Here is a 144,179-nt window from a genome sequence, read left to right on the forward strand (position 1 = left end):
GTTAATTTAGCAGATATAAATATGAACAGGCCTATATATGTATGAAATATTTTTGAAATCATCTATGGACTCCATTGACTAAAGGACTGGTAAGGCTGAACTTGCACATCAATATAACACTACACTTGAAATAGTGAAATTGGTTTACCTTCCGCCCGAACTGATAGGTACCATGAGCTGAACTTTGTTCATCAGATGCTGTTATTTCATCTGGATGACAGGCAAGTATATTCTGTAATGTATACAAATATTATTTATGTATGACTGTGTTGTGCATAGTGTAAGTCAGTCTAAGCTGAAGCGCTGGGAGAGGAGAGCTATAGGTCTATCCCCGCCACATATTGTCACAGACATGCACACAACAAAAAGGGTTCTTGTTTTGCCTTCGCTGGCAGAGTTTGGCTTTAGGGACACGTCACTCTACTATGACATTGGGCGCTTCCACACCATTCCCTAGACCTTCCGACATCTCACAAAGCCAGTGTTCAGGGGGTTTCTTGGTCGAGTACGCCCAATCCAGGCAACCAATTTCAGACTAGACAGTGGATATATGTCATCCATTCCCCGCAGACGACAGAAGGATCACAGAAGGTAAGGAATCCATGGCAATTTTATCCCTACAAAGCATGTGGCTAAGTGACCCCACTACGTAGCAACAACAGAAGGGGCAGCAAACAAACCTTATTATTATAACAATATATTCAAATTTCATATTTGTTAAATTTTGTAATATTCAATTGATTAAAGTCTCACATACTAATTCTGAATTACTTACCGTTCTGCTTCCTGTGTAGCGCACAGCTGAGGGATACTCAAAGGCATCTCTAAGGTCTCCTGGGATTCCCTAAAATAGACATCATTTTGACTTTTACAAAACATGATATCAAAAAGTGCTTTGAATATCATAATATAGATACCAATCCATTACAGTTTTGTGTTGGTTAACATTTCATAAAATTGCATGTGTAATTTCAACATCTTCAATTTTTCTCATGTATGTATGTATGTATGTATGTATGTATGTATGTATGTATGTATGTATGTATGTATGTATGTATGTATGTATGTATGTATACATACATACATGCATGCATGCATGGATGAGTGTGTGTGTGTGTATGTATGTATGTATTTATTTATTTATGTACATGTATGTATGTATGTATGTATGTATGTATGTGTGTGTGTGAGAGAGAGAGAGAGAGAGAGAGAGAGAGAGAGAGAGAGAGAGAGAGAGAGAGAGAGAGAGAGAGAGAGAGAGAGAGAGAGAGAGAGTGAGTATAGCTTTTTGAATAAGAAAGGGACTGTACATTGCCTTACCCTGTCTGGCTCAGTCGGTTGTTGTTGGTCTCTTTCAGGTGGAGGGTGCAACATTGATATTTCCATTGGCCCTTGATACAAGATAAGTTGATAAATTACATGAGTTGGTAATTGTTATTTTTCGGACGGCGAAATTCACACAGGACTGATACATCCCTTGACAAAGCTTTTAATAAAGAGAAGTACTCGCGTAAGACATAACCAAAGTATGTGTCGGGTTTGTGTGACATAGGGGTCAAATGTCAAACTCCGAGAACCATTTTCAGAAAATTTTCATTTTCAAGAACAGAACATTTTTATTCTCAATGCAAAGTATGGTTTGTTTTTCAAAAAGAACCCGAGACAATTAGACATTACAAGGAATTTTCCTACTTGCTAGTTGTGTTCCTATATTTCGTAGTTTGCATATATGTGACGTCAGGTGTATTTTTAATCCCTAAATCTCTTCAAACCTCCATTGGTTCTGTCGTGCAAAAATCATGGTCTTATTCAGAAGAAAAATATGTTAAATGATAGATCACAGGGATACATACCAAGTTTCGGACATTGCGATCGGTATAGTTTCATTTTTTCCGAAAGCTCCTGAACAGTTTTCCGTTGCTGGGGACGTAGCATTAGACTTCCCAAAAGGATTGCATGTAGTTCATCAGGTATGCAGGCTGGTTGTTTGATCCGGACACCCCATAAAACCTAGAAGAGTGAGAAAAATGTATCCTTCTGATGTATGTAAATATTTGTATGAATTTTAGTCCAGGTACAGTAATAGTTGTTCATATGTGACGTGCAAAAATAAAACGAAAATAAATATTACTAGGGACGATAAAAATCTAACTTATACGGTTACTTTTCAACGTCACTGCATGTGTGTCTATTATGACAGGTTTACGCATGTACAGTTTCTGTACGGTCCCGATATCAATGACAAATTCTTCGTTGCACCTGACGTGGTTTTTAAGATCTTAACTGTTTGCAACACACCTGCTGCACAACTTCATCCGACGTCATACCATAGAGTTCCGTGTATGGTTGACAACCATGTGTCAGAACCTCATATAATGCACATCCAAGCATCCATGAATCTGACTTTCTTGAGAAATGGTGGGGCGCCAACAGAGATTCTGGTGCACTCCATCTCATCGGTATTTGATCTTCCTTTGTACCTGTGAAACAGACATTCCTATGAGAACAGTCTTTCAGGCTTTAGCCTGTTGTCATCATGGTCGAATGATGAGAATGTCCAGCTTTGAAATATGAAAATGCGTGCGCTTGTTTGACCCTTGCCACTGCAATGGCAAAAAAGCTTGTGGAATAATGATTCCCCATGAGTTCTGTCACAACAGCTGATGAGGACAAATCACAAAAGAGGACTACTGGGATACTGAACTTCACCTAAAATTCAATGTTTAATGTAAATTTCTGACAATTCAGCAAAGCTAGTAGGCTGTAAGGGTGTAAGGTATGCCACAGACAATATCTTCTTAGTTGTCTGTGGATATGTACAGTAAAGATTCCTTACCTAGATAACAGTTGTTATCAACTTCCTTTGAAGTGTCTTCTCCTATTGTCTCGTAGTCCTTATAACGACCGTATTTCCCGCCATCTGGCTTCAATTCCCTGGCCAGCTCAAATCCGCTATACTTCAGTGTGAACTTCTCATAGCCATTTGCTTTAATACTGAAGTTCTTGGCGACAACATCTCTCAAAACGATATTATTTTCATTGCAGAATTCCACTGCATTGATCATAGGATCGCATAGGGTATTTAGCAAGTCACGTAAGGACATCAGCTGTTCACGTTTTACGCGATATGTCAGGAACGTAACGAGATTTTCTCCATGACATTCTGTCATCATAAAGACCGGAGAGGGATTTCTCTGAAATCCCAGAAGATCGATTATATACTTGTGTTGATGAAGTTTCTTCAAGATGTTGAGCTCTCTGTCGAACTGATCAAGGGGTGTTTCCTGACCGACTTTTCCATAGATGGCACTTCTTTTCGTAGAAGGCTTCAAGTAATTGCATACTAGGACGTTTACAATCTCTCCGAAAAATCTACCTTTCCACATCCAGCGATGAGTGTCTGGCCTTGACTTTGGGACAGGAACACCTGGACTTTTGGCACACAGTGCTATCTTCTCGCAAGACCGTGTAATAAAGTCCTTGTTAATGTTATTGAGATCTTCAATCGATACATCTGTCATTTTGGCATCCACCCAAGGAGTTGATTTTTTCAGGACCGTTCTTCTCTGTGCCATTTCTGCTACAGCTGGGACATAGTGATAAATCATTGATTTGAAGCTCCCTCTCATGGTCTTCTTTAACTTATCACTCGACCTCTTTAAGGCTTCCTCCCAAAATTCATTGTAGCCAAGGCATTGACTGTCAGTATCGCCTTTCAAAAGCTGCTGACATATTGCCGCTGTTAAGAAACAATGAAATGATCTCAACTTTTGAGGATAGGAGCATGCACAGTAATATATAATGAAAACTTTGTCTAAAAATTGTATGGTATATCAAGGATCATATGGCTGCACGACCAAAGCTGACACAATTAAATTATTCAATGTACATATTGTATAGTGAATAGGTGAATCCCGGGATGATGGAGCAGTACTTCCAAGCGGGTAAGTAACATCCAAATCGGTTAGGGTTTTTGCATAAAAATCCCTTGTTCGTGCAAAAACTTCCTAAACATCAGGTGGGTAAGGACTTGTATCCTTTTAATGTTGAATAAAGTTCTCCAATCCTCCAGCCAAAGATAAATTCAGAAACGTAATATTAATCATGCCACTAGGAAATTAGAATGGGTAGGTGGTTGTGTTCCCCGATAATGACCTGTGGGTATGTAGTATTTTATGTGTACCCTATTCATGGTCCCTATTTCGCCGGGGGAAAAAACAGCCTTGGACAAGAGTATGGCACCTTTGCCGCACACTCTGGATAAAATTTGTTCTCCGAGTACGGAGGACGTTGATGAAGCTTATAGATACTTACTGTCATCATCAGCATTCTCCAGAAGTGTTGTCAAGACATAATGTACTGTCATAATCTGCATCTCTGTCATGTTACTACGTTTCTTCACGAGGATGTAGATAAACCACTGAAGTTTGTTCAGAAAACATCCTTTGGTATCATCCGGAGAATAGAGAACCTATGATTTCAAAAATTTATAAAAAAAGAATTGGTAGTGATGATGATGATGGTGGTGATGATGATGGTGGTGGTGCTGGTGGTGGTTGTGATGATGACGACGATGATGTTGTTGTTGTTGTTGTACGTTATTGTTGTTGTTGTTGTTGTTGTTGTTGTTGTTGTTGTTGTTGTTGTTGTTGTTGATGATGATGGTGGTGATGATGATGATGATGATGATGATGATGATGATGATGATGATGATGATGATGATGATGCGAAGGAGGTCGTGAAGGAGATACTGACTTACTCAGTTTGAGAAGACTAATTTATGGCATATTTTATCGAAAACGTGTAAACAGTATAAAAAGTTGATGGTACACATACTACCAAACTAGACAGAGTATCGAGTTTCAATTAAGCGGCACTTTTTGTGGTGAATTACGCAAACAACGTATATAAACATACAGACACTAAAAGTGCGCATGCACTTAAAATGTATCTCACTATGAACGCAATTGAACAGTTTTGTGTTTGAACTTCCTCGTCTTATCAGCCAGTTGACAAATGGAACCTGGTACAGAGAAAGTAAACAAATGAATTGGACTGTATAACACTTGGCACAGAATGTTGGAACAGCAGAGACTTGTATTACACATCATGGTTTGATAAGAACAGTTTTATGCCTCTTTATGTGTATAGGAATTGGCAGGGGAACTTCAAATTTGTTTGTGAACGGTAACTATTATGTAAAGAGGCCGCACATCTGCTCCTATCAAAAGAATGTAATGCTTGTCTCTCTGTACATCCAACATGCTGTGCCAAGAGTTACTAATCCAATTCATTTGTTCACTTTCCCTGTTTGTAACAGGTTCGTTCATCAACGACCTGATGTCTGCGCGTGTAATTTGTAAAACAAATGTGTGAGAGACTTTAAAAACATCATGCCACCTAATTGAAATTCTATACACTCTCTAGTTTGGTAGTACCGTGGTTAATTTCATCAAGCTCACATAAAGGAGACTTACCGCAAATTCAAAGTGTCGCAATGTCAGATATGTGTCAAAACCATCGATGTTACCGACTTTTTCTTTCTTCTTTTCGTTATCGAGGAGAACATTTTGCAGGACTGAGGCTAACGAATCTAATTTGCTGCTACTTGGTCTTGATGATAAGCGACCGACAGGACTTCTCACTTTTTTCCATATCCAAGTGTCTGCATCCTGACGAATTCGTTCCAGGCATTTCAAGCATATGCGTATGCTATACTCGACCTCGTGTCTGCGGTCATCCTCGCCAGTATTAACCGTCGACGTTTGGGTCAAAGCATGCAGTTGGGAATTCAAAGCCCTTACAGCGCGACTAGTGTCACTTGGCATAGTGATAGTACCAAGTAAACGACAGAAGAGAATAGCTGTAAGAATATCTTTATACGCAAGGATCGTTTCGAAGGCTAATTTCGGTGATGTTTTATCAGATAAAGAGGTACGGATAATGTCCTCGGAATCCAGGAGGGATTTTACACTGTTGCCAACATTTGACCCTTCATGTGCAGTGGGGTTGTAGAGGGGTGCAAGAACATTCGCTTTGATATGCTTTCTGTATGTGTTCAGAGCAGCTATCGTGACACTTTCGCTGGACGCCTTGAATAGTTCGGTCAAGAAGTCTCCATCGTGATAATGAGCAGGAATTTCTTTATGTATTACGTATTGTTCCGTGCGTTTCAACGCTTCTGGTGATATATCTTTGCCATATGATAGCAATCTGTCGATTCCATCCTCAATTTTGAACTTGACACCGAGCTTTTCAAGTTGATTATCTGTAGGAAAACGGGACAACATCACCTTAATAAATCAAGTCCAAGGGAACGAGCAGAATTATTCATGGCGATGTGGTGGGGTTGATAACAGAGTGGGAGACCAAAACAAATGGGACATGTGTTGGGGCGATGAAATCCTGGCGGTCTGTAGGAGAGGGACTTGTGATTGTCAGTTAAAGTGAAGCAAAGACCTGGAAATTCCTGACTCTGTATTCTCTGAACACACGCACGCACGCACGCACGCACGCACGCACGCACGCACGCGCGCGCACGCACACGCACACACACACACACACACACACACACACATATATATATATATATATATATATATATATATATATATATATATATATATATATATATATATATATATATGGTAATTATAATCGAATATGATTGCCTCTAATCTGCATTCACAAAAAAGGTACACTGAAAATGAATTGTCAATCAACCAGTTGTTACCATGCAACGTTTTGTAGTTTTGTCGAATTAACTCACTTTCTTTCTTTATAAGGTCATGTCTCACGTGTGGTCCAAAGTGCCGTGGCATGGGATTCTCCAGATTGTCGATAGACATAAAGTCGTAATCTGCAGACATCTCATCCATCGTCAGTTCACAGTCGACCTCGCTTATTCTTGGAAGCACACTTTCTGTATCCATTGTTCGTGGTCTTCTCGGACTACCACCACCACCACCACTGCTACTACCATAACCAAAAATGCTCGACTCTGTTGTAACTGCAGGAAATATAACCACCATATAAATACCAGTTTAATCGCAAGTTTGGGATGTGTTCTATGAATTCGGTAAACATGCATAAAATTCGTTGTTTTGCATACTTAGTCTGGTTTATACTTTGAAATTGCCTTAATACAGCATAAAAACATCCAGACCTTCTAGAAACGAAAGTGGGGCACATCAGCCCGACCCCCACCCCCATCCCCACCCCATCCACCAATGGTATCAGTCATCAGCTGCAGATTCCAAGACTTTACTGTTTACAACCCGCGAAAAAAGAACGGTGTGTTTGCCTACTCGTGGTAAACATGCAAAGACATACAGTCACTGTGTAATTAGTGTCGATAACTTATCAAGTCATAAATACCACAGGAGCCATGTTCACATAATTCTGGTTGAATGCTACACGTTATAATAATCATGTATGACTGTTAGTGTTATATCAATTTGTAAATTCCACAGACATAACAAACTGATCAAAAGATCACGCCTCATCTGAGTCTACATTATAAGGCACCCGCTGTTGTTTTTGTATCAGTTGTATTGTTGTTTTTACCTAATTTTGTCATGATTGTCAATCTTTCCGTAGCTCACTTCATTCAAGTGATTTACGGACAAATATTAGTCTGTGATGTATGTCCAATCTAATTCTGGGTCAATATAATTTACCTAGCTGTTGAAAAATGTGGATGGAGTGATATTTTAAAAAGTTACTGATGGGTGGGGGTCACACTGTTTGGCTTTTTGTGTGAAGATCGAATTTGGTCGAAGGTGTTTTTTTCAGACAATACATTGATGTATTAGTAATTGGTAAGAAATATATCATCTCCGGTTGGGATTCTCAACCTCCAAATGCCTATGATGTGGGAACGTCTACTACTTCTAGCCTGTGCTTAACTCAAGTCTACACTCTCTCGTTCGATCGACAACAACCTCGTATCCAGTGAGTGTCAAAATGTACGTCACAGTGATCGGGATAAAACACTTTCACTCGATTTGGCCGATACTGAAGAAGAAATTCCTATCTTTGCTATAGGTTGTTTAACTTTTTTTCATCTCTAAATCACAATGGAAATATGTACTGGAGAATCGTTGGAAAATGAAGTAGTTCTGGACAAACTTTTTGATTTCCCAACGGCAACGAAAACAAGTCCCAAATTACGATCACAATAACTCATTATATTTGTTATAATATACCTGAATCGAAATCATTATTCGATATGCCCCTCCATCTTCGCTTCGTTTTCTGCTTTTCCCGACGAGCAAGGTATTTTTTGACATCTTTGACAAGTTTGCTGCTCATACGATCGCACGCCTCTTTGTCGTCTGCATGTTTTGTGAAGTCGATATTTGTTATTTTGTCGAAACACTTCGGTATATGGCATTCTGCTTCGGCTTTGACACAAATTACCATGTGGTCTTTGTACCAATTTTCGGCCAATAACCATGTAAACATGCTGTCGTCGTATCGCACGTTGAACGCTTTAGTCAGGGGAAGAATCGTGACCGGGTGGTGCTTCACTGCCCGTCGTATAAGATCCAATAAATGATATCCTAAGGGGAAATCTCTTTCCTCATAAAAACAAGAAATTCCCTGACTTTCTAATGGGTTGATTATTTTTTCCTCTGCCCATTCAGTATCATCTTCATCTGCACAAAGCACAAACACACTGTGATTACCAGCACGGGTTTTAACAATTGAACCTGCCAATAATTATAAGAAGAGAACTGATTTGAAGATTGACCGTAGACATTACATGAAATAATTATTATATAAAAGTATTAACAATATGAACCAGATTTGAAATGAATGAAATTGGTCCAGTCAGCTAGACCTCATGAGAGTAGGCCGTACTGTAAAATTATTTTAATCACATTGCTAACTATGCTAATAAATAACACATACATACACACACACACACACACACACACACACACACACACACACACACACACACACATACACACACACACACACGCACGCACGCACGCACGCACGCAGGCTGGTAGACAGACAGACAGACAGACAGACAGACAGACTATCTCATCGCTATCTCAACATGGAAATTTGTTACACATTTTCCAAAGTTATTCAATATAAATTCGTTCGTATTAATTCGTCCTAGTATCTTAATAAATTATTACACTAATGTTCTCACTTGACAGAAACCTAAATTATTCAAACTTTTCGAATCACTGAATCAAACTTCTGTTTGTACCCGACATTATTCACTTCAGTATTCGAGCTTAGTAACCAGCTGTTGTCACGTGATCGACTTTGATAGCATTAATCAATCGAATGGTTATTTTATTTTTGAAAATTCGCCTGAAATCATGACGAGGTCAGTGGCAAGAAAAGTGAGTTAGAATTAGAAAGGTCATCAATAAATCATCAAATACTAGGTAACTAAGGGAATATGAAGTGAGGAAGCAGAACTTGTCAGCTCCAATTTCCTCCTTATCCACAAACTATAGAATTCAATATGATTATAATTGAGTTGACGACATATTGTGGCCAACACATTTGTCTTACCTGAACTGTCTGACGATGTCGATGCACAAGTTTCAACCAAACTGCCGTCATCTATGGTTTAAAATAAGGAAATGTACAAAGGTAAAATTATAATCACATGAGTTCAGTGTCCCCCAGTGCTCTGAACGCTTGTGGACGTGGAGGGCCACACAAACGTTAGAGGGCGCGCTTGTTGACAGTGCGAGGTATGTATTATTATATTGTAAACTTATATTCGAAAACACGTGATAAATGACTTTACTGATGACATTAATATGTTACTTCCTTCAACCATAGACAATGGAGAAGAAATTCACTGGCTATGATTCAACCGCAAAATACTCGTGAACCACGGGTTTGTCACTTGAAAGTGCTAGCGACTCGGCACCTTAAGACACCCATACTCTCCTTAGCTGAACAAAGAAAATACAGGGGAATAATACTAATTGTTCATGAAAATTAATGTATTCTGAAATAAGTCAACTAGTTCTCGTACAGTGTGTTGTCAAACCCACGTAGTCCATCCCTGATTTATTCACTGGATGTCCTAGTTAACCCATCGTGAACTGCATGTGTACACAAACGTTTATTCCTTCTCAACATGTGTTGCTTAGTAGCAGTTGTCAGTTATGAAACATTTAATTGTTAATGTTTCTGACACATATTTTTTGACCCAAAGCAACGCAATCAGTTAATGAATGACATGCACTTATATGAAAGACTGGCGTTTTTGACCCTAACATTTTTAAAATTTATACTACATGTCGGCCATCAGCAGTGGGTGTGATGTGTTGGTACATGGTTTATATCTCAAGTAAAGCTCATTGTGCCACAAATTAAACTGTTCTCCACTAATCATCAAGTGAAGTGTCTTTTTATAAGTAATTTGATGGTTTTTAGCGAATATATCTTTGGTTGATTGATAAAAAGAATGGCCAAGTTGCAGCTAGTGTGGGTTTAAAAGCATATGCTTACGAAGTCGCAAAATTTCATCGACCAGAGAGACGCATATATACTTTTATAACACTGGTTTCATAAATTTAACATTTTCTGTTCACGGCTTTGTTTCTGTATTTCCTAAATTTAGAATTGAATGGAATATGATGATTTAAATATCCGACAAACAGGAATCCCAGGGCATTATTAGTAAATAGTTGTGAACATGGCAAATCTAATGACTTGAAAATAAATCTTGCAACATCACTGTGTCATTAAATTTTTTTTATTGTTCTGTAAATTAATAAATTGCGATTACCTTGAATGGTACAGTTGCGTTGTTGTTGTTGTTGTTGTTGTTGTTGTTGTTGTTGTTGTTGTTTGGTGGTGGTGGTGGTGGTGGTGGTGGTGGTGGTGGTGGTGGTGGTGGTGGTGGTGGTGGTGAAAGTTGGAAATAATACTTTATTCAATGTTCATTTGTACTACAGTGATACGTAAGTAACATTTGAATTAATGTTTATTACATACGTTAGTTCAATTGTATTAAAGGACTAACTGAGCTTAAACATTCAAATCAACAGAAGTAGTCACAAACCATCTTGGTCTGAATTACTCGAATGAAACTAATACAAACAAAATTTCTTTGAAAAGCTATGTACGTTTGTTAAGAACTGAACAGTACATGTATGTAATGAATTTATGAATTAGAGTAAAGTTCTTACCTGAGTTGAGCCTGAGGAATGAAGCCATTTTGATTCCAGCTATTCAGTAGTGGTACACGTTTGTATATACACCGTTTCCTTTCACTGTGACACCACTGGGTTGATTAAAATCAACAGCAGCTAGATTGAGATAGCCTATTCAAGTTTGGATGTTATATCAAGGGTTGTCTACGTATGGTATTGAAGCTGTTGGTAAAAGCGTAATCAAACTGTATGTACACATGTCAACTATTTAAAAGTTAAAGTTAACGTATGGTTATAAGTGCCAACTACAGTACTAGTGCTATAATCCGTGACTTGTATTTCCATGTCTATGCGGTAGAGCCAACGACTCGTGGCCTTTTCTCGTTATACAATGTCTTATTGTGTATGTGCCAAGACGAACTTTGTACCGTAAGGGAGACTTCAGTCATTACGGGTGTGGTGGGCAAGGGAATTGTGGAGTGGGTCTTATATTGTAAATCGGTTTTTGGTGGCGTGGCACATTTAAATGGTGTTGTATTATTCTTATTATTAAACACAGTAAAATCTGAGAAAATCGACCCCTTTATAAACCGATATTGACCTCGGTCAAGGCATTCCCAATATTGGTAGAGCGCCCGTCTCGTCTTTAGGGGTCTGGTCTCTAGTTCTATAAGTTTGGTCCAAGCACCTGGGATTTATCAATGCAGTGCCTTTAGTGAAGGCCTTCACTTAATTTCACAATGTACGTAGTGGGGGAAAAACTAATGCAATCAAAATCATTGATGTACGTGGTGGCAGCTGTGGGATAGAGTCCTTGCCATTGAGTCTCAGAATCTGATCTCTTTCCATAGCTGATAAAACTTTTAGGCAGTTTTTGTTTTCGCTTTTAAATATTTGAAAATCGAGAGAGGGTCACGTTTTAGGGAAAAATTCAGAGAGGGCCACATTTTAGAAGATGGAATCAGGAAATCATCTGATCATGTGACAGACTGTGCTTACTAATACCCCCCCCCCCCCCACACACACACACACACACCGTATTATTGAAAGCCCCAATTAAAGTAGGCCCCGAAGCGTAGGCGTACTGTGTGTCACTCGTGTAACTGATTAATATCTGCCCTAACCCACCTTTTGCAGTCTACGCGATGTTTACTCGATACCAACAAACAATACAATTTCGTCGACAATAAACAGAAAAGCTACACAAGGTCCCTATGTTTTACTAGCGTCACCTATATCGATTACTGGTATGTGAATATTTCAGCGATATTACACATGTTATTTTTGCAATAAATTACACACCGTACATTAAAGTTAGTTGACAGAATATTCTGACCCCTAACCAAACAATGCATGAACGGGTGTTTTTTTTATTAAAAGTGCTCAAATGAATATCTATAAATGCCAAAGTAGAAAATTGGCTAAGAAATGTTGAAATTCAAGACAATCACCCCTTTTCACAAGGCACAATGACGATGTGTCCCACACGACAATCGAAAGCGTAAACCACCAATAATACACAAGAGATTTTTATATTGTATGGCACTCCACCACCCTCCCCACCCCCAACCCTGCCTGGTGGAGATGTATAGTTGTATGGTACATTAATGTAATGGCGGGCTTCACAAGGATAAATCTCACATTGAACTTTACCCTATACTTAGAAATACATAGTCTGCTCAATTGTGTTTTATAGCTTAACCGTGACAGCTGCTGGAGGAAAGGGTGTGAGAAGGGTATCTCCAAGAATTTTTGCAAATGTACCAAGATATATCACTCCTGCAGAGGTTACTTTGGCTCAAGGAGTCATAAAGAACAACACATTTTTCAAATCCTCCCCCTTTAAGTCATCAGAATCCTCAAGCCCCCCCCCCCTCCCGCCTTCGTAACTCTAAATTCGTTCGTGCCCCCTTTCTCCTCAACTCCCCACCCCGTACATTCTGCTCTAATGAAATTTATAAATTCGTACTATGATTGACATGCATGACATACAACTTAAACTTTTAATATATGATACCTAATCTAAAGAGATAAGGAAGTGTTCAACGTCTTCTGAGAAAAAAGGCGTGTGTATGATATAATGAAATAAACATAACAACCCTGACTTATTAATGCTGACAGTTTCATCACTGCAAAGGAATGCTCTCCCACGTTTGAGTTTATGAAGGGTTCAAAAGGATACTGTAACAAGCGAGAGTGTTTGAATTTACAGCCCATGGGTCATCCGAGTAGGCGAGAAATGAAGTTAGTAAACAACAGATGGCCCTTGTTACCAGTAAATGTGAATCAAATTACTCGGAAACACTACAAACCTAAACTATTTGATAAAATCTACTTTCAGTTAGTCAGGTTATGACAGTGGTAAAGTATAGAATTGAAAGGTTGTTTGTTACTGATAACATAGAATAGAACTTATTAATATGATGGCACATATTCTTTGGTACATTAATGCAAATTTTCAAATATTCTAGGTTTGGACAATGGACCAATTCTTTTAGTCCAAGGGTTACTGGCAGTAAACATGGCTCTATTGACTTATATCCAACCCCACCTCAATAAATCATATGGTGTACCCCTAAGGAACAAACAGGTGAAGGTAAAATTCCTATACGTTCGCCTACATATACAATATCATTTCCCTACTTCAGCTCAGGAATCTTTCCGTAATTACAAGGCGAAGGTTCGGGGAAAATCCCACTTGGGCTGTTGAGTAGAAAATGCCCCTGATCCCCCCCCCTTGTAAATACTGAAGACTACCTTATCGAAAGACGTTTGCCTTCCAACAAGAGCGATTTGCTGTTGGAAAGTTCCGTCTTAGATATTTGTGTATGATACGTTTGACCACTACATGTATTTACATAGCCGCCATATCTAAATGCAAATTGCGTGTCCGACGTTTTGGCCAAACGTTTAATACATTGTTGTGTTTTTATACGAATAAAGTGAGAACCGGGTACACTATAAGGATATAGACGTACGTACACATAAAGGCCGACCTTATAAGTTGTAAACAGACTTAACTCGCCATATATAAAGTGTCTGACGTCGAAATTATGTCCAAAACTACAACGATTGACTTCGTGACGTTTAGAGTTTTGTCACTTACATTTGTTGTTATTTGTTCTGTTGTTCTGAAAAATAACATTTGGTATTAGCCCCCCACCCCCATGTGTACTTGTTTCTGTTCTATGACAATCTTTCTCGTATTAAAGTAATTTCAAAACGAATTGGAAAATGTCACTGATTGTACATTTGAGTGAAAAAAGCAAACCTTACTCACCTCAGACTTCAGTCACGTTCCATGAAAGTAAAATGTCTACAGTGTCAGTACAGGTCATTGGTTTGCTTTTGATACGCAGAACGAAACTCGTACTTCAGTTCTTAGACTATTGTAAATTGGTTTGTATTGATTACATGTTACCATAGCAACCGTGACACAACATGTGGAGATCGTTTAATTGTGTTTAAGGCTGGGCATATATGTGTGTGTGTGACATCAATAGTGTACATTTTTTCACTCAGCTTTTGTGCAGTATTGTCAAAAAGGTTCTATACTTGTTCGTAATCTTTCGAACTCAGATACGTCCCCGGTCACATGACGCATTTCTTTTGAAGGTCGTTGGTGTTCTGTCCCTCTCACTCTGCTGTGGAGTGGGTTGTGGCTTTTTCCGTCTTTGATCGGGATGGAGTTGACCAACACGTATATTATGTACAGTCTCCTTCACCCCTCTCTCAAACCACCATGGACTAACCGTGGTTCTACCGCCAGAATTTTGGCGCTCTCGTTGTTAACGAATAAAGTTGTGACTTGGTTCAGCTACGTTTTTATGTGACCGAGAAAATTCGGATGACCCAGTGCTTGGGCGGCGATGTTCTATAAAACAAACCTTCAGAGTAAGTTCAGTCTCCCTCACATAAGACGCGTTGCAATTCACACAGCCCTTAATCATACTGTTTCCTTGCCAATCTTGTCTTTCGGTCTCGCAATGATTTACTACATGGATGTAATTCATTTAATTTAAAGACAATCTTCCAAATATTTTCTGCGACGCATTTTAAAGTGAAACTACAACATTTGCATAAAACTGACAAACATAATTCAAGTTCACAAAACTTAATGTCATAGAACGGTAAATTAAACAATTGGGGCATGAGGAGAAAATGGGGGTCGGCACGAAAAACAAAACTCGGGATGCGACGGTGTAGCATGACAATTTGGAATGTCTGAAGGGGATTTGAAATATTTTGCTCTTGATTTGTGAATCTTGGAACATAATTACATGTAAACGTCAGAAGTAGTAATTTAATTTGTACTTTTTAAATACTTTCTTTCAGTTTTGACACATTAACTGTACATTAGGAGGATAACTGTTTGTATCTTCCTAAACATCTGTGTCACTAACCAATTCGTCCAAAGTTTTACACTCGATATTTTTTTTTTATTTCATCTTAAAGAATAGGGCCTACACTTGACCTACGGCAAAGAAAGTTTATTTCATATATCAATTTGCATTTTGAAGAAAAAAGTTGACATAACAGCTACTAAGACTTTAATAAACAAGGGAATATTGCAGGAGGGGGAAAATCATACAATATTGGCATTGAAAACATAGACGATATTATGACTATTTCATGTTAGGCCAAAAAAATGTTTCCCAGGTCATGAGGCGCGCATGCGCATCAATCAAATACCCTCGCGTCGGTCTTTTTTTCGTGTTTGCCTAGCTCATGCAGTCTGCAGATCCGGGTGAAAGACAAAAATAACTCTCTCTACTTCAGCGAAGACAACTGGAGAGCCAATCCTGAGCGCAAGCAAATGACATCTGCCCCACATACACACTTGCTCTAAAGTGCTAAATGAAAAGAACAGTAACTGTCATAAATAGTAGACTGAGTAACAGGTTTTGTTGAGAATGAAAACAAATCGCGTCCTCGCACCACTTTTTAGACAAAATGTCTTGACAAGCAACAATTCTCTCTTTTTTACCTTAGATGTTAAATCATAATTCCGAATGATTTTTTCATAACAAAGTTAAATATGCAGACACGTGATATGCTTTTAATTTTGGTTTGTGGATCTGGCTAATTTATACAAATCACCATGATGTAAGTTCGTGCCAGAAAATTTCCATTTCATGTAAAGATGTGTGTTTATAGGTTTATTTTAAATTAGCATGTTAGCCAATCACTATGCATTTTAGTGTCACGTGTCTATAGCATTGTCAGTATACAATGTTTACTATTTCTGTACGTTTTCGTAGTATTTCGTCCAAGTATTGTGGTGTAAGGTTTGAGCGTAACATTGATTTTGAAATACATACTACGGTTTCAACGAGACTTTTAAATTAGTTTTCGTCACTTCTGTGTCAATTTGATTGTACTACATGACATTGTCACTGTCACTGTCACTGTCACTGTCAGTGTCAGTGTCAGTGTCAGAGTTAAAGTAGACTTTCTACTATTTTGTCAAATTCAATCTCTTTCTTCCACTGTTCATCGTTGGTACCAATTCATATGGATACGGCTGGTGAATCTGGCTTGCTTTGTCCAGTTCATTGAGCTAAATAAATAAATAAATAAATAAATAAATAAATAAATAAACAAATAAACAAACAAACAAACAAACAAACAAACAAACAGGCAAACAAACAAACAAACAAACAAACAAACAAACAAACAAACAAACACAAATAAACAAATAAATAAATAAATAAATAAATAAATAAATATCAACAAAGTTATATTTAAAAACGCTTTTTTATCATAAAAAATATTCATATGAACTTATTATTCATTCAGGACTGATTGATTAACAGCATACGTACACCTTTTAAAATCCTGCCTCCCCTAAAAAAAAGCTGCAACTGGGAAGGTTTTTTTGAAACGCCTGTCAGGTAAAATAACCTATAAAATAGTATCGCATCACGAATAACGTATTTTTGAAGCTGTATACACGATAAGTCAAATCAAATTAATTTTTGGGTCCACACCAAAAAATTAGCGCCCTCAACGGCGGTCACGTTTTCAGCCTGTTTCTGTACTGGTTACAGTCTCGGTTACTCAACCTCTTGCTGTTGAGGGCTTCACCCAAGGCAACAAGCTGGATAATCGAGACTATACTGCTTATGGATAGTATCGACCACTATTTAACATGTATGCACATGAAGGGAAATAATTGTATCGATGACCGTTTCATAGTAACTAATGAGTAACTGGGCATAACGCGGTTTAAAAGTTAACTTCGTACCTGTTGATCGGTCAGTTCCCATCCATCAGCAGCACCCATATTTTCATCTAATTGTTGTAAAGTCTTTGCTCCAATGATAACCGATGACACAGTATCTTGCTGTAGTAACCATCGGATTGCTACTTGGGACATGGATTTACCTAGGGACATAAAACAAAAACAAATGTTTAAAAAAATCTTTTAAAGTAAGGATGGTCGTGTGAACAACTGTAAATTATATAAATACTTCTATTCTTCTAGCCAACTCTATGATTGCGTAAAGCCTGATAGTTTTAAATGAAAAGACTCTCTGCTATATAAATACGAACCAAAGTGAAACGTAATGAACAGTGCAGTTGTTTCAAAGATACCTTTATATGAGTTAAATGATGAAAACTTTACAAAGAAATAACCTAAACAAAACCACGTCCTTCCTAATCATGTACATCCTTGATGCATCATCAACCTCGGGCACACCTGTTGGCGTTAGCCTTTACATAAATCTTTATCACTCGGCGATAAAGCACATGCTGTGACAATCACTACACACATCAAGTTGTATACCACTTTAGACCGCGCAGGACAACGTTTGTCAACCCTTTTACGTCATGAGGAGTGCAACGTTTTGCTTCAATTTTTTCGATGAAAGCGTTCAGCGTTAACTTCATTGTTACAGTAACTATTAGGAACAACACCAACTATAAACATACCTTGTTCCTTCGCGATACCCTCGACAACATCAAGTAAATGTAAGACTTGTTCATTTGTAGCATATTGGGAATAGCTTGGATGGCTTGTATTCATATCTCGCTGTGGGTCGATACTCTCAACGTGTGCAATTCTGGAACCTGCAGGAGGGGGCACTCCACGTTTTACTTTTCCCGTAAGCCAGCCACTGAGTTAGTGAACAGGTAAACAAATACACGTATTATCTTGAAATCCATTTTTAAATTCAAAAGAAAAAGGGTTAACAATTAGTGGTTCATAACATAAATTCAAATTTCGTGAAATTCTTCTTATTAGGTAGCTAGTGCGTTCATTATTTTAGTTTCTCGTTAAAAGTTGTTCACAATATCTTACTCTTAAATAGTTAACAATAGATCTATGCAGAAGCTTCTTTGCTATAGTACTGGGTCAATCAACCTTTCATTCCAGACGTTGACACCATTGTGATTGTAATAATTTAAATACACTATCTTCCATTGGCTTACCCCGTATACGGTAAATGTTAGGGGAAACTTTAAGATGAACTGACTATGTGTTGTTTTCTGAAACACACGTCCCACTAATCGAAATAACATGTAGGCTAGCTATTCAAACGATAGCGTACAGACTGATACTATTTTACCCTTTCTTCAAAAGCATTTATTTAGACCTTCTTAGAAAAAATATTTAATACGTTACGTTTTTTTATTCTGATTATATTTTTATCTGTACGCAGCTCCAGGCTCCAGAATTTGTATTCGGCGTTGTTTAGTTTCCAAGTCTTAACTTTCATTTGTATCTATAGTACACCACATATGCAGTATTAATCAGTCGATAACACATTGCTTACCCTTTCAATGGACTCCATGGTAACACGCCGACGCCCTCATTTCTACAGACATCTAGAAGTTCGTATTCAATGCCTCTGCTCATTAGACTATATTCAGCCTGATACAAAGAAAGAATTTATTTTCTTCAAGAAAACATTTCTTAGAGGTCGTTCTCAAAGAATTCATATGTGACGGTTTTGTTTGTTTGCTTTGTTTTTTTGTTCGGGTTTTTTGTTTTTATTTATTTGTTTGTTTGTTTGTTTGTTCGTTTGTTTGTTTGTTTGCTTGCTTGCTTGTTTGTAGTTTTCTGCACCCAAATCCAAAAGTATTAATCTTACATAAAGTAAATTTGGGTTCTGACAATTATCCCCTGAAGAATTCCCCTTTCCCCTGGACAATAAAAACTGCCCCTGGATATCTGCCACTCGCCCCCGGAAAATTGCCTCCTTAGATCAACTGATCACCATCCCTCGACAACTACCCTCATGTTTCTAGTATCAACAGTATTCTATCCACCAAAATACATGTAACAAAAAATTATTGAAACATCATACTACTGCTGAAATGCCTTTTACAGCGAATTTCACTACACCATTCAGCTTTTCTGTTTGATACAACCATGCAGAAGCCAACAAGAAACGAGACAAGCTACATTTTAAGATAGCAAGATTGAATGAGTACAGTTTCTTGCTACATTTTGACTAAGTGAACTACACATGCCACCATACATACATCAAATGAGCACCGCAAAGGACCCTGTATCAGGTGTTTCATAATAAGATAAAAGTTGGCGCCCAAATGTCTGCATGGAGTTGCAATACATTTAAATGGTTTATTTTATTTAGACTAAATGTAGCAAAAAAAATGTTATCTTGCTATTCAAGTGTGGCATATGCAGTTTCTTATTGGTTTTTGTGTGGTTGTATCAAACAGAAAAGCTGAATGGTGTAAAATTCACTGTAGTATACTCAAGCCAATGAAAGTGTAAGAATGGAGCAATACCATACTAAAATTATCTTACCTTAAAGCTATTCCATGGATATAGTCCAGTAAGTCTGCATTCATCCATTATCTTAACTATAATCTAATCCATGGATTTAATCCAGTGTATCTGCATTTATCCATTACCTTACCTGTAAGCTAAGCTAATCCATGGATTTAATCCAGTAAGTCTGCATTCCTTCATAATCTTACCTGTAAGCTAATCCATGGATTTAGTCCAATATGTCTGCATTCATCCATTATCTTCTGAAGTTGCCAACCTTTGACATTACTAGCACCAACATATCGTACTTTGCCACTTCTTATCAAGTCATCCATGGTACGCAGGGTTTCTTGAATAGGAGTAGCACTATCCCAGCAATGAATCTACCATTCAAAGGAAAAAATTCCATCTGTTCATATATTTCACTATCTTATTGATGGCCTAAGGATTTGATTAATCGGACTTGATACTCTTTTTACAAGAAAGATCAATGAAATGTGATTACAGTTGATGAGAAACATAGATCACTGCAAATAAAAGTTTTAAATATATTTTAAAAAATCATCCAAAACTAATATAGTCAGTCTGTAATCTATTTAAACTTTGTTCTATAGTATACCTTAGTCTTACCTGATAGAGATCAACATAGTCAGTCTGTAATCTCTTCAATCTGTGTTCTACAGTAAACCTTAGTCTTACCTGATAGAGATCTATATAGTCAGTCTGTAATCTCTTCAATCTGTGTTCTACAGTATACCTTAGTCTTACCTGATAGAGATCAATATAGTCAGTCTGTAATCTCTTTAATCTGTGTTCTACAGTATACCTTAGTCTTACCTGATAGAGATCAATATAGTCAGTCTGTAATCTCTTTAATCTGTGTTCTACAGTATACCTTAGTCTTACCTGATAGAGATCAATATAGTCAGTCTGTAATCTCTTCAATCTGTGTTCTACAGTATACATTAGTCTTACCTGATAGAGATCAATATAGTCAGTCTGTAATCTCTTCAAACTGTGTTCTACAGCCTGTGAAATATATCTCCTACTTAAACCAAGTTTATTGGGATCACTACTACCGTCAACATTGCAACGAACTTTGGTGGCAATAACGATATCATTGCGGTTTTGTTTCCTGAAAACAAATTTATACGAGACATTTCAGTAAGTTTTTGCTATACAACTAACAAGCTCACGCACACGCACACTCACTCTGACACAAACACATAAATACAAACGCACACACACATACATACATACATACATACATACATACATACATACATACATACATACATACAAATGTACGTACGTACGTACGTACATACATACATACATACATACATACATACATACATACATACATACATACATACGTTGAAACACACACACGCGCGCGCACGTGCGCAGAAACACGTTTACACTCAGCCTTGAGACGAGTCTTTTGTTTCTTCTGAACGATTTCCAAAGTAATATTTATACAATTAATGATATTTTGCAATTGAAATGAAACAAAGGAAAGCTTACTTTTTCATCCATGATCCAATATATCCTTCAGCTGTACCCATTGAATAAACATCTGCAGTGTCAATAAAATTACCCCCTTGGTCAACAAATCTATCCAACATTTGGTGAGACCTCATTTCGTCCATTTGACCTGGATCACCTGCCTGATAAGGAAAAATGTAGACATAACTACTTTGAAAACTATCTAGATATCGAAAAATAATCATTTTTATTTACATTGTAAGTGGTTCATGATAGACTGTAATATATACCTCGTAAAGTTCACCTGTATCAGGTGCAGCATGATCAGGTGAGGGGTAGCTGATAGTATGGCATCGAATGTCGTATGCATCTCACAGACTAGCTCAAGGAGAATACAGTTCGAAACACATATCACAAAACGAAAGTAAATCGACCCTATGTGGTGAGAGTAGAGGTTTCATCATCAAATGACCAACTTTGACAACATCTTCCTACTTGTACGAGGATATTTGTGACAATTTTCCCAAAAGGATAAGTTTACCCAGGGGTTTTAAAAATGGGAGATTTGCCGGTTGAAAATTGTAAATTTCATTCAAAATTTCCCTTGACAAACTGTGTATTCAAAATTTTGATATTTACCGTTTCCGCTTTATTAAAACTTCAAAATAATTCGTTCATATCAACTCTGTTATACTAGCACTAACATGTTATGGTTCCCGTGTACTGAGTTTACTGTCTTTAACTGCTATACTCTACTGATATTTGGAAAAGCATATATTTTGATTCCATTTTGATTTGATTCCATAGCCTCTTTTGACACCGTTGTTTTAATAATAATGATATAAAATGTACATAGGTGTAGAAATAACATACATACATACATACATACATACATACATACATACACACACACACATACATACATACATACATACATACATACACACACACACACACACACACATACATACATACATACATACATACATGCACGCACGCACGCACGCACGCACGCACGCACGCACGCACGCACGCACAAACATACATACATACATACATACATACATACATACATACATACATACATACATACATACATACATACATACATACATACATACATACACAGCCGAACTTTAGTAGCTGAGATTGTAAAATAAATATAGTATCAAAGTATTTATATCTAATACTCTATTATTTCACTGTTACACAGCATTGTACAAGAAACTCATCTCCAACACTTGAACTACATAATGTGCATAATCTATGCTTCCTTCCAATGTTCTTGTAACGGCCAACTCCAATTGGCAAATGTGTGGTTTGAAATCCTTAGTTTTGTAACAGCTATGCTATCAAAAGTGTTTCTAACAAACAGATAAATATTTTCACCTTGAAAGTTTGACACAATTTGAGAATAAACATGAAAGTTTGTTGTTACTTGCCACATATTTCTTCCACATGTCAATAAATTTTGATTTCAAAGTCTCTATAACTCTCTTTAGTATAGTAGACAATTTATAATTCTCACCAACCATAAACTAGGAACAGTAACGAAAATGAAAAAATTGAATGAACAAAATTAAGATATCTGGACTGGTGTTTTTCATGTAATCTCATTTCTTGCATGCATAGTAAGGTAATAAAGATGCCTCTACCTTTTTGTAACCGAAAGCAATATTTTACAACATTTTTCAATAACAGGTATTAATTCACCTAGACAACTCTAAGAATATATATATGCATGTTTTTATATGTGTTGATTCAATATCATTAATCGCAGGCTTAAGAAAATATTCATTGAATTTGCCAACATCAACTCTACGGAACATGTAAGCATTCAAAATTCAGATCCATATAATATTGGTTTGACCAAAGAGTCAGAGAGATGCAATTGTACATCAACTGAAGCTCCACTATGTGTATTCAGGATACATACATACTTGTACCCTGGCTACTTAGTCCATGGTGTCATATTCTTCCCAGAAAGATATATTCATCATCTATGTTTCATTTTCCATAAGAAACCCTGACGCCAACGCCAACGTGTCCTCCAATATGAATAGAAGCCGACACGTGTCAATAAACTGGATACACGCATGTGTCAACATTCAATGTCACTCACGTATATCATTACATTGTGATGAAAATATCATTTACATTACAATGTACGTGTATTTCTTACCACTAACACTAATACTTGCTATTATTATACAGGACATTCATACTACAAACTACTCAATACAAATTTAATCGCCACTGATAAAACAAAACATGACTACTGACATCAAAAGTACAACTTTCAGAGAAATTGTTTACCTGTGGTAAGAAATACACACATCCATTGTAATGTCATGAATTTGTAAGTCTTACCAATCAAACGATATGATAGTAATGTAATTGCTATTTTCGTCACAACGTAACGTAACACAAAGTAAGGTATTCATATCAGATATTACCGTATTTTCACCAAAGGTCATGGTACCCAGGCAGATATTTGAGACTTTCAAGCCAGTATTACCAAGAAAGTTGTACCTCATTTCCGCAGCCATTTTTTCGTTATTCTTGACGGTTTTTTTTCTACTCGATGATATTCATTATTCATATGAATCGAGTGACCTAAAGGTGAAGGATATATGCAAAGTGTAGGCTTCCATTCGTTAATATGCCTATAGAGTAACCGAAGGGGATACCTTTTGTCTTGGATTACTGTAGTAGGTGCCTCATAGTATTCTTGTAGTAAGGCTGGGGTCAGACTTTACGGCAGTGGGGGCTAGGGAGAAATTTGGGGCATGAAAAAATTGCGGGTTTCAAAGGGGGGGGGGGGCATGGAAATTCTGATGGTCTGAAAGGGGGAGGCGAAATATGTCGCTCATGATTTGAACCAATTAAACCTCAGGAGCAGTCGTTTACCGAGTAAATCAAAACATTTCTCGCGGCTTCACCGGAATACCTTCTACAGCCTATATGCAGTAAAGAGTTGGGTGACAGCCATGCGAATGTATTTGTGTATGCCTTCCTCTGTCTGTCTGTCTGTCTGTCTGTCCGTCCGTCCGTCTGTCTGTCTGTCTGTCTGTCTGTCTGTCTGTCTGTCTGTCTGTCTGTCTGTCTGTCTGACTCACAGACTTGCTCAATCCTCCGGACTTTTTACCTTTTTCAATTGTCAATAGTTTCGTTTTCTAAACACAACTGTGTTATTTTGTGTCACCAGGATAATCTGACAGAGTGATTGCAAAACACGTGGTGAACGCAGAGACATATGAGATTACTAGTAACAGGGCATTTTATTTTTAAGTTGAGGACATTTTACTTTACAGAATTCAAACTAAAAATGAATAACAAACAACATTGAAGAACATGAAACGTATAAAAATATAAACTCATGGGATTGGTGTCAGTCTACACAGATATAATTATTTGATAGTATGCTTTCCGTAATTATCGGTTAGAACAAATTTTGTATTAGTTTTCTCTGTGCACCAAGGAGTATACCCAAAAATAGCAATAATGTTTCATCGTTTGAAGCATGAATTTTACTATGAATCTGTGGTAACACTTTGTCTATTGTATAGTACAGACCGTCAGTGCTAATATTCTGTTGAAACTTGGATGTATCATCCATCCAGCTTGTACTGCGAAAACTAAGTCTATCACTAGATAGTGATAGTTATATTTACTAGGAGGGAGAGGGTGCCCCCCCCCCTACCCACCCACCCACCCACCCACCCACCCAATTATATGAGCTACTCAAACATACTATTAATTTCATATTTGAAACTTCGGACGAGTGATCCCGGATGTTGACTTTGCTGATGGATACTCATTTCTTGACGTGTTTAGGCTATCCATTTATTTCTAAGGTTCTCATTCTAATACTTTATTACTTATTTACTTAATGCCACTACATGTAATTTCGCCGAAATCATGTCATCATTTAGTCACATAGAGGTAAATTATTTGACAGAATGTGTCTTCTACATTGTATATATGAAGGCTTGTTGAATATTGTAACGAATTTTGTAGTTCTTTGCTAGATATCCAAGTCACATTGTATATCTCTCTATTGTCTTTTCCTTAACCATACTCTTTGTATTGATTATTATACTTCATAACGGTTAGCCTCGTTCCCGTACGTATGTAATAAATTACTTTTGCCACCGAACGTGGCATCGGGGGGGGGGGGGGGGGTAGGTACTACCGTTTATTGGGTATACATATATGTGCCGCCCTTTGGGGTGGGGGTTTTCAACCTTTGGTCTAAAATGGGTATTGAAATTCTAGAGATAAGGAGTCTAAAATGGGGTTCCCTTTACACAATTTTCGATTTTGTTTGGTCTAAAATAAGGTCCTGAAAGGAACCACATAATAAACTCTTGACTAGTTCGACATTTCCGGGATTTTCCTCCGGAATTTCCTCCAGCTAATTCGCTGGTTGACATTTTCACATCGGTGGTTATGTATTTTGGTATACGATGGGGTCTTCTAAAAGTTTGAATGGTCTAAAATGGAGTATTGATTTTTGGTCAAAACGGGTCTAAAATAGGGTTTGGGGTTGACAGCATTGGCCACACACCCCTACCAGCCCTGGCCAGTGGTAACCCCCCCCCGGGCGAATCCTTACAGCTTTATATTTGTGTGGTCACTGTGTTAGTAATGGTTGATTAGGTGTAGTTCCCATATTATAATTAGAAAGGACATGAAACCACAACTGGAACTGATGTCAAGAACACATACATGGATACAGCGAACACAACTGCACCAAATATTCCATTCTGCCGACGTCTTATACCATTCATGACCTTTGACACGAACTTACGTTGTGCGACAGTCAGGCAATGTTTAATAAAAAGATTTCAAAAACATATTTCGACATATTTGTGTATTTTATTCACCTCAACTAAAGCAATGCAGATCACACGTCACAGAGATGATTGTATTATCGGGGATAGCACAACCACTAAGAATTATTCCTTCAACCATAGACCCTCCACCAACCTTGGACATATGCTTACACAGGAAAACACAAGATTCGTATTGCTCGTACATTTTCACTGTTTCACTGTTCATCGACCAATATTTCATAATTTGACATGTACCATGATTGTACAGGGTTGTATTTTCCCTTCTCTAGTTTACACTTTGACCCGACTGTCAATAAACTGATGGTGTTAAATGCTTGACAATATTTCGTTCGCTTAGAAGTGCAAATTTATCAAACAGACTCCAAAGGTCAAAATACAAAGCTTGCAGTAGGAAGTCAGATGATGACTGGGTAGTAACACTGAAAGAGTAGGTCAAACTACTCAATCATGACATGTCAGACTACATTGTATTGATAAAGTCAACACACTTCTATATAAAATACATTACTACTCAACCATTGATATAAACTAGTCAACACACGTCATACTAAAATACAATACACTTAAAAAAAGGGTCACTCTCCTGAATTTAAGTACACAAATTCTAAACTAAATACATTCATGAACATAAGTCATGTGACATCAACATATTATGACACACAGTAAGGAGTTCAAACCTTCAGTGTAAGCTGCAATTTACAATTTCATTACACTGTCATTATGTCAATACATGTGCAAATTTGACTAGTTAAAATCTACAAAATAATTAAGAATTATTTACTGAGGTTTATAATAAAGCACAAATCATATAGAGAAATCTCTATAGTTTACAGAATCTGTAAAAAAATCTAAACTCATACGTTTCAATAAAAATTGCAGGAAAATATTGTTTTGCAATTTAAATAATTTAAATACAATGCAATGATCATGGTATGATATCCTATAATATTAACCAACAGGTATTTGGTGAGCATTTGAACTTGTAACATCTATGTGCTGTCAACTCTTGTCCATGTCATAATGACGTTAAGTACGCATGCGTGACAGTTCTAAATTTAGCAACAAACTATAACAATTGATGTTAATGTGTAGTCAATATAAACACAGTGTAGCTTCCAGGTCTAATATCACTTTAACAAGATGTATAAATTGTTGATGTTTCGATAATTATAGTGATACTGGAATTTGTAGAAATAAACAGGAAAATTTGATGATGTTCTACAAAGAGTGCACAATGCAGTAAGAATCTAGTCATTAACAATCCTGGTGTATAATAATACATATTTGAATATCTTATGACATGACTGTACTTTGTATTTGAGAACACATTGTCAGTACTGAAATACACAGGTAACACTGTGAAGTATGTGTATAGTTACTGATGACGAGTACATTATCTGAATAAATTATGTACAATGTATTTGAAACAAGTCTTTATAACTTGTGTTATGATATTTTACTGTATACTCACACTATAAACTTCATTTGTATGATTTTGTTCACTGAGCAAATACTTTGACACAGTGACCATAATAATCAGCAACTATCACTTTCCCAAATGGTTCGTCATCAGTAACATAGATTCCAATGGGACATTTCAATCCATCTTTCTCACTATCTATACGACAGATGAAATTACCCTTAGAATCAAACTTCAACACTCGTTTGTTACCGCTATCACACACATACACATTATCGTGTTTGTCTGTATCTACACCATAGGGCAAACTCAGCTGACTATCTTTATTTCCCTGATTTCCAAACGTGAATGAGAAATTACCATCCGCGTCATAGACCTGCATTCGATGATTACCATAATCACTTACTATGACATTGCCTCTACTATTAATGCAAACATCTTCAGGGTTGGAAAGATTTCCCTTTCCACTACCCTGACTACCAAAATATTTCAATTGCTGACCATCCTGATTTTGTATTCGTATACAATGTGAGGACTCGTCAACAACATACACATGGTTGTTGATTGGACTGATGGCAATGCCTTTTGGGGTATTGATTTCACCTTTCAAACTTTTCTTAAATTTCCAATTTACATCAAATACTAATACCTGATTTTTATTGGTTTCTGTGACATATCTCATTTTACCATCACGTGACATTGCTACATAACATGGATAGAATTGATGTGTGTAACCTGTATTTGTAATTACTCTTCCACATTGATCTGGTAATGTAAATGACTGTAATCTGTCATTTTCACGCTCACATACTAATAAATCACCTTTCTCTGTCAAAGCTAAACCCCATGGACCATTCACTTCTCCCTCCCCTGTACCCTTCTTACCTATTGTATAAACCAACCCTTTCTGGGGAATCACTTTAGTTGTGACTGGTGAACCATGTACAGGTTTTCCACACACTGATACTGACAGTTCGTGTTCACCTTCTACCTTCACACGACTACTCACTGAGAATGTTTCATTGTTATTGTCAGTTACGTTCATGCTCTCCAGCTTTCCTCCTGGAACTGTTATCGTTGCATTAATGTCTTTGACTGACACCTTGGTTCCACTTTTGACTGTAAGAGTACCTCGCACGTCTTCTCCTATTCTGTAGTATGTATCGACACTTTGAAGCTTGACCTCAAATAAGGTCACTGACCCTAACGATTTCGTCGCACAGAAATCATCATTTGGTTTGAAAACCATGAAATCGTCGGCAGCTGGTGTACATTTCGTCTGAAGATCTAGCAGTTGTTGTGTCTGTACAGTCACTCCTTTTTTTGTTGCCATCAGTTGTGCGGGATTACCGTACTCAGTGAGATTTTCTGCGAATTCTCGTACACTCGACATGTCGTTTTGTGAACCACCCAGCTCTTTCAGTTGTGCTTGTAAGGTCGTTTTTCTGGCCTCGTATTCGTCGTTTAGTTGTTTTAACAACTGTTCACCATTACTTTGTATTATACGGGTGATTTCCTGAATTGTCTTTGTCATGTGTTCTTTCACTTTCACTTGCTCTGTATTGAAACTGACATCCAAGGCATCTGACATTTGTTGTATGGTAGTCGTACTATCAGTTGCTTCTTTCTCTTTTTCTTTCAGTTTATTCACCATCATAGTTACTTCTTTCTTGTATCCTGCTGCTGCGTCTTTCAGATATTTGTGTTTATGTTCATCAGTCACCCTGTGGTCAACCACAGTACAGTCAGAGCAGATCGGAACCTCACACGTTTCACAGAAAAACTTGACCTGGTTTTCTGGGTGTTTGTCACAGTAGACACAAGACTGTACCGGTACCATGGTTGGATCTTTAGACTTTACACTTTGATATTCATCCAGCGATATGAGGCGATGTGTACGTGTGGATGGCAAACGTCCATGGGTACGTGCACAGTTGTCACACAACTTCATGGAACATTCGATACACCACACAAAACGATCGCTGTTTTCAGTCAGGCAGCCATCACAACCCTTTGATTCGGTTGAACCAGTGTCTCGCTGGTCGAACTCTTCGACCAAATTGTTGACAAAAAAGTTACTTTGTAGGCTTGCCACACCCCCATCTGGTAGCCGGTGACTTCTTCGACAAACCGGGCATTCTAGTATACCTGCCGTCGTCACCCATTTACTCAGACAATGTTGACAAAACGTGTGAATACACGGTAGAATTTTAGCATTCTTGTATCGCTCAGAACATATCGAACACAGCAGAAACTTCTCGCTGATTTTGTCAAAAAACCTGTAGTCTGCTTCTGACGCCATTTTGACGACTTCACAATCTATACAAAGACTGCTGCTAATTCAGTGATGACGTCAATCGACTGCATCAACTGGCCACTAAAGGTCATCCCAGGTAATCAACACGTTGTTCCCTTTGATCTAACTGCGCGTCACCTACCACTCCGTGGATTCGTTTTAAACAGCGCCAACAACGACGAATAGACAAATCTCTGATTGCTTTGAATATCATGACACCATTTTGACCATTTCCAAATCCCCTTCTTTCATCACATCATCTAGAAACTATTTTGTACTAGCAGTAGTTAACATGATCCATGTTTTCCATTTGATTTTTGTCTTTATCACCCAAAAACAACACACACAAATTCTACACTCAGTATTGAGAAATCCTAGGGGCAGTTATAGTGACCGAGAGGTGATATTTGTATTCACACACCTAGTAATATTCCTGAAATTTGAATAAATGACTGCATATATATATATTGTGAAATATTATATTAACTCGGAATGTAATTAATCAATGCATAATTTACGACAATGACGTCTAAAGTTTGTCACGTGAACACGAGTGTAACCTTTGAATCCTTGTCTTTCAGAGCCGAACAAAACAGCACTAGTCAAATTTACATAGTTGAAAATAACATACTTTTTTTATTGTGATTTATGCTACAATTGTCGTGGTTCTCGACATACTTTTTTATTGTGATTTATGCTACAATTGTCGTGGTTCTGACTTCGGCATAATCACAGTCGTTCACTTTGCATCCGCGAAGTTAGAACACATAATTCTGGAGACATTCAAGTTCGTCAACTTTGACACATGAAAGCATATTTGAGCGTAAAACCAAGACTTGTCACCGTTATTCTGTATTAATCCATAATATAAAAGCAACAACTGTCTTGCGTGTGAAAGATGACGGGCAGTTCTAACTTGGTGAGTGTACTAGTTTCCTCTTTCTAATACCTGAACACAAATCAAGTGGAAATGGTGGTTGTACTGCCACGTTATAATGTGCCACCATTTAGGGGTTCATGACATCATTGTAGAAGTTGCTTTCACCTGGTCAGATTTTGATGGTGAAAATATTAGCTCTCCTTATAAAGAAGTGCTTCGTTTCGAGATTCCACTAGGTGGTTTAGATACATTATCTTGTGAAAACCGTAACTGCACAAATACTATAAGGTCAAAAAATAACAATGTTTCCGATGACATGCCCTCAGAAAATAGGGGAATTGGTAGATTGAGATTTTTTTAAAAAAATGAAAAATGTGTTTCTGCTTCGCCCCAAAGACAAACGATTTGTCAATCAGAATACCAAAATTGATAGTTTGATGAAATCTGTACAAACATCACTAGAGAAAGAAAACAGATGTACACGAAGGTCAAGAAGACAAAGAAGTTCTTGTGTTTAAAAACTATTTAGGGTCGTCGGCTTAAACTAGGGTCGGTCGGGTTATTGGAAACACACACTTGTATTTATTTGGCCTAGTGAAATCGCGTGGCTCTTAGGTTATCTCTTAGGCACATTGATTTGGGGGCGAGAAGCACGGACTATATGGTGCAGTCGTATTATACTTAAATAATGTGAAAAGCAAATTGCGTCACTCATGAAACAATCCGAAGACAATGGCCTTACTTAAAGACATTGACAATTGATTTTCATCACATTATGACAATGTGATAGGATAGGTATTTGAAGGTTGAGTTGAATTATTTAGTTAAATACGTAATTGTAATATATCATAAGTAAATGCTGATGACCTTTAGATTGCCCCCAGATAAATTTGAAATCAGTGGATGGGTGACCTGCTGCAGATTTTCTCAACTTTCTTTACGAATGTGTAACTCCAAGAGTTTACGACCACTGGTGCAAGAATAATTTGATAATCTCTAAGTTACTTGACGTACTTCGAAATATTGGCCCAACAAAAAACTTTGTACATATGGACCTGTTTAATAAATTTCTCTTGGTGATAAATTAAACTTCATTGTTTAGGTGTCATTCACTTGTCGTTTTCTGTCAAACTTTAGTTTAAAGCCCCACACAACGAGGCCAGTATGCATTTTGAGTATCATCATGTTATATATATCAAACTCTGTCTTTAGAAAGTTCATTTTTTTAAAACTGCATTCGCTTCCATCTTGCAATGGATACGGTTATAATACAATTAAAGTCACGTGACTGAAGGCATTTGAACTAGTCTACAAAGTATACACGTGAGCGTTTCTAAGATCTCTCTCTCCACGTATAGTCAAATGGACAAATTCTACCAAAAACCTAGCTAAATCTTCTGCTGGGGAAATGAAGACCAGCGCATGTCAGTAGTAATCATATCCATGACACGCTGACTTACCGTTGTAAGTTACTTCGTTGAGTTTATTACAAACCACCAACCTTCAGTCTTAAAGTATGCCGCCTTAGAAGGTGATAACGTCATCACAGCTATATCAACACTCCAATAGCATTTAAACTGCTGTCGGTGTTAAAAATGGAATGTCGTGCTATATACAGCATACGGTTGGAGAGAGAGAGAGAGAGAGAGAGAGAGAGAGAGAGAGAGAGAGAGAGAGAGAGAGAGAGAGAGAGAGAGAGAGAGAGAGAGAGAGAGAGAGAGAGAGAGAGAGAGAGAGAGAGAGAGAGGGGGGGGGGACTCTATACAAACAAGCGTACACTTTCTAGATTATATTTGAACATAAGGAACATAGCTTGGACCATAACTGTATCTCGACTAGATTTGCTGAGTTTATAACACACACACACACACACACACACACACACACACACACACACACACACACACACACACACAGTGCAAGGAACATCTGAAATATTCATTTGTGTACGTTTCAAAACATCTAATATTCAAGGAAAGAAAATATATGAATTCTTTTTTAGTTTACTCGGACTTACTAAATATGTATCCAAAGCATTGAAACTGAGAATTTGCAAAGTGAACACAATATGAACTATTTTTCTTACATGTGTTATCTGTATTTTTGCACTGCTCTGTTATCTGTATTTGTAACTGTTTTGTTATCTGTCTTTTCACTGTATTTTTGCACATGTGCAGGTGGCGTACAAACGCAATACACGTTATATCTGCACACAATGTATACAGTAAAGAGCATTAATCCACCAAAGAAGTGAATCATGTTATTAGAAATATATCACTTTATTTTCCAAGGTGTGTTTTCAGATCCTTGCACGCCACGTCCTTGCCGTCATGATGTTTTTCGCAATGTTTAGTATGCACTCTATGCGAAATAATCTCAGCGTCACCATCGTTGCCATGGTGAACACTACAGGGAAAGACGCTGATAGGTATAGTGGAGATTGCCAAGGACAGAACGACAGTAATATAGACCTTGTGGACGAGGTAATTTTAATAGGTCTGAACAATGTATGTATGTATGTATGTATGTATGTATGTATGTATGTACATTTTTTGTATGTACAGTATGTATGTATGTATGTATGTATGTATGTACGTAGTACGTATGTATGCATGTATTATGTGTGTGTGTATTTATCTATCTATCTATCTATCTATCTACCTACCTACCTACCTAATAGTATATATCTATCTATCTATCTATCTATCTATCTATGTATGCTGTGGGTGCGAATTATAGAGTGATACATTTGGGACAAGTAACGGAATCAAATCATCAACTCAGTCCTGTCAAAATTGACATCATACAGAGATATGTATTGAGTACATGTATTTCAAATGAAGAATGGGCATGTACTAAGGCATTTTTGTTCTTTCATTTGTGTAGCTTGGGGAGTTCTACTGGGACAGTTACCATCAGGGTCTCCTCCTCGGGGCATACTATTATGGTTATGCATCTTGTCAAATATTCGGTGGTTGGCTTGAGAAGTACGTCGGTGGTAAGATTGTCTTCGGTGGAAGCATGTCCATTGCATCGATACTAACGCTATTTTCACCACTAGCTGCACGGGCAGATTTTTGGATCTATTTTTCCGTTAGGTTGTTAATGGGACTTTCACAGGTATTTATTTTTTTACGGTTTTCAACTAGTACATCGGTACACGAATGTTCTGTGCATCATTTGATTTCTTCCGCTTTTCGAGTTTTCATTTCGTTTTCTGTTGTTTAATTGCTATTGGTCAACCAAATGATTTGTTGGTTTGCATAGTTCAGACAGACAGACAGACAGACAGACAGACAGACAGACAGACAGACAGGTAATTGTGTGAAATATCCAGTAGACTAAAGTGTGATCTGTCGGTTGTTTGGTTGGTTGCCTAGATGATAAATTGTTTGAGTAAGACTAATTTGCTAACTATACCCCGAGATGTGATTGCTGTCAGTTGTAGAGTTGTATGTGTGCATTGGGGAGGAAAAGCAAAATAAACCACGACATGCGTGTTATATGTTACAGAGCGTCATACTTCCGGTGCATCACCAGATGTGGGGTAAGTGGGCTCCACCAATGGAGAGAACAGCCCTGATATCGATTGGACCGTCAGGTGAGTTTGAGGTTAATGATCTAATAGGTTATATCATATCATATCATATCATATCATATCATACCGTGCCATATCTTATCTTATTACAACACAATATCATATCATATCATACCATCATATCAAATCTTATCATACCATACCATATCATATCATACCACATCACATCATATCATATACCATGTCATATCATATCATATCATATCATATCATATCATATCATATCATATCATATCATATCATATCATATCATATCATATATCATATCATATCATATCATATATCATATCATATCATATCACATCACATCATATCATATCATATCATACATGAGTCAAACACAAGGATTTTAAAGCCTATATGCACCATTTCAACAATGTCGAGGTTTCTCCTTATGTTCGTTACAGGTTTTAATGTAGGTACAATTTTTGTCAGTGCTATATCTGGTGTTATGTCTGCCAATACGGGATGGGATTCAGTCTTCTATGTTACAGGTATGACATTAAACCAATCTTTTCGTAGGAACATGTATTTTAAAGTAGACATATATAAGCACACTTATGGAATTAATTTGAAACATTAAGAAAAATGCCGAGAAATCTGTTTGCAGTTTACCAAATTTGATCATGGCGACAACGGTATGCACGCTGTAATAAACAGAAAAAAAAGACACTTTCGAACAATTGGGCGTGTGGGTTTTTTTTTTTTGCGAGGGCTGTTTCCAGCCCTGCTAAGTTTGGTGATCTTGATGTAAATTGCAAATGTCCTGTTAAGCATGTCTTCATATCAGAAATTTGTCATTGAAATGTAATTCGGATGCATATAAGGGTTAGTGTCGTGAACGATTTTTTTATCTTCGTCACACGTACTACTTCTCTACATTCCAAAGCTGCATTGGTTTGACGTGGGTGATAGGATGGATATTCTTGGGATATGATTCGCCGGAGAAACATCCAAGAATAAGTGAGAGTGAGAGGAAATATATCATTCAGGAGATTGGCCCAAGTTCTGAAGATAAGGTGATTACATCAATGATGAGAGAGAGAGAGAGAGAGAGAGAGAGAGAGAGAGAGAGAGAGAGAGAGAGAGAGAGAGAGAGAGAGAGAGAGAGAGAGAGAGAGAGAGAGAGAGAGAGAGAGAGAGAGAGAATTGTTTGTTTTGTATTTTTGCTTGTTTGTTGTGTATGTAGTCATGGTAGACACATGATTTATACCATCGATGACAACGTACAGTATTTTATTATGACCCCGTTTAGAGGGTAGATTTTCGAGTATGTTTACCTTTTGATTATATCTTTGCAGGATCCCAAAGTTCCATGGAGAAATATATTTACTTCGTTACAAGTATGGGGACTGGGGATTGGTCATTTCTGTACCAATTGGGGATTTTATACTCTGCTAACGTCATTCCCTACTTATTTGGACCAAGTTCTTGGATTTGACATTCGTGTTGTAAGTTAGAGCCGGACATTATACAACTGTATATGACAACTACATTATACAGTTATGATCATGTTTGAACATTTTTATAAATTTACACGAAAGATAGTCAAATATATATCCATAAGTTATCTTTCAACTCCTGAAGATGATTCATTTTAATAGTACACCATGACTACTTTCAAATACCATTGGAAATGAGGTGGGACGGGGTGCTTGAAGTTTGTTTAGATATTGACTAAAAATAATGTGGTGAAAATACTGTTAGTGTTGGGTCTGGGGTCGCCTATAGTTTGTCCGTTCAAATAGTAAACTCCTTACATTACATACTTCTCCGTACCGGAATCTTCGTAAGGACCTGGGGAAAAACTCATTACAACTCGATATTTACTTTTGATGGAAGTAAATATACACAGAATAGTTCATGAGAGTTTCAATTTAGTTCTTCAAGTTACTCACGGTCAAAATACCAACGTTCTTTTGTATGTGAATTTGCCCCTGATCGCCTCTTTGCCACCAAGGAACGTGTTATGTAGTCTCCTTCCAAGTCTGATCAAGTCTGACCAAAATAGAACTAGTCATCCGTGTATATCTAAATTCCACATTTTATCCAAATCCAAAATCAGAATCTCTTCATTCCATTATACAAATATGGTTAATAAACAATCCTCTTGAAACAAACAAACAAACAAACAAACAAACAAACAAACAAACAAGCACTTTCTTCCCTATTTAGCAATATGTTTATAAAATCCAGTTAATTAGATTCAGAAAATAACAGCTTAATAACACCCATATCAATATAGCAGCTGATAGAACCACATATCGTGTTGTCTCATTAATCAATTGACCTCAACACGAGTGTCTTGTTTTCATTTGATTCACGTTTGTTTAAAGTCTTGTGACCAATAAAACACTTGTAACAATATAAGTACCTAGTTATATTGAATGTTTCATGAATTGCATGCTCAGCTGACACAAAAATGAATCAGTTAGAACAACACTACAGCAAAGCCATACATTGAGTAATAAGAACATTTCCAAGTTTAAAATGACAAAAACGTCGTTCACGACTTTTTATTGTACTTTGCTATACACGTATTTCTACGAGTCGCAGTTATGTACTCTTATGTTTCTCACGGACATTGTACCCCAGCCACCACTCGGAGTGTTTTACAGGGTGACATTGATTACTTAGCTAGACCAGAGGATGCTATTGACTCTGTGTTTGTAATAGTAAGAACTGTGTACAGATGGATGCTCGATGTTAAGGTTTTGTCTCCTGCGGGACATATCGAGTCAGAAATTTGTAGAGTTCCTACGGAAAGTTAGGCTATTTTCAATCATGGAGGTGGTTTCTTCCATTGAATTGGTAACATTGCCGAGACGTCTCGACTGTAAACTGGCAACTAGGGACAATCAAGTCTTTGACTGTGTACATTTAGACATTTTCCGTTGTTACTTTTAATTTCTACTTTAACATACAATATTCATTTTCGTCCTTTTTTGTTCACTCTAGAATGGTTTCATATCTGCCTTACCCCAATTGGTGCAGTGGATATCTGTCCTAGGTTGTGGTTTTTTGGCCGATGTTTTACGTAGACGAATGTTATTGATGACTACCTCCTTGTATTGTCTAAGAGTTACAGCAACAGCCACATATCAAAATGTTTTCGTTTATTTGAAAATCCATTTTTGGCTTTTTGTCATATTTGCCTCCCGTAAAGGGGAGATTATGTTATGCTTTTGTCGATCTGTGTGTGTATGTGTCTGTCTGTCTGTCTGTGGACACGATTTCTCAAAACTTCTGCATCGATTCTAATGAAATTTGTAATATGTCTTCCATATGCCAATCACAAGAACTGATTAGATTTTGGTAAACATCTAATGAACATTAATTAGTCATTATTTGAACAATTATTGATAGTTTGTCTCCCATACATCACAAATGCAAACATGTACATAGTTGTGCTGGGATAAAGTGAAAACTGAAATAGGTGATCTTTCAGCACCTCAGTAATTAAAATTAACATCTTGAACTGAAGCAAGTTATGAATCTAACCATACTGAAACACTTTATGCAAATTAGAACCTAGTGAAAATCTTATCATTTGTCCTTTATATAATGAATTCTACCTTTTATTGGACTCCTTTCTATTATGAAGCTCTAGATATGTTCATTTTGTACATTTTACTTTTGGAATTTATCCAATACCATACTTAGTTATACATACAAGTTACACCATTGTTGGCGCTCTTCGTACATTACTGGTTGTCTGCTACCCATATATCATCAACCAGTGGCCTATGGAATATGTCATTGTTGGAGCTCGTCTGTTTTTGTTTTAGTAATTAGGCTATATCTTACAAATACATTCTTCATATTCAATATAATTTGGTAAATAAGTTAACCATAATAAAGTGCATATGCCCTATAAAGTATGTTGATGTAGGTTATAATTAATTATTTTCAATAATTAAGCTATATCTAAATAATGCATGCCACAACTTTTGGTACATACATCTACCATAACAAAGCACACATGCCTTATTAAGCCAGTTTGCTTCAGTTTTTAATGAGTAATTTGCATAATTAGTTATTTTCAGTAATTAAGCAACATATACAGAAGGCATTCTTCAAATTCCGCAAATTTGGTACATACATCAACCATTATAAGCACACATACCCTATAAAGCCTGTTGGCATAATATTTAGTTTTAATTAGTAATTTGCATAATTAATGATGTTTGGTAATTAGGCTACTAATATACCTTAAGAATGGAAGCTGAAATTTCATAAAATTTGGTACATATATCAACCATAACAATGTGCACATGTCCTATCAAGTTTGTTGACATAGCTTTTACTTTCACACATATATTGTTAAGCCTGTTGGCATAGTTTTTTAGTTGTAATGATTAATTTGTGATGTTAATGATTTTCGGTAATTGGCCATATCTTTAGACTGCAAGCTTCAAATTTCATATAAATTATAATTTGGTACATATATCAACCATAATAAAGCGCACATGTTATGTGGAGATTGCTGACTGCTTTTACTTTTGATGAATAATTTACATAAATTAATAAATGCATCTTTCTTATAGTTTTTGATTGTCATAAATTATTTGCATAATTAATGACTATTGATAACTAGACCATATCTTAGAATGCAAGCTTCAAATTTTATATATTTTGGTACATCATAAATCAAACATAACAAAGTGCACATGTACTTTAAAGCTTTGCGTAATTGCATAATTTACATAATTAATGATTTTTTGATAACTAGGCAATATCTTCAATAGACAAGGTCAAAGTTCACTGTTTCGTATCATTAATTTTCCAGTTAAGGGTTCACCATGTATGATAGCTATCACTTGGAATTTTACATTCTAAGGAACAAAATCAGAATTTTACATTCCAACAATGTATTTAGGAACAAAAATCTATGGTGTTGCCTTTACAGGCATTCTTTACATCTGGTGAAATAAGATGCCACTCATTTAGTCATTCTTTGTACATGCACTCAAACTCTCCACCAACACAATTTTGAAGCCCAAGAACTAGAAGTTGTGAGTCCAAAATGTTCAAATCTGACAATTTCAAAGAATTCTATTCTTCCATTCTTATTATTACTTTCATTAGGTATGTATCTACCAGCTGCCTTCTTACTCGGCACTGGTTTTGTAGGATGTGGCAAAGAGGTATTGGCCGTAACACTCATCTGTATAGCAACATTCTTTGGCGGTGCTACTTATCCAGGATTCAAAGTCAATCATGTTGAAATAGCTCCACGATTTGGTGGAATTATTTATGGCTTCACGAACATGCTTGCCTCTACAACCGGTTTTGCTGCCCCATATGTAGTAGGATCACTTACAAACAAAGCGGTGAGCTCATTACTTTTAATGTTTATTTGTTTTGGTAATTATACAGCCCATCGCAAATTACCATCCACCAACTCTGTTTGATACAATCACACAGAAAACAATAAAACTACATATTCTACACTAAGATAGCAAAATCACACTTTCTCACTAGTTTGTTTGTAGCGGCTCAATGACTAGTACACATGCGCGTTCTATATACTATGCAATGTTTTTTTGGGTAGTTTTACCCAAGGATGCATTGCGGCACAATGACTTTGCATTCTGTGTGGCTCTATCAGTGAATGGTAACCTGAAACGGCCCGTAACAGTAAGGTGTTCAGTTTCTATGGGCTATAAGGCTACGTGTGAGTAGAGCTGATTTGGATAGCCTTAATTTAGAAGATTGCAAGCGCTTTTCTTAGTTCTACTGGGGTAAGGGTGGAGTCAGAAAACACCACTGTCTCTATAATCTCCGTGCACCACCACATAACTATGTGTGAGTTCTCAACAATACATAGCTTGTATCACTGCTCCAATTCAAAGGGATTTCCTTTTAGATACAAGAGGGTTCAGCATGGTTTTGAAAAAAAATTGACGGGGGGGGGGGGGGGGTGGGGGTGTACATTCTGTGTATATTCTGTGTGACTTGTAAATGTATTATGTCTAAAAATAAACAAAAATATTGAAGACTCACAATTAACACGCGGCTTTGTTGATATTTTCTTGAATTGTATTTTTAAATTTTCAAAATGGACTTACTAAAATGGTAATCATAACCCTGTCCTGTAAATGACACAGTTTTATCTCCATACATCAACAGAATACTCATGCAGAGTGGTTGATAGTCTTCGCTATATGTGCAACACTGTATGTGATTGGTGGAACTGTTCTTATTTTGACCATAAAAGTGGATGAACAGGAATGGGCAAAGTCAAAAACTAAAATTTACAAAGATAAAGAACTTCAAGTGGACATCCCAGATGAAGTTGAGATGGTTAACAATGGAATGATGCAGGGAACTGTTGATACAGATGCACAATATAACCCCACCCAACAATGAGTTCATGAAATATTGAAACACTGCACACCGGAATTTTAGTAACACCACAGTAAATTAGAATGTTAAAAGTCCAAGTAAAGCTTTCAGATCAGCTAATGTTTCCAGCCTACATACATACATACATACATACATACATACATACAAGCATACGTGCACCTACATACATACACGCATGCATACACCTACATACATACATACATACATACACATATACATACATACATACATACATACATACATATACAAACACAAACACATAGAAAGACACTTTACAAAGCCATTATAATTTAGAATACTTAACCCTCCACCCAACCCCACCCCCACCCCCAACCTCCCACACACACAAAGGCAGACACTTTACAAAGTTATGATTTAGATTACTTAATCCCTTTATTGACCATTTCATCAATATTTTAGTCAATTTAATAGTAATATACAGTCACTGATTGCAAACAATGACGACTCTTTCAGTTTGTTACTAAACATACCAATAAATTGTTACCTAGTGTATGTTAGTGAGTATACAATATGTGTATTAAATATCTACATATATTAGGACTGGCAGAATATCCGTCCTTTGACCCTGAGTGTAATTATTTATCTCACTTGAAATTGAGAATTAAATACAGGTTTCATGTTTCTATTTACAAAAGTTATGTCTAACTCTCTTTTTATTGCGAAGATTTACCATATTGTATGGATACGGTTCCTCCACTTCACTGGCATCATCTAGTTCCTTCATCTGAATAAAACATAAAACAGAAAATAAAAACAGTGTCTCAAAACAGTGACCTTTGTCTAATGGTCAATATACCCTCTCAGGTTTATGGTTGTGAAAAATTAAAATTGGAGATTATTTCAAGGCTGAAATTGTATGATAACTGATGTAGCTGATAACATTCATATCTGGTGCAACAGATTTTGTACATTTACAAAAATGCTATTTTGTTTACTTGAATAGTGACTTACTTTGTTGTTTGAAGTATTCAATACAATAATTGTTCCTATCCACTGAAGTACAATAACCAAGACATTTGTATACATAAATTCATAGTGACACCAAAGCCATACATTTATAACTGTTACAATACCTCTTTATCATTCAGTTCCCATCCATTTCCTGCACCCATATTCTCATCTAGTTGTTGTAAAGTCTTTGCTCCAATAATGACTGATGGAACTGTATCTTGCTGTAGTAACCACCGGAGAGCGACTTGAGATATTGATTTATCTAGGAAGAAAGATTAAGGTCTGGGTAAGTCTTTAGACCCTTCAGTTCCCCACCTAGCTTTTCACTGCCAACCCTAAACTTTTTTTTACATATTCGAGAAAAAAATAATCAAATTGCAAAAATTGTGAAGTCTGACGAGAAATAGTGGATGCGGAAACTGGCATCAACTTAAAAAGTATCAATCTGTAATGGCTGTACATCTAAAAGGAAGAAATAACACAACATAGAGACCATTTCGAAAACAATGGAAAACCTGAACCAGACACTCGCACAGAAAAAAATATATAATAAAATAAAATAAAAAATCTACCTACCCCACCTATAACATTGAGCATAATCGGAACCACACAATTTTTCATATTAGGCCTAAGTTACCTTTTTCTTTTCCAATCCTGTCCATCACATCCAGCAGATTTAAGGCCTTGTCATCTTCTGCAAATCTGGAAAAACTAACATGACTCTCTGATTCTAACTTTGCTCTGTCGGTCTCTACATACGCAATCCTTGTACCTGACGGAGGTTGAGACATTCCACGCCTTATTTTACCAGTAAGCCATCCACTAAAAAGACACAACATATTATAAACAAAATTCAGTTGGGGATTTGCTTCAATTTGGCAAGAGTAAATGGAACATAAATTTTTATTCATCTCAGGAACTTAGAATCATTTGGAAGCATGTTAATTAAGTCTTCTTTGTAAAAAGCAAAAAAGAAGAAAAAAGGTTATTCATCATAAGGATAAAGAATCATTTGGAAACAGAGAAATTTATCCTAAAGTGTTAACCCTTAACCCTTTAAGATGCCCAAGACCTCATGCAAAAGACTCCCAAAGCCAAGAACTTTTCATGCAAAAGACTCCCTAGGCCAAGGACTTTTTCTCACTACAGAGAAGGATCTTACCTACTCTACAATTATCAACTTTAACTTGAAAGGAATAATAAAACATACAACCAATCCTATTTTTTCCTTATCCACACATTACACGTATATTGTCAAATGAATAATTTACCTGGATATGAGGTGAAGAAATGAAAATTGGGCTTTTAGATGACACACAGAAGGTGAAGTACCCTTGTATCTGGGAACACACACCATACAGTTGTCACACTTACCTTCGCAATGGACTCCATGGTAGAAGACCTATGCCTTCATTTCTACACACATCAAGTAATTCAAACTCTGTATGCCGACACAATAAACTGTACTGGGCCTACAAAGTGGGGAAAAAATATCAATTTTAGCGAATTTGATTTTATGAGATTATTTACTCAGTGCATTGATTCTTTTTGTTCATGTTTTGGTTAAATCAATCAATCAATCAATCAACCAGTCAATCAATGTCATTAAGGCACCAGTATACAATATTTAGTTCAGTGGCATTGTACACGTACACATGTTGAACACTCTGCTGAATAGATGTGTCTTAGGTACTTCCTGACAGCATTAGCTGTGAACTTTTGAAATAATTCCAGTGTCAAAAGGGACTCTCTCTCTCTCTCTCTCTCTCTCTCTCTCTCTCTCTCTCTCTCTCTCTCTCTCTCTCTCTCTCTCTCTCTCTCTCTCTCTCCCTCCCTCCCTCCCTCCCTCCCTCCCTCCCCAACAGCCCACTTTTACCTGTAAGCTAACCCATGGATTTAGTCCCATTATTTTACATTCATAGACAATCTTCTGCAGCTGCCATCCAGTAACATTACTAGCACCCACATAGCGTACTTTACCACTTCGTACTAAGTCATCCATTGTACGTAATGTTTCCTCTATTGGGGTTGCAGAGTCCCATACATGTATCTGTGAACACAAAATAATGTGGAGAAGATCTTAGAGCAGGTTTAGAAAAAATCACAATGTCACTGATTTTACAATAACAATCCTACGAGTACATACCTGAGTGAAAATTATCGTTTATTGCTAAAATTTTGGGAAATTTAAGTGAAAGTCAAGAAAAAAAATCAATGGTAAGCAGACAAATCTTTAGACACATAGGTAACAAAGTTAAGTCATTTCTAAATCTAATATGGCCACCACATAGTATGGTAACTCTATAGGCAAATCCAAGATTTCATTGAAAACAAAATCATGGTGAACCTCAAAATTTCTTGCATTATTTCTTGCTTTTCTATGGCAAATTTATATACAAATGTACTTCCAGATTTTGTTTTACGTCTTCTCGCTGACATGTTTTAAAGTCTAAATTTGACTATAAAATCAGCAATGTTATTTGGGCATACCCAGAGGTACATGCACTTTCCCCAGAGCAAACAAGTATTAAAAAACTGAACCAGCATACACCATGCATGCCAAAATGGGAATTCAATCAAGTCCACCCCACTCACTACCACAAAGATTCACTGCTTATGCGTGCTATATACAACAAATGTTCATAACTTGGGGAGATTTATTACCACAAATGTTCAACATTTCAGGACAGTAATTACCAAATACCAAATGATCATAACCCAAGGGCACTCACTATCACAAAGGTTCACCACTTGAGGGCACACTTTACTACAAAAAGTAATTGGCAAATACTTTACCTGATACAGATCAATGTAATCAGTTTGTAATCTTTTCAAACTTTGTTCCACACTCCATGAAATATGTTTTCTACTTAATCCTCTACGATTTGGATCATCAAAACCGTGAACAGGCAAAAAACACTTTGACGCAATCACTAAACTGTCTCGATTCTTTCTCCTGTGAACAAAACATACAAGGAAATAAATTAATAAATTCAGGTCGAAGGTCAAATTAACAAAATTGTCTTTAGAATTAGAGAAGTGCAGTATAAAAAAGGTGTACCAACAAAAGGCATGTCTATTTGGCACAAAGAGTTTTGATGACAAAAGCTTCATACAACTGAATCAGTTGATGGCTTCTTTGTATTGTAAAAAACAGGCTACAATATTAAAGGGAATGTTATTCAAGGAATTAGAAACATTTTCATAAACTATGAATCCTGAGAATCTCTACCCTTCAGTGTAAACAATCTCTCATGAATATTAAGTGTGCAATGTGAATATATTATTTCTGCAGACTCCCATGATGCAATGCCCCACAGAAAAGATATGCTATAAAGGCACAGGATCAACTTGATGTTTTTCTGAAATCGCAAGTAATTGATACAGAAAATTATTGCTCGAGTTCTATGTGCACACTCTCTTGAATTACATAGCAAGATAAGTGATAATATTATAACACAACATACTTATCTAGCCAAGTTCCTAGATATCGTTCAGCCGTTCCCTCATTGTATACATCTGCAGTATCAATGAAGTTACCTCCCAACTCCACAAATCTATCCAACATTTTATGAGAGGAGGGTTCATCCAACTGACCAGGACGACCTCTCTGGAAATTACAAAAACAGGGAAAGGATAAGCTGGGAATAGAGCATCATCTTATTTCTATCAGTAAGTCTTTTTATTTCTTTACTTAGTGCAAGAGATGGGAAGATTGCGGCAAAAATAAGGAAATGCAAAAAGACAAGAAAACTTATTCTCTAATTGATATAAAGAAAAAAAGGAGAGGGTGGTCTTCAAAGTTTCAATAGCTGTATATATTGAAACATTTGTGGAAAGGGGGCTGTTACATTTTTTAAAAAACATATAATGTTGATATTTCAATATTAAATTGCCTGGTAGGAAAGTGTTGGACATATATCCTTTAAGTAAAACTCAGTTCAAATAAACATGACAAAAGGTAAGTATCTTGTGATTTGTTTACGGCAGATATTTGACCTACTGAAACCCTATAACATGTGTAGACACACATAAACAGACATACAGATAGAGTCATCATGTCACATGGTATAGACTGTGCCCTCTAAACCAATTTGACACACCATTGACACACACTAGTGATGCACCAAAATTTGGTGTCCCCCTATCTCTAACTATGTGGTGACTCACAAGAAATGCCAGTTTTTATTATACTGACCAACAACAACATAATTTGCCTACCATTAGAGGGCACACTGCTGGTGAACCATAATGACCCCTATTTGAATAGCATGGGGAACTTTTCATAATCTATTTCTGTAGGGCACTATTCATGCAGCACGGGAGTTGTACTGGTGATTTGCACTGACTATGGAAAGAACAAGAATGTGATGTGTTATATAACACTTATTGCCTGGTCCAATTTGGGCACTGTGATGTAGTAGACATTGTATTACCCTAGGCTAATGTTGTTATGTAGTAAATATTGCCCCTCTCGAATAATTACTGCATAACAGTCTTCAAGGTAACATACATTTACTAGTGACCTCATAGCCAGGCAATCAGTGTATGTATAGGGAAAGGGAATGGACAATAATGTCATCATAGCCAGGCAATTAATAAGTGTATGTATTGGGAAAGGAAATGGACAATAATGCCATCATAGTCAGGCAATAAGTGTATGTATAGTGAAAGGGAATGGACAATAATGTCATCATAGCCAGGCAATAAGTGTATGTATTGGGAAAGGGAATGGACAATAATGCCATCATAGTCAGGCAATAAGTGTATGTATAGTGAAAGGGAATGGACAATAATGCCATCATAGCCAGGCAATAAGTGTATGTATAGTGAAAGGGAATTGACAATAATGCCATCATAGCCAGACAATAAGTGTATGTATAGTGAAAGGGAATGGACAATAATGTCATCATAGCCAGGCAACAAGTGTATGTATTGGGAAAGGGAATGGACAAAAGATTGTTAATGACAATAATTATAAGTTATTTGCACTTTATTGCCTACATTGTATTGATAGAAAGTACATTTCACAAATTATCGAAAAAAACAACCTTTAGAGGTAATATTTATTGGATCAGAAAACATCAGTGCAGACCTTGACTTTCTGTGTTTTTACATATTTGAAGCTGACAGAATAATAATCCAACTTTCTTTAATCTTGAACACAAACTAGTTTCAGAATAATTATGTTTCATTTACGTAAGCATGAAATGGAGGAAAATCAAAATGAAAGAAAGATGTATACATTGTTGCAAAGTCAAAATCAGAATTAAATCTATAATCCTTTTATCTATGACTAATGTCAACCAACAATGAAAGAGACACAAGCTGAGTTCATAAGCGTTTTTACTCATACGAAAATACTTAAAGCTTAAAAAAAATTGTAGGGTTCCGGTTACACTGGGAACCTTGTACATCCGAGTGCTAGGATGTGGCCACATCCTAGTTCTAGGAAGAAGAGCACAGCTTTGTGCATCACAGCCCCATTACAGGGTATATTTTTCCACAGCCCTGGTACATGGTTGTGAAAAATAAGCCTGTTACATGGATGTGGTATACCACCTCTGTGCCATGACTGTGTTGCACATCCCAGTACCACAGCTGTGTACTGCACACCAAGCACACAGTTGTGCACATACATGTAACATCTATGGTGGAATAATACCCTGTAGCAACCCTTTTGTTCATATCTCACTGGCATTGTTCACGTAGCTGGTACATGGCTGTGGGAAAAAGCATGTGTATGCAGATGTTATAAAAATCTATGCTGCATTGCTATTTTTAACATCCATGTTACATTGATGTTGGCATACCAGTTACACATCTGTCAAATCTAGGTATGTTACATCTAGTGTGTTAACCAGAGCCGTTACAGGGATATTTCACACATAGCTGGTACAGCCCCCGTGGCTCCATTGAGCCACGGGTACAGCTATGTACACAACCCTGTCCTAAGTATGTGAATGTTACAGAGCTGTGCAAGGTTCCCTGTGTATATATAACTCCCATCAAACTAGCACTGCTCTAAATAATGTTAACATTGTTGCATGCCTTCTATGATATTACATTTGTCTTCTGGTATTGTTAGAAGAGTTTATCATATTGTAGGAATTTCCTCAACATTTTCCATACATAAAATAAATTATGTCATCAAATCTTTTATTAGCTAAATCTTAATAGCAGATTTGAATTCTGTCAATTGCTGGGGTCCACATTTATAGGTGTTTGTCACCTATGTGGACTGCCTGACTATTTCTCAAAATTAAATAGATAAAAAATTAAAAAAAATTGCAAGTGATTGTTAAATATGCTTTAGTAAGCAGAATACTGCAAGTACCTTTCAAGTGTGCAGGAAAAATTATGCCCCCAAAACACACAAACCCAGCTTGTGCCTCTTTAAGAGGTAAAATTCCTTTTTCTATAAGTTTCCAGTATATGTTCTGGTTTCCTTTGAAAAAATACTCAAGGTACAGTTATTGTAAGTGGAACAGTGTTGTGATTGGCAAGATTTAAATGTAGCGAAAGAGATATTGTCTTCTTATTCAGCCAATCACTGTCTTTTTGGTGGTCACATGACTTTAATTTAATCATTAACAGTAATGATTCTGATTCAGATCAACAAAGTCTTCAGCCATATGACTCGAATCTAACCAATCGGTCTGCTGTTGGTCATGTGACAAGAATTCAACCAATCACTCTTGATAGTCATGTGACAAGATTTCAACCAATCACTGTTGTTGGTCATGTGACAAGAATTTAACCAATCAATTTTGATGGTCATGTGACAAGAATTTAACCAATCACTGTTGTTGGTCATGTGAAAAGAATTCAACCAATCAATATTGATGGTCATGTGACAAGAATTTAACCAATCACTGTTGTTGGTCATGTGACACATATTTAGCCAATCACTGTAAGGCACAAACTGAACCAAACATAGTTTATGTTGGTTAGGTTCTTATTCATTTACAGGAAGTGGCTCTGTATCTGTCCAAATTTGCAAAATCCACCATAAAATAAGGGTACGGAATTTCTACTGCACTTGCTTTACAAAGTTCTTCCATCTGTAGAAATGAAAAAAAAAAGATTTTTTTCTAAATAGATGTAACTTGAAATTGGAGCACATTTGTCAAGACAAAGAAAGTGTGGTCACTACCCCCCCCCCCCCATTATGATGTCATTTCCTGTATTTTTTTCCCAGAAACCCTTGCAGACCTCAGACTAATGAAGTATATTAAACAGGGATATCACAACACGCTGATTACCTGCTGATCAGTTAGTTCCCAGCCATTTCCTGCACCCATATTCTCATCTAGTTGTTGTAAAGTCTTTGCTCCAATAATGACTGATGGCACTGTATCTTGCTGCAGTAACCACCGGAGAGCAACTTGAGCCATTGTTTTACCTGATCAAAAATAATGCAAATAACTTGGTAAATCAAGTAAAGATTTGCTTAAGGGCATCCATACTAAATTCTATGTTTCTTATCGTAACATCTTAAAATGAAGGGTTGGTTGGTCAGTTGGTTAAATAACTTTCTAAAAAGGTAAAAAAATTAAGAGTATTTGTTTACATGTTGGTGGTAGTTTCAGTTCATATTCATACTTTAACAGTCTGAATGACTTAGAAATGACAATCAAACTCAGAAAACTATGAACAATTTCTTTTACGTAAAGTTTGACAATTCAGAAATAAATCATGATTGTCACTAAAATATGCACTCATTGGGTTGCAATAGTACAGTCAGTGATATCGTCATTTGTTTTTAAAATGTAGTAGTAGTAGAGGGGGTAAATTTTTTTTATAATAATAATAAGAATAATAATCTTTATTTATACTGGATAGTTCTTTAAGCATTTAAACACTTGTCTCCCAAGAAGTCCAGTGAGGGCTATCTCTCATGGGTTCAGTGTTAATGCAGGAGGAAACCGGAGTACACGGGGAAAACCTGCGTTGTTCAGTAGAGTCAAACTGAACGACACTCTTCTTACCCCGCCCGCAGTGGTAAGAGGCAAGTGGTTTAACCACTTGGCCACCGACAACCCTTTATTATTTGACCAAATTGAAGACTATGTCAGGACATCAGAATTACGTACAGATGCCCTAATTCAAAGACTGCAATGAGATGCAATGCAAAACCTTGGATTTTAAATTACTACAAGGTCAAAGATGTTAGAATTATTTTCCCAATGTGGATGGCTTAGGACGAACAATTTCCATATATGGTCATTGATATTAGATTGGCTTTCCCAATGTGGCATGCTTAGAACAATGAATTTCCATATATGGTTAGAGAATAGGATGAATTTCCAAATATGGAAAACCTCATGCCAACACTTTTCATGTATGACTTTAGTGTATATTGCATGGATGGCAAAATGATGCCTGTGGTTTTTAGAATGATGATAATTATTTGATACCTACCGTGTTCTTCAGCTATTTTCTCCATGATGTCAAGTATTTCATGTACTTCTTGATTATCAGCAAATTTAGAGTAGCTTGGGTGACTTTGTTTTTCTAATTTTTTCCTGTCACCTTCTACAAATGCTATTCTTGAGCCTTGCGGAGGTTCTACTCCTTTTCTTGCTTTGCCTGTCAACCAACCACTAAATACATAGGTAAAAGCATAAAACATATTTGAAATCAATTAAGGTACATAGACTTCAAAGCTGATTTAGTCTACCAAGTTTTGTAAATGCCACAACCTAAAAGAAATTTCATTCTTGTCTACCTAAATTTCATCTCATTCTGTTCTACCTGACTTGTGTCTCTTTTTCTGTTGTTGTCCATCACCCAGTTTCCTTTTGTTTAATATATAATTCATTTTTTGTAAGCTGCTGTTCAATTCATTTTACAATCTAGTCAAGTGTGCACAATTTTACAAGTTCGAATTCTTTTCATACATCATTACCATGAAAACAAGTGCGGTGACACCCACCCTGTTTTCAGCTCAATCCTATAAATTATGTTTATATATATTCATGTAAAGTTTCAGAAAATAAGCATGACTTTCAAAGAAATCATACATTGTCAAACTTACACCAAAGTTTTGATATTACTTTGTCTTCAGAATTGTTGTTCTACTTACCCCTTCAATGGACTCCATGGCAACAGTCCAAGTCCCTCATTCCTACAAACATCAACTAACTCAAACTCTGTGGTACGACACAGCAAACTGTATTGGGCCTGTGAAAATTAATAAATAATACAACTTTAATCATATAGTAATACTCATTGACATAAACAACCATTACATGAAATTCAGGAATTTGCTTAAAACCAAGAGTTTCCATATACAGTATAGTCAAAGATGTTAGAATAACTATTCAAATATGGAAAAGAACCAAAAATGTCCATATGTGGTCATTGATATTAGAATGACTTTCCAAATATGGTGGGCTTCAAGTTGGAACCAAAAATGTCCATATATGGTCAGAGATATTCAAATGACTTGCCAAATATGGAGGGCCTCAAGTTTGATCCAAAAAAGTCCATATATGGTCATAGATATTAGAATGACTTTCCAAATATGGTGGGCTTGGAACCAAGAATTTCCATATATGGTCATAGATATTAGAATGACTTTCCAAATGTGGCGGGCTTAGAACCAAGAATTTCCATATATGGTCATAGATATTAGAATGACTTTCCAAATGTGGCGGGCTTAGAACCAATAATTTACATATATGGTCATTAATGTTAGATTGACTTTCCCATGTGGAAGGCTTAGAACCAATAATTTCCACATATGGTTAGAGATGTCAGAGTGACTTTCCAAATATGGAAAACCTAGCACCTACAATTTTCATGTATGGCTTTAGACGTTAGAGTGAATTTCTAAATATGGGTATCCTAGCATATATGGTCATTACTGTCTTGAAATTACATTACCATTTACCTGTAAACTAACCCACGGATTCAAACCAATCCTTTTACATTCACAGACTATCTTCTGAAGCTGCCATCCAGTGACATTACTAGCACCTACATAGCGCACTTTTCCATTGTATGTAATGTTTCCTCTATTGGGGTTGCAGAGTCCCATGCATGGATCTGTCATTAACAACAATCACAAAGGTGCTAATTAAGTAAGTAATCATTATTTCTGAAGCTGTGACATATGTTGTATTATATCTCATGCAAGCCAAGTTGAATGCATTCAAGCAAAAAATGCGCGATTTATAACCTGGTTGTTCTAGTTCATGACAACACACACATCTATGTCATCAGTTCTGCTGCACTCAAAATATAAGTCAAAACAATGCCATTACTCTTTCCAAGTTTTCATAAATTATGCTTGCACATGTTACTAAAGAATATTCCTCACTATTTTTCTTCAATTAGTTGGAAAATACTCATGAACAAAACAATACAATTTTATATGTTGCAACAAAATGAACATAATTCTATTGTTATGGTGCAAAATTCCCATTGTACAAATCTCAAATTATAGTATTCGCATTTTTCCAGTAGGAACATGAAATTGTACAACTACTACGTCTTCTTGTATTTGATTAGAATAGTTATTATTAATTTGCATATTATTGATGAACTCACCTGGTACAAATCAGTATAATCTGTCTGCAACCTCTTCAAACTCTGTTCTACAGTCCATAATATATGTTTACGACTTAAACCTGTACCATTAGGATCACCAGGTTTAGTGTTCATACGAAATTTTGTGGCAATCACCATATCATCTCTATTTTGCCTTCTGTAAAGAAAGGAGTTACACAAAGGATGATCTCACTGTACCTACATGTATATCTCACTTACAATTTGTCAAATGTGTGTGTTGTCGGGTAAAAAGTAGTGTTATAGTATACAACACTGGTAACCGAGCCTTCAGTTTACTAAGATAAACACAAACTAAAATTATTGTTCTTCAATATGGTAGATTACACAAGTGGGTGATAGTGGTTCCTCTCTTGTGTGATTGTTATCACCCTGTGATCAACATAGTGTAGACATTGGAAGTCCCAAAACAACACTGCAAGTTTATGGAACTCTAAATAAACTAGTTTCCAAAGACGCCTCCCTACTGCAACTATAATTAAACCAACATCCATTCAATTATTGTTTTATTCAATTATTCTTATCATTGTTGTATCAACACGTTGCGACAATACTTTTAGTTTGTGTCTATCTTAGCATGGAAGTAATTTCTCCCCTTATACCTCCATGATCTTAGTAAACCGAAGGTTCAATACCAGAGCAATAAGACATGCCAAACCATAGACACTGTCTATGGCTGAACTAACCTCTCAGCCTATACCATTCTCAAAACAAGCAAATGAGCTATGTACGTGATTCCAATATAAAGAAGTAAATAGTAAGGTCATAGCTAATTGTGTAGATATGTTTAAATTGTTCCTGGTTCTAAGAATTAAATTAGATTTTGAAATATCGCTACTTAACTTTGGAACAGTAAATTTGAAAGACTTGCTACATATTTTCAAATCTCCAATCCCTAAATCATGTTATTATTCTGCTCTTGAAACTTCTGGAATATTATGTGATTTGTCGGAGAAGTCATAAACAGGAACAAGACTATAGGAATTAGGGACTGTCACTTAAAAGTTCAGTTGTCGACCAAATATGCAGGTCTCAAATTCTTGTATCACAAAATATGTTGTGATAGTACATAGGGATCACATACAAGTTCTTACCAATCTGACCAGCACACATTACAGAATCAAGCCATTAGCTAAGGAAGTGGGGTTTCTTATCTTTCTTATCACTGAATAATGTTTGTTGGCAATATTTACAAATGTGATAAAGCACTATTACATAACACATCAGGCAAAGCTAAGCTCAATATAAGTGTGAAGCCCCTAATGTCATATCAGTTGATATCAGTTTTACTGACCCATTATCAGTGACATTGCAAATAACTTTAGAGATGCAAACAATTTTTATGACACCCGACTTGCTGGCTCACCAAGTCGAGAAAGTAGCACTTGAACTGCTAATGCAAAGAATCCGTCATGATCAAATTTGACATATTTGCATATCTCCATCGCTCACTTGGGGCAAAAGACCTCCATAAATCAAGCAAATTTCTGCTAAGAAACAAATTTTTGTTTGAGAATCACTTAAAATCATTGTCTATATCTTTGCATTTTGAAGCCTTCAGGTATACGTGTGTGAATCCGAAGACTAAGTTTTAATATCTTACCGGTCAAGCCATGATCCAATGTATTTCTCAGCTGTTCCTTCTTGATAGAAGTCAGCAGTGTCAATAAAATTACCCCCTAACTCTACAAATCTATCCAACATCTGATGAGAGGCTACTTCATCTGTCTGACCTGGTCGGCCTACCTGTAAAAAAAAATGTGGATTGTCATACTTTTATTGAACATTAAACATTTAAACTAACATTAAATGACCAGTGAATATTTAACACATTGCCTGGCTTTAAGGGAATCTTTAGACAATTAGTTAATTACCCCAATAGGTTTCCCAAAGGTGAAAGCAGAGTGAAAAAGTTGCTGCATAACTCACATGTGGTTATATGAAGCCTCACATGCTTGATATGGCTAAATAAAATGTGTTTTATAACACATCACTTTCTAATTAATTTGATACAACTGAGAGAGGTTCTGTCAAGTTTCCTGTGAAGAGATCATTAATGACTGAATGAGTAAGTTAGCTTCTTCTCCACATCCGCTCCTTTGGCAAACAAAATTCCTTGTTTTCTTTTCGTTTACATCCTTGCTATCAACATTTTTGTGATGTTCTTCTTCTGTGACATGAACGTAAAATCTTGTCATTTTATGAGACAACTTCAAGCCACTTTCAGTAGACTTCAGACTGTTGTACCATAACATAGTGTGGATTCCTGTGCTAGTGCCCTAGCATGAATAGAATTAACAGTGCCTGTTGTGTGCAAATTAGATCATTACCGGTATGCAAAACTAGTCCATACCATGTGATATGATCTCAACCAATCACAGAAGGGTGCAAGACAGTGATGTGTTATACAAGACCAGACTAAATTCTATGACAAAGAATTCTTCTTCAATACAGTTTAACTCACCTGATTTCAATAATAAAATCAATAGTTTCTTCACTGCACAAAAATCAGCCAATTGTCAGTTAAATGAAAACTAGATGAAACAATGAGGGCGCTGTTCACACAAGAAAGGGGAATGACATCATTTTGTATCCTGTGATTACCCAGACTCATCGTTGGTGGCACTCTCTCCTTCCTGTTGTCACTTTGTAAACAAATGTACTAGTAGGTCAAACTTCAAAGTGGCTGTATAGATGGTTTGACATGCATGATTTCTTATCTCAGGTAAGTTTGAACACATTTCTCCAGTAATTCTCATCAGTCTGCATTGGTTACCAGTTCTTTTCAGGATTGATTACAAAATTTTACTGCTAACATAAAATGCTCTCCATTTGTGATCTTCTCCAGCCATATACACATCGAATCACTCTCTACGTTCTACAAACAAGAATTTGCTTACAACAACAAATTACAGACAAATCACCTATGGACTATGGAGTGGAAACACCCTCAGTTACTGTTGATGGTAGCCACCGTAGTTGACATGCAAGTACTCTCGACAAGGAGACAACGCCTGCCTGGATTGCCAGGGAAATCACCAGTCTACTAGTACTCCGGGTACTACGAAGGCTATTGTGACACTTGTCAATATCGTTCTATACGGTATACCGTATACGCTAAACTTTCGCGCCATGCAAGCGCGTCACCGTGCCTGAACTGTTTCAAAAGCGGAACTCTCAGCAAAAATGTAGAAAAATGAACCGATTGTACAATACACGATTTGTATTCAAGCTAGCGAGTTATAAATGTAAGCCTAGGGTTGAGTTAGGATAGGACGTAGGTGTGTGTGTGTGTGTGTGTGTGTGTGTGTGTGTGTGTGTGTGTGTGTGTGTGTGTGTGTGTGTGTGTGGAGGGGGTGGGTAGACTCCCGGGCTCCCTGGCATAACCGTGATTTGTATCTACTACAATGAATGGGCATAAATTCTACTTATGTCCGGAATCTTGCACATGTAAATGAACCGATGAGAAGCGCCTTCGACAGTCAAGCTTCATGTACTTCGTTCGAAGTTCTTGGTGTACAGTACTTTAACTCCCACAACGAACAACACTTGGTAGATCGTCCCATCCGTCTACGAGCTTAGACAGTTCCGCAGGATGCTTACCTTGCTTTCTCCGAATGTTAGTGTTCCTAGACAGATATTGGACACCTTCACTCCAGTCCTCCCGAGGAAGTTGTACGTAACTGCAGAAGACATTCCGTTCACGCCAGCTGCCATTTATATATAACGCAACTGACCCATATCAGGTTGACCCGAAGTGACCTTTTACCTCCACATCCTTCAACAGATATTGTTAGATCGATGCACGACATCAAACCCTCTTTCACATCAGAAATCTTGTCGGAAAATGCTTGTGATGTGAATGGATCTCATTCTTGAGCATTATACATTCAGAAGTTTCTTAAATCATATTTTCGCAGCGAAAACACATGCGATGACATACTGCCCTCATGCGAGGAAGCTTAGTGTGCCTTTTGTTTTTAAAGTGAAAGTTGTTGCCAGATGATGCTTGCTCTCTCATAATCTTGATGTATTAGGATATATAGTAATTATTTAAGTTTGCATTGTACTATTTGGAAAGTAAGGAATCCATGATTTTCTTACATAAATACATAAACCATGCGCGTCTTTTAGTGTGGAAGACATGACGATACACCAGTTCATAGTTTTATGTAATAGATGAACTTTGTAAAAAAAAAACTAAAAATTCTTTCATCCAACTTTTAGTTTCTTTGGAAAACTCTGGTAAAAAAATGACTAGCGACTCAGTTCACACCAAAGACAGATATGCAGCCAGTCACGCACGCATGCATGCACGTACGTACGTACGTACGCACACGCGCGCGCGCACACACACGCACACACACACACACACATACATACATACATACATACATAAACACATACACGCCATATATTCACGCCATACACACACACATACATACATACATACATACATACATACATACATACACACATACACACATACACATACACACACATACATACATACATACGTACGTACGTACGTACGTACACACACACACACACACACACACACACACATACATACATACATACATACATACATACATACATACATACATACATACATACATACATACATACATACATACATACATACATACATACATACATACATACATACATACATACATGCATGCATGTGAAATCACCACAAAACAAACCTAATGTTTACCCAGTCCCCACATTGAACTATACAACAGCTCAGTACATCTACGTCAGGTTGATTAATCATGTGACACATCGCTGCTCTTTAGGGTTCGAAGTTCATTCTGGATTCATCGGCTTCAAAGGTATGGTGCGTGTTTGTGTGTCTTGTCAAATACATTTTATGTACTCGTTATTTGTATAAATTGGTATAATAGAAAAGAAATTTGTATAAAGCAAATATTATATTCACTTGCAGAGTGCCAGTATACATACATATTACATGAATTATAGTTGTATTCTTTGAAATAGAAAGAATGGTATAATATTTTCATTGTTGAATTATTACTGTTCTAAATCATGTCGTACATACAGACGTAGTAGACGCCGACACTTGAACGTTCCAATAAAACTGTTCAACTTCAGATCCCAAAATCGTGTCTCGATTTTAGCGTGACCGCATACTAGTACGTTTGGTGAATTTTACTTGATGCGTGCATTTTTGAACACGTCATTTTATCAGATCTAGATTTAAAACAACACAGTCATGATCGCTTGCAAAGCATCGGTAATATATAGTCAGGTACCCACGCTGTTGGTGACTTGCAAATTTCTGTTCATCCGTGGCGTGTCTAATGAGTTGTTCGTAAGTATCATACATGCGAAACGACTGTTTTGAAAGTTAAAACATGTCATACGAAATCCGCGGTATTTGATTAAAACGTCTATAAAATAAATGTAAATTCATATCAGTTTTGTATTAACTTTTGGCAATATATAGTTATCGCTTGTCATACCATACTGTTTGTGTTTGCTTTGAAACACCCACCCTACGACGAGTGCGAACTGCCACGAGATTAATGATTTACAATCTAAATGGGTCAGACACATTGGGTGATCATGCATGTTGATGTCGTACATAGCTAGTAAATCCTTGGGTATAGGTATGTCGCAAGTACTTAATATCTAACCATAGACCCTACACTAGACTGTCGACAGTCGTTCGCGCCTTTTTTCCCTACGTTTTATCGAAATTTAAACATAAGTCGTCGCCGCGCTCCGATCCGGCGCAACACTACTATAATCGCATACTGATATCGAGGGCCGAAGGCCCGAGCATGCGATTATAGTAGTATTGCGCCGGATCGGAGCGCGGCAACGATTTAAGTTTAGATAAAACGTAGGGGGGGGGGAGGCGCGAGCGACTGTCGACAGTCTAACCCTACACGTGTAGGGTCTATGATCTAACAGAATGACAACGTGGAAACAAATTAACACATTTATCATGATGTGTACGGACAACTCACTCGCTCACTCGATCACTCACCCCGTCACTTACTCACTCACTCACTCACTCACTCACTCACTCACTCACTAATTTACTTACTTGCTTACAACATGTAAGTTATAAATGATAACATAACGGAGCGAGTTGACTTGGCGAAGAAAACTAATATTAACTAATTTTAATATATATTAACTTCTTCTTACATAACTTTCTGAGACGGTTTCTTACACGGCGATTATTCCCGGTGTTGCAGGAACTGTATTTACTACCCCCCCCCCCCCCTTTACTGGGTATAGACGGAGATACATCGGTCGATCGTGAAGTTCGGAGCCTTGCCTTAGCGCCCAGATACACTCAATTCCGATCAAGATTGTGGAGGGCGTTCCGTAAATCCAATCCTAGCTTGTTGCGCAACAGTACCATTGACTGTGCGTTTTGTTTTTATATTAAACATATATTTTCTCGAAATGTTAGCGATCGGCGTTGTCCATGGAATTTACTGAAAAACCAGACATCAAACCATGAGAATTATTTGGTAACTACAAGACTTGGCTACACAACTGGATGTTATAATTATAGCGACGTCCAATGTTCATACCTCCACGGTTACTCAAATCAGTAAACTCATCGATACCACGTCTACTTGGGTGTTACTTGGCAAGGAACAAGTTTCTCGGCCTTGCTGATATTTATTTCTCGTGAGTTAAATTTACATAACGCGTAATTCTAAAGCCTATAACGCACATATGTAGACACATTCATACAAACACAGAGATTTGTACACACTGTCAGTTACATAATCTCGTTATCAAGACTCCCAGACTTCCTACCCAGCTCGCGCGAGCGGATGTAAGGACTGAGCCATCAGTGGTGACACTGTGGCAAGACTAGTCGAGCACTTAATTTGCTTAATTGGCTGTATTACTGGACTGGCATTCAGTTGCGTTCATATGACATTCAGGAGTGTTTTTAACATTGGCACATCCATTTCTGACAACTGGCTTATATTTCTCTTTCAACTTTATACAGAGAACTGTTTTACCGACTGCACGATGAACTAAAACTGTCTTTGGCTGGGACTGTCTGCAGTGCATCATCATGGGGTCATCATCGTCCTCCTCTCCCTTGCCACAAGACATGCATGTAGTTATTATTGGTGGAGGATTTGCTGGCGTCAAGGCTGCACTGATGTTGAAAGGGAAATGTCCATTTACTTTGATTGACGGACGTGATGGCATTCACAACTGTGTAGCAGCATTAAGGGCATCTGTACAACCAGGTTGGTGCATAGGGGCGTGTAATATATCATAGATTGTTTTCCTGATCTACAAACTAAATATAACAATCTTTTGACTATATATTCCTACCTGTAAGGAGAAGAGAGTATATTATATTTCTTAAATTTCTTTGTAGTATAGAGATTGATACATTTGTAGCAGCAGGATTCGTGCGATATTTTCCAAAGAAAACGGCAATCTAAGCAATAATACATGCCCCCATGGGTTGGTGTACTGTGACATATTTAGAGCGTCACAATGTCACGTGATATACTTGTACGTCACTATAGTAATAGTATAATGCTATGATGATGTGAATATATGTAATATTATATAATATGTTAATGTAAATGACATGAGGTAGTATACCAAGTAGTGTGACTTGATTTTCTTTGTATAAATGGGATACTGTACTGTAAACCTACATAGTTTCACTATTAGAAAATTTTGCAATTTTACAGTCTTGAAAGTCTAAATTTTTACTAATTACCAGACTAGTACATTGTGTTCATGTACAAGAAGGCATTTTAGTCACTATTTATGTTTGCTTTTTAGTTTTCCAGTAAAATAAATGAAAATAACTCTTTAGCAAAAATTTCCAGGTTTACAGTAACTAAATACATATAATGGTAATCACCATGTGTGTGTGCATGTGCGCGCATGCATATACATATATACATACATACATACATACATACATACATACATACATACATACACACACATACACATACACACAAATATATATGCATGCATACATATATACATACGTACGTACGTACGTACGTACGTACGTACGTGCATGCGTGCATATATACATGCATGCATACATACATACATACATACATACATACATACATACATACATACAAACATACATACATACATACATACATACAAACATACATACATACATACATACACACAAATATATATATGCATGAATGCACACATGCACACATACATATATCATACATACATTACCATAGATCATATATATGATATCATATAATATGCCATTTCATACATCATATGTAGTATCACATATATTATCATATCACATAACTTTATGTAATATGTTCATATGTCACGTTAATAACAGTTATCATATACTGCATTTACTGCACTTTCTAGATATGCCATTAGCCCTCACATTCACCAATGCGAGGGCTGGGTTGAGATATGAACAGCTAACGATGTACATGCTTAATATTATGTCATATCCTTTTAAAGATTTCATCACAAGTAGGCTGAGTAGCTGTTCTACATGCAATGGGCACAACAGCAAAGTCTATTTACTTGATATAAGTAATGAAGTCCAAACATACCAAATATATAAAGATGTTATTCCCCTGTATTTTTCTTCATTCAGCCAAGTAAAATACGAGTGACCAAAGGGGGTTTTGTCACTACTCTTCTAACAACTCGTAGTGACAAAACCCTTAGGTCATCATTAGTATTTTCAGGCTGAGAATAACAATTATACCAGCACCAGTAATTTCGAAGAAAAATCAGGAAAAGTAGTGTGGCAATTTTGAACGTTTTGACTCATATTTCAAACATAGCAGAACCAGTGACATAGACACATGTTGTTGTGACATAGACATGAATTGTCATGATGTAGAATGACCAGAGTATATATTCCATATTTTTTGTTGAACCAGGTTTTGCCGAGTACACCTTTATACCATACCTTCAGATGTTTAGTATAGATAACTTTAAACAAGGTCATGTGACCAGTATTGATGTCCAGAACAAGAAAGTCAGAGTTGAGGACAAAGAGAGAGAACAAGATATTGAATATACACACCTCATCATAGCAACGGGAAGCAGTGTGCCGTATCCAGGGAAACTAGGTTTAGATGTTAGTATAGAAGATGGCATTGTAAGTTATGAAAGACAATGTCAGGAGGTAAGAAATGGAAAACAAATACATACAACTTTGTATGACACAGAACCAAAAAGTCAATTTTTACAACATTTAGGAAATAATTTCCTTAGCAGCATCATAAAACCATGTACAAGACGCACCAGCAAGTTGCACAGCACTGAGAAAGATATGGACTGGCTTGTTACAAATTGTTTTCTGACACAGAACCAAAAAGTCAATTTTTACAACATTTAGGAAATAATTTCCTTAGAATCATCATGAAACCATGTACAAGACGCACCAGCAAGTTGCACAGCACTGAGAAAGATATGGACTGGCTTGTTACAAATTGTTTTCTAGTAATTTTTATAAAAAATTCAGCAAGTAAGCATTATTTTAGACCATTATTGAAATATTTCTCCATTGAAATCAAAATTTCACATAAAACGAAAAAAATGCAAGAAAAAATGCATCCTCAAAACTAGTACATTTGATAACAATATTTATATTCATTTCATTATTACATCACAAAAATTTTTGTGCAGATTGTAATAAATTATTTATAAATTGATTTTAAAAGCTACACTATGATAATAATGTGTACATGGTCTTACAGATTAGAGCATCGAGCAAGATTGTTATCATCGGTGGAGGTGCAGTTGGTGTGGAGTTAGCGGGTGAAATTAAAACAGAATACAAAAGGAAAGACGTTACTATTATCCACTCAACAAAGACATTGGTAGCACCTGAATTCAGTGATAAAGTGCCAAAAGAAGCCAAAAAACAGCTTGAAAGATTAGGTGTTAATTTAATTCTAGGTAGGTAATCAGGAGTCTTTATATACTTTTCAGCATAGCCTCCACAAAATGCTGGATTGTCAACCAGAGAAGTGTTCTTTCCACATAATTATTACATATGTACCAGAGATTACTTGCCCCGATGCACACGCACACTAGTGGTATTATTACATAAAATTATGTACCAGAGATTGCTTGCACCGGCGTGTGTGCATACTGGTAGTATTATTACATATGTACCAGAGATTGCTTGCACCGGCGTGTGTGCATACTCGTAGTATTATTACATAAGTACCAGAGATTAATTGCACCAGTGTGTGCGCATACTAGTAGTATTATTACATATGTACCAGAGATTACTTGCACCAGTGTGTGTGCATACTGGTAGTATTATTACATATGTACCAGAGATTACTTGCACCAGTGTGTGCGCATACTAGTAGTATTATTACATATGTACCAGAGATTACTTGCACCAGTGTGTGTGCATACTAGTAGTATTATTACATATGTACCAGAGATTACTTGTGCCAATGTGCACGCATACTAGTGGTATTATTACATATGTACCAGAGATTACTTGCACCAGTGTGTGTGCATACTAGTAGTATTATTACATATGTACCAGAGATTACTTGCACCGGTGCGCACACATACTAGTGGTATTTGCACTGCAGTGCAATACTGAAAACATTGTTGCATACCTGCATGCAAATGATATGCAAATGAGGATGCAATGGTTCATTCTACATGAAAGTGCACATATTGTCATTTGTACTGAAATTTGCTGTTTCAAATAAACATATGTAGTAATAACAGAACCCCGTGCCACGTCAGTTCCTGTGGTTACTCAGGGGTATTTTTTCACTTGTGCTTGCAGTATTTTTCAAGTAGGAAGCCATATGATAAAATAGTTATATAAATTAAAAATCCAAAATAAATACTAGTACCCAGTTCTCATCCATGTGACAACTTTAAACCCAGGCTCCACTTTCTACTAACATATTATCTATTTCTTTACTCAGTCATATTTTATTTAAATTAAATTCTTGCTCTTTAGGAGAAAGAGTTACAGGATTAGATGAGCTTCCAGAACATCGAAGTGAAGACCAGTTCACCGTGACAACGGATAAAGGTACACAAGTGCAAGCAGATTTGGTGTTACGTTGCACTGGGTATAGAGTCAACACATCACCATTCACTGAGACACTTGGTAAGTGTGCAAAATCTTGTTTGTCAGGATCTGGAATTTTTTTGTGTGTTTTACATGTTTACTAATTTATTCGTAATTTAGAATATTGAGTGTGCATCATTGAATGCTGTGAACAAATTTTGCTAAATCTACATTTAAGAACAAATAATCTTTATTTTATTTATACTGGATAGTTCTTTAAGTATATAAACACTTGTCTCCCAAGAAGACCAGAAAAGATACAACTTCTGAGTAATCCATTTTTATCCATAACACATTGTATCCCTGGCCATCATAACCACACATGCACTTAGATGTTTACAGGAAAAGTCCAGTCAGATGTATTTCTACCTTTAGTACACTTGAATTAATTACTGCTATCAACTTAAATATCAATTTGGGTGATAAATTAGCACCTCAATAACCTATTTAACTTTTAAAACAGCTGTTCTGCACTTAACATGTGTTTGACCATTTGGGTAATTTCCTGCAAAGGTTTATGGGAGAAACACATGGTGATGACGTCACAACTACCCTAATCTCTTTGTCTTGACAGATGCAAATTTCAACACAAAGAGATTTAGAGTAGATGTGATGTCATCAATATAGGCTTTCCCGTAAAGCTTTGCAGAAATTGCCCAGAATGACTCATTTTTATTCAGTCATTGTTAATTCATAATTAATGTTTTGTATTATGAATAATAACTATTATAGGTGACTCTATGAACAAGAAAGGTCAAATGAAGGTCAATGAGTACTTTGAGGTCAAAGGTCATGAGAACATCTATGCTATAGGAGACTGCTGCAGTATGGAGGAGACAAAGATGGCATTTCGTGCTGGTTTGAATGCTGAGCATGTTGTACATAATCTCTTCCTAGAATATGAAGGGACAGCACGAAAACCATATGTACCAAGTAAGTGCATAACCAAATTTGTTATCATGAAAACGTACAAGAATTTGTTGATGACAAGAATAATTAAGGTTAATGAAAACTGCATCGACATTGCCTCTTCCTGTGTCTGTGAAATGCATTGTACGCATAGATTAGATGGACCAGTATCATGTATTCTGTCAGTTAGTCACGGTATATTAAAAGTAACATTTGACCTTAGCTTCCAGTGTCAAGGTCAATGGAAACTGCATCCTCACATTGGCTCATCCTGTGTCTGTAAACTGCAAGAAATGACTGAATTTTAAAGTTGTCTTTACCCACACCCATGATCTGTTACAATATTGTACATGGTTTAAAAAATAACATTTGACCTTGAAAGAAAATATCAAGGTCAAAAGAAACTGCATCCCCTCATTGACTTATACCATTTCTGTGATATGCAAAATTGACTACATATAGATAATAATTTTCTTTGTATACTCAGGAGGACTGGATATACTGTTGTTGGTCATGGTTTGAAAATTGTTCTTAACCTTGAAAACTAATGTCAAGGTCAAAAGAATGTGCTCCTTAACATCACAACCTGATAGGTCTATGTATGGCTTAATTTGATTTTTATCTTTCTACACACAGGAGGACCCGTTGTGATTGTGTCTATTGGTCGCAATGGAGGAGTATTTCAGCTCAGTTCAATGGTGTTTGGGGCATTCGCAGCCAAGATGGTGAAAAGCAAAGACATGTTTGCAGCAAAGTTCTTCAAAGATCGTGGAATAAAACCACCAAAAATACCCTCATATAAGAGTAACAAATCAGAATTAAAAGCCATGGATTCATAAATGTCTAAATGCAAATCAGTCAAAATGAATGAATGAATATTATGATTATCAGGCAGTAGTTATAACCATATTGTCATGGTAACATAAAACCATGTCACCGCTTTATATAGGGACAGGAGAGTGTTGCAATTGCATGAATTACTACGTACATGAATGTTATGAACACTAGAGATCTGCCTGTTTTGAACTTACTAGTAATTCTCAGTACCTGCAATAGTATTTTACACTGTGCTAGAGGGTCAAAATAGAACAAGAAGGTTGACTACTTCTCACTGTGCCTATCTATAGTAATGCATGTGAAGCACGTAGAACGGAAGTTATGGTGTCGACCAAGAAATCGAATGTTCATTATTTTTATGACATACCTAGGCAGTAATATTCCAATTCTGGTACCAAGAATTGGCCTTTAAGATTAACTTTATCAGCCAAATACAAACCTATAGTCTTACGAACTTGACATCATACCTTTTAGTTCCATGACCTATGACCTCTGACCTCCAACTGTTTTCATTATATAGTGGTAATAACGATCTTATCTCTCAATAATTACTTTTGCAGTAAGTTTTATTTGTTGGTTTCCAGCTTTTATGCAATCTGCAGGGCATATATACACATCTCACATAAATCAGTTTTTGGAACCACCCACTCCTGGCAATGAAGTTATTATTAGTTAGCAGATATACATATGTATTCGATAAATATTGATGCAAGGATGACTAGCAGTTGTTAAGAGTTAGAGTATCAAACAACTTGAATGAATAGTCTGTAGAAATATTGCAAAATTAATACAACTGCAGACCTCAGACCGTGGACAAATGGAACCTGTTACAAACAGGAAGAGTAACACAAATGAATTGGCTTAATAACACTTGGCACACCATGTTGGAACAGAAGAGACTTGTATTATATACTTGTATTATGGTTTCTTTATGTGTACATGAAATGCCAGGGGAACTGGAAATTTGTTTGTGAATGTGAACTATTATGTAAAGTGGCCATAAAAACTTCATATCAAATGATGGAATGTAATACAAGTCTCTGTACTTCCAACATGCTGTGCCAATTGTTATTAATCCAATTCCGTTGTTTACTTTCCCTGTTTATAACAGGTTTCGTTTGTCCACAGTTTGATACTGTATATGTGAACTGTATCTAACCTTTGACCTTTTCCAGTAGATACTCACCGAGTCAGTTGCAAATAACCGTAAAGACCCGTAGTATCAGTTTGCACAGCGTTCGACAGTCTTCGGAAAGAGATTAAAACAGAAGGCATGCTTGAAGGGTGAGCATGACAGTAGGGAGAGGGATTAAGAGCCCCATTCACACCTAATACAATAGGTGTTTCTAGTCTGTTTGTTAGTGGTCTGAGATACATTATATACCGCTATATACACAATATATTAAAGGTATACAAGCTGCAATGAGGACAATTTTTGACTGCTTTTTTTAAAGTGCAATAAACTTACTCGTAATATTATACATCCAGAACAGTATTGAATCACCTGTGTGAAAAGATATTTGTGTAGTTGTACACACAGTATAGTGAAATAAATCAAATCAAATTGATTTTTGGGTCCACACCCTAAAAACAGCGCCCTCAATGCAATCATAATTTCAACCTGTTACTGTACGTCTTATGGATAAAATCAACCTCTAAGTAACATTTGCAATGTCTAATTATTGGTATTTTAGCAGTTTTCAGTGAATGTAGAGTTGGTTGTTTTTAATATAAAAAAATAATACTCCAGTTGCAGCTCGTGCAGCTGTAAGATTGCCTATTTTATGCATAAAGTTGTGATAAGTACGCAAAGGATGTTTTGGTTTTTACTTTAAATGAAGCAATCATTAAACCAATGTAATTATTTACATTTCTATGATTATTCCTTGTCAACAATTTTGTTTTCCTATGTATGTGTGGAGAGGATTTTAAAGTGGCCATATGGATGAGGATTGGGTATTTATTTTGGATTTTTTATTTATAAAACAATTTTATCATGGCTTCTTACTTGAAAAAATCAATGTGAAACAACCAAGTTCAAACATATGTAAAACGTTTGTTATTGTACATACAATAACAAAGATTTTACACGTTTATTAAGCTTTTGCAAAGTATTGAGTTACAAACAAAGACTTGGTCTATGTTGTTTCACATTGATTTTTCAAGTAGGAAGCCATGATAAAATTGTTTTATAAATTAAATATCCAAAATAAATACCCAATCCTCATCCATATGGCCACTTTAAGAATCAAAATTAACCCACAGGGGGCAGGAGGAACAATATTTGAGAATCTGCATAGTTTTCTTTATTTTTTTACATTTAGTTCTTTTTTCTACAGTAATATAAACAACTAGTGTGTTTTATTTTCACTACTTTATCACTTATCTTTGTCTGTTATTGGCTAATTCACTAATCCTGTCTGTATAAACATTCGCTGTGCATTGGATGACGATGTCTACGCAGATTCTCAAATATATATCCTCCTGGCCCCTGTGATTAAACCATCAAAGGCTCAAAGTCTAAGCTAGTGAGCAATGAGAAATACAGAGTCTATCAAAATTGTGTGCTCTAAAGTTTGTGACAAATGAAAATATATTTCATGATATTGGGTTTTTTTTTGCACTTTAATGCTTCATTGTGTGGAAAAATGAAAAAGTTGAAGTAAAGCTGCATTCGTTGTCTGTGACATTATTCAAACAAAAGTGTATTCACATACACTAATTTGTACAACCAATATGTGCATACTAATTCATACCCTGGTTGTATCATTGTTGAAGGGGAACACCATTCCAGGAAATAAAGGCACATGTACAACTGCCGACATCAGACCATGGACAAATTAAATGGAACCTGTTACAAACACAGAAAGTAAACAACTGAATTGGATTAATAACAATTGGCACAGCATGTTGAAAGTACAGAGACTTGTATTACATTCCATCATTTGATAAGACCAGTTTTATGGCAACTTTACATAATAGTTCATGGTCACAAACAAATTTCCAGTTCCCCTGACCTTTCCTATACAAATAAAGAGGCCATAAAACTGTTCTTATCAAACCATGGTGTGTAATCCCAGTCTCTGCTGTTCCAACATGCTGTGCCAAGTGTTATTACTCCAATTCATTTGTTTATATTCCCTGTTTTGTAACAAGTTCCGTACGTCCAAAGTCTGATGTTGGCAGTTGTATTTCATTAGTCTTAGCAGGCAAGAATAATTATTACATGTATATTCATGTTTCCTATGTGCTTATTTCCTTCAGATATTCTAGAATATGTATTGTGCATCTAAGCAATATTCATGTCTGCTAAGACCAATGATGCAATGGGGTTCCTCTGAAAGAACAGTAAAGGTGAAAAAGAGTTTCAATTTGATGTTTCTTGGCAACCAAGAAAATTCCATGTTATGCGAAATCTTGAAACGACTCTCAAGAACTCAGTTTATTAAAATACCTTTATTTCCTGGAGTGGTGTTTCCATTAATCCACATATCCCTAAATGATCTATTTCTGCAAAAATGGAAACATAACTTTTGGCTCATGAGAATTGTTTGATTGAACAACCACTGATCCCGAGGTGGCCATCTTGAATTACCAATGGTTTTGACCATTTCTTTCCATTTTACACCTGGTAATATGCTGTATATGTAGTGCGCCCTCACACAACCAAATACTGTCATTATTCAGTAACTTTTACACTGAAAAACTACTAGACACAAACTGAAGAAAATGCACCTCATTTTGGAAGAAGTCATCTCCATTTTAAAACACTTAAAGACACTACCAGGTAATCACAAACTGTCCAGCACACCGTGAAGGTCAAGTCAAATATTAACATACGAATACATGAGTCAAGGTGTATGATCATTGCATTTATTTTCCACACTGGTTCATTAAGGGGGTTAATAAACTTTTAAGATATAAATTTTACATATCTCTGTCTGTCATATTTTCCTCTTAAAAATCTTCATTAGACTCTTCTGTATCTAAAAAGAGCAACAAACTAAAACTAAAACGAAAAAAAAAATATATCTTTCATAAAGCAATTCCTATGAAAGACGTATTACAAGAAATAGTAAGAAAAAAACACTTTTAGAAAAAATTTTTCAGTCACTGAATTAGTAGACTGTAAGATACGTCGTGACGTTTCGCCCTCACTGGCCTCCTTTCACACGTGTTAGGGGCTGGCCGATGGCTGAGGGCGCCCCGTCACGGCGTACCTTACAGACTACTGAATTAGTTACTTTTAAAAAGAATGAATGGCAGAATTGAATGTTATGTTTGAAGAAAATCTGGCATAATTTAAGAACATTATTTGATGAAGATATTAGAATCCTGTGTTATATACTTCCTCTGCTATTGTACAGCACATTTCATGTTAGTGTTCACTGGCTCTGTTTGATACAAATACACAGAAACCAAAAATAAAGTGCACAATATGTTACACTATAAGGTAGCAGGATTGAATTAATAGTTTCTTGCGAATTTTTGTCTGAATGAAATAAATTAACTAGCCACCATGTAGACATCTAAATATTGGTGCTGCTTCTGGTTGCAGTGTATTTAAATTTAAATTTCATTTACACGACACAAAGTAAGAAATCACTGAAAGTATAGAATGTGCAGTTTCTTATTGGTTTCTGTGTGGTTGTATCAAACATGAATGCTAATATGAAACGGGCTTCCTATGAGGAACAAATTTGACTCTTAAATATTCTTTTTTTTGGAATCATGGAAAGAGATAACTAATATGAATGCTTTTGAGATTGTAGGTCACATTATAAGAGTAAAAACACATAGGAAAAGAAACAAAATGCCAGTACATGTACATAGCAAGATTTCCCTGTAGAATTTGAGTCTACGAATCACACTCTCAGGGTTGCTACAGAACCAAAGGCGCCATCATTATGAACATACTTTGAATCATTCATTACAGATTTATGGTCACTAACAAGATCAACCTAAAATTTCCATCTAGGCGTCCACTAAAATCTAACTAAAATTGTCCCGTGACCAACCAACAAAAATAGACAATAACTGCTTTTATAAATACTATTTCTTAACTTCTGGGATGGGTTGTCCCATTTTCTTCCATACCATAGAGACAAAGACGTCTTTAGATTTGATTTGTTTGGCTATAAAACTACCAATTACCCATCCCCCTGATGTCATGATACCACCATTACGTCCGCACGATAATGCCATGAAGAAACCACCTGAAATCACAATGTTGAGAAGATAGTGGTCACAAAGTTATAATTGTTACAGTGATAGTGGTTGTTGTTACATGGATGAATGTATCTATCTATAACTCATGACTTTCATGTGTCTGTCACATGACCTAATTATGTTCACAGTCATGTCAGTATTTTAAAATACACAAAAAATATATTTCTTATCCATGTACTTGCAATAGTCCATAGCCAAGTTACCAGAAAAACAAAAGATTATACAGTTTGGCCACGAGGAGTGCTGTTCAAATGCAGATATTGGACTATATTGTGAGCAATGACAGTTGAGGGCTATATAGCCTATACTTGTTAGCTAAGATTCATGAAATACATGTATCTCTATTGTATCTGGTCAGGACAGTTTGTCTAAAATGGGGTGACAATATGATTTTTTTTTGGATTTTCAACAAACCTGTCACTTAGTCTACTATTTATGACAGTTACTCTTCTTTTTATTTAGTACTTTAGAGCAAGTGTGTATGTGGGGCAGATGTCATTTGCTTGTTCAGGATTGGCTCTGCAGTTGTCTTCACTGAATTAGGAAGGGTGATTTTTGTGTTTTCCGACAGATCTGCAGACTGCATAGGCTGGACAAACACATCAATGCGGGGGTATATAAGTGATGCGTGAACTGACCAGAAACAATTACTAGTATTCTTTTTGGGAGGCCTATGTGTAACATAATGCAATTTCTTTCCATGCATCCTTGTAATTTGAAAACTATATATAAACTTTGTATTATTCCTCACCTGGTTTATATGGTTTCAGTTCTTTGCCTTGAGATTCGCTCTCCAAGTTCTTGGTCACCAAGTCGGCATGCACACCAGCATTGTATGCTAATTTTGTCTCTTTCACATTGGCACAGTCTCCTAATGCATATATATTCTTATGACCTTCAACTTGAAGGTAGTCATTGACCTTCAGGCGACCATCATTGTCCATTTTACTGCCTGAAGAAAATGGTCACATGATAATCACATGGTTATCACATAACTAAACATCCAGCTTTGTCCGAATTTGTCAATATACAATGAAATCATCAAACTTGAAGGGGGTAGATGGAGGGGGTGTCCCAACCCAAGACTGGTTCTTTCATCATTAACATAAAAAGTTTTAACCCAATATAAAACTCCAAAACATGCGGTTTATTGTACATCACAAACATTTTCATCAAAAATGTTGCATTTACCGTACTTACTCAGGTTAGCGCCCTCACACGGGCAAGCGCCCTCACACCAGCAAGCGCCCTCACACAGGCAAACGTTTAGTGTGTTTGTTTACACAATGTCTATTTTGAGAAGTTGTTGTTGACTGCCCACCCCCACCATCAAGCCCATGTATTTGTTCATTTGTTCATCAAGAAAGACTGGCAAGCCCACAATAGCAGATAAATTGTTCACGATCTAGGTACCTTACCCATTAAATAAAATTGGATGAGAAAATGGTATCTAATATCCCAAAATTTTCTATCTTTTAAGTCCAAAATAAGTATCTGGGGTGTAAAAAAGTTAAATGAAAATAAAACATTTTTTAATTTCTTCAAATTGTATACCAGTATTGAGCAAAGTGATTAAGCCTGAACTCATAAACCATATAAATAGTTATGTACATATAAAGTTACTAGCCAGAGCCTTACACTAAGATCAGAAGACAACTCAATCCCAATGCCAGCCCTGTCGCTGTTCATCCTCATTCCTGGAACAATTTATACATTTCTTTCTAGAGTATCCTTCTTTGATTCACTTACCTAGACTACTGTGATAAGCTGTAGAGTTAGGTTTCAGTCCTGTACACGGTACAACCAAGTTGGCTTGAATCTGACTGCCTTTATCTGTTGTCACTGTGTTAAGACTTTGCGTGGTACAACCAGTGGGCAAGGAATCTAGATTACTGACACGTTCACCTGTAAGAACATAAATAACAGGATGGAATTTGAAACCAACAGAACAAGGAATATGAAAGACAGCATTATAGCTATATGTACAGGTATTATAATGAAGATCTCACCCTGGAAGCCACCACTGCAATGACAACAGAAGGTGTAAAATTAACATTATTAATTATTATTTGATCAATTGCCTCCATTTTAATCATTCATTTTGATCTCTCTCACATTAACTCACCTAGAACTAGTTTTACACCCAGATTTTCCAGTTGTCCTTTCAGATTTGCCTGAAACTTGTCGTTTGTATTGGGGTCAGCAATTTTCTGATGTGGATGAATTAAAGTCACTTGTTTTTTACCGGCGTAGTCTGTGGCTATTTCACCGGCAAGTTCCACACCGACTGCCCCTCCTCCAACTAACACAATATTATCAGCTGCTTCAATCTGCATGAAATGGACACAATTATTTAACAGTGGATGGTATAATAAATTCTCAGTACCTGCAATAACATTTCACCTCATGCTAGAGGGTCCAAATAGAACAAGAAGGCTGACTTATTCTTAGTATTTGCAATAGCATTTCACCTCATGCTAGAGGGTCAAAATAGAACAAGATGGCTGACTTATTCTCAGTACCTGTAATAGCATTTTACCTCATGCTAGACGTTCAAAACAGAACAAGATCGACTTATTCTCACTTTTACCTCATGCTAGAGGTTCAAAATAGAACAAGGTTGACTTATACTCAGTACCTGTAATAGCATTTTACCTCATGCTAGAGGTTCAAAAAAGAACAAGGTCAACTTATTCTCAGTACCTGCAATAACATTTCACCTCATGCTGGAGGTTCAAAATAGAACAAGAAGGTTGACAAATTCTAACACGCACCTATAGTTATGCATGCAAAGCACGTGTAGCAGAAGCTGTGTTGTCAATCACACCAAATACTTTTTTGAACATGTGTGTGTGTAAAGTTTGTTCTTGAATTCAGATTTGATGACTGCCATATATCCATTGATATCAGATAGTAACATTTATACTATACCCAAGCCAAGTTCAACATGCTCAAACAGAATATATAGGATTTATACCTTGGACGTTCTATACACATAAATGTCAAATGTTAAACATCGGAGTTTCTCTTCCAGATTTTTCATAAATTTTGCTTGAGGAGTTATAATGTTGTATTTTCCCAAATATTTTTGTTCATTCAGCTGGAAAATACTTGTAACATACAAGTTTTGTCACTTCCTGTCTTCAACTCAAAGTGACAAGGTCCCTTAGGTTACTTATATTTTCCTTGGCTGAACAAAGAAAAATATTTGGAAGAGACATACTAATAATTATTACCTGTTTGGATATACCATCATACATAGCTTTTCCTTCTTCCAAACTGACTTTAAGAGGTGTGGTTAGTTTCCCTGGAAATGGTCCCTTAGATCCAGTAGCGATGTAAAGATGTGTAAATGGAATGGTCTCGCCGTTGTCAAGAGTAACAGTATTGGTAGCTGGATCAATTGACATCACTGCACCACGTTTGAAATCATCACCAAATGTTTTATTGTATGGTATAAGTGTCCTCATAACAAATCCTGTATAGAACGGTAGAAGCAGAAATACAGTACTACTGATTTAATTAAAAATTTGATCGCGAAGTAGCTTGCTTTTTGTACATAAGAAAGTACGCTGTGCAGGAATAAAAGTCAGATACAATACGCCATTTCAGACTGCAAACAGGAAATTGAGAATACAGCGCCCTCACTCAAATTGGGGGTATCATCACCTCATAGTACTGTTTCTTAATAGCTTTGTCCCTTGGTTTTCTGTAGAAATGTACATCAGGGATGTTTTCTTATAGTTCAGACATTGAGAACAGCAGCAGTGCTGTATGATTAACCGAGTAACCTATACCATGTATACCCCCAAGGTACACACAGAGACAGGAAGTAGAGTGCCACCACGGCAAATTTTGGAAAGGCCTATTGTTGAAGATTAATAGCTGACTTATTAAAAGGGGTCATCACTGTGGGATGTATAGAAAGGTTTGTAAACTTTGGATTCCGGATAGTCGTTTCATGATATTTTCAATCTTTTTATGAAAAAACGTTTTAAAAATTGAATAATTTCTATTTACCAGGTTCTACAGCAGCTCTCATAGCACCCATGTTATGATGGAAAGCGTCTTTAGGATCAATTAACACCATTTGACAACGTCCCTGTAAATTCTTAGCCAATGTTATTCCAGCATAACCACCACCAACAATCACAGCCTTGATGTTTTCTTGGAGCTGAGGTTTTGAACTGCCGAAACCCATCTTGATATATATAATTACTGCAAATAAAGGAATTAAGTGATTTCATTTACTTTTACTAAGTAAGTATGGTGACGACAAAATACATGTAGTTTGGAAGTATTAAATTTTTTTGTAATTTTTATTTCCACACTTACGATTTTCAAAACTACATCACCAATAATGTAGTTTGATCTGTCTCTGTAAATCTGAGTGTTGTCATGGTAACAGAAACCCTACTGTAACACTACTTTAATTTGCATATCTTGTTCTATTTTAGGTCTGTATTTTAAATTTCCTCACCATCCCTGTACATGTGTATGAACCTTGATTACCAGGCTGTACTACAATTAGAGTTAATTTACTATTCGTTCAAATATATTTTGTCACATATTGGCAGGGAACACGACTTCTACTCAGATATCAAACATAAGGATATAATATCTACATGCACACTGACACAAACAAAGGAAACAGAAACAAATCTTTGAAAAAATACTGTAAGGCCTAAAAAAAAAATAATTGTTTGGTTCCGGTTACCTGACACAACTTAGTTTTTCACTGCCGACCTTTCTTTATGTATTCGAGAAAAAAAAATAAAATCGCAAAAATTGTGAAATCTCACGAGAAATAGTGGATGTGGAAACTGACCTCAACTTAAAAAGATAATATAAAACTATTCTTCCAATCAGTAATGGCTGTACATCTGATAGGAAGAAATAAACAACACAGACACCATTTGGAAAACAATGGAAAACCTGAACTAGACACTCACACATGAAAATAAATATGTAACAAAATAAAAAAAATCTAACCCTAAACCTATTCTAAACTTAAGCATAATCAGAACCACACAATTTTTTTTATTAGGCTTAAGCATATGTTTGTTCTTGGTGACAGATAGACTGTAAGATATGTCGTGTTGTTCAACCCTATCAGGCATGAGTGCTGGTTGATAGCGTGGCACGAATGTCTTTATCTTAGACAGACTAGACAATGAGTGCTGGCTGATAGCGTGGCACGAATGTCTGCATCTTACAGACTAGGAGACAGAGTGACCAGAAATGGGGGGACTTTTTCAAGTTTTGAAAAAATAAAATATGAAAGACTTTTTACAGACAATGCATTGTTTATATATTATCATAATTATTATTATACATTACATTTACCTAACCTAAAGTTTACACTTTCATATAAACCTTATTTTGTTATATTTTGTTAACTATTATTACTCTAGTTTGTATATTTACTAGTTTATTTTAGCACCAAACACTTACTGCAGAAAATCCAATGAAGAAATGTACTTTTCTTAATGGCCATGCAATAAAGATTCTATTCTATAATAACTACACCATACCTGTAGGATAAACTTGGAGAAAAAGACAAAGAAAAAACTGTGGAGAGATTTTTTACCAACAGCAGACAAAGGTCTGATAAGACAGAATGGAAGGTTTATTTGGTTAGTTGCATAATGCTTCCAAGTATCTTTTGAGTTCAGAATTTGTAATCCATACACATGATTGCATCAGCATATATTGTCTTTCTTTAGTAGGTCACAATGACCTTGGTATCCAGAGTCATACATATGACTGCTTGACTACAATTGCAAGTCATGAACTGAAAGAAAATTCAGCTGTTTTTTATTGGCTATCATTTCATTTCATTTCATTTCATATTTTCAGGCCCTGACTGTCTGTCTATCAATTGTCATTATTTTAACCTGGCCTAAATATCTATCAATATCACAGTCACTTGTGAACTAATATTCCATTCCAGGATGGTGGTGATATATTCTAGTCTAGGATGATCATAATACAAAAATGATATGATACGATACCGTTACGGGTCACTGTTTCGGATAAGAAAAAGTGACCTGTAGTACGTAACGGTATTTTTTGAATATCGTAAATACCTATAATAACGTCATTATTTTGCATTATGATCATCCTAGACTAGAATATATCCCCATCCTGGAATAGAATATTAGTTCACAAGTGACTGTGATCTATATCTATGCGCTCACAAAGTATCCTGTAATCTATAATGGACGCTAAAAAAAATTATGATAAACTAACGGTCCCCTGTGACAGAGAAGTAGCAAAGCTGGCAGTTCCTAAAATTATGTACATATATATATTCCAGTGTCTCTTTTATCGACAACAACCAAACCTTTTACCATGATGTAACAAGTTGTTAAATTACAAATGACTGAATCATTTTATTTCAACAACATTTGAAAAATTTGAATTATGCTACAAAGTGCAATGGTATTAATTTTGTTAGTGTTTTCAATGACTTATTAACCTTCCCAAATTATTTGACAAATACAATTATTCTAAAAACTATTCAGACCTTGCTAAATCTCACTTAAATTTCTTCAAAATAATTCATAGGTATTTATGACTACACTACAATAAGTCTGAATCAGTATCTGAATACAAAATGACTTCTGAAGATTTTCTTTCTTTCTTTCAACTACCTCACCAGTTACTCAAATTCACAGTTAGGACCAACAGTAACAAAATGCCCTAAATGCAAATACATAGCTACTCATATTTAGAGTTCAGTTTGATGTTCAGAAGTGTGAAAAATAAGTAATACATATTGATGAAAACTTACTATGTTTAAAAGTTTCCGAATCAAAATTCCATTTTATAACCTATAGTTATAGTTGTATACACTCACATTCACCAAACATCGAAAAATATTATAGCACAGAAACTTGGCTATCTAACACAACATATTGACTTTTCAAAATGACAAACTATCAAGCCAGACAGTCAAGTATCTGAGCCATAAGATTACAATTTATATTTTGTAGCTTTATCTAGTTTCCTTAGACTGTAGAACGCAGTCGTTCATGATACATAGCTTAGTGGAGTCAGGGGTGAACAAATCATTTTGTGAACTGGTGGTCCTTGGACCAGTGCCCTAAAAAATCCAGTGGGTCCTGCTGAAAGAATTAGTGGTCCCAGGTCCAGCTAATGTGAAACATTAAATCTTACCTATGAATCTGTATATTCAGACAACTTTTTAACATAGTTATTAACAGTAAGGTACTGGTCCGACAGACCAGACAATGTAAAATTTGTGTGGCCCACCCAAAAGACACTAGTCCTGGACCCAGGACCAGTGGATTTGTTCACCCCTGGGAGTGCCACACCATGATCGAAGGACTGCATTATAAGCTTTCAAAAGAAACTATAATTCTTACCTAATTATACAACACATAAATATTACCTCACCTTAAGTTATGTCACTTTGTTCAAAATGAAAATGTCTCCACTTGTGTACATGCCCTAAATAGTATGTTTACCAAGCTTTGGCCACACTAAAGCTACCCATATCAGAGTACCGATAATGAATGGGCCAAGCTTCCAAGGAACAAACAGTCTGACAGCTGGATGGACTCCCTAACTCAATGTTTATTATAACATCTCTACACCAAAGCACTTCCCGCCAAATTTTCTGCAAAAACTTTGATTTTTTTGTTAATTTTTCACGCAGTTTACCTTTCTTTTAGACTAAAAGTGTCTGAATAACTATGAATTGGTATTTAAAAAAATAGCTTAATAGTGATAAAATATTAATAAAAAAAGAAAAAATACTGCATTGAAGGTTGATATGAGTAACTGCAACTGCACACCAAACTTCAATCAGAAACCAAGCTGGTTGTAACCTGTTTACTGCACTGTCGAGATACATCGTTAGCTGGTCGTACCTCCTAGCATCATATCTTCTCAGCTGTATATCTCGACAGCACTGTAAACATACTAGACTGGTTGAGTTCAACCATAGACAAGTCTGGGACGGTGGTTCAACTGAATAAATATGTTGTTTCTCTCTCGTAATATTCCCTGATATATTTTTAAATAGTTGCAGCGTTGCCCAAGGGCAGAGGTTATCATGATGATAAGAACTTTGTTTTAGAAAAATAAACTTTAAAAAAAATGTTAATTTTCAACAACATGGAGGGTCCACTTAATTTGCAATGTAAACAAAACAGACAACTTAAAAGACATATGCTTGCCTTCAATATTAGAATTTAGGTATTGACATTACTGATGGCTTGTGGTAGCTTTTGTTTTCTGGTATTCAGGTCAAGTGAAACAACATGACAGAAAAATATTTAAAGAATTGCAGTGAAAAACTAAAAATGAGCTTTGTGTTTGTTGTTTACATAGTTTATGATCCCTAGCATTTCATGAGTTTCTTCAGACATGGCAGTTAATGTCTGGGGACTTTTTGACATTTTAAAACATCTTTTGATATGCATATTCTGTGAACCACGTACAGTTGCACCTTGCCATGGTTCACCACATATTGTACTCCACTGCAAATGCAATGGGTCAAGTTTCCTTTCAGTTGTTACTGAGTCCTCCTGCTTACTGACTAAAGAGATAAACATTATGTCAGAATCAAGTCCTGACTCACTGTGTCCATGTAAAGTCATGCATCCAGGGTGACTATTAAAGGTGGAAACTCACTAAAACTGTTTAAACTGTCACTGAACAATAATACCTTTATGTGTACCCAGCTAGGTAAACTAGAAAGTAGAATACAACAACAAACATTCACAGAAATGGAACAAACTATCAATAAGATGGGGAGGTCAATGTCAAGATCATCACAGTCTGCAAACAGGGCAAAAGTTTCCCTTGGTGAGGCGAGTGTTATAATACTATAGATAATTTTTATGTACTTCTAGCTTCAAATTTCACTGGTTTGCAGTTTTAGCGTTTTGTTCTCGAGAAGGCCAGGTCACCGAGCGAAGATCACAATTTCCCATGCAATAAAAGAGACCAGTCTTCAATTTTAAGAAAATTAAACAAGTTTTCTAAAATGTAATTTATCTGGTGGTGTTTGTCTCCATCGTGTGTGTGAGTGGTATAAGCACAATGTAATTGTTCCAAAATCAATGTAATATATCGATGCTCATACAGAAATACCACCCACACCGAGTCACATGTACACCACTGGTTCCATCATCACATCATTACTGCAGTCTGGATCCATGGCGATAGTTCAATTGATGATGGAGCACTGTTCCTCTATATAGCTGTGGATGAAGTGTTGACCTCAATAAAAAGACAAGTGTCCACATTTATGGCATAATATTTGTAAACATTGCATAGTCACAGTCTCAATCGTATTAAATAGAACTTAGACGGACTGTGGAAATAACAGATGTTGCATACAAACCTAACTGCAAACGACGCGATGAGCGGTTTGATGGTGGTATTGGTACTTCTAAGTCGCCCAATCAGCGTGTGTGAAGGTGAGGGGTCTCAAGCGCTGTGCATGATCGATCGATGAAGGCTTCACACTCCCTGACGTCAGACGCCTACATTGTTGACAATGCAGATTAACCGTGTACGGATAGTCGCGACACATTAACCTAATTTTCTCACCTCTCACACAGAGGGCGCACCCCCTTCGGATTCCAGATCCTCATGTCCCATGTCCAATATAGGGGCGTGTAATATTTCATAGATTGTTGTTTTCCAGGTCTACAGACTAAATATAACAACCTTTTGACTATATATTCCTACATGTAAGGGGAAAACGGCAATCTATTATAGCAATAATACATGCCCCTGTGAATGTCCTCTCACATACCCGCACGAAATCGATCACAGTACACTGTATTTACAAACAACATTGTGTATAAATAGAACTATTTAGTGTGTGAAAACGATACATACCATTGGCAAGAATTTTTTTTTACGCTGAATGATTAAAATATAAACATGTATATATGTACATATGGACCTGTTCACTATAGAAACGCGGACACTAAGAAATTTCTTACTTGTCTGTTATTGAAATAATATGCATTATAGATTGTATATATATATATATATATATATATATATATATATATATATATATATATATATATATATATATATATATATATATATATATATATATATATATATATATATATATATATATATAGGAAGTCAGTGGTAAGATTTGTCCGTAGTACAGTGCTCGATACGTCTGCACGCAGAGCGGAGTATATGTTGAGGGTAGAAGAAAATCAAGTCGGGTTTTTCGTCCTGACGAGTGATTTACTCACGAAACAGGCTTGTAGAGACGAAAAACCCGACTTGATTTTCTTCTACCCTCAACATATATATATATATATATATATATATATATATATATATATATATATATATATATATATATATATATATATATAGATAGATAGATAGATAGATAGATAGATAGATAGATAGATAGATAGATAGATAGATAGATAGATAGATAGATAGATAGATAGATAGATAGATAGATAGATAGATAGATAGATAGATAGATAGATAGATAGATAGATAGATAGATAGATAGATAGATAGATAGAAACATGTAGTATATTATTTCAATAGTATACAGGTTCGTATATACTTATATACATGTTAATAGATAGTTATCCATGAGTTTAAAATGATATTTCATTTACCCATGGATGTTTGTTTGTTTGTTTGTTCGTTCGTTTGTTTGTTTGTTTGTAGCACGGTTGCTGGGCTCCATGTGAATTAAACCCGTTACATTCACTGAACATTACACCTATATGTCATCATCACAGCGCAGCTTGACAGTTTCACCATAAAGTAAGCCGACAACCCAAATAGCATTTTGCTAAAAGAGTGTGTAACCCAAACCATAGACCCTCCACCAACGTGGAGGGTCTATGCCCAAACTAATAAGTATAACGTGTGTTTTCATATTATACAGGATTTAGATCTTAATAGATTTTAGCAAGATAAGTTTCATTTATTTTATAGTTTCAAGAAGTTATTATGGTAAAAGCTTTAATATGCTGAAAAGGGAAACTTCAAATTGAAACAAGTCCAAATTAATTACAGAAAGTAACGTTTTAATATGTTTAATTTATCTTTTACTATGCACAAAAACCCTTTATGCCTCAGTGGTCTGAGATAATACTAATATCTGATTACAAAATTGTCAGTCTAATATGAGCATAACTCACCACACCCATTTCGTAGTTTACATGTATAGTGGCCTTTTTTCCTGTGGGTGCAAATTTTAAACTGTGATTTCTACTCTGCAAAGAGGTGTCTATACTGAAAGGGGGAATCAATATACCAAAAAGAACACTCTGCACATATATATTTTTTTTTAAAAGCAGGTTTTTTATTTTAACTTAGCTTTGTTTTTTTGGGGTTTTTTTTTAAAGCTTTTTATCGTTACGCCGGTGTTTCTGAAACCCCGGAAGGAAAAAAAAAGCTAAAAAAAAATGAAAAGCTCAAAATCAAAACTAATGCCACGGGCTCGATCGAATATATGGACCATGGTGTTGTAAAATTAACCCCCCCCCCTCCGATACTGAACTGTCCCTTATACCAAATCAATGGTCTTGGAAGATTTTCGTTGTCGATGTACGTTGTCATTTCTACACACACGATTTCAATAAACGGACATACAACATTCACGAAATGAACAAAAGCTGAAAGGTTTATCCTCATGACCTGTGACCCCAGCGGGAACAGTTTGTTTGTTCGGTAATGTAAACTCGATGTCAACCTCAAACCAAGTAAGATTTATTTATATTTTCTAAATAGAATTGAAAATTATTCTTTCTTATTCTTTAATATGTTTACATATATTATAATACTTTACATATATGTGATATGTCTAAGAAACATAACCAAAACGATTTAATCGTTCCTCCAAGGGATAGGTTTTAATATCTGTAGGAATGGTTGTGAATGCGCATGCCTAGTGTTAACATCCGGGTATTGGTGTCACGGTAACCACAGCAAACAACTTCACGAAATATTATCGAATGCCGATCGAAATCAGTTTTTGGTGAAATAATCGTTGTTGAGAGCCTAAGCTCTTACAGATACAAGTTTTTACCACTAGGACACAACGAATTGGTATACTGGTGTGATCTTACGCTAATTCTATCATAGATACCGTTTTTTCCAGAAAAAATTGGACTTTGGCTAGATTATTAGATACACCAACGAAGCCAGCAAAATGAGCGTGAAAAGTGTTTTGAGCGAACTTGAATGGGATGAGGGGCTGAGTATGCCCGTAGCCAATAGAGACAACAAGTATTTGGAAGATGAGGTAAGGATGACATGCAATACTTATCAGTAAGAAACGCGTATGCAATTAAAAATAAGACATTTTACGAAATGCAGATTGCTAGTGATGGTGTCACACATTTATATAGTACATTTGCAGTGCACTGAAAGGTGTATAACATTAACAGTATATCACTCACTGAAGAGCCTAGGGTAACTTTTCTAAATGACAGCTGTGTGAGGGGTTTACCAGCCACATCACAAATGTCAGACCCACTTTTAGATCTCCTTCCACTAAAATGGTATTCTTGGTTTAGAGAGGACCACCCTTGAATTACTAACTAGGGGCTCGTAATCACATTCAAAACAGCTGTTAATTTGTGATGGCTGCAAGAGTTACTGATAATACAGAAATGTCCAGTATGAAATATTGACATACGTTTTTTCAATATGCTCTCCTTTGAGTTATGGATAGTATACTAGTAAACAACTGCCGTCCTGAAATTTTGCATATACACATAATTGCATCAATTTCCGATGGTAAAATGGTATGGTCTACAAAAATGAATGAAAAATGGAGAAAAAAACTATCATGTGACCAAAACGGTAGCAAATGATGTAGACAATGCCAAGAACATTGATAATTTAGTTACCAGTAATGCTAGTCTTGGTTACCCAGACTCTCTGCCCTTGCTTGGCCATAAAGTGAGCCATCAGTGGTGAGGCTGGGTAACCGAGATAGAAATGCCAATCTTGTAAATTAATTGCTCATTTTCTATCCACTCAATATATTCATTTAGTACAATGTTTCTCATCTCACTTTTGCCAGGTTCAACAAAAACAACGAGAGATTGTTCGCCTCAAAGGCGACGTCTCTGAAAATGAAGACCGTGTGCATGCTATGTCAGAGCACATGAAGAATGTAATGCAAGAATTGAGACATACACAGGAACTGAGCAGAGCACGTAAAAATGAAGTGGAAACTGAGAAACATATGTTGTTGGTGGCGCAGAGAGAAGAAGGAAGACTAAGACAAGAAACTACTAGACTTGAAAATGAACTTGCTGATTTGAAAGAAAAAAGGAACATGTATGAGGTAAGAGAGGTTTTCTTAGAGTGGTTATAGAACCTCGGTGACAGGAAATAAAATGGTAAATTGACATTTGACAGCTTTTCTACAATTTGTAATTTGAACTCAGAGTTGAAACATCAGTCTCAGGAGCACCAATTTCATTTCCTTATCATTCTTAAAGCTATGCTAGCTGTAACTTGAATATTATTTTTGCAGTCAGACCATCAACAACATATATACTAAAAAATGGTAAAATACCGTAATTAGGCATAGTACATGTAAATTAGTGGTTGATTTTTATCCATGAGTAGTATAGTAACAGGTTGAAATCGTGATCACGTTGAGGGCGCTGATTTTAGGGTGTGGACCTAAAATTTGTATACAGCTACACAAACACATTCGCCCATGTTTGCTTCAATAATTAGGGTGTATGATAGTCATTATATTTAACAAAACAGTTTCAGAAAAAAGTCCAGTTACAGCATATTACCTAAAATTTTTACACTTTTATCATAATAATTTACATAAAATTACCATTTTGTTTTGTTGGGTATTTCCAGTATAAAACAGCACTGAATTCATATAGATTTCAAAATTCATGAATTAATCATAGTATTATGAAATTAATATAATTTCTTTCTTTCTTTGTCTTATTCCACAGAATAACATCTTCAAGAAAACTCAGAAGATAGAAGAAATGAAATCTCAGATGAATTGGGACCAACAAGCCTTGGAGGCATGGTTGGAGGAATCTGCTAGGAAAGATGAAGACGCTATGACCATTGCTAAGTATACACGTATGGATGAAGCTAAAGTCAAGGTAGGAAGAAAACCGGCAATTATGGACGGAAAATATTAATTTTACAGTCACAAGTATATCTGTGAGATTTCTTATTAGAAGGGGTTTTTGTCCATAAATTTGTCAAACATAAATTGGTGCTTGGTGTCCATTCTTTAGTGTTCTTAATTTCCATTCCAATTTCAAGAAAATTCATCTTGTATAATGAGAGAATCAGGAGAAGAGTCAAGGTGGAAGTAAGGCCTCAGTAGATGGTATGATTCATTGCTATGTACACCAACTAGTCTGTAAGATATGACATTCATACCATGCTATCAGCTATCACTCACATCTGTACTACTAGTCTGTAAAATACAACATTCATGCCACACTATCAGCTACCACTCACATCTGTACGTACTAGTCTGTAAGATATGACATTCATGCCACACTATCAGCTATCACTCACATCTGTACTACTAGTCTGTAAGATATGACATTCATGCCACACTATCAGCTACCACTCACATCTGTACGTACTAGTCTGTAAGATATGACATTCATGCCACACTATGAGCTATCACTCACATCTGTACTACTAGTCTGTAAGATATGACATTCATGCCACACTATCAGCTATCACTCACATCTGTACTACTAGTCTGTAAGATACAACATTCATGCCACACTATCAGCTATCACTCACATCTGTACTACTAGTCTGTAAGATATGACATTCATGCCACACTATCAGCTACCACTCACGTCTGTACTACTACTAGTCTGTAAGATACAACATTCATGCCACACTATCAGCTATCACTCACATCTGTACTACTAAGATATGACATTCATGCCACACTATCAGCTATCACTCACGTCTGTACTACTACTAGTCTGTAAGATACAACATTCATACCACACTATCAGCTATCACTCACATCTGTACTACTAGTCTGTAAGATATGACATTCATGCAACACTATCAGCTATCACTCACATCTGTACAACTAGTCTGTTAGATATGACATTCATGCCACACTATCAGCTATCACTCACATCTGTACTACTAGTCTGTAAGATATGACATTCATGCCACACTATCAGCTATCACTCACATCTGTACTACTAGTCTGTAAGATACAACATTCATGCCACACTATCAGCTACCACTCATGTCTGTACTACTAGTCTGTAAGATATGACATTCATGCCACACTATCAGCTATCACTCACATCTGTACTACTAGTCTGTAAGATATGACATTCATGCCACACTATCAGCTATCACTCACATCTGTACTACTAGTCTGTAAGATATGACATTCATGCCACACTATCAGCTATCACTCACATCTGTACTACTAGTCTGTAAGATATGACATTCATGCCACACTATCAGCTATCACTCACATCTGTACTACTAGTCTGTAAGATATGACATTCATGCCACACTATCAGCTACCACTCACGTCTGTACTACTAGTCTGTAAGATATGACATTCATGCCACACTATCAGGGAAAAAGGGGTTGTCCTTTGTTTTCTACTTGTCATTCTACAGTATAATTACTAGATGGCTGAAGTATTCATTTTATTTTATAGGAATTGGCATTAAGAATGGAACGTATGACAGACGAATCTGGAAGAAAACGTAAGATGTTGGATCATGAAACCACAGAAACATTGACGGCACAGGTAAGATAATAAGTCACCTCAAGATGACAGTGAAAATTTTGTATTAAGGTTACCACGACAACCAAGTGATCAAAATTATGCATAATTAATAACTGGTAAATTTACGAGTGTTAAGAAGGTGTCAGAATTTGCAATGATGGCCAGCTATTAATAGTACAAAAATAGGCGTTACTAGACGTATTATTGCAAAATATTAAAAGTCAGAAATGTCCAAAGGAGATTATTGAATTAGGCAACCCAGATTACAAATTTTATTTACAACAATTCTGATTTTACTCTCACTTTATCTTTATATTCAGCTTGAGTTAGACAAGACAGCCGAGGAGTTTCGTAAAGCTCACTACGATCGTCAAGAACTGATACGTCAGTGGGAATCTACCATTGAACAAATGCAGAAACGTGACAGAGAGATGGATCAACTAGCTGGGGTAAGTCTTCACTGAAAAAAAGTTTATGGGTTCTGATGAATTTACCAGAAGGAATGCTGTCAAGTTTATGGGTTCTGAGGAATTTACCAGAATGAATGCTGTCAAGTTTTTAGTTCATTCTTGACCGATAAAATAGATTGTTCAATTTTATCTCAAAATTAATGTACAAAAGGGTGAAATCTACTAAAAACTCAAAATTTTGAGGAAAAAATTTGGTGGGAAAATATGTGTAACTGCTGTTCAATGTTCACAGAAGCTGACTAGAGTGAAGGCAGATAACATTTTAGTCAATTCTTGATCATAGAATAGATAATTCCATTTTATCTCAAAATTTGTTACAGTATTTAATAAAATATTTTGGCGGGAAAATATTTTGTGTATTCTTGTCTCACAATTTACAACTATTGCTTGTCGTTTACAGGAGTTGGCTAGAGTGAAAGCAGATGTTCGTCACAGACAAGAATCTGTGTTTGAGAAACAACAATTCTTAGAGAATGAAGTTGAGAATAATAAAGAACTAGAGAAGAAAATCCAGACCACCGACAGACTGGCGGCAAAACTGAGAATTGAATTCAGAGACCAAGAAACTCAAAGAATTCAGTTTTCGGATGAGGTAAGATATTCTCTAGCCTGTTTACAGTGCTGAATACGACGCTGGTAATTGAGCCGTCGGTTTACTAAGATGACACAAACTAAAAGTATTGTCTCAACATGTTGATACAGTGATAATCTATTGAATGGACCATGGTTTAATTATAGTCTCAGTAGGGAGGCGTCTTAGAGTTTTATTAACAGAATTCTATGAGCTTGCAGTGTACTGTTTTGGGACTTCTAATGTTTACATTATCTTGATTACAGGGTGATTAGAATCGCACAATAGGGGAACCACTTGTGTAATCTACCACATTGAAGAACAATAGATTTAGTTTGCACCTAATTAGTAAACCAACGGCTCTATTACCAGACTTGTAACTGATTCTGATAACTCTTGTCTAATTCAGTTTGTGATATTATGGTTTGAAAACTCTGATTTCGTTAGCAAAGTTGTTACCGGCCTATCCGAATGTTCAATTTACATGGCGTTAGAGTTGTTGATTTTTATTCAGAAAAAAAGTAGCACATATTGATCAATATTGCGGATTCATGTATTTCAAAGTGAAATAACATTAATATGAGATTCTGTTTTCATTTTGTCTATAGCTTGAGACACTGAAGTTTACTGTGGAAAGAACAGCTACTGATCTAGAGTCCATGAGGAGAACAGTTTCTGAACTAAAAAGGGACGTTGAAGATAAAACTGGAAGGTAAGCACAATTCTGCTGTATTGTCAAAAGTCCAATAAAAGACAATTGAATAAAACTATGCCCTCATATGGTCAACATATCAAAAACTTTTGTTTTCAACATGCCTAAAACAAAGTTTAAAAAAACATTCACTATATTAGTAGAATTCCACTATCTTGAATAAAAAGATGCCCTCATGTGGTTAGGTTGTGAAAATCTTTTGTTTTCAGTAATTACGCACATCACTACTTTAGTTTGGCAAATAGATGGATGTTGCTGTGGAAGCAGGATTGTTGCTATGGAAACTGATTTAAAAAGAAGATGATCTAAGATTGTGTCTTAAATGATAAATGAAACAAATGTACATTTTCACTCACCAGGCTGAATGCAGCAAAAAATCTGCGTGAAGAACTCCACGAGAAACTGAAAGGTGCAATGGATGCCAAATTGACAGCTGAGGAAAGAGCCATGATGACGGATAAAGTGTTGCAAGACGAGGAAATGAACCAGAAACAAATCGACACCGAGTTGAAGAGATTACGAGAAGTCCAATTCCGTAAAACACAAGAGTTGTTTAATACAAAGATGCAGGAAAGAAACATGACCGCCGAGATTCAAGGATCGCGAGCCGCAAGTCGCAATTTGACGAGTAGAATTACCAAGCTTGATCACGATTCTCTGAAACAGTTGGAAATTATTTACAATCAGGTAAAAAAGATTTATCGTTAATTTGTGTAGTTTCTCTAATTATCAGAATTACCAAGTCTAAGCTGCTCTGTGTATTGAAAGCCTGTTTTACACCAAAGTCAACGAACCCTTGGAAATCAATAGGTTGGCAGAATGGGAAAAGTTGTAAAATAAACAGCGCCCTCAGTGGTGAAAAAGGGCATTTCATCTTTTTCTCAAAAAATGTTAGAAAGTCATGTAACAATATCCCATTTCTGACATTTTTCAAAACTCATTGAAGTAATTATGCTCTTCAGCATTTTGTATTCAAAAGATTTTATTTGCAGTGAAATAGAAACTTATTTGATGTGTGCTGTTTATTATCACTGCTTCATGAAGCAATTGATGGAAAGAAGTAGATAAAAACTTTCATCTTGATGAAAAAATGATATGATAGCAAAATCAGGTTTAAAAAAAAAAGAACTAACTCATGGGGATGTGCATCTTATGTTTCTATATGGAAATACTCACATTGTGTTGACTTTCTTTCGTAGGATTTCCAAATCCAACAACTTGAACGCAAGATCTCTCGTATGCAAGGTGAAAGAAGTACGGAGGAGATGGACCAACTAAACGCAAGAATCAAAGAATTGACCGAACAACTGAATGAAAAGAACGACACGCATTCATTGATTGGCTTACAATTGAAGAGATTGCAAGTAAGTAAATGTTTTAATTATTCCAGATGTACCTGTGGTAATTGTATACGGTTCATATATATATTTGATTTACACCACGGTGTGAAATTTAATTACGTACCTGTATATAAATGAGTGCAAAAAATCCATGTACGAATGTACACAAAATCACATGACCAGTTAAATTTATACAAAATTTGACCCGAAATAGCTTGCAATGTTTCCTTTACTTATTGAACTGATCATACAGTACTTGTTTTTCCAATATTTTGTGTACGTGTGTTTTATTGAGTTCTGATCTTTTTTCTCTGTATTCAGGATGATATCCGACGAGTGAAACGTGAGTTAGACAAGAGTGGAAATGAGAAGGCCGATCTAACCAGCAAAATGGAGGAACTTAATCTACATAATGATAGCTCTCAACGAGAACTCAAGAGAATCATCAGACGAAAGGAGGTAAATTATAGTAGTTTTTTGTACCTTGTGTTAGATTGTCAATTACAGAGAAGTTGTTCTTCAGTTTTCTGTTTATGACTAGTGCATTTAACCCTACCAGTAGTCTCAGAAGAATTCAAATAGAGAACTTGAAAACTCTGTGACGTACTCCAAACTTGAAAGGAAATCAGCAGAATTGCACGTGCATATTTGTGTATTAAAGAAATTGCTTGAAACAATTCCTCAAGCAAATTTTATTTTTAAAACCTGAATATAATTTTTTTTAAATCCACCATCTTGAATATTGCATTGTGGGAAAAGTATCATCAATCAATTTATAAGTATAAATGATTTCACTTTTATAAACAAGCTTGTTATATTTTGTAATCCCAAATATTCTAATTTTGGTTATCCTAACCTTCGCAAGAAGGCTATCTTCCCAATCTGGTCTCTCCATATTTGGTAGTTATACATTTTATCCAGGTCTTTTGAAGCTGAGCATGCTCAGTTTGAAATGCAAATTACCCCTTTATGCAAATGAGAAGTGAATCAACATGATCAAATTTGTTCAACCGTTCACAGAGTGACCGTTGGAATCACATTGAAAATACATTTTGAATATCTAGCATTTAATTTTTAATGTTTCTTTTTGAATTTTTTTTTCAACAACAGGATGAAATGGTAGATGAAAATATCCTCAAGTTGGAAATAAAGAGATTGCGAGATATCTTGAACAGCAAAGCAGACCAAGTGTTGTCATTGGAGAAGAGAAGACTACAACTCAACACGGTATGATCAGTTTACTGTTATCAAGTCTGTCATTAAGAGGGCCTGATGGGGGCATTCATATTGCAGCATTAGAAGTGAAATTCTTGGCTCGTCGCAAGACAAACAACTGCAAAAGCATTTGCCAAGAATGTTTTCATTAACCTTGGAGCAAACACACCCACAGTAGTAGTTGAAAGTTGCATCATGTGTTCAGTGGCAACATTTCCATTCGTGAAATTTTTATGTCACACATATCCATTAAGTTCTTATTTACCATATGTTAACTGGAATATGCTTGGTAAAAATTTCCAGCAATATTTTCTTATTTGCTATATGCTAACTGGAATTTTTTGGGAGAAGATTTCCATAAATTGTTTTCACTCACAATCTGATAAGACAGTCCCCTTGCAAAAGTATGTATGATTTAATATTTATGTCCCAGATATTCCATATCCTGACATTGCTGGTCTTTACAATACTTTGGTTGTAAAACAAAAAGTCAGATATGTTAAGAACCATACCAGTGTTCAGATAGCTTTTACTAAGAAATATTATAACCTGTTTTGTGACATCATGTTGTAGGCAATGAAAGAAAGACGTCAAGAGATCACTATCCATAAAGACATGTTGAGGGCGCAAATCAAGGCAGCTGAGGAAGAGAAATCTACTGTCAGTTCTGAACTTCATGAGAGAATTACTAAGATCGATAAACTGAGAAAACGGTAAGAGTCATGAACACTTCATGTTGGAAGACAAGTTTAAAGGGCCTGTATCGCAGGCCTCATTGTTGGCTAATACACCTGTCCTGATATCAAAATGACTTTATTGTCTCATTTCCGGCTGATGCGATTATACATCATGTCTTTGACACTTTAGGTACAAAGACATTTTTAGGGACATGTTCTGTAACACTGGCCTCATTTTTTGCTAACACACCTGCTGTGATATCAAATTGACATGTCATTATGGCCTCATTTTCAGCTGACATGGTTATACAGCATGTCATGAACACTTTATGTTCAAAGTAAAAGGACACTTCTTTTAACGCAAGTCTCAGTTTTGGCCAACACACCTACCTGTCCTGATATCAAAATGGCATAACATTATACCATGCTTTATGGTCTTATTTTTAGCTGATGTGATTATACATGTCATGGACACTTGATATGGCCAGTTAACTTTTAAAGTGATGCTGTAACTCAGGCCTCATTTTCAGCTGGTCAATATATAAAATGATCATACATAAGACATGTTCTAAATCTAAAGAAAATGTATATTGTGATTAATTTGATTGATAAGAATTTTTGTTTTTATATGTTAAGGTATGAGATCTTAATGGTTTCCATGGCACCACCAGAGGGTGAAGAAGACAGGTCACAGGCATATTATGTTATCAAGGTGAGGTTAAAAAAATGAATACAAAACGTAGAAAGAGAAAACAAAGAAGAAATATTCAAAGTAAAACACCACAGATTCCCTGACACTCTCTTTATGAAGCACTTGTCTATTGTTTTGTGCAAAAATAAAATTGAAGCGAAAATAATTTTTTTACTTTGGTTTTCTGCTTTTCATGATATTTAGACTGACATATGTTGCCAAGGGCATCCTCGTCGTCCATTTGCCTTTGTTGAATGGATCAGAAGAGCACCCCCCCCCCCAAAAAAAAAAATAAAAAAATAAAAAAAATAAAAAAATAAAAAAAATAAAAATTTTGATTCAAGTAATTCAGAAATAACGCTAATATTTTCTTCATATCCACTCCAGATGTTTCCTTGCTATGTGTGCATGCAGGAGTTATATCAAGTCACATTGTTTTAATTTATTTCTGATTTTCACTGTATCAGGCTGCTCAAGACAAGGAAGAACTACAGAGGGAAGGAGATGACTTGGACGCAAGAATTCGTAAAGCTGAGAAAGAAATCCGAGCGTTGGAGAATACGCTGCGGCTGATGAATGGACGCAATGAACAGTATCGTAAGAGTTTCAACCGTGTCACTGAGACAAGTAAGTGTGACTTTTACCTAGTGGCAAATATTCTTAACTATGCTATAAAAAAAACAAGTCAATGTCAACGTTGACAAAAATGTATATGTTGTTATGTGAAAGGGCACTGTTTACTAAAACTCGCACTGTGAGGGCACTGTTTCAAACTTCTGCTACCCAACTACTTTCTTGGGCACGTTCAAGATAAAAACAGTTAGCTTATAGTTATTGAAGGATGCCTTGTCTCATTCTGAATACAGTTGTTCTCAGAACACAAAATTGTGATATTTCAGATTGAAAATGTTCTCAAATAATAGACACAGCTGTGTATTGCAAATCAAATTGAAACGTCAATGCAGTTTCGCTAACAGTAAGCTAACTGTTTGTATCTTGAACATTACCAATACTATTGTAAGATTTACAAAACCCTTCTCTTTTTTAAACACATTATTAGGGTGCTAGTAGAAAGTCCAGTTTCCAATACTGCACTTTGTACAGGCACTGTGAAAACACCCCTTTTCCAATTTTTCTTAATAATCATGTGATTGTTACTTGACAATTGAGTGTTCACAAAAACAGCATATGATGTATTTGATGTTTGAATAACAAATGGCAAGATGTGAATACTGAAAATTCTAAATATTTACTTTTACTTGCAGGTGAGGAGTATGAGGAGAAACAAAGGTTAGAGGAACAGATGAGAGCAGTGATGGATAAATATAAATACAAACGACGACAGATTCGTGAATTGCAGGAAGATTTGCAGACAATGAGTAATACCCTAGATAACCTATCTAGAGATGAAAACGCTTATGTTGAAATGATTGATGAAAAACAGGTGAGATATTCAATGACTGTTTCTCTAAAAGAGAAAAGGTAGTTCTGGTGAACTGATACTTGGACAAGCTTTTATATAAAGAACTGCTTCTTACATTGCAAAGGTAACATCAACCAAAGATGTTACCACAAAATAAATCCTACAGAATGATGTTCAGTTGCCCTTGAAAAACAAGATAGAAAAAGGGGAAGGAGGGGAGTGGAACACATCTTTTGGTGGGTGCACGCACACTGGGCATTCAGACACTTTAAGCCAGTTCAGATAGTTTAAAGTCAGCCCAGACTAGGGCAAGGTTAGTCCTGGTGTGAGAGGATGGTTAAGTTGAGACCAGGTTTTAAGTTGATTTAACTTTTGTGTGTGAATGTATTTAGACTGACTCATCAAGTCCCAGTTGACGATGCAATTCTCAGTAATCACCCACCCATTTAAGCTCTGATTGAAGTCAAGTCTAAGATGAGTAGCACATTTGACAAATTAAATTAACCACGGCGGAAAAACTGGCTTATCAGTTTTTATGATTTTAGTCAGATTAGAGTCAACTCTATGGTTGCCATAATATGAACATAGTATGGAAGTAAAAACTGAATCAAGTATTAATGTATGTGAAAAATTTCTTTTTATTTTCAGGAGAAAATTGCTCAACTGAACAAAGATTTAGAAGATCAAAAACAGAAGTTGGACAGAGTGTCGAGACAAACGGCTAAATATGCCAGAGAACTGAGAGCTGCCAAGAAAAGTAAAGGAGAAACTCAGGAGGAGGTAGGAAAACTTTCATGTACTGTTTCCTGTAAAATATTTTCCCCGGCATTCGAATAAAACAAAGTTGCTGAGAAGTCACATTAATGTGTTTCTTGGTCTCATAACTACCAATGTTATCGAGCATTCACAAGTAAAGATCTTACAGATACTTCCCACCACATCTATAAATGTGCCCATTGGTGGGAGAGCTTTGTCTGCTATGAAGACTTGTTAAATTTGACCTGTGTTTTGTAACAAGAGAAATCATTTGATTAACAAAATTTACATTATGAATTTATTCTTGGTATGTGAAGAATAATTTTGGAGAGGAAATATTCACCCTTTGATTTCATGACGCAAAAACCAAATGAACAGAATCAGGGGGCATTGTTTAATATTGAATTTTTTGTAAAATTATTATGAATTCTTGTGAAATCTTGTGAATTGCCTTTTTAGAGTACTTGGTGAATTTTGCCTTAAATTCATTTCTTTGTTTTTTTTCAGCGAGACTTTGAACTACGCGAATTACGCGATTTCAACAAGAATATGATGCGACAAGTTGGCGAAGTTGTCCACAACTATCCAGACATCGCATCTACTGTACACATGCTCTTCTCACAAGTAAGTATTTGAATATCATAAGAGGCCTTGTCTATTTTCCCTGTCACTATTTGTCAGTGCTTGGTGACCTGGTAGTGACCAGTTTTGAACTGTACGATGTAAACTAACATCACCAGTCAGCAAATTGTGGGCATAATAACAAAAGAGTCAAAACTGAGGATGTCTTAAATATGTGGATGATCAAGTTTTGTATAGTAAACAAATATGACGTCACCAACTATAGATTAGGTTAGATTAGATTAGATTAGATATAACTTTATTACAACTGTAGAGAAAATTGACAATTCTGGTTGGGTACATAAGTGTAATAAAGATATTAATTAAAGTACACGACAATGAAATAGGCTAATGTTATAAGTATAGAAGTAAAACTATTTTCTTGATAAATATTCTTACATGAGTTTAGATACATACAGTTATACTCTCTTTTTCGTTTTGTTTTCAGTATAAATTTAAATTGCTTTTTTTTTCTATAAAATTGAATTCTGAATTTATTTTATAATTTAGTGAAAATTCCACCATTTTTGCAATTTTCTGACAACAAACTTGCCACCCTTGTGTCAAAAGAGGACTCTAGTATAGTCAGTATAAAAGAGAATGATGTCAAAATGACACTATTTCCAATTGTAAAAAAATAAGTCAATACCAAAGTATCAGAATGTTTAGGTGGTTTACTGTGATCAGACAGTCCTCTAAATTAATGTTTGTTTGTTTGTTTGTTTTCCAGGCTGGATTACCTCCACCCCCGCCACCGAGCACCACTGGCAGAAGTTACGGGTCCCGTCCATCTTCTTCTCGTAGTGCTCGTAGCTGGGATAGTCAATCCTCAGCAAGGTAAGTAGTAGTATCCATAACTCTTGTGCTTCGTCTGTCTCTCAAGACTGAGTGTCTCTGTCTCTGTCTCTCTCTCTCTCTCTCTCGCTCTCGCTCTCTCTCTCTCTCTCTCTCTCTCTCTCTCTCTCTCTCTCTCTCTCTCTCTCTCTCTCTCTCTCTCTCTCTCTCTCTCTCTCTCTCTCTCTCTCTCTCGCAGTCCATATTTCCCTATGCTTGTCTGTTTATAGATCTCTCTGTCATGCTCTGTCTCATTCTATTTCTCCTTTTCCTCTCCATCTCACACACACATACACTTTATTCAGTGACTCGTACAAGGAGAAGACCACCATGGTTCTAAACATTTAATGTTATCCAACCATCATAACATTCATTGCAATTACAAATAAAATCACTCTACAAAACATTAAGATCTCCCATTTATCTTGTCTCTATGTTTCCACAGAACGCCATCATCTGGTCGTAGTGCAGCTTCTAGTAGAGCAGGTAGCACCTTAGGTGCTGCAAAAGTTGAAATAGGTGGTGATTTTGGAGTTTCTGGTAGTGGTATGAGAACACCAAAAGGTGAGTTGATTTTCTTATATAAAATTCTTTCAACATGTTTTTATGTCAAAAATTATTCAATTGTCCATGTAACATAATTCCTTTTATTAATTCATGATTTTCTTCTTTCCTGTTTTTCTCCAGGATTAAAATCACCATTAGGTACCCCAGTTGGTACACCAAAAGGAACACCTCCTGGTAGCCGACACAGCTCTAGACCAGGTAGTGCTGGCAGTAGGGGTAGTGCACGTAGTGGTCGAAAATAATCACACTTATCCTTGTAATTTACAATTTTGTGTTTTCACCATACAAGTAAACTGTATATTTTAACTGACATGTAAAATTTCTGAATGTAGTAAATTAAAATTTTGAAAAGAATTGCAGCATTGGAAAGGTGCACATTCCCATAGAAACTATGTACATTCTTGTAATATGCAATAAAACACAAAAAGGTCAATAACATGACATATTATTTTTGTTGATAAACAGCCCCCTCTTGTGACATGATATTGTTATGTTGATAGGTCAAAGGTCAATAGGTGTTGGCTGGATCCACTCAGATATCTGCTATCATTGTATCAAAAACAACATTTTTAAAGATAAAAGATGCAATGCATGTTGACACTCCTATTAACATTGTTATGGGCCTCAAAGTGGCCGCTCTATATGAAATGTTTGTGTTGCCATTGACAATATGTGAACTGTCCTAACTAACACCATTAATGGGTGTCATTTAGGACAGTATATCAAGGGTTGATATATGTTTCACCTCCAGTGTCAAGGTCAATTCCCTATTACTTTGTGCCCTGTGCAGTATCTTGAAATAAATATGGTCCCTGATTAATTTCACCCAAAGAACATGTGACCAATTGTCAGATGTGTGTTTGTTGTAGTTATACCTAGTCTATGGTAGCCTAGAATCCAGGCATATGGGGATTTTTGAAATTTGATTTCCCAGGAAATAATGAATTCAAAACCCCCATGGATTCCTGTCTAAGTCTAGTGCTATCCATGACACTGAATCGCAAGATCTCTCTTGATTCGATACCATGTGTAGCATCTAGTCTAAGCTATACCAGACTCAGTTACAAGAAACATCATTTTGTTCAGCCACTAACCAGTCTTCTCTAAGTGCTGGCAGTACAACACATACCGTACTAAGCTGATCAAAGAAAGATGGATACACATATTTCAATTTATTTTGATTCTTAGAAGAAGAAAAAATGATATTGTATGTAATTGTACTAAAGCCATCAGCATGGAACATATTTGGCACTGATCTACACATACAGTAAATTGAAAGTGGTCTGCTGTTATTTAAGTTTTGAGAGTCATTTTTCCACGTTAGTTCCTTTCACAGCAACATACCAGTTCAATAATTACAAGTCAGTTGTCTCTCTGTCTGTATCATGTGTAACAAAGTAGTTTTCATTGTATATTGATATAATAGCCCATGGTCTTGGCTGTCTGACTCAACAAACTGTCTGCCAAGTATATGGGCTAGATATTTGATGGATTTACAGAAAATAAATCATCTTTCAAAATAAAACCTAGAGTCAAAGAGAGTTTTTTCTGTCAATTTCAGTCATATCTATGCATGATTTTAAATCCTCATCCCCCCCCCCCCCTCCAATTCACTTCTTCCCCTTGATTGGCTAAACATCCTTGATTGACCCCCCCCCCCCCACACACACACACACACACAATGTCAAGGTCGTGTTCACTACAGCTATGCTATACATGGGATACAAGGAACAAAAGAACATGGCAATTTGTCCTGTCAAAAGATACTCAAAAACCCCTCCCTCTAAACAAACATTCAGAAGTGAGACACATATATGATGTAAACCATGGTGAAAACTGTAGTGACTACACCACTATTATACATACAGTGTAAATACTGGGAAACACATTAAAATACTAACCGGAAACCCGACACTGTATATCACATTAATAGACCTATATTGTAATCAATTTATCATTAACATCTCAGTAGTAAATACAGATCATGTTATCATTGAAGGCGTAACAGTTTTCAAAATTTGATTAGAAGTGCAAAAATGAAGTTCAGCAATCGCATTGATGCCAGAGCCTTCCTAAATGAATGAGTGAACAAGGTTGTGTGACATCGTCTGATCACCTTAGAGTACTGTACCTCATAAATCATAAATCATAAATGGTGTTTGGCTCATTTCAGTTATTTTGCAATGTCACTGATTAGAACTACAACTTCAGACATTAGACCATGGATGAATAGAACCCGTTATAAACGGGAAAAGTAAACAACTAAATTGGATTAATGATACTTGGCACAGCATGTTAGAAGTAGAGAGACTTGCATTACATTCGATCATTTGATAAGAACAGTTTTATGACCTCTTTACATAATAGTTCATGTTCAGAAACACAAATTTCCAATTCCCCTAGCACTTAATGTATGCATGGTGTGTAATACAAGTCTCTGTACTTCCAACATACTGAGTCAAGTGTTATTAATCCAATTCAGTTGCTTGCTTTCCCTGTTAATAACAGGTTCCATTCGTCCACAGGGTTCATCCATAGTCTGATGTTAACAGTTGTAGTGGTGATGACATGGTGGTCCTCTAACCTCCATAGCATATCAGTAAGTCAATGAAGTCTTCATAATGTGTTCAGAAGCACTGATAACAAGTTCCAAAGGAGGACTTTGATCTCCTATAAAACATCGTTGCAAACCACAGCCTGTTTTACGGCAACGTTCTTAATGAGCCTCCCACAGGATTTATTTTGAAATGTAGTGGTAGAAATAATTAACTCTGGTTTGCGAGAATGCTATAAAATACAGCTATATGAACTGTCATTCACCACACTTTAAACTTGTTTATTTACATGTACTTCCATCACATATCAGTGTTGCTACGTCACTACTGAACTATTTATCCTATGTAAGTGATATGGTACATGTATATGAACGTTACTAGCAATACACCAATGCAGTATAATTAGCAGAGAATATTGTAATGGTTAAGAATATCAGAATGAATCACATGCAGGTTTCGTTCACTTCTCAGCAATCAATAATATCACCCACCATTAGTCACTAGTAGAGTCACTCAACCTGATTATGAAAAGTACATTAATGTTACATATTTGTTCACACACACACACACACACACACACACACACACACACACAGTGTATAGAATACACAATATATGTGATATTTACTGTCATAGATTCACTGTCAGCTATTTGTATCTCACATATACTCACATACATACAGATGAATGCATGCATAGATATACACACACACACACATACGTACGTACGTACACGTACGTACTTACATATGTATGTACGTACGTACATACATACATACATACATACATACATACATACATACATACATACATACAGGCATGCATACATACATACATACATACATACATACATACATACATACATACATACATACATACGCATGTACGCACACACACATGCACACACTGAATAGACAACATTCCACTATATAACAGGTAAACACTATACCACTTACTAAATGTATGTTAATTCAATGTACAAACTTTAACATATTAATTAACTTCATATTATATTGATACTGTATCAGCAAATTGCAAGTAGGATACAATGGGTAACCTTATGCAGCACAGCTTAATACTTCCAAACACTATAAACTTCACTGGTGTCCCTGTAATATGTTTTCACTGTGAATAAAATTTCATTCATTCATGTGATGATCTTGATCCAAAATGATATGTATTTCAGTCACCCCATTCTATGGTGATTTTTCTGCCTGATGACACTCTGAGAACATGGTAAAAAAAAAAGGTGATAAGAGTACTTAGGAAAGTGCTAAGTTTTGTTGAGACCACTTAGGTTTCTCATTATTGTGTTAAAAATACATCCCAAATGAAATTCATGAAATATCATTTCATATATGTCATATGACACTATGATTATTTACTAAGGTCCAAATTAAATAATTTTATCAACTTGAAATTAATTTACTTTAAAAATAAATAAAACTTTCTTTACGTTGAAATGCACAGACAATAATAAAGGTTCTAATTTAGGCAGTAAATTTAGAGGTTTATGTAAATCTGCAACTACAAAGCAATCATAAATGAAGCAGGGGGGGGGGGGGGGGTTCTACCCTCAATATGTAACATAGGGATGTGCCGCCACATTGACTTTTCAAGGTCTTTGGAGAGGGGAATATATTTCAGCTAACACATGAATTAGAAACATTAGGTTCTCTTAATGCCATGTACCTGGAGACAGATTGGTTCATCCTGCTCACATGTGCAGCACGTTGCCTGGCTGCTTTTTTCTTGCTATATTTTCTGAATCTATAAACTGCAATACATGTAGACAGAGCTATAGCAACTGTTAGTATATATACAATGGGATTTATGCACAGAACACAAGTCTTGGTTACTAGCACTGTTCCGTCTCCCTCCACATGGATTTCAGTTGGGTCTTTGCATAACCACGTATTTGGTACATTTTCCAGTCGTGTTTTATTGACCAGTTCATGCGAGGGTGTCTTTTTGCAGTACACAGTATCAGATTCTTTGATTGTGACTGACTCGCCTGCCTCTTCGAACCACACCTTCAATGGCAACAGCGTACAGTCACATATCCAAGGATTGCCGTAAAGTTTTAAACATTGCAGAGATGACGTATAATGGAACACTTTTGGATGTAATGTGTGCAACTCGTTCTCATGTAACGTCAGGATTTGAAGGTTTTGCGAGTTGGCGAAAATATTTGTCTGCAAAGTCGCTATTTTGTTAAAATGCAAATATAGTCTCTTCAGATTTGTAAGGTATGCAAATGTGTCTTGCTCAAAATACTCAATTTGATTGTTGCTCAAATCTAGTTGAGAAAGACTTGTCAAATAACGGAATGCAGAACGATCAATGTTCGTTAGTTTGTTGTTACTTAAGTCCAATTCTAAAAGAAGGTTTAACCTACTGAATATGTTCAATGGTAGAACTGTTAGCTTATTGTACGAGAGAATAAGATAGTTAAGTGCCACATCATTGAAGACGCTTGCACTTATGCCTTCGAGATTATTGTTATTGAGATCAAGTATCTGAAGAACATGCAAGTCTGAGAAAGTCCCACTGTCAAGTTCAAGAATGTTATTGTTGCTGATATCAAGTTCATACAATGCTCTCAATCCCTTGAAGGCACCTGGCTCAATTCTGTTGATCTGGTTATGTTGAAGGGTTAGAGTTTGGAGACTGACCATTCCTTGAAAGCCATTTTGATAAAGTTTGATAATTTGATTGTTCTGTATCTCTAGATAATCCAATTTATCTAATCCCTGGAAGGAATCTGCTTCTATCTTTCCCAGATTATCATTTAAAAGATGAAGTTGCTGTAAGGTGGAAAATCCCACATTACTGAATGTTCCTTTGGACAGCTCAGGTATGTGATTATCCCGGACGTACATGGCTTTGTACGTTGGTGCAATCACTGAAGGAATGGATTCTAAACCCTTATCACAACTGATTGTGTCATCCCAGCAGTTACATCGTGCTGGGCACTTAGCAGAAAATGATGCTGTCGCTGATGTGATCCACACAACACACAGGAACAATTCTACAAACTTCATTTTCACAGTTATCCTACCAGGTGGTCCTGAAATATTAACAGTAACATTTTCATAATAAAAAAAAACGTACTTTATACAGAAACTTAAAATCACACACACACACACACACACACACACACAGTGCATACACACAGTGCATACATACATACATACATACATACATACATACATACATACATACATACATACATACATACATACATATACACACATATACATACATACATACATACATACATACATACATACATACATACATACATACATACATACATACATACATACATACATACATACACATGAAAAAGTAAGAAAAAAATTTTTTTAGAATCATTTGCCATGTAGTTTATACAGAGTAGTTAATATACATTAATAATAATGCCTTCACATAATGTAAAAGCATACTTGCATTTTAAAACAAAACAGTCATATATATCATAAAAATGGTGATCAATATTATGCTACATTTGTTGGTCACCAAGAGACTTAACTATATGGCTTGACAACATCAGTTGCCAATGGGTTGAGCTAGCTATCCAAGTCTCTTAGTTCATTCACTGGTCAAACAGTGACCATGTCACATCATGATAGCCTAGTCTGGATGCCAACGTGGTCTCTAACCAAACCTCGTATAGTCAAAGTCGTTACTCTAGCACAGAAATCTGTGCTACCCCAGAAAGCGTTCATTTAAACGTAACACCGTTTTCGCATCCCCACATGATTTTAGTTTGACTGGAGGGGTGTTGGATTACGTGGCTAAATCCCCACAATAGTCAAAATGGCTGTACTAAAAGGAATATTATTATTAATGAGCAATCAATTACAACTGCCTGTCAATTTGTGATGGATTACTACTGACTTGCACCATTTACCCATCACCCAGCAAGGGGTATAGCCAGATTGGTGGTGAATTTTTTTACTTTGACTCTGCCCTCACTGGCCTCTTTTATATATTTTTAAAATTTGAACTACATGTGATGCAGTTACAAATAAAACATAATGACCCTGAGACTGTTTAGTGTACCAATAACTTGTTTGGTTCTAGACTGTACGAGACGTCATGTTGTTCAGCCCTATCAGGTTTCTTAACCACGACTGTACTAATTCACCCAATATCCCACATAAGCAACCCGACTGGGTTACAATAGGCCATTGCAGACTGCATACAGGAAATTGAGAATACAGCGCTCTCACTCAAAATGGGGGTGTCCTCACCCCTTTGTATCATTTCTAGAGAGCTTTGCCCCTTTGTATTCTGTACAAGTGTAAATCAGGGATGCTTTTTGTATTGTTCAGACATTGAGGAAAGCAGCAGTGCTCTATGATTAACTAAGTAACCTATATCATGTATACCCCCAAGGTACACACAGACAGGAAGTAGAGCGCCATCAGGGCAATTTTTGGAAAGGCCTATTGCAGCCAATCAAATATAATGTTATGTTCTAATAGGAATAGGCGTCAAACTGACCATGATGTTAGCCTCTCAATGTAGATTTATGAGACCAGTCACATAATCTTACGTCAATAGTAAACATGAACCTTATCAGTTCAGCTGTGCTAAAAATTTCAGTGACTCTTAATGTTAATTTACAAATTTAGAGTAGATCCTGGTTCCTGTCCACATAATATGTAATATTTAACCACTTGATGGTATATTGGATCAACACACCCATACTTATGGTACACTATGCTACACAAGTTTACTTTGCTATTAATTGGTAATGAATTTAAATTTTTCTACTTTATGGGCAAACAATGACGACTTTTTTATGCTAGGGTAGGTCAGAATCGTGTAAAAGAAGAGATATAGCACTGACAGATATTGGAAGGATGACTTTTGGTGTGGAATCTGTTAGCCCAGAGATTTGGCTATCTGGCTTGAAAATGATGTTTGAGCTATATAACTAAGTCTCTATATTCAAAAACTAAAGTGTCAAATCTCCGCATTCTGCCAGGAAACAGGAGTCAAAAGTGTTGGAAAAATGTAAAAATTGGCAACCTGAAAACATTTTTGAAAAAATCTCAGGAAAATCAGCAACTTAACAACCATGTTGCCCAAAATATGGGGGTCAAAGGTCATACATGCATTCAACAAGGAGGGTCAATCTATCTATATTGAGTCTCCCCACCACCACTACCACCACTATCACGCCTAGCCTGTTTACAGCACTTATGGTACATAATGTTCAATCTTTCATTCCATATGGTAGTCTGGATGCCAACATGGTCTGTGAGTGGAGGTGTAAATCATAATGATACCTATAGAAACTAGACTAGGTATACGTTCAATAAGATTGGATGGAATCATCACCACACCAGTGCCATAAACAAGCTATATATCAAGCCATACATGTTCAGTAATGCTAATAGCCAAGTCTCTGGGCTAGGAATCACTCCTTTTGTAATGTCTGAACAGTTTCTTTCCTCCAACACCTACATACTGTAGAACCAGACCAGATTAGTTCACATTAGCCACATTCATCAAATCTTACAATAATCCACATTCCAGATGTCGAATATAGGACTAATTTGGCGACATCATTATTTTCAAAGAAAACTGGCAAAATTAACGATTTTGCTACTATCAAAACTTCAGGTAGAGAAAAAAAGTTCATTTAATAGCTCTACTTACGATAAAACTGGTGCCATTTTGAGTAGAAGTTGGTGAATTTCCTTCCTGTAAAGGCTGTTTGCTCATCAAATAAACAGATATGGTGTCTGTTTGTAGCATTATCTGTCAATTCAGAAGGAACTTTGGACTATCAATACTTTATAACTAACTAAGGACTGAATGAGTTCAATATGTTACAAATTAACTTTTGCATCAATAAACAAGATGTAAATTATGACAGAGGCACTTGGTACATCTACATACGGCAGCGTCCGCGCAGCGGTATTATTTTTCGTATTAAAACATTGTGGCATCACAAGAAAAACATGTTCTAACGTGATGGCTGCATGTAGCCTTCATCGAATAGATTATTAACACACATGCAGGCACTCGAATCAATGTGTATGATTTAAAAAAAATATGTATGTAAATACATTTTTTTTTTTAATCATACACATTGATTCGAGTGCCTGTGCATACAGCCATCACAACTCACATTCGAGTCGGGAACTGCAGTATCAAAGACTAAAGTCCATGTAACCTGTCTCAACTACGTTGGTGTGGGCAATTTTAAACTCAGATACACAGAGGTCGATACGTCGTGACGTTTCGCCCTCACCGGCCTCCTCTGTGTTAGGGGTTGGCCGATGTTTGAGGGCGCACCGTCACGGCGTACCTTACAGACTACCAGGGTCCTAGCTCTTTATTTTTCGGGATTCCAGGGAGGATTATAAATTACGAAATTTCTAAAACTTTTCGCTATTATTTTGTGCGAGAACGTCGATGATTATTAAACATCCAGACTAGCCGATGACATTCTCGCAAACCAGGGTTATTATTTCTACCACTACATTTCGAAATAAGTAGGAGGCTCGTTAAGAACGTTGCCGTAAAACAGGCCGTGGTTTGCGACGATGGTCGGTGATTGACAGTTCCAATTTGAGTCATGTGTGCAGTGGATGTACAAATTAATATAAAGGTATGAAGGGGTACGGAAGTGCGAGGTGTTTAAGTTTTTAGGCCAATAAGTTTAGCCCACACTGCCATTACCACAGGGGCGTGTAATATTTCATAGATTGTTGTTTTCCAGGTCTACAGACTAAATATAACAACCTTTTGATTATATATTCATACATGTAAGGGGAAGAGATAATAGAATTTAATAATTAATATTTCTTCGTAGTATAGAGATTGATACATTTGTAGCAGCAAGATTCGTACGATATTTTCCTAAGAAAACGGGCATTCTAAGCAATAAGAAAACAACAATCTATGAAATATTACACGCCCCCGTGACGTGGCCATTACTGCACGTCTCAAGTGCAACAGCTCATCGTAGGTGATGTTGTTAAACCAGACTCTCTATGACAGTGCGGTAAGAAAAGACTAAAATACAACCGCGACTCATTTCAAATTGCTTTAAACGTCTCAGAAAGTAAAGACGCTGTTGTGCTTTCTTTACGAGGTGTTCAGTATTTGTTTGCCAAGACAGTGTGAAAGATGAATATTGAGGAATTTGAAAATATTGACAATTAACTTTATCTGTACCATGAATATTCAAATTGTCAATAACATGTCGTCTTACCAGTAATGGAATAAGCTTTAATATAAAATAAAATCACTTGGTAAAGGGTTGGCATTCATTCCCACACAAAAGTTCCCAACAAAAATTAAAAGAAATGTAACTAATCAGAAAGATGAGTGATTTCTCGTACCTAATCCGTCTGAAATATTTGTAGTAAGAAATAAAATATGAAAACAACGTCCTTTAATAGACTAAAATTGATGGACAGCACATATACTATCTAGAAGCAACAGCAAAAGAAGCATTGTCAACATTCCTTTAATACTATACATGTAAAGCCTCGAAATGCGATGTGATCACCTTTTCACTGAAACGGTATTCAGTGAGTTGCCAGTAGAGCTTTGAGACCTTGAGAAATACACCATTTTCGTTTTTTTAAATAATTATGTATCTCGACTTTAGTCCTGGTTACAAACTTTTGTAAGTAAGTATCGGGAATGAAATATACACTGGGCTTGAATATACACCGAGTTTGAGTCAAATGTAGGATCCTCCAGACTGCAATTTACATAACCAATCAAGTTATGTCAAATTAGTTAATCTCAAGTCTAAACAATCTCTACTAACCAATCCTATATTTTGCTAATTGACCATCAAATGAAGGTCAATATCAAAAATTGAGCCAATATGTATGGAATGTAGGAAAATCTTCATTTCTGTGTGATCTGTAGGTTTTGTTGGATGTCAATAAAGTAGGAGTAGCTATCTTTATAGTACTTGGTTGTACAGGCGTCATTCCTTTTCAGAACCCCTTTTTAGACAATTCCTTTACCCCATAGTAAGCTGACCCTGAATATGCTTTTGCTACAAAATTTATGACAGACTATATAATTTGCTATCGATTTGCTACCTGATGTCTTCAGTAGTTTATAGCAAAAAAAACCTATGTGGGTGTTTCGATAAAAGTGAAAAATTGAGGTGACCTTGTAATTAGACTATGACCTTGACCTTGGATCGAAAAGATCGTGTGATAAGTGTGTTGTCCGTCCCCTAAAACCAATATATAGACATTTGCATCATATCTGTAGCACTTCGGTATGCTGTGATATTCAGTACCTTCATATTTTGGTGATCTTGATACCAGTTGTCTTAGTAACAGAAGTTTGTAATAAAAGCAGCTCAGTATATGCCTTTGTTGTATTTTTCCTGAAAGACTATATAATTTGCTATTTTCTGAGCGATTTTCATCTGTAAAGATCATGTCTGATGTTAGCTATAGAAAAGATTCCGACGGTGTTTTAATAATTACAAAACATTTAGATGACCTTGAATTTTGACAATGACCTTGACCTTGGATCGAAAGGATCGTGTAATCAGTGAATTGCTTTTCCTCAAAACCCTAAATACAAACACTTACATCATGTCAATAGCACTTTCAGGTTAGTATATTAACACTTTGGTATAACTGGGGATAATGACAGGGGTTGTCTTGGTAACAGCTTTTTCCTACAAAACAACTTCATATATACTTTTTTTCACGTTTTTCTGAAAGATTGTATGTTTGGCCATTTTCTGACCGACTTACAGCTTTACCAGTCATATCTGATGGAAGTATACAGAAACGTTTCAGTGAATGTTTCAATAAAAGTGCAACAAATTAAGTTGACCTTGAATTTTGACTATGACCCTGACCTTGAATTGAAAAGATCATGTAATCATTGAGTTCCGTGTCCCCTAAAATATATATATACATACTTTAATCACGATTATATCATTTCTGGGTCGCGAGATATGATGTTTTTAATGTTTTAGCATCCTTCCAAATAATGTCAATGTTACCATGGAAACCGTCTCCTGTGAGTTTGCGCAAGAGAATCCAGATGGGCAACATCAATATTCTGAAGGCCAAGATATTATTCTAACCAAACATGATGTCAATTTTTGTACTTCAAGCCGGGCAATTTGTTTTCAAATTTTTGGCCTTGGCGCCCTGACTATTAAGTCGTCGCCGCGCTCTGATCCGGCGCAACTACTATAATCGCATACTGATATCGAGGGCCGAAGGCCCGAGCAAAATGCGTTTACGAGGTCAAATTTGCGCTGCAGTTTACGCATTGTTACGTGTGTTGAATGTTGAGTGACCTTACATTGAACTGTATGCAAATCATACGATAGAATAACGCCCATTAAATGACGTCACATCATGAAAGGCCTTCCTTGATATCAGTATGCGATTATAGTAGTATTGCGCCTGATCGGAGCGCGGCGACGACTTAAATTTAGATAAAACGTAGGGAAAAAAGGCGCGAGGGACTGTCCACAGTCTACCCTATAGACTATAGCAAAATTCTACGACCTTTTCAGTGCCATACTGTTCCATAATGTTACCTAATCTAGTCAATATAGACTTACCTTCATATCATAACAATAACTCGAGTAACATGGGCCCATAGCAAAAACACGGCATAGGGATACGACATGTAACTCCCCGCAATATATCCTTTGTCTAACAATAACATATGAAACTGGTCCACGTGTATATGTAATTTGCGAGAGGCAAACATTGACACACGTTTCTATGGTGATATGACTAGTATATAAATTAACTCTCAGTTTGTCGTTGGTGGCGCACTACAAACTTTTCCCCCAAACTTTCTTGCGCCGATCTCTTGCGTCACTCTGTCATAAATGTAGGTGTTTGAGACACACAAACTTCTGGTCAAAAGTGTTCACCATTAGAAAGTTTTATGCAATACATCGTCAATAACCACAGCCTCTTTAACGACATCGTCAAGTGTTTTTTGTTCATTTACGCGAACCGGCCATGCTGGAGCAATACTCTGAAACTTGAACTGTTTTTTGATATCGACCAATGATTAACACATACAATGTCTTATTATAATTGGTATGTTAACAGTTTTCAGTGAATATTGTGTGTCGGCTCGAAAATGATACTCCAGTTTACAACTAGTACAGCTTTAACCGTATACCCTGGTTTGATCAGTCTTAAAATAAAAATGCAAAAATGAAGCAATATATATAACACCTCTCTAACTGGTCTGGTTTAGCAAGCCTGACGATGCTGCGAGATTAGAGGACCGTAACGCAGCATGCACAGCATAGCAGCTCTGGGCCGGTCGTTCAATTATTGGTGACAGCGCCCTCTGTCGATTTACCAATTTGATACTGACATATAACTGAGCACCACTTCGTCTTTAAAGATATACCGTGTTGCCGTACCGCTCTCTCAAAGTTGTGGCCGATATATGGCAGCATGCAAGACGCGACGTATCTGTGGCAAGGATGTAACTGATAATTTTAGGTGTAAAACATCCACAAATTTCTTTGTAAAAGCCATCAATTCAAACTATATTAAAGGAACACGTAAACTGCATATAGCGTGGTGAGAGGGTATATATAATATAAAAACAAACTGATACATCCACGAAGTTAGAATTGCATATTTTTTTAGTTTTGTTCATTTATCTATTTATTACATTTTGTTCTTTCAATTCTTTTCACACGCATTGACATAAATGCTTAGCATTTGGGTGTTTGAGATATACACATACTATTTCTTGTCAAAATTGATTGTAGCAAAATTTAGAGCAATTTATTCCCCAAAAAAATAAGAACACATGAAAAGATGTGTTCAACGTGAGACCGTTTACTTGTTGGCAAATATTATCAGATACCAACTCCTTCAAAGGGCCCCGCCTTACACAATGTTACAATTTTATGTGGTGTTTGAAAAACAAACACACATGTATACTTCAACTTCGGGTCTGTCGGCAGCTCAGATTGACGCATCCTTTGATGTGTTCTGTTTTAGAGGAAGTTGTTGGTTTTGATTATAAACGCTCAAATGGTGAAACATTTTGACAAGAATTGGCGTCTTTCTAAAACACCCAAAACCATTTGTGACAAGGAGTGAATGTATACGTATGTACATTAAGTCTACAAAGTTGAATGAATGTTACTTGTATTTAATATTAAATATACAAATGTTAAAGCAATAAACCATCCAGTTGCCTAAAATCAGTCCATGGTAGTTTCTCGAGAAATAAGAATATTATAAATAAGTCGAGTATGATGTAACAACTAATTTTATTTTCTATTCCCTGTGGGCGTGTGTGTAGTGTAATAGTATCATTATGATGTTGTCGACGACGGCGACTTTGTTCTCTCTCTCTCTCTCTCTCTCTCTCTCTCTCTCTCTCTCTCTCTCTCTCTCTCTCTCTCTCTCTCTCTCTCTCTCTCTCTCTCTCTCTCTCTCTCTCTCTCTCTCTCTCTCTCTCTCTCTCTCTCTCTCTCTCTCTCTCTCTCTCTCTCTCTCTCTCTCTCTCTCTCTCTCTCTCTCTCTCTCTCTCTCTCTCTCTCTCTCTCTCTCTCTCTCTCTCTCTCTCTCACTCTCTCTCTCTCTCTCACACACACACACACATATATACATACATACATACATACATACATACATACATGCATACATACATACACAGTATGATGAGTGTCTCCTCACGTCAGATACACAAGTACTGAACTCTGAGGGCGCTCGTGCAGGCGTGACTACCCAAAACTTAACGTTGAGTACGCTATTTACGTGGATCACTAACTCATCTTATTTATCCCAAACTCGATATTCAATGAAGTACTTTAGTTGTTCTTATACAATAATGACATGATAGGAGAGTGGTTGCCATGGCGTTCATTTCACGGTGTTTCCAGCATCATGGTGGCATACAAGTTATTTCGAAACAGCGTTGAATAATCCGTTGCTTGCTTGAAAGGTGAATAGACAACTGTGGGTTTCAATTGCCTTCAAGTTTCCAAGCCTTGGGCTGCATTGTTCTCATTTTTTGTAGCGTCAATACCACATCATTCCTGGTGGTGAAAAACAACGTTGAGTCAGAGAAGAGACACGTCTGAAACAATAGCACCCCACATTCCGTCATCCATTGAGCATTACCCGTCCGTTCATGTGGTATTCACAGCCATTGTTTACCAAACTTGGGTGCTATTGTGTCTTCTGACAGTAAGACGGTATATAGAGAGGCTATTTTCTTTCCATTGTTTCCCCAAGTGGTTTGATTGTCAAAATATAGTGTAACCTGCATGCCGTAGACGACACAACAGAATGAGGTATTGTCATCTACGAGAGAGGTAGGCTTGACCGACAAATCTAACATTTCCCGTCGAGAATTTGGGTAAATGTTTGTGCAAAATATACCAACATTTATATGTCCAGCACGAACTTAGCTTACATTGTAAGATCCTTTTTATTCAGGAAAACAAAATAACATTGTCTACAAATCGTGGATGTTTTTCGAATTTTACGTCATCCATACTAAAACTAGCCCGAAATTAATGATCAAATAATCAGAAAAATTTATCCAGTATAGTTTTTATGGAGCGAAATTGCTTGCAGTTTTACAATCTATTTATGATAGTGTAAAACTGGCATCGTCCGTTCAAAACATCTTTCATCATTCGATCAAAATTGTATATTTAAAAAGGGGGAATTCTTGCATATTTGGCCTACAAAATAAACCTACAACTTGTATTCTTCGTGATTACACGTTCGTGGTAACTTTATTTTCATCCTAAACATTGATACGGCTAACTCGTCTAAAAGACACTGTTAACAGTTCAGTAAAAAAAAATCGAACACGTGCTTCCTTGCGATCACTAGTTTTGATCCTTAAGAATTTGTCGTTCTCACGACATTCATTGTTGTATATTATAACTTTGAATGTATGTACTGATAGATTGAGAATTAAAGCTTTTAAATGCAGTCTAACTAACATTTTTGTATCATGTTACGTGCTTTACACTTTACGTTCTTACACTGTTCATTTGGTAACCCCATTGTCCAGCTCGAGTTGGGTTGTCCGTCGTAAACCGCCGTTGCTGTGCAAAAGTACTAGTACTCGAATATAATACGCATATACAAACACACATACATACATACATACATACATACATACATACATACATACATACATACATACATACATACATACATACATACATACATACATACATACAAACACACACACACACATACATACATACATACATACATACATACATACATACATACATACATACATACATACATACATGTACATACATACATACATACATACATGTACATACATACATACATACATACATACATACATACATACATACATACATACATGTGTGTGTGTGTGTGTGTGTAATGTGTGCCTGTGAGAGGGGGCAGGAGAGGAAGAGGCCCCGGTCGAGACAGATGGAAGGGAGGAAGAGGAAAGGGGCAGTGTGTATACACTTTTAATTACTGTACTGTACTATGATGATGATGATGATGATGTTGTTGTTGTTGTTGTTTTGGATGATTTTTTGGGAGGTGTTTGCATGGGTGCGTTTATGCTTGTCATGTTTTTTCTTGTCGCTTTGGCAGCATGCTTACTAGTTTGTAACACGGCTATCTTAGCAGTTTGAATCTAAACATTGAATCTAAACATGTACCCATCCCATTCCCACAACAAAACTTGCACACACACACACACACACACACACACACACACACACACACACATACATACATACATACATACATACACACACATACACACACACACACACATACATACGTACATACATACACACACACATACATACATACACACACACACATACATACGTACATACATACATACACACACACATACATACGTACATACATACACACACACACATACATACGTACATACATACACACACACACACACATACATACGTACATACATACACACACACACATACATACGTACATACATACACACACATACATACACACACATACACACACACACATACATACATACATACATACATACATACATACATACATACATACATACATACACACACACATACTACTGTCGATGTATACGTACGTATAGATATGTTCTTGAAAAACAAAGTGTTCCTGTGTGTAACAATAGATAACAATTCAAACATTTTCCAGTTATTCATGGCAACGTTTTAAGAAGGAAGTCGTTATAAAGAACTTTTGTCTTTTAGCAAATACCTCGAAAAGTCTTTGGTAAGACTCGTTACGCTTTCAAAACTATGTCATGAAGGTAAATGACCTTTATTTTCACGACCGAAAACAAACTCAAAATAAAACTGTTATGTTCGATCTAGTCGATCTATGCTGAGATCGACCTCACGAAGCGACAGGGGGGGGGGGGGGGTTGACGTGACCACATTTTGGTTAAGGGACGCAACATTGAAGTTTTATAGATGAAGAATTTGGTAATCGAGGGACGCAAAATTTGATATATGATATTTTTTTAAAGAAGAAAAACTGAAACATAGTCAAGAGAAGTGAGGTCACAGCGAGTACTGTATATTCTTGGCCTCTGTCAATCGTTCGTATATTTTCAATGTAGCAATAGGGTGGTTATGAGAGTTTCAGTCAGTGTGTTCAAGCGCCAACAAGAAAGGTTATTCAGTGTTATTTTTATAAAAGGGAACAACAAACAAACGAGGGCGTTTCTTAACCATCAAATTTAGTTTCAGCCACAAATACGATACACATGTATAACCCTAAAACAAAATGGAGCAGTGACGACTACATGTTTATGTGTCGACTCCAAGAAGATCAGACGTGATAATATTAAAGAATATATTTTGACAAAATGACGTCATCATTCTTCTAAAGTGCGCACAAATATTTTGTAATTTGCGTTTTCTTCTTGTACCTCATTTTTGTGTGATTGTATTCGTAATTCTAATGCGTTTTTACGTTCATTTCGTTGCCCCATATGTTGTCGGGTCTTTTTACGCCATTGTCTGCCATTGTAGGCTATTGTGCGGAGTCCATTGAGACTGTCACCAACTCCTGGCTATGTCGACCTCCCTCGGACCAGCAGAATAAGCCAGTAAACAATAGCGTAGAATGTATACGATAATTTGATTGTACGTCTATCAAAGCTTATTGCAGAGCTGTTATTGTTGACGATGTTACTCATAACAAATGGTATTCGTTAGAATGCATTGTCCTATTGTTGTCTATTGTGAAGGGCATCAATAGGTAAATTCTCTTCAGAGAATAAAGGTGATTGTCTTCATACCACACGCTGGTTGACGGTTCTGTCTCAACACACATACGTCGTGTGATATATTTGCAACACCTAGTCATCGTTTATAACACGGCATCTCCCTTCTGATATCTTGTTTGTTTGTTTGTTTGTTTGTGTGTTTGTTTGCTGTAGACATTAATTATAACAGATGTATTGTTTTATCTGTAATTTTTATGCATGTCCTTTCCCTCCATTTCGTCTGTCTACGTGACTATCACTCTTTCTGTTTTTATCTTCACCTTTAGAGTTTAGTTTGTTCACCTCTGTTGTCTTTCTCCATGACTTGCTTTAGGTGTTCCCATGTATGTATGTATGTATGTATGTATGTATGTATGTATGTATGTATGTATGTATGTATGTATGTATGTATGTATGTATGTATGACGGTATGTATGTATGTGTGTGTATGTATGTATGTATGTATGTATGTATGTATGTGTGTATTTATGTAACAGTATGTATGTACGTATGTATGTATGTATGTGTGTGTATGTATGTATGTATGTATGTATGTATGTATGTATGTATGTATGTATGTATGTATGTGTGTGTGTGTGTGTATGTATGTGTGTGTGTGTTTGTTTGTTGCAAAATACCTATAGAATTGGACAAATGCACACATTTTTTTTTCTGAAAGACAAGACATTCACATCAAAGGTTTCTCCAGTCAAGACAGAAACGCTGAGAAAATTAGCATATATAAAGTGTGGACTACTGCGGCTTTTACAGTCTTCGACATAGTAAAACATACTTATTTATATATGGTCTTTATTCGATAGGACAACAGTTTCGGAAGAAAATTACAAGGCAAAAAACACTAAATATTACGAAAATAAAAACACTAAATATTACAATATGCATGACAAAAAAAATACAATATGAATTTATCTAATACAACTTATAACAGAAGTAACATATATTTACAAAAAATAATACTCACGCAAGAAAAAGAAATCTGCATTTCAAAAAAAGTGTTGATTATTCGATCATTGTTGGTGTATAATGTAGTGATTAGTAACACGAATTAAAGATGGGATTATTTCCAATTAAGGATTTAAAACTCGTAAAGCGATGGAGAATTACATTATATCATTATATTCAAAGGCAATGAAAACTTCCACTCTCTTAATTGTAAGTCTTAATGTTGTTTTTTTTTATTCTGAACTAATCAATGACCAGTACTTATTTTATAGTTATATAATCCATTACTGCCATAGATACATTGTAGGTCTGGATGATTACTAAACAATGCAAAGTAAAGTGACAATTAGTGCCCGAAATAATTGATGAATCAGGCCTTTTCAAGGAGTGTTATGACGTGTACTAGTATATGTATTTGACATTATCAAATCTCACCTCAATCTATATAGAAACACATACAGTGTAGGTGAGTGAGTGGGTGTGTATGTATGTATATGTATGTATGTATGTATGTATGTATGTATGTATGTATGTATGTATGTATGTATGTATGAAATAGTCATTTAAATACTAGTAATCAGTAAAGACATTTCAAAAAGCACGATAAATGGTAAAACGTTCGTGTATATAGAAATCTTAGCCTGCACTGAGTTAACGGCACACTGGAACTTAAAAAAAAATACCCAGCTATTAATCTCGCGTCATTCAAGTCAGCAGATGTTCAAAAATTCGGTCGTTTAAAAAATGCAACCGAGGTTACGATCTCGGTGTAAAAGACGAGTCTCGTCAAATACACTTGGTTTTAACAGCGGATTGAATTACAGCTATATTTGATGAACATTATCGTTTCCTAGTTAAAATAATGACAACAATCGCCATGATGCTCCAGTTTGTAAACTCAATTGTCCAATGGCTCTTTGATCTCTGCAAAAGTTGAATTGCATCTAGATTTCATTTGTGTACGATATTATGGGTTAAAATTACATATTTGTCTGCCCATATTAGCGACAATGGTGATCAAAAAAACCTATTAGATTTGATATTCAGAGATTCCCCGTACGGAAAATCGGCACATAATTAGGTTTGCATAATACTATTTGCCAGATATTCTCTAAATGTTTCGTTTCCTGGTTCTTTATGGTGAGACGATCACGGCGTTTCGCGCCAATAGACTTGTATCAGTCAAGACGTGTTAAATGTAAACATAGTTAGAGCAGAAATCAAGCAAGGTCACGAAATTCGGGAGAACAGAGCAAATTTTGTCAATTGAGTGTGGAGGCGAATCATTATGGAATTTCAAATAAGCGATAATGTTATTTTACATGTAATAATAACATGGCGCTAAATTGACTAGTGCTCAGCGACTTTAACCTCTCGGTCACTTCACTGATTCGCTTCCGAGTCTATGATGCCCAATATTACCAGAATCGGTTTAATTTTGGTTTGAAAATGTTACAAATGCAACAATTTAAATAATGTATCCAACATAAAGAGTAAAAATGTTCTAAATGAAGGCAAAATCGAGAAAAAAGGTGTTTGAAATTGGCGGGAAAGTTACATCGGGACGACAATTTACCCGACAGTAATAGTGAGTGAAACGAACCGGAAAATAATCAGACTAAATAGTCTGATTTAACCAGAGACCAAAGCACATCTGACAGTTGACAACCCTATTTTAATCCAAATTCCGTAACCAACAAATTGTACATTTAACTTGTATGTCATGAAAAACACGGGATGGACTTCATTTTTTTGGCTAATTTTTCCACCTTAGGAACGTCGGTTGAGTTTGTCTCAATCAACCTAAAGGCTTAACCACATCAATTGGTTTGTTTATGTTTATACTGAGTGTAAACTATTTCGGAATCAAACCACAATACTTGCAAGGCAAGAATGACACTTTAATCACCACTTGGTAGTTTTTTAACGTGTTTTAATCTCGATGTCACCTAGGCGATATTCGCCCGTTATCACTGTTGTCCTAACCTCGACGATTATATAGACATGTGGTGTCTTCAGTGTTTGTGGGGAGGAGGAGAGGAGGGGGCTACAAAGTGAAATTAACTACGATGGAGTGCTAATACTCAGTGAACAGTATACTCAATTCCCTTTCGCGTTCGTTGTCATGGTTATTACATGGTCCCGTTGTTGAGTGCAAGAAGGGAATCTAACGTAACACTGTATGCTTGCAAGAAGGACAGCGAACACAATGGCGGCTAATGAAGTGAACACGTCTGCAACGGCATCAACAAATTGAGCATCCAACGACAAACATTACACTCAACACATACACGATAATCGGAGGATATATATACAGTCTATCATAAATGAAATTACAGTTTTCATTCACAACAAAAAAAGAGAGTACCAGTAGAAAACACAAACCGGTTAACAAACGGTTCATTATATTTGTTATGTACATGTAAAGTTTATTATATATTATATGAAACAGCACATCACAGCACAGTACAGCCCAACACGGCACAGCACAACGCAACACAACACAACACAACACAACACAACACAACACAACACAACACAGCCCAACACGGCACAGCACAACGCAACGCAACGCAACACAACACAACACAACACAACACAATATATCAATAGTCTGTCTCTTAATTTGCCTTTCTATCTCATCTCGCTCTCTCTGAGTTTCTGTGTTTCTGTTATTCCTTGTGTCTGTCTGTCTGTCTGTCTGTCTGTCTGTCTGTCTGTCTGTCTGTCTGTCTGTCTGTATGTATGTATGTATGTATGTCTGTCTATCTATCTGTCCGTCCGTCCGTCCGTCCACCTATCTCTTTCTTTCTTTATTTCTCTCTCTTCCTTATAACTCACTGTAAGTTTCGTAATGTTTTAGATCACTGAATTCCACAAGAATGGATAAGTTTAAGTGAATAGTTGTTTAGATTTACAGTTTATACGTATTTTGGGGTAAAGTTCGTTTCGTATAACTAAATGACACGTGATCCATGATATTCTATTTACTGAAACACGCTTAAAGATAATGTGCTATTGAGAGAATTAAAATATGATATTTAGGAATACTAAACAAATTTGATTTATGTTTACTGAAATCTTAACGAAACAACTGTTTTGCCATTAAACATTAACTGTGCTACTGGTTGGGTTGGAATGGGGAGGAGGCAGATTTTTAAAAAAAATGACTTTGGGGTAACATTTTACTGCGCATTATTTGTGTGGTGATTTGGGCATCCCACCGCTGCCATCGGTGTCACATATTGCATAGCTGTCAGATCCCACCACTGCCACCGTTGTATCGTAATATTAGAACATATCAGTTGAAGTCGCTGGGTTCGGTTCAGATAACATTGGCAGTGCTGCTGTCTCGCCTTGTGGCTGTTCTGGACTTCATTTCTGACAATTACAATGTACGCCTAAACATGTGAATTAACCAATGCAATGCCTCCACTGAAATACGCTCTGGTGTTAGTAGTAGGGCCGGGAAATAACAAATGTATTCAAAAACTATCAACGTAATGGCAGCGGTATGATAGAGTCCTTACATTGATTATGACACTTGTATTGTATCCCATTTCACGTCTGACAGCTAACAAGTGTGTGGGTTTTGGTTTTTTTGTTTGTTTGTTTGATTTTGTTTTTTAATATTTGAACCGTGGATGGAGGGGGTGTCATGTTTAAGAGAAATGAAATTGAGGGAGGGGTACATATTTTTTTTTTATCAAAAAACGGAATCGGAGGAGGGCAACATTTTATACAATGGGCTTGATGGGGAGGACTACAATTTAATTTTTACACAAAAAACCGGGCTTGATTTCTCCCTGTATGATGATTACTAAAGGCTTCCTAAGACGATTCTGATAAAATACGTCAATCTATTGAGCCTTTTTGTAAAAAGTAAACGATAAAATAATAACTTAAAAAACTTATAGTGTATTTGAGTTGCATCAAGATAAGTAACACCAAAATACGCCCACCCAGACCTCCCCAGTCGATGACTAAGAACAACATGCAAACAATGCACAAATCACAATGAAGATGTTCACCTCACACAAAGCCGTACGTATGTGTTTATAAGGTTTTTTTTGTGATAATTGACTTCGCATTATGTCTTGTTAATACTGTTATGATAATAATTAGTGCTAACGCATGTGACACACAACAGTCCAACTAATAAGACTACGTGTTATTTATATGACGTCATTTTTCGAGCCTAGCGAGGTTAATTGGGTTGGCACCTTAAAAGGTATTTGGAAAGTCTTCACGGTTAATGAGTCAACTAAACCACGCCTATAAATATATTTACACATATAAAATGCACGTGTCATTTGTACATATAATATAAATGTAACGATAATATTATTTAACTTGCAATTTGTGACTGTATATACGTTGAACTACGAACAAATAAATATTGGAATGACTGTAATATATCACATTAAAAATCAGGACAGGCAAATATATATATATATAAACAAACAAACAAACAAACACACACACATATACTCTTATACTCTTATACAAAATCTATATATGTATATATAATATATATGTATGTATATATATATATATATATATATATAAAGAATACACATACGCAGGACACACGTACACTATATATACATGTACACATGCACTTGCGAAAGCGTACACACACACACACACACACACACACACACATACACACAAACAAACAAACAAACAAAAACAAAATCATCATCAACAAATACTTCCTCCGCCTCAAAATTCTATCATCACCACCACCACCACCACCACCACCATCACCATCACTACCACCATCACCACTACTACCACCATCACCACTACCACCACCACCACCATCATCATCATCATCACCACCACCACCACCACTACCACCACCACCACCACCATCATCATCATCAACAACAACAACAACAACAACAACAACAACAACAACAACAACAACAACAACAGTACCACTACCACCGTCAATGCCAAGAATACTAGTTGTACCCAGTGTTCTGTACATGGTTCTCTATACTGACCACGGTGATTACGGTATAGTTCTAAATTAGTGGTTGTTCTTAACAATTCAACATCCACACAATTCTTTGTTATTTTATTTGAAATCTACAGTTTATTTTCTGATAGTTCGCATGTTAGTTTATTGGTGACGACAGATGAGTGGGTGTTTATATAACTTATTTTTGACAATATTGATTACTGGCGAGATGAAAGTGATATACAATTGATGAATTTATACAGAAATCGTGTTTGGGGGGTAAACCTTGTTTATTTATGTTTTTAGTTTTGTCAATTGAAAATTTCAGTTGACTTTTCGAAATCTCCATATATATATATATATATATATATATATATATATATATATATATATATATATATATATATATATATATATATATATACATACATACATACATACATACATACATACATACATACATACATACATACATACATACATACATACATACATACATACATACATACATACATACATAATATATATACATATATAAGATTGAACTGATGAGAGAGAAACTGCATCAAGTCTACGTACGTCAACACGCTCGTCAGGTGCCCGGCTAAACAAGGAAACAACCCGGTAGTCACGTTGTGTGAATTTACGTAATGGGTATTTTACGACATCATTTTTAAAAAACAAAAATGGACTATGTTATATTACGACACATAAAAAATGTAATATTATTTTGACCGATTCGAAAATATCGTTACATTAACTTGTATATTAGTATTTGAATGCCTTGGAATAAACAGATACTTACAATATAATTTTCATCGCACTTGCAAATTGTACTAGATATCTTTCTAAAAAATGTTGTCCTGTGTCTTTGGGTCATTGAATTTAACTCGAATTAACCACTTTAATAATATTATGAAAGTATCGACGAAAAAAAAAGATAGAAAGAAAGGCGGATGCGTCGATATTTTTACGGGAAATCACTTTGTTTGTAATATTCTATTACAAGTCCCTTGAGGCCAGTTTTAACCCTCTTTGCAGCCAAGTGGAACAGATTTTATGTGCAGCCAAGTTGCAGACGACAACCTGTAAACTCAGACGTTCGGTGCTTCAAGTTTCGTACAATAGCGGAAGGGTTTTTGTCGCAATCTCCTCTCGTTTGACTTAAAACGGTTAGTGAATAAACCCCTCGTTTCAATTTTGTTTAAAAAGTATTTCTATTGACTGTTACCCCGACTGACACACTTCACTCGTTTCTTTATTCTTTTCGTTTGCGATAATGTTTGACGACAAACACTGCAGGATGTTCGCTTGAACATTGAATAACTTCGACTCGGATATTACACAGCGCACGAGAAAAAAAGTCATATTCTACGGTTGACATTTCGAGATGATTTCCCCTTTCGTTTCGATACAGTGCCGGTTAATACACAGGAAATAGTATTTTAAAAAGATGTATCGGAGAGTTTCTACAATGAGAGATGAAAAGTAGAGAACTCACATCGTGGCGATGTTAGAGTATTTTCCTGAATAAATACGGAGGAAATTGAAAGAAAAAATAAATAAAGGGAAATGTACAAGAGACAGAAGCCGGTCGCGATCTTGCATAGAAAACGGTTTGCTCCGATACACGAACCCCGTGAAGTCTCCAGACGTGTGTGTATACTGAACTCCGTAGTGGTGTTGGGTTGGCACAATAGGCGGGCAAGCAATGCACTATAGTGTGCATTGAGCGGAGTGAAATAGACAGAAAAGAAACAAACACTTGCTATTGAAATCGACAGCGACATCTATTATACTATAGTGTAATGAAATCAAGGCAGTTCCATTCAGTGCTACTTAGGTATTGTTCGCAGGAAAATTGAAAATAATTCTAATAATGCGCCTATGTATAATGGAGAACACGGCTGAATGGCAGTGTACACTGTGTCTTCAATGCCGTCTTTATCGCAATGAAAAGGGATAAATAGACGAACAGTGACGGTCGTCACAGAACTAGGCATCATCCAACAGTCGTAGAATAGTTTGCAACGAAATCAACATCGCTGTTGTATAAGCCTGTATAGAGATTAGATGCAACTCAAAAACAATTAACATACCAAATACAGTCACTGAAAAGGTCTGTGTAGCCCCTTTCTCTGCTAAACAATACTTGTATGGTTGTGTTTACAGGCAAAGCAGGGATCACAGACAAGTTCTGACTGATGTTGTTTGTGCGATTGCTCAATGTTTTTTTGTCTTTTGCCACGTGTACAAATCAAATTTACTCCGACACTTCTGAAATTGACCAATATTGAAATCCGGCATTAAACGCGAGAATCGAACAATGTGAGATGTCACATAGGGAGAGAAAAAGGTGACAAGATTTTTTGTTTCTTAGCGGGAAATATTCTCCACTGGGGCATTTTCGACTTCTTTTGTTGCAATAGCCTCAGGTACAATCGACTTATTTGTTTCTGTGTGTAAAGTACTCATATTTATAGTCAGGCAGCATTTGTTTGGAAATATGTTATCACTTGAGTTACTATCAATAGCTTTGTTTGGATGTAACCGCCAACTGCGTAACACGGTAGCTAGCTGCTATAGTAAGTGGTGTACTGTCTTAATCAACTTTCTATAGTGTACGTTTATCACACATTAACTCCCCATTAAACAGTACCACACTGCTACTTGAAACCTTCGCTAAATTAAACTACAACACATATACACACTAAACGACAAAACACCGATTTGGTCACCCGCCATTCATTATATAAACCCCCAAAATTTTATATATTTTTTTTCGACCGGTTTAATGTTTTTCTTTTTACATAACATGACACTAAACATATTAAAATAACAAGTCGTTTGACATCCATCATATGAATTACTTTTACACAGAGCACGCTAAAATCTGAATTATCCGGGTTGTTTGAAAATAGATTTTAGAAAAAAAATTTTTTACTTCACAAATTATAAGGGGTACCGGAAAAATATGTCCATTTCAATGAAACGTACAATGTATAGGTTTCAGGTAGTGTCTCAAAAACGTAGATTTGCAAGGCCAATGAACACGTGGTGGGAGTAGAAATTTCTAAAAGACTGTCAAGCATATGAAGAATATGGGATTTGACGTTCATTTCCACTACTTAGAAGAGAATTTCCTCTTACTTCATCCATCAGCCTTTCAATGGTTTTCGTGGATATTTACGATTTCTAAAAACAGGAAAAAAATAAACTCATTGGCTGCCACTCACTGTATAAGTACTTGGTCAGTGTGAATGAAAATTGATATAAACGATATACCGTTTCTTGTCACTCACTGTGTGTCAGAATGTGTCTGAGATTGCGTGTAAGTGATTTTCTGGGATGTGTTTGTCTAGGGGTGGGGCAGTGATTGTTTAGGGGTATCTGTCAGAGACCGTCTTATAGGGTTATGTGTAGGTGTTATGATAGTCGGATTACCAACATCCAATGATTTAAACAAACGGACCCTTTGTTGGTTGCACAATCAGTTAATACAGTCATATCTTCAATATTGAAACTAGCTCATGTAACACCTTTAATGATCGACAACAACGAAATATCGAGTAAACTTAGATTTTTGTTGTCAGTTTATGTCATAAATATTAAATTAATAATCAAGAATTGTGATATTTGTGTCAGTTTGATATTTTTTGCAGCTCCTACCGTTACGACCTTAGTCATGTTAGTGAAATATCTAAAGTATGCAAACACACCGTCCTTCGGTGTTGTGAGTTGTCTTTATCATGTTAATACGCATGTACATTCACCAAGTGTGACATGAAGTATGGTGGCATTAGTTTAAATAATCACCGTGTCACTCGTCAATTGCAAAACAGACCCCCTTCAGTGAAACACTCTAAAAAATTGGACGTGCGTATGACAACAAACTAAGAAATAACCGGTGCGTTTTTCAAATGTTGGCTCGAAAAAAAAAATCAAATCATTGTTTGATGTTCAGTGTGGGTTGACAGGAGCATTTACCGCGGTCCGTTTAATGCGACACTGCATTCCAAGGACTTGGGGTACTTTTTTTGTTGGCTGGTCACACAAAGTTACTTAAATTCACAAAGTCTTTTGGGTTTAACTATCACGGCAAATACAGCAATCATAGTGTTCAACACAATGGGTAGACAATTGGCTGGATTAAATAGGGCCATTTGCATCGCTGTACATAATAATTGCCCCATTGTATGTACTGAGGTTGAATGGGTTATAAACCGTACTAAATACAGCATCTGGTTGTGAGAGCGCTTCATACCCTAGTCTCTAGCCAGTGACCAAACCTCCCTCCATTATCGTTCCAGAAACGGTTAAAAGTCCAAGTTCACCCAGATAGCGAATGATTTCAGACAAAAATGTTTACAGCATAAACGTCGACACACAGTCAGTATCAAAAGGGCCTTGCTAAATATTTATTTTACCGTATTGAATGGTTTCTCAGTCTATTGACAACAAGCCTATTGAAAGAGCTGAACTATCATCAATACCGCCTGGCCATTCAGTGCGACCACACCTCTCCCATTCACTGGCAGTCTTTCATTGCTGTTTGTTCCTATTTATTTATTCCATAGTATTTCTATTGAGTCTATTGTGTAGTGTTGTAGGTATTATTCTAATGCAAATGAACTGTATTAACACTATTGTTGGCTTTTCTATTAGATTCACTCAGTTTATCGGCTGTTCATCACTCATTTATTTATTTATGTCATATCACCTATTCAGTGGCTCATGTTTTTTTTATTATGTTGTTATTTTTGCCTCTTGTGTCACTGAAAACCCCTTTATATTATTAATACCCCCGAACAAGCGAGCACAATGCCAGCATAGAGTAACTGCACCATTCACTACGCCCAGCTGCATACAGTGTCAAAAGGAGCACCACAAAAAAAAAAAAAAAAAATGCGAATGGCGAAACACTTCATAAATGACATAAAGAACGTCGAGCTTGTCGCGTCAAATGTTGGACACGGCTTGCCCCTGGGGCTTATTACATCTAGTAATTTTTAAAACGTGTAAACAGAACTTTAGCGACACTCGTACAATCGGTTGTGGATATTAGTAACAGTGAAGGTAACATAGATAGATGTCAGTCAAAACACATAGATATGTTTGCGGTTGTTGACTTCGGGCGCTGGTGAAATAAAGAAGAAATTGCTATGCAGACACACACACACACACACACACACACACATTATAAACGGAATGCCACGATTAGAAAGTGAAACGGGTCCACTCGTTATGTTTCCTCTCTGTTTTTCCATGTTTCACGCCTGTTGTTAGGGTGTGTACATGTTAGAAAACATAGTTTTCGAGTAAAAAACAAACCTATCTACTTACCATTAGAAAACGGGTCGTTACAATAGACATTCAAAGCGAAACAATTCACTTGCGCTTTTATCGAATGTTTTTGTGAAACCACAGGCATACACAATTCATACCATTGAACAACTTATTTTTACTGTCACTTGTTCAAAAACTGAACAGTCTCAATAGAATTTACAAAGAACACAAAAAAAATTTGGCTTTTAAATAAGATTGTTAAAACAAATACAAGTGTGTATCATCTTTCTGAACATGTGGTCATGTCTTGAGAATTGCATCACTTTTTTTTTTACCAAAAATAACTTCTCATAGTTTTACACTCATAAAATATTTCTAAATATTAAACACGTAACTTTGTTAAATTGTTAGATTGTTTTTCCTTCTTTTAGTCGTGATAACCAAGGCAGCATTAGTACAATTGCTCAAGAAACAGCAAAAATTTTGCGGCTCAAAATTTTTTTTAGTACTTCAAACTTAATTAAGCTTTATATCATACTATACCCCTCAACCGTCGTTGTAGTAATCAATGTACAAAATTTCACAAAAATAACAGTGCGTTGTTGATTTTTTTGGGTGGATCCGGGAGGGATAGGGTTCTATACAGATAATATCTGAAGCAACGTTAGAGGTATTCCAAGCTAGCCGTAAAACCCCCGAAACGAACACTTCGTTCGAGGCACGTACGTCGTCGTTATAAACAAACCAAATTTGGGAAACTGCTAATTGCGATTCCCACGTCTAAATCAAATCTTAAAGAGTCAATGTTTCAACCCCTAGCTTCAATGTCAATGCCAGGTCAGTCAAATACAAACTCAAATTGCAGTTTATAGAATAGATAGTCTTACTGGAGTGGTGTCTACATGTGTGCTGTTGGTGGCGGGTGAGATGTTGGGTGGGTAGGGTGGCCGTGGGTTGCCGCGTAGTGTTCATCAGGTTTCACCAAAATGTACGCAACAGGGCGTCTTAGTGGGTCCTGAGCTGGCTGCCAACAGTTGCACGGCATCATGTATTGCTGTCCCGGCATACCTGGTGTAGTATGCGTATGTGTGTGCGGTGTCGGCACCGATGCAGCTCCGAACGCACTTCCTGGTAGGCTGGGGTAGAGGTGTGACGAAGGTAGAGACGAGAGTGGGTTTCCCAACGCGAAAGAACCACTGTCCAGTTTACTACTCATAGCACTGTCCAATAAGGAATATGGTGATGTCGTGTTTGGCAAGAACGAGCGAGCTTTTTCTGAAGCAGAATAACTATAAACATCGTTGGCCATTGATGATGCAGAGATGGAGCCGGTTGTCGGTATACATGGTATGGGGAACGCGTACCTGTCTTTCTTCAGGAGCGATTTCGGTTTGCGTCTTGGTCTGTATTTGTAATCGGGGTGTTCTTTCATATGCAACGCCCGTAGTCGCTTCGCTTCGTCGATAAATGGTCGTTTCTCAGCCTCTGACAACAACTTCCACTCAGCTCCAAGTCGTTTACTTATCTCAGAATTATGCATTTTGGGGTTCTCCTGTGCCATCTTCCGTCGTTGACCACGAGACCACACCATGAAGGCATTCATCGGACGTTTCACATGATCTGTTGGTTTGCAAGCCATGTTGTTCTGTGTTTAGGCTGTTGTTGCTGTGTTTTTAACACTTGTCGTCTGAATACACGTTGTCGATGTGAGGTAGCACAGTGCAGTTACATATAATTGTCGAGTCAGTAGCTTTGACTTTCGTACTTGAAATGTCCTGTCAGAGTCCGAATATCGTATATACACACACTATTCCGGCACTATATCACTAGCCGTCGTCGGTAACGTGCTCCCGTAATTGCTGCTCCGCTTCTAATAACACAAAGTTTCACAGTAAGCTGCGGTAAAAGTTCAAAGCACTCGTCGTCAGACAACAGCCAATCCCGAAGTGTAACATACAACTCGCGCCCAAAAGGTCTAACATAAATTTGTACTGACAGCTGGGATTCGTTAAATTTCTGTGAATGAAAGTCGATTTGATATGTAAATTTCTATTGTGTGATTGGGTATCTATATCACATGATTCAAGGATCAACAATGATTGGTTTCAATGATTAATTAATATTTATCAGATAAAGATGGCGGTCAAGATGAGCAAGTTTGACTCTAACATTGCGAAATATGGAGAATTTCGACATTTTTTTTCACATGGACAAGGTTTGTAACGAATAATATCTTTGCTTGCGATATTCGAATGCATGGGTCATCAAATGGCGTGAGGAAAAGTGTCCATCGCTTGGAAAAGCGAGTAAGCGTCAGTGAGTGGCTGTGCTGTGCGAACGATAACATAGTCACATTTACCACGGTGGCCTGCAGTGGCGTATGTCCAAGGGTCGATCGAAGCTACTATCAATTCACTGATAACGTAGCTTGTTATGAAGCCGATGCTTTTGTCCCCGCTTTCCACCAATATCAGTATCTTTTGTAAGCGTATTGTTAAATTCCAAGGTGCACGTTTATTTAACTGTGTTCATGAATGGTTTAGCGATAAAGGTTATCACCAAACTGAATACGGACAATAGCGAAATTAGGATCGAGGCACTTGTTATCACCCAGCGATTGTTTTACCTGTGATAAGTGTATTTATACGATCTAAAAAACCCAGACCAACAGCACGTGAAGATGAGCCAAGTCATATTGCGTTGCCATGTTTCAGTGCAGTTATTACTATACGAGGACGACCAGAAGTACTTTGTTTTCAGCGTCTATCACAATCAGTGAGCTTGTTAAGCTATCACAGCTATCAATGTCGATACTGGTTAAAAAGATATACCCAATACTCTGTTCAATTTTGAATGGTGACCTATGGTATTGCATGATACATTTCTCTGAGGGTGTTGTTACCATATCACCCAGACACCACCACTAAGTATTATAATATAGATGATTTTTCTCTCTCGCTACTGTTTCCAATTTTACACTCGGATTTCAATTTGCAAATTCATTTTTTACACCAGGCGTGCTACATTCATAGGGAGACAGTGCTTTGAATGGCATTGTTGCAAACCATATTGAAAGAGAGAATATTTCTATGGGGAGTCTTAGTGGGCAAACAAATGCAGCTTATTTCCATTTATCAGTCGTATTTGCAGAGATTACACTATACAAAAGCCTCTACGCATTGTAAACAGTAATGAAAAGTCTAGCTTTTATCTGCCACACATAATCTATTACTAGCCATTGTTTGGTGGTCTTAAAATCTGCCTTCAATAGCGTTTCTGGGCTTTTCTTAGTAATAATAATTTCCCTTGCTTTTGTTAGAATTTCCGCAATTTGCAAGAATCTTTTCTTTTTACATATTTTATAGATTTGTGTCAAGGGACTGGAGGTCTACTATTTAATACCAATCTGAAAATAAAATAAATATCAAAATGTAGACATCGTTTTATGTTGTGGTGAAATGTAGAGACACCGAGTTAAGTGCTATATCATGAAATGATGATAGTAGACAAAATACATTAATGTATGCATACATATCCTAATATTATATATGGTAAAATTTTTAAATGTAGAGACACTGAGTGAAATCTTATATCATAAAATAATTATACAACTATTACAGATCTGGACAAATAAAATATAAATTCATATATATACATGTATATATATATATATATATATATATATATATATATATATATATATATATATATATATATATATATATATAAACACACACACAGACACATACATACATACATACATACATACATACATACATACATACATACATACATACATACATACATACATATACATATACAGACACACATATACAGACACACACACACATACATACATACATACATACATACATACATACATACATACACATACACAGACACACAGACTGGGTGCAGTGTTAGATTATAAAATAATTATAAAATATCTGGATAACTATTACAGATCACAAAGAAAAATGTAAATTCATATTTATATATGAATATATGATGTATGTATGTATGTATGTATGTATGTATGTATACATATACATTGTATATATATATATATATATATATATATATATATATATATATATATATATATACATATATATATACATATATAAGTTTTGTTTTTTAGTGAATTTCAAGTTGTCTTTTTTTCTTCTTTTTTTTCTCTCAGTATTGTAAAGCGCATTGAGGCTGTTGCGTAATGCGCTGATAAGAATTTATTATTATTATTATTATTATATATGTATATATATATATATATATATATATATATATATATATATATATATATATATATATATATATATATATATATATATATATATATATATATATATATATATATATATATATATATATATATATATATAACCAATACAGATCCAAAAGAAAAGATACAAATTCATAATTATATTATAATGTTGTAAATGTTGAGACACTGAGTTGAGTGGTATATTATGAAATAGCTGCATAAGTTACATATATCGCATATTTAACAAGATTCTTTTGTAATAAAATTGTTGATCTGGTTAAAAGCAATATTGGAGTTGTACATGTTTGATTAGTTTCAACATGAATACCAAACTCCTACTGTGCCAAAGCAATTCTTAAGTCGGCTTAAATTAAGGAATATCATAAAAGTAAAGAAAATTCAACAAAAACGATGCTGAAAGTGTTGCCGGGAGAAATCAAATCAAAATTAAAGCCATTTTGTGTTAAAGGACACTGCCTGAAGAAGAGCTTAGAATGTTATATACAGATTGGGTAAATTTTTCATGAGTTCTGAAAAGCATACTAATTATTCACTAGTTGAAGCTGAAAGGGAGAAATCAACTAATAAGAGAATTGCCTTCAGTTATCCACTAATTCTAACTCGGAACTCAGCTTATCTTACAATTCTTTGTCAGGTTTTGTTACATCTAACAACCCAAATCTCCCTCTTTTCAGTCAAAATTTGCAATATTTTGTACAAAAACGTTTTGTACATCATCCATAAATGAGAAAGAATAAGTGGTTATATTAGATGAAGATCCTCAATGTTTGCTTTACAGAAATCAATATTACCTTTTTTCTATACTTGGGGCATAAAAAGAATCTGTCATGGTTTCAAGTATTTCATATTGAGGCGTTCATTTTTTTGATATGAATTATTGATATTGAAAATAAACCCAAATGTGGATGAGTAAAAGACATTTTACTTAGCAGAGTTCTTTTTAAATGAACATTAAATCAGTCATTGTGTGTGTATGTGTGTGTGTGTGTGTGTGTGTGTGTCTGTGTGTGTGTGTCTGTGTGTGTGTGTGTTATACAAATACACACATCCATACACACTCATGCACACTCATACGCATACATGCGTGCATACATACATACGTACATACATACATACATACACACATACATACATACATACATACATACATACATACATACATACATACATACACACACATACATACATACATACATACATACATACATACATATATACATACATACATATACACTTGTATGTACACATTTATACATACATGTATTTATATGCATATGTGTATGTTTATTTATTTATATAATATTAGGAAACCTAGGCAAGAACACATTTATGCATATCAGGAAGGTAATTAGCTTGAAATTGATAAGGTAGTTAATAACTTTACCTATAAAATTAAAAATGAACATGTAAAATGAGTGGTTTTAAGTTACTTTGTTCCAGTTTATCCTTGAAGTCGAGCGATTTCATTGGTAGCTGTGGGTCCCATTACTAAATACTGAAACTCTTTAGATATTAGTGTGGAGCAAAGAGAGTATATCAACATCAGCAAACAAATTGATAAATGGTGGCCACTTATTACTTATTTTGACATGTAAGTGTGTCTGGTCGTCTGTATTAGTCTTGTGGTTTGTTTGTTTGTACTTTGTTTTGTCATGTAGTCCTTTTTCCTTAAAAAAATAATTGTGGCTGAATAGGCAAAACGAGTATTGGTTAGTAAATCTGTTTTTTTTCTTCATATTTTCGTACATGATGGTTTTTAATATCATTTGTATGTTCTCTTGATTACTTGACAAGAGCCGTATTACTTGCTAAAGATAATTCAATATGTTGTAGTAGTGAGAGGAATATAAGAATATGCGAAGAAACCAAAGTGACCACCAAAGACCATAAAGTTACAGACCTGTGTCCCTTTAAACAAAAGTAACCACCATAGACCATCACCATAAAGTTACAGACTGTACCCCTTTAAACAAAAGTAACCACCAAAGACCATAACGTTACAGACTGTGTCCCTTTAAACAAAAGTAACCACCAAAGACCGTAAAGTTACAGACTGTGTCCCTTTAATGTATCTAACATGAGGGATAGTTTCAGAATGTCATATAAGCTTCTGGAATCAAGTTCCTGTTACGGGGAAGGGATTTTTGGTTCATTTTGATTACTGAACTTTACTATCGCATATTTGGTGATTTGGTCATGATTGCATACATTCATCATGATTTTACACCAAGGGACACAAAATGAACCCTACATCTTTACTAGTTGTAAGAACAATCAAATGGGGTTAAGAAATTCACTGATTTCTGTTCCTGTTTCACTGGCATGTAATTCTTGCAATGTTGCATTGAAGTACAGAGTTGTCAGACATTAAAACTCAAAGTGAAGAAAGGACGACACAACATTCATATTTTGATGTTTCTGTGCCGTTTCCCATCAAAATTAGATTAGAGAGTCTGGTCAGTATGAAATGAAATAATTCATCCCAATGTCACTGTTCTGCCATGCTGTGGTCTCCTCACTATAGAGAAAGCACAGTGCTGACACCATCCTTGCCACCCAGGCCACCATGCTTGGTCAGGTGTCGACCAAAATGAATGAATTTTACTTCCTAAAGCTTACGTGAAACTCTGAGACAGCTGAATCCATTGCAAGCAAATGTAATTTCATACTCTCTGATTGATATTCCAATGATTGAGATCCCCATTGTGATGTTGCAAGTGTTTTTGCAATACTTATAAGAAAATCATACATTTTCCAATACACCATACAAGCAAAGCTGGACTTCCGATCGAAATTCAGATTGAATTTAATGATGTATTCTAGCAATTTCACTCTATGTATATGCCTCTCTGTTTTTGACTACACGACTTCCATCAATATTGACTCGATATGTCCAATAATAGTTTGTTTTCCAATGGCATCTTGACTTACTGGAAAGTTTTACCCAGTGGGGGATTTTGTGTATTTTTTGGAACCCAGTGAAGAACTGGTCTAGTTTCTGATGCACAAATCAATAGCCATAGAGTTCAATCCTTTTAGTGTAGTATGCACTAAAGGAAACAAAAACTCTTCTTCAAGGAAACAAAAACTTGTAATGTGTGCCTTGAAAATAAACTCTAAATGTTACTTTGCCCAAGACAGTGAAAACTTTTGAAATTTTCAGATCTTTTTGGTGATATTTCTCAAAAAGAAATGATATCAAAGTGGAAATCTTCCCGCCAAATTTTAGTGACAAAAATTTGCATAGTTTGTAAATTTTTGACAAATTTCAGGTATATTTTTAACAGAAATAATACAAAAAATTCCCAAGTTATATAGGAATTGTAAAATTTCAAAAAAAAAGGTGATATTATGAACAAAAGTGTAGCAGGTATAGTTCACAACCTCCAGATATATAATTGCCGCCAAAATGTAGTGACAAAAATTTGCATTATTGTGTAACTTTTTGACTAATTTTCAGGTAAATTTTTCACGGAGTACGACAAAATGTCCCAAGTTTTATAACAGTTATGAAATTTTCAGAAAAAAAAGTGATGTTAGGTAGAAATATCTCAGATAGAGTTTTGATTTTGATACAAGTATGTACGACAAGGAAGGCTTATGATATATATACCAAATTGATCTGTGTCGATGTATTTAGTGACCTGACAGGTGAAATAAATAACTTAGGGTATCAAAGTGGATTTTATCTTCTTTATATCACATCTTTACGGGGTATAGGTTAACACGAACACAAAGAGTTGTCTTTTATCTAGTTGTCTCAATGTCATTACTGCTATGACCCATGCCTCCATCACCAAGTACCATCACAGCATGTTACAGAAAAACATCTTCCAACAACACCATTTTTCACGTCTTCTCCAGCTTTCTTTATTGTAAAGATGTAAGAATTATAGTCTTTTTGTAAAAAATTTACTGTTTTTTTTTAAAAAGGTGTTTGAATGTCTGTGTTTCACAGGAAGAGATTTGGAAGTCAATTAACCCTAAAGCGAGTCCTGTATCTGTATATCTTGTCAAACATCCAATTTAACCATCAATGGACACGTTGTTTTTCGGCTAAACTTACAATGATGTCCCTAATTCCGGTTTATCGATAATGACTCAAATGAGCCTTTGGTTTATCCAAGCACATGATTTAATGTTAAACCCCCAGAACTAGGCTACATTTAGAGTTTTATTACAGCCAACTAAAAAAAAATATATGATTCCCATCACTTGACTGCCAAATCTTCCCCTTTTTATTCGCAACTGGATATTTGCCGAAACTGTTTTGTTCGGTGTAATTGCTTACTTCTCAACGTTGTACACCTTTGAACTTGTGCATGTCACAGTACACATAAACACAGTAATAAAATATAATGATTTAGTATTTTATGGCATGGTCCCTAAAATCCATGCCTCCTTGTACCATTCTCGCAAACCAGAGCTGTTATTTCTTCTGCGACACTGCAAAATAATGAACGATGTGTCTTGCATGTAGATGCTATATAAGGGTGTGGTTTACGACTATATCATTTACCAGAACACATTGAATTTTCAAACAAAATGTGTCAAAAATTGCTTGAAAATCCGAAATGTTGCAAAAATTAACTAACAAAATTTGAGGTATACTAGGTATCCCAACAAGCAAAATGAAATAGAAAGAATTTTCAATACTAATTTTACTCAGACAGGTATGCAATGAGAAACGTATATTTTTTTTGGCTTGGCCAAATAAACCAGAAATCAAGACACGAGACACACATTAAATTTTAATAGTTTATACACATGTAGTTAAAAAAACAATTTAGATATAACTTAAGCCCTCGAAATATCTGATCGAAAGAACACGTTTATTATTAAAAAATCGAATTTCGCCAATACACTATCAGAACTATTTTATGTTAAACATTATGCAATGCACAAGCCACCATATTGTCTTTGAACAGAAAATACAGATTGTATACCCTGGTCGTTCTACATCACAACAACCCATGTCTTCATCACTGGTTGTGTAGTGCTTGAAATATAAGTCACAATGTTCTAAATTGCCATTATTTTTCCTAATTTTGCATGAATTATGCTATAATTATATTATTCCCCAATATTTTTCATCATTCAGCTGGAATATACTCGTGACCTAAGGAGCCTTGTCACTACTTGTCTAGCAACTCATAGTGACAAGGCTCCTTAGGTCATTTGAATTTTCCTTGGCTGAATAATATCTAATTATAAAACTGACTTCTGTACATAAATTGATTTCAGATTTGAAAAAGACGAAACAAATGAAAACTGGATGGGCTCAAGAAAACTCTACTCAAAAAGTTCTGACAAGCTTTCATCTTGTTGAGATACTAGTACCAACTTCAGGTAAGTTAACAATTTTTTATATCCCTGATCCACCTTCGTAGAATTGGAGTAGTGTGATCCAGCGAATGGTTTCTTTAAATTAATATTGTATTCTGCCATGTTGTGTTCTCCCCACTGTCGATGATAGAGAAAGCATAGTGCTAACACCATCCTTGTCTGCCACCCAGGCTGCCAATGCTTGGCAGGTTTCTACCATGCTGTGTTCTCCCCACTATAGAGAAGACATGTTGCTAACACCATCCTTGCCACACAGGCTGCCATATGGGGGGGGGGGGGGTCTTATTTTGTAAAAGAAAAAAAAACTTTCAAAAGTTTGGAAAATTGTGCTGGAGTAGAAATCAACTTGTTTGTATTGAAAAAAAAGAAGAAGAAAGTTGTTTTCATAGTGTTACTTGTAGTAATGTCGTGTGTAGCTCGACGTATTTGATTGTGTTTTCAATTTATCCTATTTAACTGGCCTTTGTGCGTTGATGAAGTAATGTGTGTCATTTTACTGCTTACAGTGTGTACTTTCATTTAGATTCAATAACACCTAAATGTGTTCTATTGGCACACAAAGAATGAATAGCGACTCGCATCGTTATTTGAGCTGTAGTCTCCATAGATGTTTTCATTTTGCCAATCTGTGTACATAATGTACTGTAATGTTAGGGCTGAAAAGAGCCGTGGAATTCATTTGTAGTGTTTAAATTTGAAGAAAACTAGTGTAAATAGACTGACCTTTGACCTCCGAGGCGGTAATTTGCACAATGACTACTGGAAAATTGAAATTGTAGCCATATAAATCTATCCATAACCAAGTATTGTGTTGTATAAATAGCAATAGGTTTCTTCATTTTACGGTCATATGAAACCGTTATATTTTCTCTTTTTATAACTTTTCTCCCCTATTTCTCCGCTCTGTGTACGCTGTATTTTATCCTCCTATAGGATTCTTGCAAATAATTTCGCTTGATATTTCGCAGAAATTTGTCTGCTTTTGTTGTTTATAGATGTTTCATGTATGGTTCATTACCGCTCCAATAATGAACCTCCCATTAACGTGGGGAGTTCATTTTCCATTCGACTGATGACTCAATAATTTTTTCCCTTTAAAACATCTTCCCTTTTTTCACTTCATTTGAATGCCTGTAGCACACCGTGATGATGATGAATGTCTTTCATGGTGTATTTCAAATAAAAATTTGATAATGTATTTTTTTTTAGTTTTGCTCGCAGTCAAAGTCTGCGTTGACGTACGTCTTATTTTGACTGGAGGGTTTGAACAGAAAAGCCTTTCCCCCAATTACTCGGTGTGTCCTGTAGAATTCTAATTATTTCAGACTTTATTAGAATTTTCTTCAGTGAAGTTCTTTCACAGTTTTCCCCACAATATCTTAGAAGCCATATGTGTTTTTTTGAGGTACAATGTGTGAGTGAAATGTAATACTGTATTGTATGTCTTGTCCCATTCTATTCCGAGCCTCCAAGCCAAGAAATAATTAAATTCTTCAAATATACCCTGGAAAGGCCTGAAAATATACCATACCAATACCATTATATGCACTGTGACAAAACCTCTCTGTGGGTTGTCAATACATTACAGCCATACTATTTTTCCCACCAAAATTGTGTCTGCAAAATTTGCCGTTTAGAAACTTTTTGCCAAAAAATGTTGTCTGCAAAATGTGTCGTTTAGAAACTTTCTGCACCAAAATTTTTACTCGAAAATTTGTAGTTTGGTAAAATTTTGTCATCTAAATTTTCCCTTCTTATTTAAAGTCAAATTTAAGTTCTTTTTGTAACTTTTTCCCATGTAACTTTTCCCTCCACTAAATTTATCAGTGGAATATCTGGAGATCTGGTAAAACATGAAAAACATGAAATTCATTATTTCCACTCAAGTACCTTGTATCATCATTCTGGTAAGATGAGAACCTTGACTCCATCAGGGACTCGGGTACATTTGTACCCTCTCATCTTTGGTCTTTAATGGGCTTGTTTTGTGCCAGGGAGTGAGATGATGATAGGGTGGTGTTCAGGACTCGAAATTTACAGTAGTCCCATGCCCACAGACTACCAATTCTTGTCATGGGGCTACCATAGTTTGCAGCTGATAGCCCACTCAGGCTACCACTGATTATGTGATGAGGATGGAAGATTTATAGACATGAAAGTATTTTAAATCAGGAATATGGGACTACAGGTCACAATACTTGGGCTACCAATATCTGAAATTGGTAGCCCACTAGGACTATCAAAGAAAAAAGGTAATTTCAAGCCCTGTTGAGTTGGGTTCTAGGATTTGTGTTTTTGTTCAGTGCAGAAACTTAATAAATCATTTCAAATTTGGGTATCTGATCTACATGGCTTCTGTCATCAGCTATCTACCTTACGCTTCACTCCTGGGTCATCACATCACCATTGGGATTTTGTTTATATATAGGACCAACTTATTCAATAACTCCACAAGACAAACTATTCTCACACCTAAATTTTAATCCTAATTCAAAGTCAAAGTGGATCTTTTCAATTTTATTAGATTTTGATTTCAAAAATATTAAATCCTGTTTTGGTCAACGTTTTAGTATGCTATGTAGGGTTGTCAGTGGCCAAGCGGTTAGCTCGTACGGCGCCTCTTACCTCTGCAGTCTGGGTTGTGAACCCGGCAAGCATTGGCTGGGTTTGATTAAAATGTAACCAGGTCTGCATGTAAGAAGGTGATGCTCAGTTTGACCCTGCCAAACAACGCAGGTTTTCCCTGTGTACTCCAGTTTCCTCCTGCTTCTTTAAACACTGTGGTACTAGGGTGCTGCTCTTGTGGCGACCATTCAACAAATTTCCGAATTTATTTGAATGAATAAAGATTATTATTATTAATAGCCCCATCCCCCACGAGAAAGGATTAAATGATACCAGATTTCATTTTTTTGAAAACTTTATATAATACCTGATTTCAAAAAGCATGTAAAATTTTGTACCTGATGTCAAAAACTTTGAATTGTACCAGACTTCGGAAACATTCATAGCCTAGAATCCAGGTAATTGAGGATTTTGAATTTTGATGTCCCAATCTACGAATTCAAAACCCCCATCCGCGTGGACGCCAGGCTAGTAAATTCACTGATTAGCTGAAAATGGAACCCAAGTTTTTTACACTTATACCACTTCAAGGAAATTCCAAAAAGATGTTCACGATAAATGCCAAGTATTTTGATAGATCAAAAAAACTAGTTTTAGAGATTAAATTCTTATGTCAAGAATGCGCCGTAGATCTTCATAAATTGAAGAGAACAGTTAGTTACAGAAAGACAAAAAATGACGACAATAGTCAGGAGTATATATAGTCTAAGCAAATATTAACTGCATGACTGAGTTTATGCTAATTGCTTTCAGTGGCAGGTCTTAACTGTGACTTCTCTTTTAAAGTAAATACTCCTTTTGTAACAAAGAATGTATTTATTTATGGTACATTCCTAAAACACACAAAAACAGTTTAATTCTATCATTGTGTGAAAGATTAGTAGGGGCAAATCAAACAAACAAAACATACATATAGTGGCAAGTCAAACAAACACAACTCTTTAATTACAGATAATGTATCTTTTAACCTCCATAGTCCACTCTGTCGTTCACTCTTACAAACTCAACTGTGCTTTTTTCCTCTTGTTTTTAAAAAAAAATTCTTGAAAATTCTTAACTTTTGTGACATGCTTTATAATTTGGTATCAAAAGAAATACTGAAGAAGAGAAAAAGTAGAGAAAATGGACAAATTTTTGTGTCAGTTTTTTGGCGGGAAAATTTTGAGGTGAAAGGTTTGCCTTCCAGGTAAATAATTGGTTACTACTAGTATGACTCGTAAGTTTGAACCAGTTTTTTGACATCCTTGCATAACTTTCAACAACAAAAATTCAATGTTTAAATAGTTTTGCAAACTTTAATGTTTTGATTCCAGAAATTGGCTAAATAAATGAATTCTTTCATTGAAAAATATTTGTATTATCATTATCTAGCAGAAAAATCTCAGTATCATGTGAGATTTAGCCACAAACTTTCAAAAATAAAAATGTTGACTGCAAAATAAAGTTTGAAAAGTGGATTAGGCAGAATGAATTTATTTTTATATAAAAAAAATGCAGAATTGAGAAAACAAAAGTTAAAAACAGCAAATTTAGCCCCAATTTTGAAGGATTTTGAGTTTTTACAACAAAAAATCTGCTTTTCCATGCAAGCATTAAATTAGTGTGGAATTAAATCCAAAAAAAATCAGTGTTTTTCTTTACGTTTTAATTTTCAACGCAAATGTTGTGTGATCTCCGTTGAATGACATTGAAAGATTTCAGTGTAAATTTGTGAAAACTCTTTAGACTGTGTGGCAGCGAGATAATATCACAGCGCTGCCCTTTGCACCGTATAAAAGTCTAGCGTTATGCTCTGTGTCAAATAAGTCACCCCTTTTCCATAAAGCAGACATTTTGCACATATATGATATCAAATATCAAAGCCGCTTCAAAAGAGAAAATCATTTTTTATGTTCTATAGGAATCATCCCCTCACATGGTGATGAAAGACGGCTATTTGGAAAATGGGGCAATAAGTCTTATTGTATGACTGTTAGTATAACACTTCACACGACTGTAAATATACAGTAAGTATAAAAGCAAACGTCATATGTTTGATGTATTTTTTTTTTTTTGGTCACATTTTCCAATTTCCATTGTGTAGTTACTATTTTAACTGTGTCTGTTCCTAAGAATTTTTTTTTTTTCAATTGCTGTGTTCACTCGATGTCATATATGATGGCATTTTTTGCAATTTTTCCTTGAATTATTTAAAAGTACGAGGGCTCAATTTAACTTTCATACTCGGTTGGTAGTCATATTTAGCCAAGTGAACTGTTTCATGTACAATTTATTGATTTTCAGTGTTCTAACAGACTACCACCTCATAATCTGGTAGTCTAGATATAATGTTTGGTAGTATACTACTGCTAATGTTGAGTCTTGTTTACTTTTTTTTTTTAGACGTGCCTGTATTCACTTTTAAATTTAATTTCAATCACTATTTTCATCCCCAAAAAGACAAAAGATTGAGTCAAGTTTGTTGAATTCTTCTTTTCTGGTCACATTGGTGCCACAAATAACTTGAATTTGAGTGTCTGGTGCCCAAAAAAGAAAAAGAAAAGAGACAGAGAGAGAGAGAGACAGGGAGATCAAGACAGAGAGAGAGAGACAGACAGAGACAGACAGACGGACAGACAGACAGGCAGAAAAAGTGAAAGAGAGAGAGAAAAAAGAGAGAGAGGGACAGAGATAGGGAGATAAAGGCAGAGACCAAAAGAGAGAGAGAGAGAGAGAGAGAGAGAGAGAGAGAGAGAGACAGACAGACAGACAGACAGACAGACAGACAGACAGACAGACAGACAGACAGACAGACAGACAGACAGACAGACAGACAGACAGACAGACAGACAGACAGACATAGACTAACATGACTAAACCCTAAAGTACGTCAGACAAGCAGGCGCACAGAGAGTGGATATACCAACAGACATACACAGAAAACGCATCACCATTTTATTATTTCAACCATATGGACAGACTTTGGCAAATAATACGATACAAAGAAAGACATACAAAAAAAAAAATACAATTTCACTGCCATCAATAGAATTCTGTTTTAGGATGGGAAGATTAAGTTTTTTGATGCAAATATGATTTTGGAACCAGTGTGTATTATCAAGTTGAAATCAAGCACAATAATAGATAAATTATCTCTGCTGCTGTATTATTGAAGAATTCATGCAGTTATCACAATATTTTGCATCATCAAAGCATTGAAAGGAGTAATTGTTCAACAGAATAATATACTTTACTTTACACCCGTATCTATTATTTATGCATGTCGTGATTGCTATTATTGTCAAAGTCATATGGTTGAAATCATCAGGCTGATTGCATTCTCGCCTTCGTGTATCTAAAGAAAACCTCTGCAGGGATTTATTTTCGTGAACAAAAAAAAAATCGCAAACTATTTTTAAAATATTCCAGAACTTGATAGTAGGGAAACCTGTATTGATGTATTGATGCCGTACAGTGTGTAGGTTAGAGAGATTGGAGAGAAATTTATTTTTTACTTATTTTAAGACACAAATTAACATAAATATGTCAAAATATGAAAAACTTGAAAAAATTATATCAAAAGTAGAACTGTTTATTTTAAAATGGGAACACCATGGTATTTTTATTTTTTTTTATAATCTTTGGGTTCTGGAGAGTCACTTCATGATTCCGCATAAAATAAATTTCGTGATATCACCAAGAAACACCAAATTGAAACCCATTTTCACCGCTATTGTTTTAACATTGGTCCACCATTGCATCATGGGACTTGGCAGATATGCATATTTATTAGATGAACAGTTTTGTGTTTTTTGGTAATGGCATGAAATTTATGGGATGTGAAGTCATGAAATAACTCGCTAGAACCTAAAGTTTATAAAAATACCTTTATTTCCTGGCATGTCATTCACCTTTACGGTATTGTTATGTATTTTCATTTAAATAGCTTTACAGTGATTGATAATAAAGAAAATATTTGCAAATAGTATTATCAGGGTATTTAGATGCACGCAGTCAGCAATGAATACAGTGGCATGATTTATTTTAAACCTTTTTTTTTGCGATTTTTGTCCTGATGTTTTGCTTTTGCTAACATAAATGTAAATTTAGGAAAACAAATTTTGCTACGATTTCATCATAGTTTTTCAAAAAAAAAAAGAAAAATGAAATCAAAATTGAAAATGAAATTATCAAAGTGAAATTATAGTGCTGCTTTGACTTTAAACGATCGCTTGCTTAGTGTTGCATAGCGAAGCAGAACAACAAAACTGGAAGGCGTCACAAAATGGATTTTCATAGCATAAAAAATTGATTTTATAAATATTTGGCACCACTTGAGCTTTTACATTAAACAAACATAGTAATAGTGTCAGTAACAATTTTAAATGAATGGAATCAATTATAACATTTACGTGATCACCAATTTGTAAAAACATTTCTGAGTGGCTAATTAGCTATTGAGCATTGAATTGACTTCAAAGACCAGGAGACAAAGTGTCGGCCAGTGCACAAACACTATAAGTATGTCAGACAAAGCAATTCAGCAGCTGATGAAGGCATTTAATGGCGAGATCTGTCAACTAAAACCTAAATAAGATTACTTTTCTAGTGTTGTTTTATTTATTATGTGGCAACAATACACCTCATAAATCTATCAAATCAGTGAAAGGAAGTAATGCTGTCTGGCCGACAAATCCGAGAAAAACGGTGTTACTGTTTACGTGCTGTGAGTGACAGCCACTTATTCATCCATTCATCTTCTATCTCGCCATTGTAGAATTTAAAAAACTGAAAAAGATAAAAACAGAGAATAATAGTGAAGCGGATTAAAACTGTCAAATTTGTGGGAACAGGTGGTGGTGTCTTAATAGGGTTAGAGGACACGAAAACAATAGCGGTAGCGTCGTAACATATGGATAAGTGTCACGGTAAATGGTCGATGGCCGCTGAGAGGAGAGTATGTTCACTGTTTAGATTTGTTTGCGCTAACTGATGCATTTTGAAGTGAAACACACTGATAAGACTACACTGTAATGAATACTGTAACAATTTTAATGAATTTAATATGATACAATGTTTTGTGCGTGATAGTGTGTTCTATACGACTCTGGGAGATTGACAGACGCTTAATCTGATAAAAATTGAAACATGATAAATTTGTGTTACAATTAGATCAAATTTTGATACAGTGTTGTATTTCCTATTTGGTTTGTGTAACAATTAGATGAAATTGTGATACAGTGTTGCATTGCCTATTTTGTTACAATGTTGGACAGATTAGTGTTCGACTTTTTCTCTTTTTTTTGATGACAGGATTGGGTTTGATTTCAGTTGAATGCGTAATAAACTCGTACTGATCACCGATAGTTTTCAGCTCTTGTGTCAAATGAATAATATAAGTTTTTCTCGTTTTTCATGATTGTATACACACAGTAATGAGGAGCTCATATAACAACTCCTTTGAGTTTAATCTTCATTTTGTGAGTTTCTAATTCAATCATGAAACTAACTGCTACATTGTTTTTAAAAAAAATTTTTGCATAGTTTTTGAATTAATTATGAAAATAGATGTGAACGTTCTGCTTTACAGTATAGTTTAGGAATAAAAAGTTGTAACTTTTATTTTAAAAATCTCACTTTACATAAAAAAACCCAGACATTCAGCTGCTTTGAGAGATATTTGTATACTTTCAATCATATATAAAATGAAAAAATTGATCTCTTTGTGTGATTATTCAACAAATTCTGTGTTTAACAAAGTTTTAGTCCAGGAAGGTATTTATTTGTACTTAAAAAAACTACAAGTTGGGAAAAAACGGGACTAATCCTTATGAAATAAGGGGACACTGTGGTAAAGTTTGCATCCAGCTATCATGGTGGTAGGGAATAACATGCAGGCATTTCATGGAAGTTGGGTAGATGTTACATACGTCCAGCCCTTTCAAGTTACGATATCAATGTATATGCCTTAGCTTGCACTGACAGTAAAGTTGTACCCCATGCCACAATGTATCACACAAATACTAATGTTTCTGAATAATATAATTATTATAACCATTATAAATTTGTGAAAAAGTGAGAAAATATACTGGTAGTATTGTCCCACTGTGTTTGATTGACATATTCTATCCCAGAATGCAGCATTCGGTGAGGCGATATCTCGTGGTATGTGTACTCATTTCATTTGTTTGTGCACACGTTGTGCCCAGTATTTACGCGAACACAGATAGTCGTAATATGGGTAGAAAAAGAGTGAATAATACATGTTTCCTAATTTATGGTGTAACTTGATGAAATCTTAGAGTTTATTGATATGTCTCTATTGAGATTCTGATAACATGAAAATGTTGACAAAGACCATTGTCACAGTTAGCAGTGTGGAATTCAACATTATGCCTGCGTTTAACGTAGCGTGGTTTTGTCAAAGTTATCACGATGAAAAGGATAGCCTGTAGAGGTTTCTATATTCCCCATTTAATTATATCCTCAAAAAGAATTGATAGGAAGAGAAAGGTGCGACACGAACCTGAAAAGTTTCTCGGGGGTTATCATTAGCATCATCTTCAATCTCATCATGTGCGGATGTTGAATCGCGTTATGCACCAAAATGAATATGCTGCGTGAAAGGAGAAAAAAAGGGTTGATGGAGGATATGTTGGAAGATAAGGAGTGGCACCAGAGAGTGGTTGAAATCAAATAAAAACCTTGTCAATGGAATGAAAAATGGCTTTTCAAAGGACTCCAAGTGTTCTAATATGAGAGTATGAGATATTTGATGTCTGATGACTCGGGTTTGAGTGAATGCAATCGGACCACTTGTGAATTGATGCTGTCT

General features: G+C 36.0%; 9 protein-coding genes, 1 long non-coding RNA gene and 1 pseudogene across 16 annotated transcripts in view; 4 read left to right on the forward strand and 7 right to left on the reverse strand.

Annotated features, from left to right (window-relative positions):
- Window positions 1–6,902, reverse strand: part of LOC144442305 (uncharacterized) — an 18,505-nt gene extending 11,603 nt beyond the window's left edge. Inside the window, exons 1-9 of the mRNA XM_078131617.1 lie at window positions 6,770–6,902; window positions 5,478–6,268; window positions 4,315–4,471; window positions 2,837–3,739; window positions 2,299–2,480; window positions 1,854–2,010; window positions 1,321–1,391; window positions 776–844; window positions 149–232 (exon numbers count right to left, since the gene is read on the reverse strand). Of these exons, the coding sequence (XP_077987743.1) occupies window positions 149–232; window positions 776–844; window positions 1,321–1,391; window positions 1,854–2,010; window positions 2,299–2,480; window positions 2,837–3,739; window positions 4,315–4,471; window positions 5,478–6,268; window positions 6,770–6,878 (2,523 nt within the window). The 5' untranslated portion in view covers window positions 6,879–6,902. The remainder of the gene's footprint in view (window positions 1–148; window positions 233–775; window positions 845–1,320; window positions 1,392–1,853; window positions 2,011–2,298; window positions 2,481–2,836; window positions 3,740–4,314; window positions 4,472–5,477; window positions 6,269–6,769) is intronic.
- A 9,700-nt stretch (window positions 6,903–16,602) lies between these two features.
- Window positions 16,603–23,927, reverse strand: LOC144442764 (1-deoxyxylulose-5-phosphate synthase YajO-like). The gene is made up of 8 exons (XM_078132136.1): window positions 23,835–23,927; window positions 21,418–21,560; window positions 20,866–21,025; window positions 20,100–20,273; window positions 18,926–19,023; window positions 18,081–18,265; window positions 17,392–17,531; window positions 16,603–16,704 (listed from the first exon to the last, which is right to left on the reverse strand). The coding sequence occupies exons 1-8, from the start codon at window positions 23,925–23,927 to the stop codon at window positions 16,603–16,605; spliced, it is 1,095 nt and encodes a 364-aa protein (XP_077988262.1).
- A 3,775-nt stretch (window positions 23,928–27,702) lies between these two features.
- Window positions 27,703–29,959, reverse strand: LOC144442522 (tripartite motif-containing protein 2-like). The gene has a single exon (XM_078131889.1). It carries the CDS (start codon window positions 29,957–29,959, stop codon window positions 27,737–27,739), a length of 2,223 nt encoding a protein of 740 aa, XP_077988015.1. The 3' UTR covers window positions 27,703–27,736.
- A 3,219-nt stretch (window positions 29,960–33,178) lies between these two features.
- Window positions 33,179–40,803, forward strand: LOC144442765 (sialin-like). Its single transcript, XM_078132137.1, has 8 exons — window positions 33,179–33,316; window positions 33,720–33,953; window positions 34,347–34,434; window positions 34,839–34,925; window positions 35,347–35,450; window positions 35,733–35,886; window positions 39,520–39,764; window positions 40,564–40,803. Exons 1-8 carry the CDS (start codon window positions 33,179–33,181, stop codon window positions 40,801–40,803), a joined length of 1,290 nt encoding a protein of 429 aa, XP_077988263.1.
- A 640-nt stretch (window positions 40,804–41,443) lies between these two features.
- Window positions 41,444–45,829, reverse strand: LOC144442766 (1-deoxyxylulose-5-phosphate synthase YajO-like). The gene is made up of 8 exons (XM_078132138.1): window positions 45,818–45,829; window positions 45,240–45,382; window positions 44,569–44,728; window positions 43,649–43,822; window positions 43,147–43,244; window positions 42,410–42,594; window positions 41,895–42,034; window positions 41,444–41,545 (listed from the first exon to the last, which is right to left on the reverse strand). Exons 1-8 carry the CDS (start codon window positions 45,827–45,829, stop codon window positions 41,444–41,446), a joined length of 1,014 nt encoding a protein of 337 aa, XP_077988264.1.
- Window positions 45,830–48,650: 2,821 nt separating this feature from the next.
- LOC144442285 (1-deoxyxylulose-5-phosphate synthase YajO-like) lies at window positions 48,651–56,064 on the reverse strand (annotated as a pseudogene). Its single transcript, XR_013481625.1, has 8 exons — window positions 55,951–56,064; window positions 53,951–54,093; window positions 52,330–52,486; window positions 51,671–51,825; window positions 50,861–50,958; window positions 50,197–50,378; window positions 49,038–49,177; window positions 48,651–48,836 (listed from the first exon to the last, which is right to left on the reverse strand). The product of XR_013481625.1 is annotated as a 1-deoxyxylulose-5-phosphate synthase YajO-like (transcript).
- LOC144442283 (ferroptosis suppressor protein 1-like) lies at window positions 55,002–67,002 on the forward strand. 3 transcript variants are annotated; one of them, XM_078131591.1, is made up of 7 exons: window positions 55,002–55,072; window positions 59,357–59,606; window positions 61,269–61,516; window positions 62,091–62,292; window positions 63,332–63,490; window positions 64,178–64,378; window positions 64,991–67,002. In XM_078131591.1, the coding sequence occupies exons 2-7, from the start codon at window positions 59,426–59,428 to the stop codon at window positions 65,191–65,193; spliced, it is 1,194 nt and encodes a 397-aa protein (XP_077987717.1). In that variant the 5' UTR covers window positions 55,002–55,072; window positions 59,357–59,425; the 3' UTR covers window positions 65,194–67,002. The 3 variants fall into 3 exon arrangements, with proteins under 3 accessions (XP_077987717.1, XP_077987715.1, XP_077987716.1); XM_078131589.1 differs by having other exon boundaries at window positions 63,332–63,484; XM_078131590.1 differs by having other exon boundaries at window positions 63,332–63,484; window positions 64,994–67,002.
- A 2,083-nt stretch (window positions 67,003–69,085) lies between these two features.
- LOC144442436 (ferroptosis suppressor protein 1-like) lies at window positions 69,086–108,280 on the reverse strand. Of its 4 annotated transcripts, none has more exons than XM_078131785.1 (7): window positions 108,214–108,280; window positions 74,441–74,638; window positions 73,657–73,898; window positions 72,546–72,750; window positions 72,170–72,325; window positions 71,172–71,372; window positions 69,086–70,407 (listed from the first exon to the last, which is right to left on the reverse strand). In XM_078131785.1, the coding sequence occupies exons 2-7, from the start codon at window positions 74,619–74,621 to the stop codon at window positions 70,244–70,246; spliced, it is 1,149 nt and encodes a 382-aa protein (XP_077987911.1). In that variant the 5' UTR covers window positions 74,622–74,638; window positions 108,214–108,280; the 3' UTR covers window positions 69,086–70,243. The 4 variants fall into 4 exon arrangements, with proteins under 4 accessions (XP_077987911.1, XP_077987909.1, XP_077987912.1 ...); XM_078131783.1 differs by lacking the exon at window positions 108,214–108,280 and adding an exon at window positions 79,800–79,995; XM_078131786.1 differs by lacking the exon at window positions 108,214–108,280 and adding an exon at window positions 79,800–79,995 and having other exon boundaries at window positions 71,172–71,368; window positions 72,166–72,325.
- On the forward strand, window positions 82,380–97,558 carry LOC144442404 (coiled-coil domain-containing protein 39-like). Its single transcript, XM_078131747.1, has 20 exons — window positions 82,380–82,706; window positions 83,493–83,759; window positions 84,397–84,555; window positions 86,118–86,210; window positions 86,510–86,638; window positions 87,060–87,251; window positions 87,839–87,942; window positions 88,302–88,629; window positions 89,142–89,306; window positions 89,604–89,741; window positions 90,393–90,509; window positions 91,071–91,210; window positions 91,811–91,886; window positions 92,333–92,492; window positions 93,131–93,309; window positions 93,937–94,068; window positions 94,552–94,668; window positions 95,396–95,502; window positions 95,945–96,063; window positions 96,187–97,558. Exons 1-20 carry the CDS (start codon window positions 82,614–82,616, stop codon window positions 96,306–96,308), a joined length of 2,937 nt encoding a protein of 978 aa, XP_077987873.1. The 5' UTR covers window positions 82,380–82,613; the 3' UTR covers window positions 96,309–97,558.
- Window positions 108,281–125,294: 17,014 nt separating the features above from the next.
- LOC144442468 (transcription factor SOX-14-like) lies at window positions 125,295–126,992 on the reverse strand. Its single transcript, XM_078131829.1, has one exon. It carries the CDS (start codon window positions 126,746–126,748, stop codon window positions 126,008–126,010), a length of 741 nt encoding a protein of 246 aa, XP_077987955.1. The 5' UTR covers window positions 126,749–126,992; the 3' UTR covers window positions 125,295–126,007.
- Window positions 126,993–127,249: 257 nt separating this feature from the next.
- The window catches only part of LOC144441895 (uncharacterized), a 44,787-nt gene continuing 27,857 nt past the window's right edge, over window positions 127,250–144,179 (forward strand). The window contains exons 1-2 of the long non-coding RNA XR_013481584.1: window positions 127,250–127,324; window positions 134,639–134,743. This is a non-coding gene — a long non-coding RNA (uncharacterized LOC144441895). The remainder of the gene's footprint in view (window positions 127,325–134,638; window positions 134,744–144,179) is intronic.

The sequence above is a fragment of the Glandiceps talaboti genome, chromosome 11, assembly GCF_964340395.1.
Source record: "Glandiceps talaboti chromosome 11, keGlaTala1.1, whole genome shotgun sequence".
Classification (NCBI taxonomy): Eukaryota; Metazoa; Hemichordata; class Enteropneusta; family Spengelidae; genus Glandiceps; species Glandiceps talaboti.

Coding starts and splice junctions, on each gene's coding strand:
- LOC144442764 (XM_078132136.1), bottom strand. CDS start 23,927: ATGGCTGCGGAAATGAGGTACAACTTTCTTGGTAATACTGGCTTGAAA. Junction 21,561..23,834: donor TGACCTTTGGTGAAAATACG/GTAATATCTGAT, acceptor TTTCCTTATCAG/GCAGGTGATCCAGGTCAAAT. Junction 16,705..17,391: donor GGGAACTGACCGATCAACAG/GTACGAAGTTAA, acceptor TTATTTATTTAG/CTCAATGAACTGGACAAAGC.
- LOC144442522 (XM_078131889.1), bottom strand. CDS start 29,959: ATGGCGTCAGAAGCAGACTACAGGTTTTTTGACAAAATCAGCGAGAAG.
- LOC144442765 (XM_078132137.1), top strand. CDS start 33,179: ATGTTTAGTATGCACTCTATGCGAAATAATCTCAGCGTCACCATCGTT. Junction 33,954..34,346: donor TGTTAATGGGACTTTCACAG/GTATTTATTTTT, acceptor TATATGTTACAG/AGCGTCATACTTCCGGTGCA. Junction 35,451..35,732: donor GCCCAAGTTCTGAAGATAAG/GTGATTACATCA, acceptor ATATCTTTGCAG/GATCCCAAAGTTCCATGGAG.
- LOC144442766 (XM_078132138.1), bottom strand. Junction 43,823..44,568: donor ATTACATTGATCTGTATCAG/GTAAAGTATTTG, acceptor TTGTGTTCACAG/ATACATGTATGGGACTCTGC. Junction 42,035..42,409: donor CAGGATTGGAAAAGAAAAAG/GTAACTTAGGCC, acceptor CTTTCTTCCTAG/ATAAATCAATATCTCAAGTC.
- LOC144442283 (XM_078131591.1), top strand. CDS start 59,426: ATGGGGTCATCATCGTCCTCCTCTCCCTTGCCACAAGACATGCATGTA. Junction 61,517..62,090: donor ATGAAAGACAATGTCAGGAG/GTAAGAAATGGA, acceptor ATGGTCTTACAG/ATTAGAGCATCGAGCAAGAT. Junction 62,293..63,331: donor AGGTGTTAATTTAATTCTAG/GTAGGTAATCAG, acceptor CTTGCTCTTTAG/GAGAAAGAGTTACAGGATTA.
- LOC144442436 (XM_078131785.1), bottom strand. CDS start 74,621: ATGGGTTTCGGCAGTTCAAAACCTCAGCTCCAAGAAAACATCAAGGCT. Junction 72,751..73,656: donor ATGATGGTATATCCAAACAG/GTAATAATTATT, acceptor CATTTCATGCAG/ATTGAAGCAGCTGATAATAT. Junction 71,373..72,169: donor AGCTTATCACAGTAGTCTAG/GTAAGTGAATCA, acceptor CATTTTCTTCAG/GCAGTAAAATGGACAATGAT.
- LOC144442404 (XM_078131747.1), top strand. CDS start 82,614: ATGAGCGTGAAAAGTGTTTTGAGCGAACTTGAATGGGATGAGGGGCTG. Junction 89,307..89,603: donor TACAATTGAAGAGATTGCAA/GTAAGTAAATGT, acceptor CTCTGTATTCAG/GATGATATCCGACGAGTGAA. Junction 94,069..94,551: donor AAGGAGAAACTCAGGAGGAG/GTAGGAAAACTT, acceptor GTTTTTTTTCAG/CGAGACTTTGAACTACGCGA.
- LOC144442468 (XM_078131829.1), bottom strand. CDS start 126,748: ATGGCTTGCAAACCAACAGATCATGTGAAACGTCCGATGAATGCCTTC.